The 144,179-nt window shown below is 41.8% G+C and overlaps 2 protein-coding genes across 4 annotated transcripts; one reads left to right on the top strand and one right to left on the bottom strand.

Annotated features, from left to right (window-relative positions):
• The first annotated feature begins 43,483 nt into the window (after positions 1–43,483).
• Positions 43,484–74,694, top strand: LOC138795926 (uncharacterized). 2 transcript variants are annotated; one of them, XM_069975663.1, is made up of 10 exons: positions 43,484–43,780; positions 49,841–49,903; positions 51,789–51,863; positions 53,410–53,481; positions 57,906–57,988; positions 60,258–60,366; positions 61,779–61,896; positions 63,067–63,255; positions 68,589–68,779; positions 69,242–74,694. In XM_069975663.1, the coding sequence occupies exons 1-10, from the start codon at positions 43,666–43,668 to the stop codon at positions 71,647–71,649; spliced, it is 3,423 nt and encodes a 1,140-aa protein (XP_069831764.1). In that variant the 5' UTR covers positions 43,484–43,665; the 3' UTR covers positions 71,650–74,694. The 2 variants fall into 2 exon arrangements, with proteins under 2 accessions (XP_069831764.1, XP_069831765.1); XM_069975664.1 differs by lacking the exon at positions 53,410–53,481.
• Positions 74,695–77,233: 2,539 nt separating this feature from the next.
• CEP63 (centrosomal protein 63) lies at positions 77,234–95,457 on the bottom strand. 2 transcript variants are annotated; one of them, XM_069975661.1, is made up of 14 exons: positions 95,244–95,457; positions 94,607–94,663; positions 93,931–94,108; positions 91,786–91,881; positions 91,458–91,574; positions 90,873–90,986; positions 89,823–90,035; positions 88,420–88,565; positions 85,964–86,207; positions 83,928–84,125; positions 81,872–81,958; positions 81,203–81,321; positions 80,705–80,936; positions 77,234–78,588 (listed from the first exon to the last, which is right to left on the bottom strand). In XM_069975661.1, the coding sequence occupies exons 2-14, from the start codon at positions 94,654–94,656 to the stop codon at positions 78,427–78,429; spliced, it is 1,956 nt and encodes a 651-aa protein (XP_069831762.1). In that variant the 5' UTR covers positions 94,657–94,663; positions 95,244–95,457; the 3' UTR covers positions 77,234–78,426. The 2 variants fall into 2 exon arrangements, with proteins under 2 accessions (XP_069831762.1, XP_069831763.1); XM_069975662.1 differs by lacking the exon at positions 94,607–94,663.
• Positions 95,458–144,179: the final 48,722 nt, after the last annotated feature.

Raw genomic sequence — 144,179 nt, 5'->3', positions numbered from 1 at the left:
ACTGTATATCACCATACATATCACCAAATATTTAACCACATATCACCACATATATCACCATACATATCACATACATATCCCCACATATATCACCACATATATCTCCACATATATCACCATATATATCACCATACAAATCACCATACATATCACCACATATATCACCATAAATATCACCACATATATCACCATACATATCACCATATACATATATATATATATATATATATATATATATATATAAACATCATATATATTATCATTTATATCACCATACATATCACTACATATATTACCATTCATATAGCCAATTATATCGACATACGTATCACCATATATATCACCATACATATCTCCACATATATTACCATATATATCACCACATATATTAACATACATATCACCACATATATCACCATACATATCACCACATATATCACCATACACATCAGCATATATTTCAACATACATATCTCCACATATATCACCATATATATCATCATACATATCACCACATATATTAACATACATATCATCAGATATATAACCACATATCACCACATATATCACCATACATATCACCAAATATATCACCTTACATATCACCACATATATCACCATAGAGATAACCATATATATCACCATACATATCACCATACATATAATGACATATATCACCATAAATATCACCACATATATGACCATACATATCACCATACATATCACAACATATATCACCATACATATCACCATATATATCACCACTTTTATCACCACATATATCACCATACACATCAGCATATATTTCAACATACATATCTCAACATATATCACCATATATATCATCATACATATCACCACATATATTAACATACATATCACCAGATATATAACCATATATCACCATACATATCACCAAATATATCACCTCACATATCACCACATATATCACAACATATATCACCGTACATACCACCACATATATATATCCCCACATATATCACCATACATATCACCATATATATCACCATACATATCTCCACATATATCACCAAATATATCATCATACATATCACCAGATATATTAACATAAATATCACCAGATATATCACCAAACATATCACCACATATATAAACACATATATCACCATACATATCACATACATATCACCATATATATCACCACTTTTATCACTACATATATCACCATACACATCAGCATATATTTCAACATACATATCTCAACATATATCACCATATATATCATCATACATATCACCACATATATTAACATACATATCACCAGATATATAACCATATATCACCATACATATCACCAAATATATCACCTCACATATCACCACATATATCACAACATATATCACCGTACATACCACCACATATATATATCCCCACATATATCACCATACATATCACCATATATATCACCATACATATCTCCACATATATCACCAAATATATCATCATACATATCACCAGATATATTAACATAAATATCACCAGATATATCACCAAACATATCACCACATATATAAACACATATATCACCATACATATCACATACATATCACCACATATATCACCTCACATATCACCACATATATCACGACATATATCACGACATATATCACCAAACATACCAAAACACACATCACAATATATATCACCACATATATCTCCACATATATCCCCACATATATCACCATACATATCATCACTTATATCACCATATATATTCCCCACATATATCACCATACATTTCACCACATATATCTTCACATATATCACCATAGAGATCATCACATATATCACCATACAAATCACCATACATATCACCACATATATCACCAAAAATATCACCACATATATGACCATACATATCACCATACATATCACAACATATATCACCATACATATCACCATATATATCACCACTTTTATCACCATATATATAACTATACATATCTCAACATATATCACCAAATATATCATCATACATATCACCAGATATATTAACAGAAATATCACTAAATATATCACCAAACAAATCACCACATATATAACCACATATCACCACATATATCACCATACATATCACATACATATCACCACATATATCACCTTACATATCACCACATATATCACAACTTATATCACCATACATATCACCCCATATATCACCATACATATCACCAAATAAATGTCCACATATATCCCCACATATATCACCATACATATATCACCATACATATCACCACATATATCTCCACATATATCACCATAGATATCACAACATATATCACCATACAAATCACTATACATATCACCACATATATCACCATAAATATCACCACATATATGACCATACATATCACCATACATATCACATCATATATAACCATACATATTACAACATATATCACCATACATATCACCATATATATCACCACTTATGTCGCCACATATATCACAATACATTTCACCATCCATATCACCAAATATATCACCATCCATACAACCACAAATATCAACATATATATCACCACATATCACATTATATGTCACCATACATATCACTACATAGATTACCATAAATATCACCACATATATCACCACATAAATCACCATACATATCAACCTATTTATCACTTTATGTTTCATCTTACTTATCACCACATACATCACGACATATATCACCATACATACCACCACATATATCACCTTACTTATCACTACATATATCACCAAACATATAACCATATATATCACCATACATATCACCTTATCTATCACCGTACATATCTCCACATATATCACCATACATATCACCATATATATAACCACATATATCACCATATATATCACTACTTATATAACTATACATATCACCACTTATAGCACTATCCACTATACATATCAATACATATATCACCCCATATATAAGCATACATAAACTCAAATATATATCCGTACATATCAATATATATATATAACCACATGTATCACCGTTCATATCACAACGTATATATTTCCATATATCACCACATATATCCCCCTAAATACCACCTTATACATGACCATACATATCACCACATATATCACCCTAAATATCACTGTATATCACCATACATATCACCAAATATATAACCACATATCACCACATATATCACCATACATATCACATACATATCCCCACATATATCACCATATATATCACCACATATATCTCCACATATATCACCATAGATATCACCACATATATCACCATACAAATCATTATACATATCACCACATATATCACCATAAATATCACCACATATATCACCATACTTATCACTATACATATCCCATCATATATCACCATACATATCACAACATATATCACCATACATATCACCGTATATCACCATACATGTAACCAAATATATAACCACATATCACCAAATATATCACCTTACATATCACCACATATATCACAACATATATCACTATACATACCACCACATATATCACCATAAATATCACCACATATATTCCCACATATATCACCGTACATATCACCACTTATATCACCATACATATTCCCCACATATATCTCCACATATATCACCATAGAGATAACCACGACATATATCACCATAAATATCACCACATATATGACCATACATATCACCATACATATCACAACATATATCACCATACATATCACCATATATATCACCACTTATATCACCACATATATCACAATACACATCAGCATATATTTCAACATACATATCTCCACATATATCACCATATATATCATCATACATATCACCACATATATTAACATACATATCACCAGATATATAACCACATATCACCACATATATCACCATACATATCACCAAATATATCAACTTACATATCACCACATATATCACGACATATATCACTGTACATACCACCACATATATCACCATAAATATCACCACATATATCCCCACATATATCACCATACATATCACCAGATATATTAACATAAATATCACCAGATATATCACCAAACATATCACCACATATATAACCTTACATATCACCACATAAATCACAACATATATCACCAAACATACCAAAACACACATCACAATATATATCACCACATATATCTCCACATATATCCCCACATATATCACCATACATATCACCACTTATATCACCATATATATTCCCCACATATATCACCATACATATCACCACATATATCTTCACATATATTACCATTGAGATCACCACATATATCACCATACAAATCACCATACATATCACCACATATATCACCATAAATATCACCACATATATGACCATACATATCACAACATATATCACTATACATATCACCATATATATCACCACTTTTATCACCATATATATCACCATACATATCTCCACATATATCACCAAATATATCATCATACATATCACCAGATATATTAACAGAAATATCACCAGATATATCACCAAACAAATCGCCACATATATAACCACATATCACCACATATATCACCATACATATCACATACATATCACCACATATATCACCTTACATATCACCACATAAATCACGACATATATCACCAAACATACCAAAACTCACATCACAATATATATCACCACTAATATCTCCACATATATTCCCACATATATCACCATAGATATCACCCCTTATATCACCATATGTATTCCCCCCATATATCACCATACATATCACCATATATATCTCCACATATATCACCATAGAGATAACCACATATATCACCAGACAAATCACCAAACATATATCACCACATATATCACATTATATATCACCATACATATAACACCATATCTCACCATACATATCACCACATATATCACCATACATATCACCTTATACATCACCACATATATCACCATTCATAACACCACATGTATCAGTTTACATATCACCACATATATCACTTTATATATCACTATACATATCACCATAAATATCACCATATATATCACCATACATATAACCATATATAACCGCATTTCACCCCATATATCACTAAACATACCACCACATATATCACCATACATATCACTACATATATCACCAAACATATAACCACATATATTACTATACATATCATCTTATATATCACCATACATATCCCCACATATATCACCAAACATATCACCCTATATATAACCACATATATCACCATATATATTACCATTTATATCACTATACATATAACCACTTATAGCACTGTACACTATACATAGCAATACATATATCACCCCATATATAAGCATAATCACCATACATATCACCACTTATATCATTATACATGTAACCACATATATTACAATACATAGCTTATAAATCACAATACTTATCACCACATATATTACCATACATATAACCTCATATATTACCATATATATATATATATATATCATCATTCATATCATCATACATATCACCATATATATCACCACTTATATTACCAAACATATCCCCACATATGTCACCATACATATAACCACATATATCGCCATACATATCACCATATATATTATCATTTATATCACCGTACATATCACCACATATATTACCATACATAAAGCCATTTATATCACCATACATATCACCACATATATCACCATACATATCACCAAATATCACCGCATATATCGCCATACATATCACCACAAATATAACCATATATATCACCAAAGATATCACCATACATATCACCACTTATATCAGCGTTTCCCAAAATTTTTCTACTGGGGCCTCACCCAACAGACCAAGGCAATGCTGATTAAAGTACGGGAGGGCGCGGTGAGTGTTCTCCGCGCCCTCCCGTACTTTAATTATGCATATTCATAACGCTAGATGTCAGGACTGTTGCCAAGCACTTTTAACTATACTGCACTTTTAGCACTTGTGCACTTTGGATCGGACACTTACTATGATATAACCAGCACTAATGATGTTTACACTGCCTGTATTTATGTGTATTTATATATACTTATGCCTTTGTGCCTTATGTATTTATTATGTTTACACTTGTACGCCCATTATGCTAATAGCCACTAGGTGGGCTGGACACACTAATGAAGAGACTATTTAAACCTGTGTTAAAGACCTACTCACTATGCTTGAGAACGATTCTGAGAGGGAATCGAAACGTTGCATCTTTGTATTTTTTGCACTTTGCAATAAACCACTACTTTTTTCACTTATGCTGGAGTGCTTGGAACTTTCGTTTTGTACATAGATTACCATAAATATCACCACATATATCACCACATAAATCACCAAACATATCACCACATATATCACTTTATATATCACCTGATATATATAAAATTATATATCACCATACATATAACCACATATCTCACCATACATATCACCACATATATCACCATACATATCACCTTATACATCACCACATATATCACTATGCATAAGACCACATGTATCAGTATACATATCACCACATATATCACCTTATAAATCACTAGACGTATCACCATGAATATCACCATATATATTACCACACCATCACAACATATATCACCATACATACCACCACATATATCATCATACATATCACCACATATATCTCCACATATATCACCATAGATATCACCACATATATAACCATACAAATCACCATACATATCACCATAAATATCACCACATACATGATTATACATATCACCATACATAACTCATCATATATCACCATACATATCACAACATGTATCACCATACATATCACCACTTTTATCACCATATATATCATTACTTATATCACCACATATATCACCATATATATCACCATACATATCACCACTTATGTCGCCACATATATCACAATACATTTCACCATCCATATCACCACATATATCACCATCCATATCACCACATATCACATTATATATCACCATACATATCACTACATAAATCACCATAAATATCACCACATAAATCACCATACATATCACCACATATATCACATTATATATCACCATACATATAACACATATCTCACCATACACATCACTACATATATTACCATACATATTACCTTATACATCACCACATATATCACCATTCATAACACCACATGTATCAGTATACATATCACCTTATATATCACTATACATATCACCATAAATATCACCATATATATCACCATACATATCACCATATATAACCACATTTCACCCCATATATCACTAAACATAACACCACATTTATCACCATACATATCACTATATATATCACCAAACATATAACCACATATATCACCATACATATCACCTTATCTATCACCGTACATATCTCCACATATATCACCAAACATATCACCATATATATAACCACATATATCACCATATATATCACCACTTATATCACTATACATATCACCACTTATAGCACTGTCCTCTATACATATCAATACATATATCACTCCATATTTAAGCATACAAAAACTCAAATATATATATATATATATATATATATATATATATATATCCATACATATCAATATATATATATATATATATATATATATATATATATATATATACAAATTGGATGAGAGTGGCACTACAAAGCCAAGATGTAGCGGGTGCCAGCAGACTTGGTTCCGACCACGAACCTTGATTTGTAGAAAAGACGATGATCCGCAGCACACCAATCGAGTGAAAAACTAGTGTTTTATTTTAAAGTTTTCAAACACAGCAACACAGTGTAGCACGACGTTTCGGCGGGGTATCCTTGAAAAAGGCACTTGAAAATGGCGGATACCCCGCCGAAACGTCATGCTACACTGTGTTGCTGTGTTTGAAAACTTTAAAATAAAACACTAGTTTTTCACTCGATTGGTGTGCTGCGGATCATCGTCTTTTCTATATATATATATATATATATATATATATATATATATATATATAAAACCACATATATCACCATTCATTTCACTACGTATATATTTGCATATATCACCACATATATCCCCATACATATCACCTTATATATGACCATACATTTTACCACATATATCACCATACATATCACTATATATCACCATACATATCACCAAATACATAACCACATATCACCACATATATCACTATATATATCAAATACATATCCCCACATGTATCACCATACATATCACCACATATATCACCATATATATACCACCACATATATCACCATACAAATCACCACATATATCTCCACATATATCACCATAAATATCACCACATATATCAACATACAAATCACCATACATATCACCATAAATATCACCACATATATGACCATACTTATCACCATACATATCCCATCATATATCACCATATATATCACAACATATATCACCACACATATCACCATATATATCACCACACATATCACCATATATATCACCACTTATATCACCACATACATCACCATATATTTCACCATACATATCACCACTTATGTCGCCACATATATCACAATACATTTCACCATCCATATCACCACATATATCACCATCCATACCACTACAAATATCAACATATATATCACCACATATCACATTATATGTCACCATACATATTACTACATAGATTACCATAAATATCACCACATATATCACCACATATATCACCACATAAATCACCATACATATCACCATATATGTAACTTTATATATCATCTTACTTATCACCACATATATCACGACATATATCACCATGCATACCACCACATATATCACCATACATATCACCACATATATGTCCACATATATCACCATGCATATCACCACATATATTCCCATATATATCACCATATATACCACTACATATATCACCATACATATCACCACATACATAAACACATATATCACCATACATATAAACACATATATCACCATACATTTATACACCTATATCACCATACATATCACCACTTATATCATTATACATGTCACTACATATATCACAATACATAGCTTATAAATCACCATACATATCACCACATATATTACCATACATATAACCACATATATTACTATATATATATATATATATATATATATATATATATATATCATCATTCATATCACCATACATATCACCATATATATCACCACTTATATTACCACACATATCACCACATATGTGACATATAACCACATATATCGCCATACATATCACCATATATATTATCATTTATATCACCGTACATATCACCACATATATTACCATACATAAAGCCATTTATATCACCATACATATCACCATATATATCACCACATATATCAGCATATATATGACTACATATATCGCTACACATATCACCGCATATATATCACCATACATATCACCAAATATCACCACATATATCACCATACATATCACCACAAAGATAACCATATATATCACCAAAGATATAACCATACATATAACCATATAACACCACATATATCGCCATACATATCACCACATATATAACCATATATCACCACATATTTCACCATACATATCACCACTTATATCAGCGCTTCCCAAACTTTTTCTACTGGGGCCTTACCAAAAGACCAAGGCAATGCTTGCATCTCACCAGACTGACCAAGAGGATGCCTGGGCCTCACTATCTGTGGTGAAAGTCCATTTAAAAGCTGGAAATAATGCTAGGGCTACTTTTCACTAATCTCCCAAGCTCTCTATACTAATAAAGCAAGTATAAAATAAGTTAATAATGTTGCTAAAATGGAGATTTTTGCAAACAGCAAAAGGACTGTGCAGATCATAGTTCCTTTTGTGAAAACTGGCTCCCCAGCTGGGCCTCACCAAGAACTAGGGGGCGCCTCACGGGGGAGGTCCGCCTCACAGCTTGAGAAGCACTGACTTATATCACCACATATATAACCACAAATATCACCATTCATATCACCACGTATATATTTCCATATATCACCACATATATCCCCATACATATCACCTTATATATGACCATACATATCACCACATATATCCCCATACATATCCCTATATATCACCATACATATCACCAAATATATAACCACATATTAACACATATATCACCATACATATCCCCACATATATCACCTTACATATCTTCACATATATCACCACATATATCACCATACAAATCACCATAAATATCACCACATATATCCCCATACATATCACCACATATATCTCCACATATATCACCATAGATATCACCACATATATCACCATACAAATTCCCATACATATCACCACATATATCACCATAAATGTCACCACATATATGACCATACATATCACCATATATGTCACCACTTTTATCACCATATATATATATCACCACTTATATCACCACATACATCACCATATATATCACCATACATATCACCACTTATGTCGCCACATATATCACAATACATTTCACCATCCATATCACCATATTTATCACCATCAATACCACCACATATATCAACATATATATCACCACATATCACATTATATATCACCATAAATATCACCACATATATCACTATATATATCACCACATATATTACTTTATATATCACCATACATATAACCACATATCTCAGCACACATATCACCACATATATCACCATACATATAACCTTATACATCACCACATATATCACCATTCATAGCACCACATGTATCAGTATACATATCACCACATATATCACCTTATATATCACTATACATATCACCATAAATATCACCATACATATCACCATATATAACCACATTTCACCACATATATCACCATACATATCACTACATATATCACCAAACATATAACCACATATATAACCAAACATATCACCACATATATCACCATATATATCACCACTGTACTCATATATATCAGCACTGTACTCTATACATATCAATACATTTATCACCCCATATATAATCACTATATATATATATATATATAAAACCACATATATCACCATACATATTACTACTTATATCACCATACATATAAACACATATATCACCAAACATATATACACCTATATCACCATACATAACACCACTTATATCATTATACATATCACCACATATGTGACAATACATATCACCTTATATATCACCATACATATCACCACATATATTACCATACATATAACCACATATATCACCATATATATATCATTATTCATATCACCACATATATCACCATACATATCACCACATATATCCAGGGCCGATTCTGAGGTCTCTGCCGCCTGAGGCAAACCTCAGGTGGCCGCCCCCTGAGTGATGGCCGGCATCGCGCACCCGCCCCCCCCCCAACCCCCAACCAGCCGCTCACCTGTCCCACGCCGCAGGTCGATGACAGCTGCAGGGTGACGTTGCGGGACCTGACGGGATGTGGAGACAGCGGAGAGCGCGGGCGACCGGACAGGTGAGCAGCCGCTGTCATTTTTGTTAAGTGATACTTAACAAAAATGACAGCAGGGGAGACATAGTGCCGCTCCCTGCCGGACCGCAAAATCTGCCGCCTGAGGCGGAAGGCTCATTCCGCCTCATGCCAGAAGCGGGCCTGTGTTTAATATAACCTTAATGGTGCGTTCACACCTACAGGATCTGCAGCTGATTTTCTGCAGCAGATTTCATTTAAATAACTGAACACAGCATCAAATCTGCTGCAGATCTGCTGCAGATCCTGTAGGTGTGAACGCACCCTCAGCGTACAAACCCACACACCGTATACACAGCAGATACGCAACAAATACGCAGCAAATACGCAGCAGATTTGTTGGTACAGATTTGATGCTGTGTTCAGCAATTTAGATCTAATCTGCTGCGTATTTGCTGCGTGTTTGCTGCGTATTTGCTGCATATCGCAGCAGTAAATACGCTGCGTATACGGTGTGTGGGTTTATACCCTAAAGGGGTAGTTCACAAAAAAAAAATTTCTTTCAAATCAACTACTGCCATAAAGTGCCAGAGATTTGTAATTTACTTCTATTAAAAAATCTCAAGCCTTCCAGTACTTATCAGCTGCTGTATGCCCAACAGGAAGTTGTATTATTTTCAGTCTGGAGAGCAGGAGAGGTTTTCTATGGGGATTTGCTCCTGCTTTGGACAGTTTCTGACATGAACAGAGGAGGCAACAGAGAACACTGGGTCAGACAGGAAAGAAAACACCACTTCCTGCTGGACACACAGCAGCTGATAAGTACTGGAAGACTTAAGATTTTTTAATAGAAGTGAATTACAAATCTCTGGCACTTTATGGCACCAGTTGATTTGAAAGAATTTTTTTTTTTGTGGACTACCCCTTTAAGGGATGTCTACCACTAAACTGCTTGGATTTCTGAATAGGTGAGGTTAGTTTGTAAGGAACGCTGCCTTTAGTAACTTGATCAGCCGTTTCATTGTTTAGCAAATTACTTTCATTCAGTATTCAAGTGAGCTGCTTGTTATACTTTGTGTGTGTGTGTGTGTGTGGGGGGGTGCACATGGATTTTATTTCTTGGTGCATCAAAATGCCTGCTTAAACCCATCTAGCCAGACATACCTTCATCATCTGTGCCCTGTGCGCACTAGGGAGCTGTCAGCTATCTAACCTGACAATAGTTCTCCTTTAAAGCCATTTTCCCCTAAAAAAAAAATGGCTGATCAAAATACAATCACCTCTCCTTTGCAGCATTAGAAACTAATTTTTATTTTATGTCAAACCTGGTGGTAGACTCCCTTTAACAATATTGTCACCTGTGCTCATGCAATTTTTTCTGTATACTATTCTGTACACTGTCATTTTTTGTTTTCTGCATGTTTGTGCTAATAAACTAATAAAAAATATTATAGGTTTAAAATTAAAATAATACTTTTGTTCTTTCGGTTTCAATCAAATTGTCAATTCTGTCCCCACCTACTATTTTGATTGGCTTTTTACTTTTTTCTGTACTGAATGAAGGATCTGGTTACGGTAGTTTCGGAACCCTGAACTGATTTAGACAGTTCTGTACAGTGTAACATCATATGTGAAAAACCATTAACAGATCATTAAATGCAGAGAAATATTTATTGAAACTTTGTCAAATTCATCGGCCAACATTAACCTGATATACGATTTGGCACACCATATAAATTCATTACAGTTCTTAAAAGTCTGTCAGTCTGGCAGAATTGGTTTTGTAGTTTACATTAGAATAAACAGTTCACTTTGTGACTATGATACAATAAGAAGCTTCAGTGGAAAGGGTCTACACGACTGGGACAGATGGATATCACATCACATTTGGTATCCACAAGCTAAGGCCCAGTGTGTGTGGCTTTTTTATCATAATGTTTTTGTAATGGGAGGTGACTGAGGCCAGTGGGTGTTGGTGTTAACAGTTCCCTACTAGGACACACCCTGTATAGTGTATTTAACCTCATATTATTTGTGGTGCTCATGATGGTAAAGTGAAGGAAATGAGCCAGATGTGAGAATGATGTTCAGAATCCAAATCTTTTACAATCCCTTTGACAATCCAACAACAGGAATTAGCTAAAGTATTCTACAAAATGGAGTATAACGGAGAGCCTGTAACATAAAATTTCCACTCTAGCCTGTGTTATGTTACAAGTCCTGTGTCTTTTCTGTGAAGAACTACTAACTGGTTAGCTCCCAGTATGTCCTAAAAAGTGACTACTCACTTGGTCACTGCAATTCCCAACATTGGTGTCTCTGAAGTCCTGAGGTTTCACACTCACTTGGTCCAGCCTGAAGCCCTGTGTGCTATGTCCGTGCAGCCAAAATAATATAATATTGTTTTACTTACTTCTCCAAGTTCCCCCAGTGTCCTCCTCTCTGTTCCCCGCTCACCACAGTCGCTGTTAAAACCCTGTAAAGTACCAGGCCACTCAGCCAATCACTGGCCAACATGGGACAGCGCCATGCCCAGTAACTGACTGAGCGCCCTATCACTTTAAAGACGGCTTCAGAAGCTTCAGAGGTAAGTAAGTTTATTATTTTCTTCTTTGCATTGGGCTTGAGAAAGCGCACCTGTAGCGCGAAACTGTTGCCTCTCTTGACGTGCCCGCTTGCCATCTTCCCCCTTCCTTGCCTGCACTTCGTGTCCATGAATAAATAGAAGACCCCACTACTTTTGGGTGAGTGCCATACGTCTCTTTCTTTTTACTATTAAGTTTATTATTTTTCTTTACTCTGCCATAAGCCATGCTTCACATACACGTAGCGATGCATGGCCAATGTTAAACATGCTAAAGCCCCTATTACATGGGATGACCGTGAGAAGCAAGCGCCGACCTGTCAGATCAGCAATCGCTCACTCTGGGTGCTATTACTAGCGCCGACAGCGAGCGGGTCAGAGTGGTAAAAAAATCTTTCACAATGTAAAAAAAAAGGATCAGCCAACATGGTGCATGTCGGCTGATCATTGACTTTTAACAGGAGCTGTTATACCAAGCGATTGTCAGCCGTAATGGCCGATAATCAGCCGAATACGGCTGATAATCGATTGGTGTAATAGATGATTTCAATAGGTAAAGATAGGATGAGATGAGCTTTGGCATGACTTTTCTCTTGGAAGTAATATGACAGAAAAAGCTTCTGTGTGGTCTAAATATGACTGAACACATCAGATAAATGTTAGCCAAACTGGCCAATGTCAGCGGGGCTAGCATACCATATAATATATATGGAGGGGGGGGGGGGGGGGGGGGCTCCTGAAAGAGCTCGGTGGAGAAGGCAGGAATTTGTAAAGTAAGCCACTTCCAGAGGAGACTTATAGTGGCATACTCTTCTCCTTTGAAAACGCATGCACACTTAGCTGAGTTGGCAATGATTTTATATGGGTTGACAATGCATGTTTATGGGGCACTCGGGTAAGATTTTGGCTGAATGATATTTCAAGTACAACTCATTAAGGATAATATACTGTATGATATACAGTGGTCACACAAGTTACAAGATTAATTGATACAAGGATGACCGATGTATGTTTTATTGGTCGATCATCTAGCTGTAGCATTGTATGTTGAGTCTGGTCTCAAGATCTGATAGAGATAGATAGATAGATAGATAGATAGACAAACAAGTCCTGCAGCACTCCTTAGTAGAAAAATGTAGGCACAAAAGCGGACTTCCATCTGTCTATACTGGTGTATTGTATATACATGTTTGCTCATGAATGATCAAGCAATAATTCTGTTGCCCACAAGAGGTTTACAAGAATCGGGATGACGGTGGCAGACTGTTTTGCATTGCATGTTTCTTGTTTGGGTACCGTGCACACTGATGCGTTTTTTCCCACATACTGTTTTATTCAGGACATTCCTCCTTTACTCGTTCGCACCCTATAATCATCCCCCATGGAGTGCATGTGGCGGATTGTGCGTGATGTCGGTGTTAGTACCTCCACGCTATTCTGCCAATATATCCTTGTGCCCTGCTGTGCGGATGCGTGACCAATTCGGGTTATAGCATGTGCCGGTTGAGCGCCATAACCCATGCTAATCCGAGTGCCGTTTATGGACTGAGCCAAGGCAACACTTGCCGATGAGTGTTTTGTCCCCCCTTTATGCCACCTAGTCTATTTACAGTGTATCCGTCTGCACGGTTTACACTACTACATTGTTTTGATGCACACACTGACCCCACCAATGAAAGTGCCATTTGTAATTCTGACGTCAGAGGCGGCCTGGGAAAGGTCAGTAAGCCGGACATGCGCAGTGCAAGGCTGAGGACACCAGCCGTGCCTGCATCTCTGACTTTTGAGCAGATTTTCCTGGGTTAAAAATAGTCTTATACGCAGGAAAATACTGTATATATATCTCAAAGTAATAAAAGAATAAGCTCAAAATCCTATTCAAACAAGTAGACCATAAAGGGAAAATATTAGCTGGCTTATGAGTTTCAGTCTTTGAAGGAGTATATGGCCATATTCCAAACTTTCACATCAGACTCCACAAATATATCGAAGTGTCGTTTTTAAGTGTTACTTTTTATAGCTGGTCTCTAGGATTCAGGTTTCTAGAAATTTCCTCCCTTGTTGAGGACACGAGGAGAACACTGCAGCTGTAGACACTGCTGGACAAGATTTACTTCTCAAAATATGGGACAACTATTACCCAGAATATCCTATTAGCCAAAATATTCTTCTATCACAAAAAAACAAACAAATATACCACTATACCAACAGCCTATACGCCAAATGTTACTGTTCTGTATTGTGAGTTTTCTACAAGAAGTCATACAAGGTACCCATACACATAAGAGCTAAGTCACCCAAACCCATCAATTCGGAGAGGCCAACTATGTTATGTGCCTGGGAGTGTGCCGAATCTTGATGATAAAGAAAATTTTACCAATTTATATGGCAGTGAGGTGCCTGACAGTGGCGTATTACACTTTCCCCACTGAAAAGATACACTTGCTAGGCAGAACTGAGCATGCATGTATATGTGGACACTGAAGTAATAGCTGTCAGATATTGAAAACGTGTTGCCAACTTAATGCCATGAACTGCGCCCTAATATTCTGTGCCAAACAAAGAAGGCATTATGGTACTGTATGGGGGCACTATTACTGTGTACTGCACAATGGAGGGCACTATTTATGTGTGTTTCTTTAGGTCCAGACCTAAAATCATTGGCCGCTCCTGATCCTCTCCTGCACTCTGCATGCATCCCGGTCCTGTGGCTTCAGCTTCACAGGGGCCTGTCTGAGCTGACAGGTCAATCAGCCAATCAATGGCCGCAGTTGTTAAGCTGCTGTGCGCGGTGTTGGGACGCATGCAGTGCGCAGGAGAACATCAGGAATGTGGACAGGTAATGTATTAGCTGTTTGGTCAATGACTTCATGGACATCGCTAACAATGTCCTTGCAGCCCTCGCTAAATGATTATCCAGCCGTGTAATAGGCTCAGTAAACAAGCACCGATCTAGCAGATCGGCAATCGTTTACAATATCGAACTGGCCTTCATCAGCCCATAGAAACGCCAATGCGGCACATGGAGTTTTTTCATACGTTTGCGTTTTTGGTGTGTGAATGATTTTTTTTTTTGTGGTTTAAGCGTTTTTGTGTGCTGAACTTTTTTTCTTCTGCCATGAGATGACCAAGCTGCTGGAGAACAATAGGTGATTAAAAACCCCAGAAAAAAAAAGTAAAAAGCCATCCGCACAGCAATGGCATTTAAGACAACCAGAACAATCACATTGAAGTCTGTGGGAGAATTTTTTTAAAAACAATGAATAGCGGCCATAGAAAACTGTGGCAGTGATTAATACTTAACTTACGATGTATGAACATGGCCTTAGGGTGCGTTCACACGTACAGGATCTGCAACAGATCTGCAGATCCTGCAGATCCTGCCTGTGCAGCTCTGTACTGGTGTAGATTTCTGCTATGTATTATCCCAAGTCACTGGTGTTAGCCATATGTCATGGTGCGTCCACATTTTGCAACCCTTTCACTGGTTTTCCCTGCTCAATCAAACTGGACAGAGAACGTGGAAATGTAGGAAATTTTGTAATATATCTAACCAGAGAAAAATGCTTGTCTTCTCTTATTAGGCTTTTTTCCGCTCCTAAATTTTCATTTTCTCTAAAAAAATAACTCAAGGCTGTCTTGTCTTTACAAGCCATCTGCTGAATGAGGGATGATGTTACATGCTGCCTATACAAGTCTATAGAAATGGGATGGGGGGTGATTGAGAAGAACCAGAAGCAAATGGACTGCAAAGATAGTATACAAGTTGACCGTATTAGATCTCACGCCCAGACTTAATTCCCTGTTTAGGCTGCTCAGGACTGATATCCCTCTTCTCTTACTAGCTCAGAGATGACTAAAGTTATAAATGCAACCTACAGAGCAGAAATCTGGTAAAATTGAGATATGCAAATTATATAATGGTTAGAAATAGTGCTACTCCTTATGTACACAAACACAACAGCTTATCCTGAAAGGACAGGGATGCTTTAAAGGGATACTCTCATCTCACTAATGGCTTCCATTGACTTACCCAATTAATGTCAATGGGAGCGATGCAAATTGTGTAAAAGAGCTGGCTTAGCTGTTCTCGGCTTCTCACAGACAAGCAGGAGGGGGACGGGAAGCCATCTTTTTGCGAGATAGGAATACCCTTTTGATGTAAAAAAAAAAACTAAGATATGCCAAGTGCAAGAGTGGGCTGAAGTGTTATTGTGCAGCAATATATGGTGATGATGAAGCAGTGCTATCCCAGTGCCCACCTCATTCTCAGGATCTCTATTTATATACGCAGTCATTATCACCTTAATTTAATACATATGTCCCCAAATTCAGAGCTCTAATGGGGTGCGAGCATATGACAATAACATGTGACAGTATATACTACAGCGGCTTGTTTGCCTGACTATATAGCTCCAGTTTTTATCTGCACAGTTTTACAGTGGATTTACAAGTGCTAGCGAGGTGTATATATAGAGAGAAAGAGATAAACCCCATGTCTCTGTGCTCGGTGGCTATAGAAAGGAATCCTTTTACTTAACGTTCCTAAGGTCTAGTTACAGTTTCATTCCAGCCCTCTTCCACTGTAGATTTCTCTTTATGGAAGTTTGGCTCTTCGGCAGGAAATGTTTTGGCTAGGGGATCAGATTCATTACTGAGCTAAAGCAGAGGTCGAGCTCTGTCCTCAATTACTAGGATGACCCGTTTTGTGGGCAGACATGGCGAAATGTTTGCAAATATTAGGACAAACTGAAATATTTGCCAGGTGCTTTAGAATGCTGCCAACCCTGTAAGATGTTGTGTAAGTAGCACTATGTGTACTCTGTCACAGTGGAGGGTTAACTGTGGGTAATCCATCTATCCTTAGACACTCGGCAGGAATCTGGCATCTACTAATTGGTCCCTTCTGGGGCCTCTCCATGGCTGGATTGGTGGCATTGTGTTTATATGTTAACGAAAACAAGCAACAAATTTCAGAAATGTTAGCGTGGCAATGGAGCGAGTAATTTACTGTATTCACAAGCGAGCGCCGCTAGCTGTAATATGCATTCATTTAATTATCACATAAACAGCCACGTTAGGGTTTATATAGAGCATTACTGCAGACGTCAATACGTTATCAGGAGCTCATTTTAATTTCCCCATCTCGCCCTGCGGAATGGCTTAGACTACACATTTCACTCTAAAAAGTCTTTTGTTCCTCTTGTCCTTCAACCTCCTTGTTAATAAAGAACTTTTAGGTTTAACATACAGAATACAAACACAAAAAGACTACAAAAGAATGTTTAAAATTGTATTAACTCAATTTTTTATATTTTTTTTTTCCCCATCTTCCAAGAGCCACAACCTTTTGTTTTGCCCAAAATTGGCAAAAATTGTGGCCCATGGCATTTTCCAAATGTATATTGTGTAGAATTCTGTATAGTGCCCACTAGAGTAGAGCGAACTTCAGGCATGCTTGAGTTCGTCTAAACCTAAGCGTGCAGCATTTGATTAGCGGTGACTGCTGAAGTTGGAAAAAAGCCTAAGACTGCCTGGAAAACATCAAAACGGCCATAGACCATAGGCTGTATCCATGTTTTCCATACATCCTAAGGGCCCTATTCCACAGGACGATTATCGTTCGCATAATCATTAACGTTAACGATCTCAAACGACCGATATTGCGAACGACCTGAAATCGTTCACCCATTTACACGGAACAATGATCGTTACTTATGATCGTCCAGGTCCAGGTCTTATTAAGCGATCAACGATTTCTCGTCCGACGTTTAATCGTTAACTGCTATTCAACTGAATGATTATCGCTTGTTCCAAACGATTTAACAAATATCCAAACAATAATCGCCCCGTGGAATAGGGCCCTTAGGGCTTGATCCAACTTTAGCAGCCACCTCTAATCAAATGCTGCATGTTCGGGTTCACATGAATTCAAGCATACTCAAAGTTCGCTCAACTCCAGTGCCCACCAAAGTCCTCACATTGACAGACACTCACTTGTGTCTGAACTAAGAAGATATAGTAAAGCGTGTAAAGGCCTTCTGCTGGCTCTAATGGAACAACAGAAATGGAGGTCCAACACTGTCTGCAGTTAAACTCTTTCTATAAAAAGAGATATCCAAACACCTACACGTTTCGATCTGACAAAATCTTAGAAAGCAATTGTCAATGATGCAACGCAGTCGTAGGCCATGATGTCTGTGTTTTACCCCTGATGTGTTGCCTGTTAAGGAGTAAAGCCCCTATTACACGGGGAGATAGAGAGGAGTAAACGAGCGCTGTCAGAAGTCTCTTGCTCCATGTTACCCGCTTGCTGCTGGCACTATTACAGGCATAGGCAGGGAGTGGGGAAAAGCCGGGGGGGGTGCATGGAGCTGCGGTGGGGCTACCTAGGTGATTGTCTGGGCAGCCCATAGGAGATAGCGGCAGTCTGCTGCCACTGCTCCTATTCTACAAGCGACAGCAGCAGGTTGTTGATCTCATAGTCGTTTGTCTTTCAACATGTTGAAAGACAACGACAGACAATGATCAGCCGACATCGTTCATGTCTATTCATGTTTTCCCGCTCCTCAGCCGATCACTAACACTTTTTGGCTATGTTCACACTACGTATCTTTTCGCTCGTAGTGCGAACCGCAAATATACGCACGTAGTTTTGAGGTTGATGTGTTCGCTTGAAAGTATACGATATACGCCCGCACAGTTCACACTACGTATGAGCTTACGGCCGGATCATATACGCCGCTGTGAAAAATGAACAAGACCTTTGTTTGAGGACGGAAATGTTCGAACTCACGGCCGTGGTTTTCCATGCGGTCCCGTACGGAGTACTTATTTCAGTCAAATTGAACTTGATTTTTCGATCCAAAAGGTTCTGTGAGTTTTATTGGGCTGGGCGAAGATTTCCAAGTAAATGACCTGCTTCAGATGGCTTTGAAACAAGCTTGGGAAGCATAACTGTACTACGGGCGTATGTTTGCGGTGCAAACGCATTCGGCCGCATGTCGATTTTCCCCACGCCGCACATGTACGGCGGCGTGAGAACTGCGGACGGAATCGTACGCAGTGTGAACATAGCCTCACACAGATTATCGGCCAAAGGAGCATTTCTACCAATGCTCGTTGCCCGTGTAAAAGGGGCTTAACATTGCCAACCAACTTCTATTGAATTATTTTTTTATTTTTCCTATTCACAAAACCACATGAGAGCTTGTTTTTTAAGGCTACCTATGCCATTTTTATAGTCTCCTCAAGGAGGTACATTACCTACTTGGACTATATACCCAGTAACACTCAGCAGTATTTGTTATTGCCTGTGGTGTTATGGCACTACAATGAACATAGAACTTTGGAAATTTGCATTTTGGGGGGCGGGGTGAAAGAATTACCAAACGCTGTAATTTCTATGACCATAGCCATACTCACCCAGATTTTCCAGATTTTTTTTTGAAGTCACCCTCTTGTCTGGTGAATCACTTTACAGCAAAAACATGTTCTCTTTGTATCACACACTGGTCTCTGATATACAATCAGGAGCATAAGTCATCTGACACATTGCGCTGAACATTGTTTTTTGCTGTCATGCATTCCTCACACCAGTGGATTTGGTTTGGACAGTCCTGTGTTAATATGAAAGGGACAAGATGGTTGGGATTGTTGCCAGAATAGTTTGGGATACAGTAAGTAGGATCAGACATGGTTTAGCAGACATCGTACCTTATATATAGTGTGTTAGAGTTGATGGGTTTGTACTGAGAGTGCTGCTATATATTAATTTTGAAGACCAAACCAGCTCCAGAAATCTTATCCTCTTCATCCTTCCAGCGTCAAACTCTAAAGAGCATCATGTTAATCATAGTGCAATTATCATAGATACCACAGAGGTATCACACACCAAGAGCTGTTCAACTGTAATAGGAGAAAAGAGACCTGTAAGTCTATGGGGACATAATCTTGTGTTTATGACCATGTTATGATCTTATGACTCTCATCACAGCAATGCTCTGCACATTATACCCTCTACAGTTGGCTTGAAATGTTGCCAACATCTACTGTATCTAACGCTTACGGTATTCGTAGTTGAACCTGTCAGACTACATATGGACTTGTGTAGTACTATTGCAATTTGCAAGAACTACTATAGGACCAGACATGGAAATTATTAAACCTTTCTTTAAACATGATGGGTTCTACTATCAGCTGCCATAGGTTACCATCAAAGACCGACATCAGCAATCACCCTGATCAACCCACTCAGTTACCTTCCTAAATGATGTGATTAATACCAATTATGGTATTTATGAGTATATTAATCAATTACCATGGTGGACAGACATCTTCTGAAGGCCTCTATACCTACCATGGTGGATCTAAATTGAAAAGCACCAATTTAGTAGACTATAGCATTGCATTGATCATTATAAGCTCATAAAAAGTTCCCTTTTATAAAAGTCAAAACATGTTTTTAAAAAGTTTTTTTTTTTATCCGTTTTGTTGGGGAGGGGTGAAGGAGGTAGTGGTTCTCAAGGGATGTGACAATGTTATGATGGGAAGTTTCTGAATCTATTGTAATATTGACATTGTTCCTATATACTGTCACATAGCCCTCCCTTCATGAATATTCAAATGTGCGTTGTATTTTTTAATCATCTGAAAAATAAAAGGCTTAAAATTAAAAATCCATTTTGTTAAAAATTGTCTCTTTTGCCAATCGCCCCCCCCCCTTTCCCATTTTTCAAATAAAAAATAGAGGAAAAAATTGATACTGCTACATGTGGATATTTTCATAATATTAAAGTATAACATTTTTGATCTCTTACAGTAAATGGTATTAAAAAATACCAAATGCCAGAATTGCTAATTTTTAGTCACATCATTTATTAGATAAAATTGAATAAAGTACAATAAATAGACTGAAATAAAAGATCTATCTAAACTAAAATGATAATAAATAAAGAACAGATCGTGGCACAAAAATATAAGCCCTTCCAGTCGTACAGACTAAAAAATAAGACAATCATTGGGTCAATAAAAGGGAGTTTTAAGCAAAATAGCATAAAAAAGCATTTTTTTTTTACATTTACTAAAACTATATATATTGAGTACTACTGTAATCATACAGACCCACAAAATAAAGATACCATGTCAGGTTGGTTCTGTAGATTAACATTTTTTATGGCTCTTAGAAGTTGATGAGGAAAAATGAAAATGTATAAAAGCATATATTATTGTTTTTCTCTCCTTGCTTTTTTACTGTCCCTCCTTTCTTCTTTTTTAGAAATTACAGGAGTCAAGAGGCGGGTGGATTTGGTTATGGATAAAATGGTGACGGTCTTTGGACTTGCTCAGGATGTGTTATACATTAGGGAGAAAGAAAAGTTATGGGTGAGAAATAAAATAACACCAGGTCGGCTCTGTGAAACATAGGGGTATTGCAGTGGATAAGAAGCTCAGACATTACATTGATTTAGGAATCACTATAGATAGAAAAAGAAAAATGTTGGGCAAGTAAAGTATTAAAGTAAGCAATCTTGGGTAAGTAAAGTACTTGGCTTGATGAGTATGCATGTGTTCTGAATAAGGATAGGGAAGTAAGCCGATGTCAGATATCTTTAGTGCCGGCTTATCTCCCCTGAGGAAGAAGGATCAAATGTGTTGAAATCCAACTGTCTTATCATTGCCGCCTTCAACATTGCCATCAGGGAAGTGTGCAGAGGGGCCCATGTACATTAGAGGGAGCTTTGACAAAATTTCCTCTGGTGTAGCTGATATTAAAGGAGTATTCTGGAGATTTTTTTTTGTATTTCTTTTAATAATTTAACTTTGTAATAAAATTTTATTAAAGAAAATGTAATTTAAAAAATGCTTTCATTGACTGGCAGCAGTAGAGGACAAGGTGGACCATGCTGCTACAAGTGGCTTTGTCAGACACTGCAGGGCTTCAAAAGCCTTAGTCTTAGCAGTTAGATTGATAGTTATTCCATCTCATTCTGCTTCATTATGATGCTACTGCAGCGCTCTTCCATCTTCCCCAGCTGTATTGTCTACTTGAATGCTAATATGCATTAGAATATACATTTATAGCGTTAGGAATGCTCAGTATCGCTAATGCTTCATGCAGCTAACTGCTCCAGGACCAGGGCTTCTGAAGCCCTGCAGTTCCTGACACAGCTACTGGTGGTAGCTGTGGGGCCATGTTGCCCCTTCTTCTGCCAGTCAATAGAAGCATTTAAAAAATAATAAAAATAACAGTTTTATTACAAAGTTATATAACGGAAAGAAATATATTTGAAAATATGTCTATATATAGTTATATAACTTCATGAAAGAAATGTTAAAAAAAAAAATACTACAGAGGTTGAATGATATGGTATGATATATGAGGTTATGACTGCAGAAAGTTATTTAGAATCTTGTGGTGCCTAAAAAATTAACCCAAGCTTAGATACATAAAAAAATTAATTTTGAACAGTTTTACAGTTTCTGTAAAAATTTCCAAGTCTTAAAAAAAAATACAAGTTAGATTTTTCAGTTTTTAAATAATGACTCTCATTCTCACAAAGTTTTTATAAGTAGCATAGAGAGGGTAGCCCCATAATGTCACATGTATTTTTAACCTGTAATTCTTCATTTTGAAAAAAAATTCTTCCAAAGTAGCAAGTCTAGAGGTACTATGTGAAAATTTACTGGAGGAAAATAAAATTCTAATAGATCAACACAAAAGAGCCAATTATACAGAGAAGAAACTGTGATTTTCAGGTACAGTGTAAACCTACTGGAGAAGGCTCACAGAGCGCAGGTATACAGCAGATACACATGCTCTTACTCGCTCTCTTCTGCGCATAGCATTAACTAAGCCCCACCCTCACTTCCTGTGCTCCATCTTAGTCCCTTTGTTTCAGAGACTCAGCCTAACAACATAAGAGAAACAGATTGCTGATCTCAGGGAGACCAGCCAAACGATAACACTGCCGGCTGCTAGTGAAAGTGCTCAATGCAGTGAAATCCTAGGTGCATTGCCCCCTGGGAAACATGAATATGCAAAAGAAGAGCCTGTGGAGCCTCATTGAAGAGTCTTGAAACACAGGACTAGACAGATATCCCTCCGGGAAGGACCCAGCCAAGGGGTAGCTCCTGTAAGGAAACCAAAACCACCACATTAAGTAGCCCTATAAGTCAATGTAATGACAAGGGAAAAACCAAGGCCAGGTTTCATCCACATACAGCTGTTTCGGGGTGTTGCCCCTCATCAGTGTGGAGCAGGATTCTGGATAGGTGGGAGCAATGCCCAGTAGAGCCATAAGAGAAACAGATCTTTTTTCCCATGGGACATTGCATGGCTTGTAAGACTCCATATGCCATTATGGTGGTCTCCACAAGCCGATACACTACTTACCTAGTCTCATGATACAGTTGAAAAGGGTATGCTCACGTGCAGCAGATATGTTGCAGATATTTCTACATTTCTGTAACTGAACAGGGTTTGCAGAAGTCTAAGGATATGTTAAAAAAAATGCCACCTTTCATATGTATTGAACATGTTTTTATCACAAATTTGCTACATGTGAACATATCTGAATGTGTGAGCCATCTGACTTCAAAATAGCCATGAACTTTATCTTTCTAAGCTAACTTCCCATCAGGAAGGAGGGGATCATGTTCTTGCTTTACATTAACATGAACACGATCCCCCACCCTATAGGTACATGTGTGCTTATCCTGCATGTGACACAAGAAGACCTTTAATCCCCCTCAGTTGTTAACTTTCTCCCTGGCGCACGGCCAAGAACAGCTGCACTGACAGATCTCCATGTCGGGTGGATGCATCAGATAATTATAGAATAGCTTTTTTGCCTCCTCCCCCTTCTGTTACCTCCTGCAGTGGACAGCTCTATGGTAATTCTCCATAGATACATCCTTTGATTCTCATCTCAGTAAATGTGAAGGACAGAATGGATGCAACACACTGTTTGTTTTGGAGGATGTGTAAATTACTAGGCTTAATCACTAATGTGTGATATATCAGACTAACAAGAGAAGTGGATCCTCTAAACTGAATTGGAGTTCCACACAACAATAATTTGAGATATAACCTGGGGTGGATCAAATTTTCTGGCCCTAGGTGCTACCCTCGGAGTAAGAGGGACAGCACCTAAAATGTGGGCAATTTGTCCCCTAAGGCAAATCCTGGTTACTGATGTCCTGGTCGTTGGTTATTCGGATACCCTTGGTGGTCACTGTTGGAAACCAAGACACTTGGATATTAGGATTTGCTTTACAATTAGTAATGTTACTTAAAACATACAGCTTAAACCATTACAAAAGAGAATACTGATGGTGGTAGGTAGTAGCTGGTAACATGGAGTTAACCCAAGTTGAGTGTGTTGGAAAGCTAGCTCCTAAGATGAATGGATCCCCGAGATTATAGAAAAATCATACCAGTTGGTTCCCAACAGTATAAGGTGGTCTTGCCTGATTGGCCTGTAGTCTACTTAATTCATCCCTAAAGACACTCTGTCATGTGGGAAAGCAGCTGCTTTCCAACGCAGAGCATACAAATATTACTAATAAGTGTTCCAGTTTGTGCAGCTGCTACATCAGCTGCCGAGGTTGGACTGCCCATCTGGCAATTCTGGTAGATGCCAGATGGGCCAGTGTACTATGTGGCTCTGTCTTAGCTATAGCCTAATGGCTCTATCCCTGCACTTCACTTCCTACTATAATCATTGGCTGTAATACTCTGTGTAGTACATAGCGTTTAGGGCCATGTCCTGGGAGGAGCTACAGTCATTCACCTCCTCAGTATTTCAGTCAGCACAAAGATGAGTCAGTGATGCAGAATGAGTTTTGCATAATGAGTCTTTTTCATAAAAAGTATACAAAATAAACAAAAAAAGCAGCCCACAAACACTGGCTACAAAAGAAACGCCACAACTGAGAGTGGTAAGGCAATATAGAGACTAAAGCAATAGATATCAATCGGAGATCGATCGGAAAACTTGGACGTTATGCAGTGAGTCTATTTTTTAAACAAATGAGGAACTTCCAGAGTTTTAGGAGATTAGTTGTTGAAATTGTTGATTAACCCAACTTATCACTTCTTCGATGGATGGAGGAGTTGGGAATTACCACCGCTGAGATACAGCAAGCCTGGCGGGTAGAAGAGTGTGGTGAGCTACTATACTACTTTAAAACTCCCCAATTACTTAATACCCCAGCCTTTGCAATTCTGGATATACTGTACATCTCTCTAAAATCTGACACATAACCTTCTAAGTAACCTGCCACTGAGATCCTTGAATGGTGATGAATGAGTTTGGGCACTTTGAAGAAAACTTGACCTCATCTGACGCTACAGGCCCGCCACCATTGTGATTTTATAACAAGTCTATATACTATATAGAGATGTCATGTTACAGATGACATCAAACATGCAACATAAAATAATTCTAATTTCTCATCACAATTTTAGTTGCAAAAGGAAGAAAAGACATGACGGTTATGACGACTTAGGCTAGGTTCACACTCTGTTTTCAGCATCCGTTTAACGGATCCATTTTTTTGCAAAACACAGATTGCAAAAAACGGGTGCATTTGTGTGCATCTGTTTTTGATCCATTTTTCCATTAACTTCCATTATAAAAAAAAAAACAGATCAAAACGGATGCGTTTTTTTTTTTACACACAATAACGTTTTTTGACCCACCCTTAGAAGAGGTAGTCGTAGAGAAGCCAGGTAACACTTATAATGTAACATTAATTTAAAACATTGAACTCAAAGGAGTAAAAACTGATGCACTGGGGCCAGCCAGCCTGCTTCCACAAACAGATAAGCACCATCTTTCCTTCCCCTCCTCGCATCTCTACATGAATACCATGTTGATAAAAATTTCAGTACCGAAATGTCCATGTGATGGTACATTAACAACTGGATGAATGTACAAATGTAGACTTCTCATTAGAGATGAACAAGTAGCACTCGTATCGCCTACTGCTGTTTGTAAAAGTTGAAAACACCTGCTGTTTCTGCCAGAATTGGTGTACTTCTGTCACAACAGTCACAATAGTTTGCTGTGCTGTGTGACATATTTAAAATAAATATATATATATATATATATATATATATATATATATATATATACTGTGTGTATATATATATATATATATATATATTTTCATGTATCACCTATTGTTGTCCATAATGTTAAAAACAACTACTTTTTTGTTTTAAAAATTTGTTGCAGCAACAAACGCAGCAGAATTCTTATCTGCAAGACTTTCTGTGTCACTATATGATATGCTTCTTGACAGTCTCTCCACTATAATGGAAGCAACTATATACTGTGCTGTGTAGTAGCCTTAATAAAGGCTTTAATGTTTTCTCCTGCCTACAATCCTCTAAAACCCCCACTTCACTCTCTCCTAAAGCTCAACCTGCTAAAATATCAACACTAGAGATGAGCGAACCTGGAGCATGCTCGAGTCGATCCGAACCCGAACTTTCGGTATTTGATTAGCGGTGGCTGCTGAACTTGGATAAAGCCCTAAGGCTATGTGGAAAACATGGATATAGTCATTGGCTGTATCCTTGTTTTCCAGACAACCTTAGAGCTTTATCCAAGTTCAGCAGCCCCAGCTAATCAAATGCCAAACGTTCGGGTTCGGATGGACTCTAACCCGAACCCGGTTCGCTCATCTCTAATCAACACATACACTGAATGAGGAAGTAGTTCAACTGCAGCCTAGTCTTCACATTGCGCTTTGCTGCCTGTCTGTGAGAACACACTGATGGGTTGCTAGCCACTGATAGAATTGTTGTATATCGGGGGCTAAAACTGTGCTGTGTATAGTTGTAGCCCCAAATAGGGCTTTGGGGGGTCCCTCCTGCCTAAAATCCGCTTAAACCTAACTCTCCCTGCTCCACACACTCTGCCTGCCTAGGTCTGAAATTCCAAGTTCTTACACTCTGGAGGTCACATGAGTAAGCCAGTCAATGAATGCAGACGCCGTTTTCACACTGCCAGCGTGCTCCTAGGTCCTGTCACTGTCCCCCCCCCCCCCCCCCTTTTTTTGGTCAAAAAAGGCGTTTTCAACTTTTATGTACAGCAATAAGCTAACCTTGAATAAATATATATATATATATATATATATACACTCACCGGCCACTTTATTAGGTACACCTGTCCAACTGCACGTTACCACTTAATTTCTAATCAGCCAATCACATGGCGGCAACTCAGTGCATTTAGACATGTAGACATGGTCAAGACAATCTCCTGCAGTTCAAACCGAGCATCAGTATGGGGAAGAAAGGTGATTTGAGTGCCTTTGAACGTGGCATGGTTGTTGGTGCCAGAAGGGCTGGTCTGAGTATTTCAGAAACTGCTGATCTACTGGGATTTTCACGCACAACCATATCTAGGGTTTACAGAGAATGGTCCGAAAAAGAAAAAACATCCAGTGAGCGGCAGTTCTGTTGGCGGAAATGCCTTGTTGATGCCAGAGGTCAGAGGAGAATGGGCAGACTGGTTCGAGTTGATAGAAAGGCAACAGTGACTCAAATAGCCAACCGTTACAACCAAGGTAGGCAGAAGAGCATCTCTGAACGCACAGTACGTCCAACTTTGAGGCAGATGGGCTACAGCAGCAGAAGACCACACCGGGTGCCACTCCTTTCAGCTAAGAACAGGAAACTGAGGCTACAATTTGCACAAGCTCATCGAAATTGGACAGTAGAAGATTGGAAAAACGTTGCCTGGTCTGATGAGTCTCGATTTCTGCTGCGACATTCGGATGGTAGGGTCAGAATTTGGCGTCAACAACATGAAAGCATGGATCCATCCTGCCTTGTATCAACAGTTCAGGCTGGTGGTGGTGGTGTCATGGTGTGGGGAATATTTTCTTGGCACTCTTTGGGCCCCTTGGTACCAATTGAGCATCGTTGCAACGCCACAGCCTACCTGAGTATTGTTGCTGACCATGTCCATCCCTTTATGACCACAATGTACCCAACATCTGATGGCTACTTTCAGCAGGATAATGCGCCATGTCATAAAGCTAGAATCATCTCAGACTGGTTTCTTGAACATGACAATGAGTTCACTGTACTCAAATGGCCTCCACAGTCACCAGATCTCAATCCAATAGAGCATCTTTGGGATGTGGTGGAACGGGAGATTGGCATCATGGATGTGCAGCCGACAAATCTGCGGCAAATGTGTGATGCCATCATGTCAATATGGACCAAAATCTCTGAGGAAGCTTCCAGCACCTTGTTGTATCTATGCCACGAAGACTTGAGGCAGTTCTGAAGGCAAAAGGGGGTCCAACACGTTACTGGCATGGTGTACCTAATAAAGTGGCCGGTATATATATATATATATATATATATATATATTTATTTTTTTTATTTTTTTTTTTTCAATATGTCGCACACAGCACAGCAGACTTTTGCAACTGTTAGATATCCAGAAGTATACAAATTTTGACAGAAAATACTATATTCTGATGTATTACAGCACTGTATAGAGCAGCTTCCTCCGAATAATCACAGTGACACAGAAAGCCAGTCAGTCACGCAGCTAGTTGTCTTGGTTCATTGCCTGATAGAAAATGGTTAAACGTCTGTCACCTCTGGCCTGTCGACATTAAGAAACTCAGAGATATAGAGTATACGGCTAGTATACACCAGTATACTAACTGTATACCGTATTTAGCTGTATAGCCGTCAACTGTGGCCTGTCGGCATAAAGAAAACATGAGATATGTAGTAGTAAATAGGCTTTCAAGAAGTCTGTACCAAACTTGTGAGTTGTGAAGTATATGAGTAAAAGGTACATGCGTTTTAAATAATATGGGTAAAAATTTAATATGCAACAATAATGTTCATAAGTAAAATTCATAAGAAAAGGCATCATGTTTACCTATAATATATCTTAACCTTATAGTTCATGAGATACGTATAATATTAAGACAATGGGGGAGATTTATGAAAGGGTGTAAATATACGCCCGATGTAACTGCCCACAGCAACCAATCACAGTTCCTCTTTTATCCTACCAGAGCTGAAAGCTGAACTGTGATTGGTTGCTGTGGGCAGTTTACACCAGGTGTATATTTACACCCTTTCATAACCCCCCCCCCCATTAATTCTGAAATAAAGAGCCAAAATTAGCTATCCGTGTAGGGCCCTTCGCACTGGCAGCTTTGGTCATGTAAGTTGTAAAACAGTCTATTGTAAGTTCATATAGCCTATAGTCTCTTTTGCTAAAGTGCATAGACATATATGAAGTGACATATATGATTTCACTGCAGCTTTTTAGCTGGGTAGGGAACTTGTCAGTCAGCTATGTGATTCTCTGTTCCTTGCTGTATGTTCTATAGGTCTGTAAGGTGGAATCTGATTGGTTGCTAGGGGCAACTAAGCCAGTTTCACTTTACACCATTACACCGTTACGGGGGGGCGCGGATTCAGAGTCCGCGCGATTTATAATTTTTTCGGTGCAGTGATACGCCGAAAACCTACTCCACCTTTCAGGTGGCGTAGGTTTTTGGCTGTGCGCACCGACGCGCACGGGATTTATGTAGAGGCGATCCGCCTCTACATACATCTCCGTAGCGCCGGAGATGCGAGGACATTTATAAGTCCGGCGTAAAAAACGCCAGACTTCATAAATGTCCCCCAAAGTGTATACGCCTGTATACAGCTAGTTGCCAAAAAACCAATAAAGTGTCACAGTACTTTTTTTGCTTTCTCTGTGTGATTGAGAACAGTTGAATACCTGTCACCTGTTGCCATATCTAAAAGTTGACATACAGGGGGAGATTTATCAAAGGGTGTAAAATTTAGACTGGTGCAAACTGCCCACAGCAACCAATCACAGTTCGTCTTTCCTTTCAGCACTGCCTAAAGCTGAGCTGTGATTGGTTGCAGTGGGCAGTTTGCACCAGTCTAAAATTTATACCCTTTAATAAATCTCCCCCACAGTGTTTACGCCTCTATTGGCATAGTTACCTCTGTTGCCTGTTGGCATATGTAAACTGCTGGAATGCTATAGTTTATGTTTTATTTTGTTTATTTGTTTGTTTGCAAACATCTACAAATCACTTTAAACATAATCACTGTTAAACATCTTTAACAAAGCGTGCAAACTACAAAGCTTTTAAAAGTGACCGCACTAAACATTGTTACACAGTTTACACTACGGAACATGCAAAGTGCAATAGACAAAACTTCAATAAAATCTGTGATAACAAAAAAAGGAGCCATAAAAAGGCGATCTGGTGTGTGACAGGGTCGGGCTAAGGGGGAATTCACATGGGGCAGAATAAATGCAGAAATTTCCAGGGGGGGGGGGGGGGGGAAATACTATGGGTACTGTATCCAACTTATTCAAAACAAACCGCACAACAAGTGCCTGTGGAGAATTGGTGAGTCACATGATGCTGGGAATGTTCCTCCCAACTGCAAAAAGTAGTGAAGGGGGTGTCATGTCCCAGCCCTGTTTAGTCTAGTAACTTCAAAAAATGCAAGTTATTGAGTTATCTGCGGCTCACAGGATGCAGTCACCTGAAAATTCTGCTGCAAGTATGTTACCCCATTCAAACGCACAGTAGCGAGAATCGCAGTGAATTTCATGAAATCCGCTGCAATTCGCTATGTGTGAAGCTGCACTAAAGGGATATTTACCTATTCCCGCAAACTCTTTTGCATACATGTATATTGTAGGCTCTGGTTGCCGGTTGGTGCATAAGTTGCACTTACTACTGCATCAAGGCTTCACTTCCTGGATAAAATGGTGATGTCACGACCCGACTGCCAGAGCTGTGCGGGCTGTGGCTGCTGAAGAGGATGATGGCAGAAGGATGCTCAGTGTCCCTCCAGTGCCCTGTATCCCTCAGTGTCCCCCTGCCATCATCCTCTTCAGCAGCCACAGCCCGCACAGCTCTGGTAGTCTGGTCGTGACATCACCATTTTATCCAGGAAGTGAAGCCTTGATGCAGTAGTAAGTGCAGGGGAAAAAAAGTACTTTATAAGCATTTCCTGTAATTAGTATATTGGTAATTTGTATAACTTTTGGGGGCAATACAATACTTAAATTAAACTTTTTGCCAGACTTCTCCTTTAAGCTTCCTCTAGTGGTGGCTTCAGGACATCATAATGTCAGTACAAGTAAGAAATTTGGAGCTTGATGTAAGGAAACAAAGTTTTTTTTCCACTAAAAAGATATATATAAAAAAATTAATGAGCACACTATTATGAGTTCATTCAGAGGACAAACAAACACAAAAGTGGTCAGGGATGGATATTTATTTAAGCATCGCAGTGTGATAAAGCAATAATGTAAGTTTCCTTAAAGAAGCTTAGTCATGGGTCAGTCCTCCTTAAACCAAGATATCTATTAGGTTAAATGTTGCCCATTGGTGTTAGTGCACTCATTAAACTTCATTCCCAGGTCAGTCAGAGGTATGCTGTCAGTCAGCTGATCCAGAGGGATTACGATGCTCGTATTTCAACACTCTTCACGTATAAATGTCAGTATGTCAGCTGTATGAGGCCGATAAGCAGTGAGGCACCCACAGCTTAGCATACAGTATACAGGTTTGAATGATTCCCAAATGGGCATTTAAGGGTCTGCTCAGCATGTGCAGTGGCAACCATAGCCACCATTAAAAAAGAGGCATTCAATAAATGGCTAATGAAAATAGGACCTCCGCCATATACTTTTTAGAGAATAGTTGCAATTCCCCAAAAAATAAAATAAAGGAATAACAGATTAACCCATACTTCCTACTGATAAGCAAAGGTTTTAAAGCGAATGTATCACCAGTACATTCGCTTTAAGTTTTACACATGAATAGATTAGCAATGGCGCTGGGAAGCCGGTGCCACGGTCCTTTTTTTTAACCATGGCCCAGTTCCTGCGCACGGTGCCAATCTATTGCGAACACTGTAGAAACAATGGAGCCTCATCATAGAGGGCTGGGGGCTGCAGGGGACAATCCAGCAACTATGCATCATTGTCATCAAACCATTTGTTCCCCAATCTCGACATACTGTATGCTTTAGGTCGTTGTCCTGCAAGAAATACCATGGGGGAGATTTATCAAACTGGCATAAAGTAGAATTGTCTTAGTTGCCCCTAACAACCAATCAGATTCCACCTTTCAATACTCACAAACTCTTTGTAAAATGAAAGATGGAATCTGATTGGTTGCTAGGTGGGGCAACTAAGACAATTCTACTTTACAACAGTTTGATAAATCTCCCCCTATGTTTTCTTTTTCATACTCATAGTAATCGAGTGTAACTCACATGTAGCTCAGCATCTTGACCAGTATTGATCATGGTCAAGTATCCAGTGCCTTTGGCTGTAAAACAACCATATCATAAGGCTTGCTCCACCAAACTTGACAGTTCCTCCAGTTTCCCCCACTGCTGTGTTTGTTGCACCAGAACTAACAACCAGAACCAGAACAATGTGCTGACTTGTTGACTCGAATAGTTTTCCTGGATGCTCACCTCTTGGCTGTATAGACGGACTTTATTTTGTATTCTTCCAATTGTCATGATACTCACGTAATGGAGTTTGGCAATTTTATTATCGCTATCGATGAGCTGGATCAGTCATGTCAAAATCTGTCCCGCCATGGCTACAATATAATACACTATGGTGGAGGGCTGGCTACTATATATAAGACTATGGGGCAGGGCTGCCTACTATATGAGACTACTGGGGATGGCTGGCTACTATATGAGACTACTGGGGAGTGCTGGTTACTATACAAGAGACTATGGGAGAGGGCTGGCTACTATAAGAGACTACTGGGGAGGGCTGGTTACTATACAAGAGACTATGGGAGAGGGCTGGCTACTATATGAGACTACTGGGAGGGCTGGCTACTATATGAGATTATTGGGGAGGGCTGGCTACTATATAAGAGACTACGGGGAGGGCTGGCTACTATATAAGAGACTATGGGGGAGGGCTGGCTACTATATGAGATTATTGGAGAGGGCTGGATACTATATAAGAGACTATGGGGAGGGCTGGCTACTATATGAGACTACGGGGGAGGGCTGGCTACTATATGAGACTATTGGGGAGAGCTGGCTACTATATGAGACTACTGGGGAGGACTGGCTACTATATGAGACTATTGGGGAGAGCTGGCTACTATATAAGAGACTTTATGGGTGAGGGCTCGCTACTATATGAGACTATGGGGGAGGGCTGGCTACTATATGAGACTACTGGGGAGGGCTGGCTACTATAGGAGACTATAGGGGAGAGCTCGCTACTATATGAGACTATGGGGAGGGCTGGCTACTATAGGAGACTATAGGGGAGAGCTCGCTACTATATGAGACTATGGGGGAGGGCTGGCTACTATATGGGACACTTAGGGGCTGGCTACTATTTGCGCACTATTGGGAGGGCTGGCAAATATGTGGGGCAATTTTGATTCAGTTGGCTACTACATGAGGCAATATTGGGGGGGTTGGCTATTACATGGTTTGGGGTGTAATCATGTCATAGCAATTTATCATGTCATTCATCATAGTGCACAGTGCTGGGAGACGCACACCACTGATGGTGCCAGGAATGCCGCACACTGCTTTGACAGTGCCAGGAACGCTGCATTCGCGCCTCAATAATTATCATGTTTGGCCGCAACTTTGTCCAATATTTTAATTTTGGCCCACTGTGTATTTGAGTTTGACACCCCTGAGCTGGATGATGCTGTTTCTCTTTTCTTGGGAATTCTTCTTCATTCTTTGATTCAAATCAGTGACCTTTCACTTATGAATCAACTTAATAACACACTGAGCTTTTAGGAACAGGTGAGAACAGGTTGTCATTTGTAGTATACAAGAAGAGGAAGATTCTTCCACCACCAGGAGCAACACAGTAACAATGCAGTTACATGACAAGAATCTGCATGATTAAGCATATGCTAAAATTATGTATGATTGTATAAAGATGACGATAGTCTATAAAGTGACCATAGTCTCATGTTCAAAGCTGTAGTATAAGGTGCAATGGAAAGTATGGTGGAGCTACACAAACCTATTACATATGAATGACACAAAACGATGCAACATCTGCCAAACATATCAGCAATAAAGTAACTATCCTACAACCAATATTCTGACTCTACATACAGTAGTGGGACACTGCACTATGTTCTTCTCCTTTTTTTCTCCTTGCCTTACTCTGTGTCTACCCATAGCCCTACTGAAATCTTTACAGGTGGTTGGTCCCTACTGAATGTGTATACATATTTATCTCAGCCTTGTTTGTTGTGGTTCAGCAGGTGCCTTTGCCACTTTTGTATAGACCATAAGTGATGCAGACAGCAGCAGGCACCTGAGCAATATCAATATATAGGCCTCCTGTACTTACATGGCCTATCATAGCACTGGTTATTGCAAGCTATTAAATATTTTATTTTAGTCCATTACATGCAATATAATAGGCAATGCTTTTAGGCTGACACATCTTCTGGGCTCTAATGCAGATGCACAGTTTGCATATATGTAATGTCTGGTCCTGGCATCACCCTTGTTCCCTTTAGACTGTAAGCTGGAAAGCAGGATCCTCTCTCCTTATGTTGTATGACACTCTGTACTCTTATTGTAACTTATGCTGCTGATTTATAAATAAGATTCGTATTATTAGCTTACATGAGAATGCAATTATCTGTTACCACCAAGCAATGAACTCTTCTGTATCTTTCCTCCATGACCCACATGATCCACATACTTTAAGGGAACAAGGAGCACAAAACGACGGGCTAATCCTGTTCCCGTAATCCCTTCCATCACAGCAGTAATAACAAATTTATCTGGGATCAGCTTGACCTACTATTTTTAGAAGGGCTAATTTAAATGTAATAACATTGTTACTAGAGTACAATTCAAGGGGATAAAGAATTAAAAGGGAAATGTGATGAACCATGGGCAGTCTGCAGAATAGTAAACTAAATCATAGACCGAGGAGCTTCACCTAAAGGAAAGGGCCTGTTATTGGCCAGGAGCCCTGCAAGAAATGCTCCTGCGGCTGTTGATAGACCCATGTAAATGTGACATCGTCAGAGATCATTCGAGGACAGGGGAAAACGCCTGATCCTCAACTGATCGTGGCAAGACATGGTAGGATGATTGTCCTTTAAAAAGGCAGTCAGATTTGATGTCATTTTTGCACATCTAAGATAGTAACATAGTAAACAGTTAATAAGGTTGAAAGAAGATATGAGTCCATCAGGTTCAACCTAAAGAAACCCTACTGTGTTGATCCAGAAGAAGACAAAAACCCCTATGAGGCAGATGCCAATTGCCCTATCACAAGGAAAAAATTCTTTCCTGACTCCAATGGCAATCAGAATAATCTGATGTCTTAGCCATCAAACTTTGCAGAGAATCAAACCAAATAAGCTGGCCCTTAATCTGCAGGACCACCATGAGGACTAGGAGCTATAGCAGTAGGGGGAAAAAATTGTCTGATTGTCTAACCACCTTGATAAGACCTGTAGCGGGAGCCATGGAGCTACTTGACAAAAATGTGGTGCAGGTTAAAGGGAACCTGTCACCCGGGCTGCCGGGGTGAAGCCCGCCCAACCCCCCGGTGGAGCCCCTTATACTTACCCCTTCCTTGAAGTCCCGGTCCCGGACCCCATCCTGCTCCAGTCATTCTTTATGGGCGTCATACTCTTCTCGGGTGAGCGTGCGCATGGCTTCCGACTGGGATTTCCCGGCCACGGGACATGGTCTGGGACCGGGACTTCAACAGGGGGATAAGTATAAGGGCTTCACCTCCACAGCCGGGGTGACAGGTCCCCTTTAAGCAACATTCTCATCTAAATGGTGTCCAATGATATCCAATGTCTTCTGGTAGCCTGCAGCCCATCTGAACATCACATGGATTTCAATCAGATGAGCCACGACCTAACCATAAAATTGTAAACTGTAGTCTGAGAAGCAGACAGAAATGTTTCCACGCTATTCCATAAGATATCTCAAATGATTTCAGTATCATGTTTTTTTTTTCTTTTTGGGCATTAATGTTACTCCTGCATAGAAGTAACTTGTTTCCTATCTCTCTATGTATGCCCAATCTCTTAGGGTACTATTACATGGGCCAACTACGGACGGATAATTTTAGTAAAGGAGCACCGATCTGCTAGACCTATTACTGGACCTATTAGATGGCCCGATAACACTGGTCAACAGCCAAAAAGGTTCCGACATGAAAACCGTTGAACCTAACTAATTTTGGGGTGCTGAGATCCAAAATGATGTTAAAATTTTGAAATTGTCTCTAATTTTCAAGATATAGACGTACTTTCTATACTTCTCACAGCCTGTGATACAATACTAGGAAAAGTTTGCATCATCAGTATTGCATCATCAACTGGTATATTGCATCATCTTAGAATGACCAATAGTTATGGTATAAGGCTAGGTTCACACTGCGTTTTTGCTATCCATGTTTTTCATCCGTTTTTTGCGAAAAATGCATTTGCATTTGTGTGCATCCGTTTTGATCTGCTTTTCCATTGACTTCCATTATAAAAAAAAAACAGATCCATTTTTTTAACGGACACAAAAGCAGTGTCAACACTACTTTTGTGTCCGTTAAAAAAAAAACGGATCCGTTTCGATACGTTTTTTGTTTTTTTTTTAATAATGGAAGTCAATGGAAAAACGGATCAAAACGGATGCACACAAATGCATCCGTTTTTCATCCGTTTTTTGCAAAAAAACAGATGAAAAAGATGGATTGCAAAAACGCAGTGTGAACCTAGCCCAAGATATCGGGGTAAATAGAACCCATCAATGCTTGCAGATTACTGTTGGACAGTTATCAGAGACAATCCCATGTATGAATACAAAGGACATGTGTAAATGCACCGAGAAGCCATTGAATAAGGACCTACACTCCAGAGTATAATAAACATAATTAATTTGTAAAAATTCTTAGATATGCCAGTAAATTGTAGTTGATTTCAGATAGAACTAAGTTTCCTATGAATATATTTCAAAAGTTTATGAACAGTAAACTTGCTTCCTTATGATTGCAGAAGTAATAAATATGTTGGCTATTATACTGTATTCTATACAATTCACAAAACAGTAACATGAGAACTCTTCCATATCATTGAAACTAGAGCCAATTAACATTTTTCCTTGTGATATTTGAATTCAGCAAATAAAAATAATAAAGAAATTGATAATTTTATTTCTGAACCAAACAACTTTTGAAAATTTGTTGACCAGAGTAATCGGGCAGTAAGGGCTGCATGGACATTGTTGGACATCGTTGCCTCTCTCCGCTCCTCTTTCCTGAGCTCCACAGCTACCCGGTCCCAGCGGCTGCAGCTTTGGTGCGGAAAGCTGCAGTGCACAGGAAAGTGGGAGTGGGGAGAGGTAAGCCATCAGGTTTTTGGGCAATCATCAGTCGTCGACCGCGCATTGCAATTGCACATAACGATGCACAGTCGGTGCTCAAGGGTTTTAGGTCCAAACCTAAACCAACGATCAGCCAATGGTGGTTTCATCGGCTGTCGCTGTCGCTATTACACAGAGCGGTAATCGGTCAAATCAGCCCGATTCGGCCAATTATCGCTTCGTGTAAAAGGGCCCTTAGTGTGCAGTCATGGGCACTTACATCAAAAGAGAGCAGCTGCCACTCTCTGGATGCTCTGCTGGGATGTTTTGTGACTTCCTGGATTAATTGTTACTGAGTAATTTTGGATCTCACTGTTTGATGAAATCCTGGAGCCTTATAAATAGCTTTATAACCCCTTTGTTTGATTGTAGTACAGTGCCCTTGCCACACTGAGCAGAAGAGTCTCCATAGCAGCAGTCCAAAAAGGTTTCACTGGTGGAGATAATAGAGAGTGCTACTGGGCTTCAGGTATGGTCAGTCCACCAGAAGATCCTATGGGCCCAGGCTAGGACATGTTAATGTCACATCATTTACAATGTGGGACCTAGATTTAAGTGCCATAGCCTGTCATGTCTTCTCACTTGCCCTCATCTCCCAGCCCCTCCTTGATTGTAAGCAGCCCTGTACATCAATCAAGGAGGGACTGGGAGATAAGGGCAAGTTAGGAGACATTCTGTGGCACTTGGGGAGTTCAGCTCCAACCTCTTGGTTCTAGGCTGGGAAAATAAAATGTGAGACTGAGCTCATCAAGTGCCACAGCCTGTCATCTCTCCTCACTTTCCCCTCACCTCCCAGCCCCTCTTTGATTGTAATCTGAGCCCTATACATCAATCAAGGAGAAACCTGGAGGCAAGAGCAAGTAAGGTGTGCCAGGCTGTGGCACTTAGGAAGCATAGCTCCACCCCCTTGACTCCTGGCTGGGAAAATAAAATGTGATTGTCAGTTATCATTAGCTTCAGCTACCCTAAAAGCTACCCAATGTTGTCTGCAGTTCTTAGCAGCTAACAGATTCCTTTGGTATTTTGTACTGCCTGTTGGGTATCAGTGTGTATTGATAGATCTATATAGTTTTATTTGTCAGATGGAAGTCACCTATATCAGAGGAGGTGATCCTGGTCTCCTCAGTCCTCACGCATATAAGTTATTACTGGTGCTTTGTGCCAGTCCAGGAGCCTTATCAAATCTCTGTGGCCTTTCCTATAACTCATTTTAAGTTTCACGATCGAAACTCAAGATGTGAGCTGCTTTTGGCTATGATGTGAATCCTACTTACGAATCATCTTTCCTATGCCATCTTAATGGCCTGAGATAGAGCCTTAGATATAGGATGACTATAATGGATCTTCGTTCCAGCTGTTGACTTGGCTCTATCCCTTCCATCTCTTCCTTTTGCTACTGTTCTGTATTTGATACTTAGGGGAAAGTATTGCAATAAAAACACGGCTCACGTCCTGACTCTAAAGTAAAGCTTAGAGCGAGTTATCGGAAAGGACACAGAGATAAGGCTCGTGGACTGGCACAGAAAACCACTATACCAGTTCTACTCTGGTATATTCACACAACGTATTTTTTAAGACAAAACGGCCATTGTTTCCAATTAAAACAACGGCCATTTGGGTCTTTAAAAAAATGAACATTACTGAATTTAATTGAAACAACAGCCGTTGCTCACACAGTGCATTGAACAATGGGTGTTGTTTAATACAGCCGTGCAAATACTTAACTTGTCAATTATTTCTGGCCGTTGTTTGCAAACAGCGTATGAAAATAATTGACAGTTCTTGCGGCCATAGTGTGCCTAGAAATCAATAGTTAACTGATTTCCAGATACACCCAAAGAGTGACCGGATTATAATGATTTTAAATAATTTTCATCAGGCCGATAATGCAGTATTTTCCAGATGAACATGCAAAACAACAGCGGTTGTTGGACACTGCATACAACGGCCGTGTCAAACAACGACCGTTGTTACACATAGTGTAAACATAGCCAATGGCTGAATCTAGGTTTTCCAGGCAGCCTTAGGCCTGCATCCAAATTCTGCAGCCACCAGTAATCAAATGCAGAACATTCAGGTTCAGAGAAACCAGAGTATGCTTGAGGTTTGCTCATCTCTAGTAGTAATCCATAGGGAGTAGGGTCCTGCGCAGGAGACAAAATCCAACACCAAGAAGCCAGGTAAATGTTGAAGAACATCACTCCTGTGCCCGAATGCCAGCCAAATGCCAGCCTTTACTTACACAACATTTCAGGACTTATGATCCTTCAGCATAGTCAAGGTTTTGCTCTTTACCTTTTTTCAGGTTATTTGCTATTTTTCAGTTTTTTTTAATTTGCATCCACTTTTCCATTTACATAAGATTGTGCATGTTGGTTTAAGTTTTTTTTTTTGTGTCAAACTGGGTTTCCTTGGGTGCTCCAGAGGACATGATTCTGAGGTCTAAGCTCCAGGATATGTGCATGTTCAGGTTTGACTGCATTATAATCTTTGTTTGGATTGTTACGAAGGGTTGGGATTGGAAAGAGAAGCATAAAATGGGGTTGTCATCTGTTGAATCTGAAGGACTAGAATACTAGAGATAAACATGCTCAAGTCCGCTCGCTCGGCATTTGAATACCAGTGGCTGACGAAGTTGGGTGCAGCCCTAGGAAGTCCTGGAAAACATGGCTACAGTCATTCACACATAGTATTTCAGTCTTTTGATCAGTATTTTTCAAACCAAAACCAGGAGTGGGTTGAAAACACAGAAATTGGGCAAATCTTTCCGATTTAATTTTGCCCTGTCACTTCTACTCCTGATTTTGGCTTATAATACTGACCAAAATACCATGTGTGAACATAGCCATAGGCTGTATCCATGTTTTCCCAGACTCTCTTGGGCTGCATCCAACTTCTTCAGACACCAGAATTCAAATGCCAAGCAAGCGGATTCGAGCATCTCTAGAGAATATCTTTAGTGGACCAAACATCTATTGACTAAAAAAAATAACCAAGATTTAGGGGCCTATTCCACGGAGCGATAATCGGCCAAATCGACCCAATTCGGACGATTATCGCTCCGTGGAATAGAGACAATGATCAAACGATCATGTCATTGGCTGATCGCTTATTTAGGTTCAAACCTTAAAACATCGGGCACTCACCCCGCATCACTGCGAGCTCACAAGCACCATTCATTACCTACACATGTTGCAGGGCTTCTCCTACGCTCCTTCTTCCTCCCGGTCCCACACGCAGCAGCAGCAGCTTCGGTGCGGCCTGTCTGAGCTGACAAACCGCTCAGCCAATCACTGGCCAGGACCACCATGGGCAGTGATTGGCTGAGCGGCTTGTCAGCTCAGACAGGCCGCACCTAAGCTGCTGCTGCCCAAAGGGCTGGGAAAAATAAGGTGCGCAGGAGAAGCCCTGCAACATGTGTAAGTAATGTATGGTGTTTAAACAAGGGCTGCAAGGACATTGGTAACAATGTCCCTGCATCCCTCGCTAAACGATTATCGGGCCGTGGAATAGGCCCAGTAAACGAGCGCCGATCTAGTAGATTGGCGCTTGTTTACGTTATTGCTCGGGCCCCCATCGGCTCATGAAATAGTACCCTTAGGGAACAAATTTTTTGATGTATAGAAGTTTTAAAATATGAAGGCAACAATACATCAAATCAACACTATTATCCTAATAATAATGTATATATAACCTGATACGTAACAGACCTCTATTAGGCACAACATGTCAGACCTAGTTTTATCTACACCGCAAACAGTGTAAGAAGAAGCGCCTTGGTTTGAAATAAAGTTTTGGCAGCCGTCCCAAGGGTTCTCTTCAACAAGCTCGCATTGAGCCAGAGAAGGCTGGCATATAATGCAGAACAGGTGTGCAAACTGCTGCTAAACCATGTCCCAGGGAAAACGAGAGGAAACCCCATCCGCAGGGGGTCTCAGCTATCAGAGTAACTGAGTCCACAGTCCTCAGGGTCCCCTTTCTCCAGGGTGCTAATGGAAAGCTGGACGCTGCAGCCAGAATTTGTTAGCATTGGCTCGGTAGGGAGGGGGTAGGAGAGAGGATTGGAAAGTAAAAGCTGGGGTTTGTTGCTGGCTGTCCTGCAGAAGCTCTGCCCAGGCACTGCACTAGCTGCTAGCTCATCTGATCATACAGTGTCTGCTCTCAGCTATGGAGATAAGGCAAGACTATAACTCATTACGCATTAATCTGCTGCTAATAGTGCAAGCCCAGGACAAGCAGGCCGAAGAGAACCAAGATCCGGCGTCTGCCCAGCAAACGCAAGGTACACACATCTGTGCTAACAAGCTTGTGGGGGTGCATGAAGCGGGATAAGAACTAACTATACATGAGAGGAAGCCTGTTCTGATACTGCTGACATGTGGGCAACAAAGTACAACTATATATAAACGCTATGGGGGAGATTTATCAAACATGGCGTAAAGTGAAACTGGCTCAGTTGCCCCTAGCAACCAATCAGATTCCACCTTTCATTTTCCAAAGAGTCTGTTAGGGATGAAAGGTGGAATCTGATTGGTTGCTATGGGCAACAGAGCCTGTTTCACTTCACACCATGTTTGATAAATCTCCCATAATGTTTATATATAGTTGTAAGTTGCACAGGTCGTTCAATAAAGTTACAGATGTAAAAAAAAAAAAAAAAAAAGTTTGTTAAAAATATTTTCTAATTAGAGGTAAAAAAAAACTTTTCTTATATAATCTTTCTTATATGAATAGTCCCTGCAGATCTAGTATCTGTCATTGTAACATGCATTGGATGGTATGACACCAGAGGCTGCGATTGCATCTACTGAATCCTATCCACATGTTGACTGTATGTTATTTACAGTGTCTCCCGACCTTATTGGTGGAGAGGCATCATGTGATCAGCCTGGCAGGCACCATAATTAGCATATGGCATACGTTTTTTTTAAGCGTAGTACCTGCTGAGGCATAATACTATGAGCATTTTATAGATACTCCGTCTGTTGACAGGTTACTTTTTAGTATTCTAGTATCAGATGTACATTGTGACTAAGCAAAAGAGCTTGTGCTTGCGGCATGATGAGTTATACAGAGTGTGTATAGGACAGGCATTCACATCAGGTTCTGAGGCTACATCAGAGGCAAGTGGTGTTCTGAGATATACCTGCAGTGGCCAGATTCACTTTAAGGCTGGGTTCATACTGAGGAATTCTTGCAGATAATATCCGCGGAAGTCCGCTGTCTGTCCGCGCGTACGGCCGCGTGCCTTTCCGACGGCTCCATAGACACCATTCTATGGGCCGGCGTATTCCGCTATCAGCCAAAAGAAGTGACATGTCACTTCTTTTGTCGGATAGTGGAATACGACGGCCCATAGAATGGTGTCTATGGAGCCGGCGGAAAGGCACGCGGCCGTGCGCGCGGACATACTGCGGATATTACCCGTGAGAATTCCTCAGTATGAACCCACCCTAAGGCTATGTTTCCACGCAGTATTTTGGTCAGTATTTTGTAAACAAGACCAGGAGTGGATTGAAAACACAGAAAGGCTATGTTCCCACACTGATGAAATTAAGTGGATGGCCGTCATTTAATGGCCAATAATTACTGTTATTTTAAAATATCGGCCATTGCTTTGAAATAGCTGCAATTATTTGCCATTTAATGACGGCCATCCACTCAATTTCATCAGTGTGGGAACATAGCCTTTCTGTGTTTTCAATCCACTCCTGGTCTTTTTTTGCAAAATACTGACCAAAATACTGAGCAAAAATACTGTGTGGGAACATAGCCTTATAAAGCTATATTTACAATATGTAAAAACAAAGGCTTGTATTTCTTAACAATTCTTAATTTTGAGACAATAGCTGTTAATTGCACAATGGTCATTGTTATGAAATACAGCCACAGTTTTTACAGTGTGAACATAGCCTAAAGCCAGGTTCACACTCAGTAAAATAAAAGCTAAATGTGACTGTAATTTTGAGTGAAAATTAAACAATCTGAGAACAAATGGGAAAAAAGCATCTGCATTTTGTAATACCAGGACATAAATAATGAGCATTTTCATTATTTTGACAATTGGAATCAATCACAGGCAATATTCTATACATTGTGCGCACTACTGGCCAATATCCCATTGATTTCAAGAAAGCACATTATTATATTTAAAACACAGCAGTATTTTGACCTCAAAATGACGGCAGTATTTTACCTTTGTTTTTGTGGTGTGTGGACACAGCCTAAGGCTATGTTCACACAACATCAAAAAAAAGAGAAAAGGCGTCTGCTTTTTCTACTTAAAAAAAAAAAAAATCTGTTATTGCCGCTATTTGACTGCATTGCATTGAAGTCAATTGAATGATGGACGTCCAATGCACACAATGTATAAAAAGACGGACGTTATTAGCGCAGACTGCAAAATAATGATAGTGTCAATTATTTTCGGATGTCTTTTGCAAACAGTGGAAATTATTTTTTGTTGTTCACACACAGTTTTTTATTTTTCATCATCCTATAGTTTTTGCTATTGAATTTAATGGACTTTTCAATTAACAACAGAGCAAAAGGCCAATTAGTCACCTAAACTAGAATAATGTACCAGCAGCTGTCATTGCACTGACAGACAGCCAATCCTAACGGACGTCATTTTCGACTCAAAATGACGGACGTCATTTTAAAATTAAAAACGGACAAAATGTTGTGTGAACGTAGCCTAATACTCCATATATACTATATTGGTGAGTACATTCCATCTATTTCACAATTGCGGCTATGTGCTGTACACCCTAGCATCACTGCTGAGATTGGAGGTTACAGCAATCGTGTATGTTCATGCTTCAGGCAATACACACAGATCAATGGAGATTGTTTAGAGCATCAACATCTAATCCAAGTGTCGCCAATTCTTACCTGAGCATATGTGATCTCTAGTCAACTAGAAATGTAGCTATGTTACGGCACAGAATCCATGATAGATATTAGTTTATAGTCATGGTGAGACCTCCTGAGTAAGGCTGTATTCACACGTCCCACAACCCGCACTACTACCTGCACCACAAAAAAATGTCCTACCTGTCCTGATCACCAGCACCCCCCCTCCCCCCCCCAACCCCCCCCCCCCCCCCGCCGCTTGGCTGCAGAGATCGCATCTACTACTCACCTATTCTCCCAGAACAGCCATGTCCACCAGAAGTGGCGTAAACTACACTGCCTTCTTCTCCCAGCAGCGTAGTCCAGGTGAGCGCATGTAGCCGGACAGCACGGGGGAATAGGTGAGTAGTAGATGCAGCCGGGGAGTGGGTGGAGGGGATCCGTACTGGGTGGCGACGGGGCTCCAGCTAGGTGATCCTCCTCCGGATTGTGGCACGGATCGTGTGAATAAGGCCTAAGAGAGTGTAGTGTATCTTTTCTGCAATAGAGGGGTTACTGCTACTGTGTTAAGCATTTCTACAGCCTTACAGCTTTCGATTGGCTGCTTAGCAGTCTTTCAACGAGCTCTTTTTAAAACTGGTGCTCGATCAAGCATCGAGCAGTGCCGAACACCCTGAAGCTCCATCAAGAACTATGCATACCCATGGTACACCTATAGACTTTATTAGACCAAATATAGTTAACCCATATGTTTGGTCAGTTTAAACAAAAGCCTGGTTTAACACAGTTTTGATGGTATTATATGGTATACAGAAAAGAATCACAATGGACTTGAACTAAATAAGTGGCAGACTGTTACAGAGGGTCAGAGGGCTCTGCCAAAAGAGATAGATGCAAAGAGAGAGATACACTATTCAGCAATAACATTACAACTACTGACAGATGAATAACTATGATTATCCTTTGAGAATGGAATCTGTCAAGGGGTAGGATCTATTAGGCAGCCCATTCTTGAAGTAATTATGTTGGAAGCAGGAAAAATGGGTAAATGTGAAGATCTCAGCTTCTTTGAGAAGATGTGCCCATGCTGACTCAAACTTAATTTGCTGGTCGTGTACAAAAAAAAGTTTTTCACTGTGAGCCGCTCAAGGAAACCACCGATATCCATATAATCCGGCAAAAACATCAATCCGGATCATGCTGACCCTTATCCACTTATATTGGGGAAAGGAAGGTACCAGCAAGCACTATGGAAAGAAGGCAATCTCAGAGCGGTGTGACAATGATTTTATGGGAAATCTTGCGTCTTGGCATTTATGTGGAAGTACCACCTACCAAAACAGATGGAAATAGTATTAATGGCAGTCACCTTCTTCAATAGCATAATGTGCCATGGCAACTGAACCGGTTGACTTGGTGTCCAAATTTTCTAGTTTTTATTCTCATCTCATTGTAATTTCCACCTTATTACTGACAGTACTTAAAGTGACTCTGTACCCACAATCTGCCCACCCTAAACCACTTGTACCTTCAGATAGCTGCTTTTAATCCAAGTTCTGTCCTGGGGTCCGTTGGGCAAGTGATGCAGTTATTGTCCTAAAAAACAACTTTTAAACTTGCAGCCCTGTGTCAAACTGGCGTGGCCTAGAGTGTCTGTGCATTAGGCTGGCTCAACCTCTCTGTCCTTCCTCCCTGCCCTATTCATCATTAGGAATGCTCCAGGCAGGTATTCTCCTATTCATCAGCTGTGTCAGCATGGCACATGGGCTGGATCGTTAAGGCACCTGTGCAGTGTTCCCTGCAGAGGAATAGGAAACATCCTGTCAGTGGCATTCCTAATGATGAAGAGGGCGGGGAGGAGGGACCGAGGGGTGGTGCACGGCAGTTTGACATAGGGCTGCAAGTTTAAAAGTTGTTTTTTAGGACAATAACTGCATCCCCTGCCGAACGGACCCCAGGACAGATCTTGGATTAAAAGCAGCTATCCGAAGGTACATAATGGGTGGGGGGGCAGATTGTGGGTACAGTGTTGCTTTAAAGAGTATGCTGTTACGAGTCTTGGATACCAGATACAGGAGAACAATATCAGCGGTCTGGTGGGGTCCATGATTCACTGCTAAAAACAGTTGTTCTTTGTTGGCTCAAGGGTAAAAAATTCCTTTACAGCTTTGGATGAACAGAAAGAGGGAGCACAATACACGGTATTCCCAACATGACTCTCTTGTTAGGCCACTTCTCTAACCAGGGCTAAGTTGACTAGCTGCCCCACTTGGCATATTACTGGTAGGCCAGAAGACCAGATCTGGGTTTGCCCGTCAAAACTGTCACACTGGGCAGTGACACACAGTCCTAGTCATTAACACAAGGTCCTGGTGCTGGCTTATTTTAGGACATTCTTTGGCCCCATAAGAAGAATCTTGGCTCTGGCTCCTTCTCTTACCAGAGCCCCACCACTGTCTTTTTGCAGTCAGCTGTCCTGAGCTGCTTCATTGTGGTCCAGCAGTGAGCCAGCTGGCTGACATAATCTCTGTACTGGTGTAACGCATTTGCTATACTGTATGTATTTTGTTTCAGTTTTATATGTAGGACTATTAGGATATTTATAGGAGATGTCAGGTCTGCAAACATAAACACTAAGGATCCGGAGATATTTTGCCTCATCTGCACACTATCCGAGCCATGATGGCTGCCAGGCTGGCTTTTCAAGCATTACCATATTTTCCTTTTTATGCCTGCTCTGCACATCGTTTCAGCATACTCTTTCTGAGATTGGAGGAAACATGATGGCCTAGTGGCCCACATCTTGCATCAGATGGGTCATGCCAGAAAGTAGTAGTGGGGACAGGAGGTAGGGGTGAGGCACTACAGAGCTCCAATCAGGAAGCCATCATGCCTGGACATCCAAAGCTGGGAAACTAAAGCTTTGGCTGTCCAAGCATGATGGGAGTTGTAGTTCTGCAACAGCTGGATGGCCAAGGATCCCTGCCCCTGGTTTAGACAGTAAAATTAGACAGGTGTTGTATGTGCACTACAGCGAAAATTCAGATGAATTAGACCCTACATAGTTCATTAGAAGATTGCTCGGGCCATAATGAATAAATGGGGCGTACATCTTAGCAGCTTTTTTCACCAATTACCGTGTGCATTACAATCCGGCGATTAACAAGGATATTATGTTCAGCGAAAGCGTCCAAGTCACGGGTTCCATTAATCTCTTTTTAGCCTCAGAACTTAATTTTTTGGCAACATGAATGAAATAAGAGCTCATTTATTTCTGGTCACAAATGGTGTCCTGAATCCAAGGTCATGTTCTGTCACTCATGGTTTTATTACTATGAGGTAAATCTATTTATCAGCGATATATTGTTACTGGCAGCACTCACACAACAAGCATGTGGTAATACTGGAGGTGCATGCCTGCTTGGCTTCTGTACTTCGCATAGTATGGATGGATCAGTCAAAAGTTGTTACCATCCTTTTTTACTAGGGACACCTTCTCTGAAAAACCCTCTTACTGCGAGACACATCATCAGCAGCTATGAGAGTGAAGGTAAGTCATACCCAGCTGTTTCCCTCATATACTCTAATATAATAAAGAGGCATATCTAGGATTTTCTTAAGTGAGACAGCACAATACCACCATACTGTTACTAAACAAAACACAGTACACACAGACCAATATCAGGACCTATACTGAGGTGGGTACCAGCTCTACACAGGGTCTTCACACAGTAGTAATGACTGTAGTGCAGATACATCCAGTAACTCATAAGTGACTGTGCCTTGTTGGCTGCTCCTTGCAACCACTGCAATGATGCTATTTGCTTACCCTGTGCAGTTCCAGTTCCAACTCTTGGGGTGCTTGTACATACTCCTTCTCTGATTTAAGGGGGCAATGTGTGCACCCAAACCCTATGCCAACCATTCCTAGTGCATTCCTAACACCTATTTCAGACACTCCCTTGTGCTAGAGAATTATTGTGGTTTCATTAGTGGAGGTGATTTTGTCCCTTTCATCCTGTGAATTTACGAATCTTCTGGATTTTATCCCTGGTTCCCATCCCTCTTATACTATACCAACTTTTCAGTACCCAAGCCAGATTGTTGACCCCTCTGCTGCCTGCCTGCTTTCGACTGTCTCTGACCCTCCTATACCACAAAAATTCTTCAGAGATTAGACCAGACCTCTGGCTTGCTTTCCTGCTTTACTCCATGGTGCAATGCATTGGTGTCCCCTGGTTCACTGGGCCAGCCACAATGCAAACTGGGACCACACTTGGGATATGACCTGATACCCTCTAGCGGCAGCAGAAATTTAGCTTTTACATCCTTGAGTGAGATAAAGAGTGAAGACTTACAGGATACAGGGAAACTCCATTGCAACATGGCTCAGAGCCAACCATGTTGGTTAGCACAATGGGTCCAATCCCATTGCCTATTACAGTAACATCTCCTTTAATTGTTGCTCTTCACCTTCCCTATCTTTTCATCCCACCCCAACATAAAGACTTCTTCCATTTACATCTCATCTCTGCATAGCTCTGTGCCACAGTATTCACCTGTATTGGTTTCCGTTGAGGTTGTCCTTACACTTGGAAAAGGCACAAAACAACAACATGCCCTAATATGTATGCCTTCAATAATTTCTAACCATAGTTATATCCAATGCACAATCTTACATATAAGGCCACCAGTTAATCCTACACAATATTGTTAATATAGACTGTACAGGGTATTTTACATATGTAAATAGTTAGTATTTGATAGTCACATGTATTAATCATATCCACTCCTCATAATAAAGTATTGCTTATCCACACAAATTCCTTTTCACATATATGTAAAGAAACTCCATTGGGATTACTGTGTATTTTGGCAGGAAGAATATCACAGCATGCAGCACTATTCTTGAAGTTAAAACTACAGAAAACTTCAAAGACATCCAGAAGACCCCATTATAATTTAATAGGGACTGTTGGATACCATTTGAATCTATCTCACAATGGGTCAAGCGTAGGTTTACGGATTCTGATAGAAGCCGGGACAGTGTGAATAAATCATTATATACATGGCTGCTCCATTGCTAATCACTAGAAACAAACATAGAGGATTGTCATCAGAAAAAGACCACATGGCCCATCTTTTCTTACAATTATTTATGATTGTTCTTCATCAGGTTGAGATTCTGTTGACTGTGGCTTGTTGGATGGTGGTTTTCTTTGACTGGAGACCCCCTCCTTGGCTTGGTTGTTCCTTCCCAGAGGAAGGTTTGGCTACCTCACTGACGTTGAGAAACATGTGATGGTGTCTCTGCGAAGTTTTGGTTGATCTCCCTGAGGTCAACCATCATTCTTTTGAATATTTTTTGAACCTATGGCACAGATGTGTTCTGGTGTGGCAGCTTTAATATGTGTATGTTTTCCTTTTTATACAAGGAAGTCAAGTTCGAGTAGAAATTCATCCCAAGAACAGTCAGCCACAGCTCTTCAGCAGGCCATCTATGCCTAAAGGTAAGTTCCTGTATGTTATATTTTGGTGTTCCTAAAAATACAGTGTAAATGTACAGTGAGGTATTTTATGGCCCAGAAATCTTTATTCTGGTAGAACACAGACGAAATGGATGAATGATAGTATTGAACGGACTTGCCATCATTTGACTCCTGGAGGCTGGAGAAGTTGGATGCTGCCCCAGGGAGTCCTGGAAAACATGGATTCAGCTTTACACACATGTACTGCTTGTGTAGATTTACAAGTATGACCTTTTGCATGCTTACAAAAGTGGTCACCACAGGCGTAGAATGCAAGGAAGTCTGGACTGCAAACACTTTGCAGATATTGTTTTATGTTTCAGACATCACTACACTACAAGTGATCACTACCCCTTTACATGGAGCACAAGGTGTAATTGTAGTATGACCATGAATAAGATCACCATGAGCAGTCACAATCCATTGACTTTTGTATATGTCAGGTGCTTTTCTTCTCGTAGAAACAAAAAAGATTGAAGAATTGGTTACGCATTTGTGGAATTGGAAACTTTGAAACTTTTTCTGTGTTGTCCTCAAGGATGGAAGGATGGAAGGTAGTGCTTAAGCAGGGTAATTTATGTTGAAGCCAGATCGTGTATGCTCTTGTATTATAATAGGTTGCAGGTAGGGATGGTCTGAACCTGCCGAGGTTCAGGTTCGTACGAACCCAGACTCTCGGCAATGATTCCCGCTGTCTTCCACCTCCGTGGAGAGGGTGGATAAAGCGGGAGGACCGCCTGGAAAACTGGGATACAGCCTATGGTTCTGGCTGTATCCTGGTTTTCCAGGTGGTCCTCCTGCTGTATCCACCCTCTCCATGGAGGTTTAAGACAGCGAGAATCATTGCCGAGAGTCCGGGTTCGTACGAACCTGAACCTCAGCAGGTTCAGACCATCCCTAGTTGCAGGTTTTGTGCACATACACACCTTAGTTAGGATTTTAATTAGGCTTTGGGGGATTTCACCTCAGGCAGCAGAAAACATAGAATCGGCCCTGACCCCAGGTGTAACATTGTGAAAGTCTATACCCAAAAGACGCCTTTATAGATGTAAGTACAGGGGGAATATCTCAAGATGCAAACCACTGGTAGCATTCAAGAACAGAAACGTCATGTAAAACTTTACTAAAAAAAAAAAAAAAAAAAAAAAGATGCCAGTCCTGAAACTTTCCTCTTTGGACAGATAAATCCTTTTTCAGTTCTATCTGGGGGTTATTAGGCAGTAGTACAAGAACACATGCACTCCACACTCCACGCATCTGAAAAAGCTGGGTGACAACTCATTGGTTTGCTATAATGAAGCCCTTAGCCATTAAACACTATATGAAGCAGCTGTCAGTTTTCTAACCACTTGACAAATCAGGGAAACTTATTAACAAGCATTTTTATATTGGTTGTGAATATCAACCCAGAGAACAAATGCACTGAACTGCACCAGGAAAGCTGCCAATGCACGGAGGCATTCAAGGTTACATGGAAGCTTGACTGTCATGTGAGAGCTCACTGGAACACATTATGTATATCTTGCAGATGTTACAGTTCCTACCTGGAATGGCAGCAGATGGGAGCAAATTTCACAGCCTAGCGCCAAAGACTTTTATGGTAAGATGGACCCTTATGTATATAATTACAAAGAGCTCAAACATGATCGGGTTTGTCTGAACCTGAACTCTCTGCATTTGATTACCGGTGGCTGAAGAAATTAGATGCAACCCTAAGGCTGCCTGGAAAATATAGATAAAGCCATAGGGCTGTATCCAACTTCTTCAGCCACTGGTAATCAAATGCCGAGCACTCGGGATCAGATAAGATCAAGTTTGCTCATCTCTAGTAATTTCCTGATGGCATCTTCCCTTTAAAATAAAAATAAAAGGATCCACTTTTTCCCTTGCATGGCCTTACATTTCAGCCTCCCTTGAATAGGGATGAGCTCATGGGCAGATGTTATTCTGAAGCAGAAGACGCTATAGCCCAGATTTGTCAATCTGAGACAAAAATTTGACCCAATCACAGCCCAATCTAAGAAACGAAAACCGAGCTGTAATTGGTTGGTATCTATCTGAGACAAAAAATGTGCCTGGTTTTTGTCTTAGACAAGTTGATAAATCTGTCTCTATATATATCCAGCACACCTTTTCTTCCAAATCCTTAAAGAGACTTCATCAGCAGGTTTATACTGTCCTATCTAAGGATCGCATAAACTAGTGACAGAGAAGCTGAACGGAATGATGTATCACTTATATTGTTCTATTCAGCTTATTCAGAATAACTAGTCCTTTCCATTATGTGCATACACTCAGTATTCCTGGATGTTAATGAGCATCAGCATCCTCTGCCCACTGGCTGCTTATTGGCAGTTGCCTATTTATACTGTGTATAAGCAGACAGCTGTCAATCAGTAGCTGGAGGGAAGAGGGAGTGGTACAGCACAAAGCCCATCATCCTGCATATCAGGAGAACGGCTAAAAAGAATGATGTAAGTAACACACCGATCCGTTCTGTCATTAGTGTCTGATGCCCTCAATTATAAAATTACACCCTGTACAGCTCCGTAGGTGATTACAAACATTATAGGAGTCACAATAGGGCCATTTTAAATAATTCCTATTTGCAAAAAAAAAAGTTTTACTGTTAATAAAAATAGTAAAACATAAGAAGAGCTATGCAAACATGCATATCATTATTCATTTTATGGTAGTTTGAAAGGCGGCCTTACAAAGTACAGTTGTTCCTGAAAAAAACAAGCCCTCACATGGCCCTGTAGATGGAAAAATAAAAGAGTTATGGCTCTTAGAAGGCAAGGAGAAAAAAAACGAAAATGCAAAAATGGAAAAAAAAAAGGGTTTAACCCCTTCAAGACCGAGCCTATTGATGCATGGATGTCCGGGTCAAATTAATGCGATGTTTCTGCCCGCCTTCTAAGAGCCATAGAGCCTAAGAGCTTTTATTTTTCCAATTACAGGGCTGGTTGACGTGTCATTCTTTGTGCCATGATCTCTTATTTTTTTGTATCTTATTGTTGTAACAGAAAAATTTTGATAGCTTTTTATTAATTTTTTTTCTAATATATATTTTTAAAAAATCAGCAATCCTGGTGGGTTTTTTTTCTGTTTACGCTGTTCACCTTGTGGGAACAATAATGTTATATTTTAATACATTGGACGATTCTGCATGCTACGATATATAATATGTTTATTTATTTTAAATTTTATTTTTTTATAATGGGCAAGGATGTGTATTAAACCTTTATTGGGAGGGTTATAAGGTTTTTTGTTTTTTTTGTTTTTTAATGTAAAAAAAAATTATTACACTTTTTTCTACACTTTTTTTTTTACTTTAAAACATGCAATCAATAGATTGCATATACTGATCTATGCTATAGCATAGCATAGCATAGCATAGATCAGCGTTATCGGTGATCTATGCATAGAGTCTGCCCAATAGGGCTTAAAGACAGTTATCCAGGACTAGAAAAATATTGTGTTTATTTTCTTCTAAAAATAGTGCCAATCCTGGACTTGAGTTAGTGTGTGGTATTACAACTCGGCTCCATTTACTTCGATAGAATTGAATTGCAATACTACAAGCATACTGAGGACAGGAGTGGTGCTGCTTCTGGAAGATATTGTTTTTCTAATTCTGGATAACCACTTTACCAGGAAGTATAATTATTAAGCTATGGGTAAGAACCCCTCAAAGAGAAAAGCTTTAGCTACACCCTCCTGGGAAAATATGTTTAGGACTGTTTTTAAAAAGAGTCCCTAAGACCAAACACAGAAGCAAATTTCACAAATGTAATTAAATAAACCCCATACAGTACTTTGTCAGAGAAAACGTATTTGACAGTACAAGCAGAATCTATAAGATCAGTCAAAATAAAAACTATACACCCTGTTATTAATATCATCACAAGCAATGTTTTACAAGGACAGCAACTGCAACGGGATATTGAGTAAGAACCATCTAAGTGGTTCAAAGCACATTAGCTAAATGCTCTCGGGAATATGTTGTTCTTCTGGCTGTTTATAATGGGTGTAAACATAGGCATAGCTTAGGCGGTGCAGAGGGTCCAGTTGCATCTCGATCCCAGGAGCCTATGAAATCTCTTTTTTTCCCCCATATAAAGAGGCCTATAAATGAAGCATTGTGGTTGAGGGACCCTGTGACAGCTTTTGCACTGGGGTCCATCGGCTTCGAGTTACGCCTCTGGGTGCAAATAAACTTCAGTCTCGTTAAAGATTTGGAAATAGATGTGCGGTGGAACATCTGTTGTTTCTACTGGTCTTACACCCTCTGCCAATGTGTTTCCTATTCCCGGCACCATCCGGATCAAGTGAAACAAATCATCTATGTCTTCCTTGAGCTGTCTTTAATATCGTCTCGAAATAAATGGCAGACTCTTTTCTTTTTTCTAACCCCAATTCCTTTAAGTCCTACACTACACTGCTATGTTTGCAGCAAGACTTATAAGGAGACTCTTAAGTGATTTTTATATTAGTCAGAAATCATATCCAGGAGCAAAAACATACTAAATCACGTGATTCTTTTGACTGCAAGGATTTTAAAGGGAATTTGTACTTCTAGACACAACCCCAAAAACCACCATCTTGCTCAATCCATGCCTGGTCCCGGAGTCTGTCTGTCTCCTGAGTCTGGTATTCGGGAAAAAATCAACTATTATTCTGGCAGTGTAGTGCCAATGAGGCGGGGCCTAGAGCATCCATGCCCTAGGCCTGATGAAGATGAAGATCCCGCCCAGAGGCATGACAACAGTAGAGAAGCGAGGAGAGAGATGCTGCAGGCCTAGGGCACGGATGCAGTAGACCCCGCCTTATTGACACTAAAAGTTATTTTAATCCAGAATACCGGCCCAAAGAGACAGACAGACCCTGGGACCAGGCATGGATTGAGAAACAGAAAGGTACCGGTGGTTTATGGGGCAAGTCCTGCGGTACAGATTCGCTTTAAGGAGATTTTGTGGCAGCTCATTACAATTCTAAGGATAGTCAGACATTAGCACTAGAGCTTCAGGGGAACTTGCAGCCTTAATGGATGAAGTTTTTTAGTATGTTGCAAAACACCCTAAGGTTCTATGATGGTTGCAGATACTTGTAATTTTACAGTGAATACCTCATTGTGGAACTATAGGCTTAAAGTGACTCTGTACCCACAATCTGCTCCCTTCATCTGCTTGTACCTTCGGATAGCTGCTTTTAATCCAAGATCTGTCCTGGGGTCTGTTTGGCAGGTGATGCAGTTATTGTCCTAAAAAACAACTTTCAAACTTGCAGCCCCGTGTCAAATTGGTGTGGCCTAGAGTGTACGTGGCTTGCACTGCCTTCCTGTCCCTCCTCCCCACCCTCTTCACCATTAGGAATTCCCATGGGCAGGTTTTTATCTATTCATCACTTGTCTGAAAACTGCACAGGTGTCTTAATGATCCAGCACATGTGCAGTTTTCTTACAGGTGATGAATAGGAGAATACTTGCCAGTGGCATTCCTAATGGTGAAGAGGGCGGGGAGGAGGGACGGAGGGCTGGTGCAAGTCTAATGCACAGACTCTCTAGGCCACGCCAATTTGACACAGGTCTGCAAGTTTAAGGGTAACTTCACACGTTGCAGCTGATTTTCTACTGCGGAGCCGCAGCAGATCCACAGCAGATTTGACTAAATGAATGAACACAGCATCAAATCTGCTGCGGATCCGCAGCAGATTTTACAGTGCAAGTTTAATGCTGTGTTCATTCACTTCAAACCTGCTGCGGATCTGCTGCGGATCTGCAGCAGAAAATCAGCTGCGATACAGTACGTGTGAAGCTCCCCTAAAAGTAGTTTTTTAGGACAATAACTGCATCACATGCCAAGCGGACCCCAGGACAGATCTTGGATTAAAAGCAGCTATCCGAAGGTACAAGCTGTTTGTGGGGGGCAGATTGTGGGTACAGAGTCACTTTAAATGGGTATTCTCATTTCACTATTTTGTATTGAAATACTCTATTATTTCCTAAAAACAATATTTCATTAGCTTACCCTTGGGATAAATCGTGCCTCAAGTCAATGCCTGTGAACTTGAAGAACTTTGAAAAACTGGATGCATATGCTGCTCAGGTAAGGAGAACAGGATATCTTATTTTCTATGCAATTCTATTAGGTACTTTTGACTGAAATGAAGTTAAAACCTATCTGTAATTTGTGTAAAATGTAACAGTATTTTTAAGGGTTATAAGTACAAGGTAAGGAGTAGTCAAGAGTATTTACTTAGAAGACCTCACGGTTAAAAAAAAAACATACTCACCTTCCTCCTATCCCCTGTGGATGCCAGTCCCTGCTGCCGAGCACTTCCTGCTCCCCATCCTAATCATAGGCAATATCTTCTCGGCCAGTGACTGATAATAATACAGTACTGGGATGACTAGTTTAATGGCACTTTCATTGACTAGTCATTTTGATCAAAAAAATTTACTTAAGGAATTGATGAAAAACACCACAAAAAAGGTATGAGCCAAAAATACCTCTTTAAAAAGAACACCAGAAAAAGTGCATCACTACTTTCGTAAAAAATGCACTACCTATAGAAAATGCTGATTCTCGCACATTTGTAATGCCAAAATAAAATAGCGGGGGAGATTTATTAATACTGTCCTAAATTTAGACAGCCTAAAACTAGACGAGACAGGCAGTGGCTGTATCAGATGTATAACAGGGTCAGACGCTGAGAGATGGATTTAGCACATATTTATAGATGTATAGAGAGGCTTTTCTCTCTTCTTTACTCCAAGTAATGTTTTGCACCAAAATAATAGTGTACACAAATCTGGTGGCATCCATCCTAGGTATACATTGGACAATTACATTGTGGTGTATTCATATGATGGACTCTACAATGTGAAGCCAGTCTTATGGCCAAAATTAAACCCAATGGGGGTCATTTATGAAGGCTGAGCCAATGGCGTTCAGCTGGGAAAAGGCAAAAAATTCTTCCCTTCTCCCTGGTGTACTCCTGCTGTATGCCCTGCTCGCCTGATGGTAGGGCGGGGGCGCGGCAAGATGGGGAGGAGGCACGGCAAGGTGGGGAGGAGACGTGGCCTCTGATTTACTATGATTTATGCCTGTTTGCGTAAATCATGGCAGCAATCTACACCTACAAAGGCCGTTGGGCCAATTTCACAAAGATGCATGCACCTCTTAGTGAATCCAATAGGGCAATTGGGGTTGGGGCCTAATTTTAGATATTTAATGTGTGATCTGACTAGTGACATCTATATAGGCCAAACTACATTCTAGTCCTGAACCTCTATCCATATTTTGTTAGCCTTGGCAGCAGCTGCCTGACACTGATCACTAAACTTGACTTTACTGTCCTCCATTACCCTCAAGCCCATTTTAGTGGCAGTTTTACTATATAGCTCTAATTCTTCCCTTTGAAGGACTCAATAGACTAATACATTGGAATAATCAGTTCTGATTTTATGGATTAAAGGGGTTATCCAGGATTTTTGTGGAAACAGCACCGACCCTGGCCTCAGGTTGTGTGTGTTATTACAATTCAGCTCCATTCATTTCAAAAGAACTGAGCAGCAAAACCCACACTGAAACTGAGGACAAGAGTCATGCTGTTTCACACACACCGTGTATTTTCGTAAAACCACGGCCGTTGTAAAACAGCCGTGATTTATACGGAAATATATGTCCATTGCTGCCTAGGAATCCTGGCTGGAGCGTATATACATAGTATGCTACGGCCGGGATCTCTCGCAGTGCCGCAAACAACTGACATGTCAGTTTTTTGCGGCCGCTATTCATTGAATATCGCCCACAGAAAACCCTGTCAGCGCGGCCGAAAAGATCATCCGGCCAGTACTGCAGTACCAGCCAGGATGATCTTTTCAGAGAACGGCCGGTCTCTTAACACGTGTGCCCATAGCCTCTGAAAGAAAGTGGCCATGTTTTTCTAAGCCTGGATAACCCCTGTGAGTGAGTTATTAGTGAAAGTGATTTAAAGTAATTGTAGTGTAGTTTCTGTAGTTAGTATGTCATTCTGTTAGAGTATGTTCACACTGAATAAAAGTGTCGGGATTCCGTGGCGTAGAATCCTGCCTGCCTCAGTGTGTCAATGGGTTGCCGCGTGCGCCTCTGCTCTCTCTGTGGCTCTCCGCTCTAAGAATTAACATGTCAATTCCTTGAGTGGAGAGCGGAGGTGCGAGTCAGGTGGGATTTCAGCCGCTTTTACTCAGTGTAAACATACCCTAATATCTGATTATCTATGTTCCCTCAAAATTGTGAAGTGCTGCGGAATTTGTTGGCGCTATATAAACATTATCATTACTATGTAAATAAACATTATTTTAATCTCATAATACTGTGCCTGTGGTTGTAGGTGACTAAACCAAATACAGTAGAAGAGTTGGTAAAATCACTGCTGAAGATAGCACGAACTGATCTGGAGAAGGTCCGTGCCATTTGGATGTGGATCTGTCACCACATAGGTGAGAAAACTTTAGTGTTATATAACAGAGAAATGATCTGCTGGGCACCGCCATATACAGTAGGGTTAGAATAAGATAAAAAGGCCTGAGAATTAAAGCAGTCATTTTACATAACAAATCTTTTGCATTGTACAGTATATAGTATATTGTATACAGGCTTCATCCATAGAGATGAATTAATCTTGTGCATGCTTGAGTCCATCAGAACCCGGGTGCGCAGCATTTGATTACCGGTTGCTGAAGAAGTTGGGTGCAGCCCTAAGGTTGTTCTGAGCCCGTACACTGCGTCCTATGGTTGTTCTGAGCCCAGACACTCCGTCCTATGGTTGTTCTGAGCCCGTACACTCCGTCCTATGGTTGTTCTGAGCCCGTACACTCCGTCCTATGGTTGTTCTGAGCCCTACAGTCCGTCCTATGGTTGTTCTGAGCCCGTACACTCCGTCCTATGGTTTTTCTGAGCCCGTACACTCCGTCCTATGGTTGTTCTGAGCCCGTACACTCCGTCCTATGGTTGTTCTGAGCCCGTACACTCCGTCCTGTGGTTGTTCTGAGCCCATACAGTCCGTCTTATGGTTGTTCTGAGCCCGTACACTCCGTCTTATGGTTGTTCTGAGCCCGTACACTCCGTCCTATGGTTGTTCTGAGCCCTACAGTCCGTCCTATGGTTGTTCTGAGCCCGTACACTCCATCCTATGGTTGTTCTGAGCCCGTACACTCCGTCCTATGGTTGTTCTGAGCCCTACAGTCCGTCCTATGGTTGTTCTGAGTCCGTACAGTTAGTACTAAGGTTGTTCTGAGCCCATACAGTCCGTACTAAGGTTGTCCTAAGCCCGTAAGTCCGTCCTATGGTTGTTCTGAGCCCGTACAGTCCATCCTATGGTTGTTCTGAGCCCGTACAGTCAGTCCTAAGGTTGTCCTGAGTCCGTACAGTCCATCCTATGGTTGTTCTGAGCCTGTACAGTCCATCCTATGGTTGTTCTGAGTCCGTACAGTCCGTACTAAGGTTGTTCTGAGCCTGTATAGTCCGTACTAAGATTGTCCTAAGCCCGTACAGTCAGCCCTAAGGTTGTCCTGAGTCCGTACAATCCATCCTATGGTTGTTCTGAGCCCGTACAGTCCATCCTATGGTTGTTCTGAGTCCGTACAGTCCGTACTAAGGTTGTCCTAAGCCCGTACAGTCTTTTCTATGGTTGTTCTGAGCCCATACAGTCCATCCTGACAGACCGGAGCGAACATGTGGCAAATAGACGGAACATAGTCACTACTAGTAGACTACATTTGGTCTGTAAAATTTGCTAGTCATTTGTACAGTATAATCAGAGCATATCTCGCAATCCTGCACACCTAACATACTCCTAATAGCATAACTGTTATATACATGTTATAGCTCTATCTCTATCATCTATATACAGAGTATGATTTAGAGGCTCTGGAAGATAAATCTAAGTGGTGCGGTGACCCCAATCAGATTCTGCTCACAGGGAAAGGAGCCTGCGAGGGATACGCCAGCTTGTTAGAGAATATGTGCAGGTAAGAGACAGCAAAGAACTTCACAGCCAACCTAAGCCATGTTTTGTATACTACATTCACAGTTTTTGGTCCCATACTATTATTTGGCCATTTTGTTTTTCTTTTAGACGTTACAGAGCATTGCATAATGCAACAGTCCAAATTTATCAATGTGCCTGACACCAAAACTGTCCGTTTTTTCCCATAGCAACCAATCACAGCACTGCTTTCATTTTACCAGGGCTGATGAATGTTTGAAAGATGAGCTGTGGTTGCTATGGGCAACTGGAAGCAGCTTGATAAATCTCCCTGTGTGTCAATATATTCAGAAATGCTAATGGCACAAATATGAGCCACCAAATTGGCTCATATTACACTTCAATAAAATTGATGATTTAAAGTGATCTTGTCACCCCCTAACTCTATGTGCGGTTTTCTGCACCATCCACAAGCTTAGATGCTGCACATTTAATATATATACCTGTATAACTACTGTGTCTTCTTTCTGCTCTAAAATCACTTAATTTCATCAGTGGAAAGTGTCACCTAGGCGCGGCTTCATGGCATTTGGGTCCTCTCCCCAGCAGGAAGATGGGGCCCAGCTGCCGTGAAGCTCCACCTAGATACTGTCCACCAATATAATCAGGTGAGAGTAAGGGTTTGACTCATCACTCATAACTAAAACGGTGCTGAGGATGAAGGTAAAAAAAATTCCCTTCATTCTCTGGATCTCCTGCCCTATGGGAACATAACAGCAGGTTAGAGTCTTTTAACCTGCTGTTATTTTCCCTTTAAAGTGTTTTGGGGGTGCTTTTTTTAAGACCACTCTAAAAAAAAAAGTCACTCCATTTTTTAGCACTGTTTTTATGCTGTTTTAAGTATGTGAAAGGCAAGTACTTTATTAAGGGTAGATTAGAGTGGTAGATGGTGGATGGCTTATAGCGTTCTCCTTTCTATTTCTTAATCTGGTACCATGGCTGTCATTTTTACATAGTTATTTTTACACAGTGATAGATAAAAGTCCACACAACACAAAAAATTTCCATCTTACCTCCAGACTTGCTGGCATTGAGCAGGTACACATAGGCGCTCTGGTATGGCAGAAGTAATTTACTGTTATGAAAAGCAACAAATACAGCATCAACAAATAGCCCTATGCTTACCATGTCTATCTTTCCATCTTACCTCCAGACTTGCTGGCATCAAGTGCCTAAAAATTGGTGGCTATTCTAAGGGTCACAGCTATGATTTGGGCCAGACATTCTCGGACGAGACAAACCATGCCTGGAATGCGGTTTATCTAAACAAGAAATGGCATCTACTAGATTCTACATGGGGAGCAGGACTCGCAGACAGCAGTAGTAGCAAGTTTAACTTTCGGTAAGTAGGAGTGAATTTCATAGGTCATGCCCAATAACATACAAAAACACACCTCCAAATAACTTCTTGTAAACTTTTATATAATGAATGCATAAGTCTACTGTCTAACATCAAAGACAAATCACCCAAAGTGCATACTCAGCATACTGAATTTCATATGCATCTTACATAAAATCCTGATAAAGATGTCAATTTATTTAGAATTAATTCATGTCAAGACAAGCTTCCACCACCAATGTTTGAGTCCATTTTATTCACTTCCGTTCTCTGGTAATCTATTATAGCAATTGCAGCACATAAAAGCAACATTGCCTCTTAAAGTGGCCATACACCAGGGGTGGGGAACTAACGCTTCGGCTGTCCAAGCATGAATTGTAGTTTTGCAACACCTGGAGGGTTGGAGGTTCCCCATCCCTACCACACACCTTCAATAACTGATGGTCAAATGACCAGTTATCTCTCCTGTCCTCCCCACACCTCTCTTGTGTTCTCTATGGGGAGGGGTAAGCTGCAGCCAAAGATTACAGTGATTTTCCATCACATCCGAACCATATTTCCACCGACATCACCTTAAACCAATGGCCAAACCGCTGTGAGCGGTAGCAGAAGTATAGGGTGTATGGGCACCTTTAGATATACATCGCCTTAATGGGGTGTTCCAGGTTATGGATAGAAAAAAAAATCCAAACTCCAAATCTGAATACATTTCTGGATCTGCAATTCTTCTCGAGACCCAAGTGACTACAACTATATTATTCTAACATATTACATTTTTATTAAAGTTTTCACAAATCATACAGTTAGTAAGTATAGTGTTTAATTAAAGCAAGATGGAATGCACAATAAGAGCAATTATCCAAAATTAAGAAAAAAGAGAAATAATAAAACAAATAGGGAATAAACCTGAAAGGGGGATAAATATATTATTCCACTCAAGAAAGTCATCCTGGGCTCATATCTACTCTTGTAGACTCTTTGAGACTATTGCAGAGAAATTCATAGTCCTGAGGCCCTATTACATCTCTGCGTGTAATAGATACAGTAATCAGCCGAGGAGTGAGCATTTGCTTGCTCGTTGGCTGATCGCTATCTTTAAATATGTCTTATATTCATTAGCTGCTGGCTGCACAGTGTAAAAGGTGATGCACAGTAAGGGCCCTATTCCATGGACTGACAATCGGCCGAAACGGCCCGATTCGGCCGATTATCGCTCCGTGGAATAGAGACAACGATCAGTCGATGATCGTTGTCATCGGCTGATCGTTGATATAGGTCAGGACCTATATTTGTCAGGCACCGACCGCACACCACTACGTCGAATAGCGGTGCGCGGCCGGCAACTGACGATATACATTACCTATGCAGGGTGCGGGGCTCCTCTTCTGCTTCTCCCAGGTCCCGCGCGCTCCTCCAGCATCAGGGTGGCCTGTCTCAGCTCAGGCCGCTCAGCCAATCACTCAGGCTGCTCAGCCAATCACTGGCCGTGGCGGTCCCGGCCAGTGATTGGCTGAGTGGCCTGTCAGCCGAGACAGGCCACCCTGACGCTGGAGGAGCACGCAGGACCCGGGAGAAGCAGTAGAAGAGGAGCCGTGCACCATGCATAGGTAATGTATACTAGTTAAGCTACGGCTGCAAGGACATCGGTAACGATAACCCTGCAGCCCTTGTTTAATGATAATCGGGCTGTGGAATAGGCCCAGTAAACGAGCGCCGATCTAGCAGATCAGCGCTCGTTTATCTGGCCCCTTCGGCCCGTGGAATACCACCCTAAACAGCTGATTAAAGCAAGATTAGCCCTGGTCGCAGCATTATCACGCCAAGTAATAGGCTTGGTAAGCTAGTGCTGATCGATTAGATCGGCGCTTGCATACCCTACGGTTTCTGCCATCTAATACGGTCTTATCTACTCTTACAGTAAAGAATCCTTGTCTATGTTGGTGTAGAATCCATCTTTCCTGTAGAAGTAGAGAATGCCCTCTTGTTACAGATCCAGTCCTGGATATATATAGATCATGGGAGACAACTCTGTATTGACCTTTCATATATTTACACATACAGGACAGGGTAGAGGGGGAACGCCTCATAGCCAGGCACAGGAAAAAAGAGAGGGGGGGGGGCCTTATCTGCTCCTCCAGAACAGAAAGAAAAGATCTCTTTATATATTATTTGCATGTAAGTGCATTTTGATACTTAATAGAGAAAATGAAGGGAGAAATCGGAAAGACTGTGTTTATAGTCTGTGTAGTGTTCCATTATAGGAACACACGGCTGTTTACATTGTTGCTGCATACTTTCCATACTCGGCTGGATGCTGAATCTTTAGCCTCCGACCCCATGTGCTAAATATTACTGAGAATGCTATGCAATCAAATTTATAGCAATTTTCTTCAGTAAACACTGTATGAATTTTTTTTTCCTACAGCACTAGCGCATTCTGGATTTTTTTGTCTTGTATACCATCTAGTTCTCTACTATAACAGTTTGGTCAAAAAAGAAAAAGGGGCTTTCCAGGCATATAGAATGTTTTAGGATTGCTTTGCTTGGGGTGCTTTCAAAAATTTGTTTTTTGTTTTTTAAAAAGCATACTCATTTGCCCTCATCCCCTGCAGCTGCTGTTCTGGTAGCATTGGCTCCCCGCTACTCTCCGCTTCCTGTGATGGTTCATTCCTGCAGGAAATGCCGATCATTGGTAGTGGCGGTATCCTGCCTTGACCAATGGTTGGCTGAGAGGAAACAAAACTTTATTAGAAGCAGGGAGCAGCCAAGAGCAGTGAGGAATAAGAGCTGTGGGGGATCAGGACAGGTGAGCACTCAACAATATTCCAAGACATGCTGTATGCGTAGAAAACAGGTCTCCATCTGTTGTGACGTTCCCAGACTATTAAACAAATCTTCAAAGGTTAAAAAAGAAATGTACATTTCTGTAGATCCCCAAGTACTCTTTACTTGGTTGATGATATTCCTAAAACGTGCACTGAACATATCGTTTTTAAGGTAAAAACCACAAGTTTTACCTACTGCATACAAACAGCCACACAGGCTTCTTCTCATCAGTAAGTGAATTATTATCAACCAAGAAAAATAATCTTGTTGTTTTACACCCACTTCTTTCTCTCTGAAAATTCATTTGAAAGTCCAGGCTTATAATATCAATCCGCATTTGATTACCAGTGGCTGAAGAAGTCGGCTGCATCGAAAAAAATCGGAAAAATCGGACTTGGGCATGCTAGACTATGTCCCATATTTACTGTTTGTCACATCCGCGGCCGCGGCACATACCTCTCGCCGCGCCGCTGCTGCCCCATCTCCTGCTTTGTGCCGGGGCTCCTCCTCCTCCAGTTCCCTGTCAGCCCGACGGGCGCATCCCTATCTCCTAGGGAGCGCGCGCGCCGGCTCTGCTATAACTTAAAGGGTCACTGTGCCTTTAATTGACGGCTGCTCTGCTCTGAGACTCTCCTATAAATTGCAGCCCTGCCCCACCACAGGTGTTGGAGCCTCTGCATGCTTCCTAGTGTGTTTTGTCCCAGCCGCCTGTTGCTCCTGCCTGTTGTTCCTGTCCGTTGTTCCTGGCCGTTGTTCCTGCCACTTGCGATCCCTGCTCGTGACTGTGCCCGTGTGTGCCGATGCCTGCCTGTTGCCCCACTGTTCCTGCTACACCTCGTCCCCCGTCACTGGCAAGCCAATCCAGGGGTAGCGACCTGGGGGTCGCCTGCCGCAGCAAGTCCATCCCGCCTTGCGGTGGGCTCTGGTGAAGACCAGCGGCCCCTTAGACTCCGCTCCCTGGTGCAGTTTACGCCATCGCTGGTGACGGTCAAGTGGATCCACTACTCCAGTCATTACACTGTTACCATCCAGACAGTTTAGCATCTACTTTGACGTCTGTGTGTGCCCAGATTTTAGAAAATTGCAATACTTTAGAAGAAAAAGCCTAAATAACATTAAAATTGTGGGTTTTTTTTTTTTTTTTAGAAAACATGGCCAGACACAACGCGACTTATATAAATGGAGCCAAAAGTGGTGCTGTATCTGGAACAAAGTGGCCATGATTTTCTAATGCTGAATAACCCCATTAAACTGGTGACACTGTTATAGAGCTGTTATATGTGATATTTTTCACATATCTGTCTGTGCTTCCATAACATAAAGAAATCTTTTTATTCTCCAGTGCAAAGTGTCTAAGAGGCGTTCCCAAGTTCCTGAAATGTTGTGCGGTATAATGCCTCCTTGCTTAACTGAGGGTAAGGCCTTATTCCCACGCTCCGTAATCCACAGAAGCTACGGAACAAGAAGCCTAAGGGCCCTATTACATGGAACGATAATCGGACGAATCGGCCCTATCTGGCCACTTATCGCTCTGCGTCAAAAACACCATGATCAGCTGATGACAACGATCATCGGCTGATCGTTGATATAGGTTTGGACCTATAATTGTCGGGTGCCGACCGCGCATTGCTACGTGTTATAGCGATGTGCTGCCGGCAGCTGACGATATCCAAACTGTATACATTACCTATCCATGCTGCAGAGCTCCTCTTGCGCTCTGCTTCTCACCGAGTCCCGCACGTTCCAGCTTCAGAGGGGCCTGTCTGAGCTGACAGGCTGCTCAGCCAATCACTGGCCGGGACCGCCACCCTGGTGAGAAGCAGAGCGCAAGAGGAGCCCTGCAGCATGGACAGGTAATGTATAGAGTTTAAGCAAGGGCTGCAAGGACATTGGTAGTGATGTCCATGCAGCCCTTGTTAAACGATTATCGGGCCATGTAATAGGCTCAGTAAACGAGCACCGATCTAGCAGATCGGCACTCGTTTACAGGTATTATTGGGCCCCCATCGGCCTGTGTAATAGGACCCTAAGAGTTTAGCTTTTTTTTTTAGGCATGGGAGGGGAAGTGAGGAGGTGTTACAGCCTTCAGCATAAGTGCTTCAGGAGCTTGGAAACATCTCTTTGATGCTTTGCACCAGAAAATAAAAGCATTTTCAGCTGCCTAACATCAAACAACAGTAAATCAGGGCATAAGACTTTTTGTCAATTAGATATCCCTATTACCCAGCGGGCATATAGGAGTTCCTAATTAAATGGGTTGTACAGGACTAAAAAAAAATAGTGTGTGTGCGGCTCAGCCCCATTTACTTCAAGGGTGCTGAGCAACAATACTAGACACAAACAATAAAAGCGTGTAGAACTGTTTCTTGAAGTAAGCCGCCATGTTTTCCCAAAACAAGCACAAACAAAGAAAATAGTTTTGGTAAGCAAAGAGTGGTAGAAACTTATTGCCCGAATAAGAATAGAAGTTTTACTCTTGTAATGTACCTCTTGAAATCTCTTTTGTGCAGGTACAATGAATTTTATTTCCTGACGCACCCAGCCTTATTCATAGAAGATCATTTCCCTGATAACCAGAACTGGCAACTATTACAGGTCCCACTTTCACTCAAACAGTTTGAAGGGAACGTGCGCCATAAGAGCAGCTTCTATAATGCCGGACTGATAGCATCCTATCCAGAGACCCTCCAAGTAGAAACAGGTATAGTTTCCATTATACATCCTTTCATTGGGATCTTCTATCACCTTGTTCCATGGTTGAAAATCTAATATTTTAGATATGGTACTTATAAAAACATAAAACGCTAGAAAGGGCCGAGTGCTGTAATTGTTTCTCTCTCTCCGGCAGCTCCATAGAGAATGAATAGGGCCACCAGAGAGAGTCGAATACAGCACTCGGCTCTTTCAAGTTTCATAGGAATGAAGTGCCGTACCCGCAGCTCTATTCAAAACAAAGGAGCTGCAGGCCTATATGTAGATCGCCAGGGGGTATGGAAGTCGGATCCCCCGCAATCTTTCACTTGTCCCCTATCCTGTGCATAGGGGACTAGTTAGTTTTATCTTGGAATACCCCTTTAAATATTATATTGCTAGCCAAGAGATTGTAAAACAAGATGACCTGTAAATATATGTGGCCAATGACACTATATTCTCTCTCTTACAGTTAATGGAAAGGCCACCTTTTCCATCGAGGGACATTTCCCTGATCTTTTTTCCTTCACCCTAAATAAAACGGAGAAGCCTGGTCTTCTGACCCTAACTAAACATGGAATGCAGCTGGAGGTGTATCCACAAGCAACTGGCAGACACCGTCTGGAACTCTATACCAAACCTTATGATAGCACAAAGGAAACATATGAAAGCATTGTAGAATATATAATCAGCTGTGGATCTGTGGATCCTGTATTCAAGATCCCAAGGGAATTAGATGTTGTGGTTGGCCCAAGTTGGCTGACAGACAAGAAGGGGTTTCTGCAGCTTACGTGCCGTGACCCAGTGATTAACACCCCGGATGGTCGCTGTACTATCGGTTTCACACTAGCCAAAAGAAATGCTGTAATAGCAACTTTGCATAGTGATCTCATCAGACCTGGAGATGAGAGGAGATACGTCTTGCAAACCCTCCGAGGAAACAGAGTGGAGTTCAAGATCCATTTACCACAACAAGGCTACTATGCCTTAAAGATACACAGTTCAACTGGCCAAGGAAAGTTTGAGTGTTTTTGCAATTACCTTGTCATATGTACAAATCCAGATGTTACATGGCCACCGTTCCCCAAAAAGTTGCAAAACCCTGTTGGGCCAACTGCTCTAATGGAAAAGAAAGGCCTTCTGCAACCATCTTGTCGTGATCCCATAATTTATTCTTCAGATGGACGTTCAATGATTTCATTCACGCTAAAAGATAATATAAAAATTTTGACTGCGCTTCTGAGCGATGATGCATCTCTAAATGACTGTGGTGGGAAGCGTCATGTAACACAAGTGCAAAGAGGACAGCACTTAGAATTACAGGTCCGACTACCTCAGACAGGATCTTACGTTCTTCAGATATTTGCTGACAGTAAAACCTCCCCCACCACCTATGAATATATCTGTAATTACTTGATTTGCTGTTCCGGTATAGACACCTCCGGCACCGAGGCACCTGCCATACCCCACATACCAGTGGGTTCTAGCAATACAACAGATAGAAAAAGTTTCATCCAGCCATCACAGTTAGGACAAGTAATTGATAGCCCAGATGGACGCTGCTCTTTAAGCTTTTCCCTTGACAGGGATATGAACTGCTTGGCTACATTACACTCCGATGATAATAATTGGAACAGCCAAATGGAAAGAAGATACATTCTGCAAACCCAAAGACAGCGGCAGGTAGAGTTCTACATCCAGCTCCCAAAAAGTGGCTCCTACGAATTAAGAGTCTACGCAGATAATAAATTTCAACCTGGTAACTATGAGCTTGTATGCAGTTATCGCATATCATGTTCAAACCCAAAAGTAGCATGGCCACCATTCCCTAACATAGTGCAAAACCCAGTTGGGCCTACACCCTTAACAGAGAAAAAAGGCCTTCTGCAACCATCCCAAACAAAACCAATCATCCACTCAAATGATGGGCGGTGCTCTCTTTCTTTTGCTCTCAAGAAAGAGATGGGTATATTTGCCAGGCTACAGTCTGAAGATGTGTTATTGACTGAAGAAGGTGAAAGGAGACATGTTCTCCAAGTCCAGAGACAGAACCTTGTAGAGTTTCACATACAGCTACCACAGGCAGGGATGTACGTTCTGAAGATCTACACTGAGTCGGAGCAGGGTAGCTTTAAGTTTGCCTGTAACTATCTCATTTCTTGTGTTAATGCTCAAGTGAAATGGTCTTTGTTACCACTAGAGTTATGCAACCCCGTTGGACCCAGTTTTCTCTCTGACAAAAAGGGTCTTCTCCGTCCATCCCATCTGGACCCAACAATTCACACAGATGATGGTCGCTGCTGTATTAGCTTTGCTTTGGATGAAAAGATTGAGGTTATGGCTGCCCTCCACTCTGATGACATCACATCGGAGGAGGCAAGAAGAAGGTACATTTTTCAAGCGGAGAAGGAAGGCCGGGTTGAATTTGAAATCCAACTTCCTAAAGCCGGTTGCTACGTGCTGAAGGTCTGTACCAAAAAGAAGTCAGACCTCAGCAACGTTTACGACTATGCCTGCAATTACCTCCTATGTTGCTCCAATACAAAAATACGGTGGCCATTTTTTCCAATGAGATATAGTGCTTGGAATGTGAATTATGAACTTCTGGAACCACGGACTGGTATCCTGCCAGCCAACAGCGAGGTACAGTTCAGAATTAAGGCCAAAGGATTGGCAGCAGTGGTCGTCAAAGGCAAGAACTTTTGGCCTCTGACATTAAGTCGAGATGGGTTTTGGGAAGGAGTCTGTAGCACAGCTGGAAGCAAGGACGTTCAAGTGCTGGTGACAAATAATCTGAACAAGAATTATGCTCTGGTGCTTAGTTATCAGGTGAAGGGTGCAGTTCATCAGCATTTAATAGAAAGCTCATATTCCTCTTAGCTTTGCAAGTCGGAAACTCCCTTCCAATGCTCCAGCTCCCTTACAATATGAATCATCTTAATGAGAACACTTGTCAGAGGTGCTAATACCAGATATGGACGATCAGCTACATTGAAAGCTTTTTTGTGTGTCACATTAGCGCACTCCATCATGATTTCAGCTAACAGTTGAGGCTGTTATAGCGGTGTTGTACCGGGGTTATCTCAGTACGTTTTCATTTCAACGGCCGCATTTTCCACGTTCTGTCAACAAGAAACTGATACTTCTCCGTGCTGTTGAAAATGTATATATTATCATTAGTGCTTTGTGTGTGAATGACTGGGCAATAGTACTGCAGAATGTATGGTCCCATCATACCACTGTACTGCAATGAACAGTGTACTGGATCTTAAAACTGTATAGGAATTTACTGTATCATACATATATATACTAATAATATGGCCAGTTTTAATTATAGATGTAAATGTTTGTCTTACCCTTAGGAGCAATGTAGAGAACTTATATATCTCAAGCACCTGACTGACATCTGTGTCGCCTGCTTTGCCTCTTAACGCCACCCCAAACAGTGGCAATGATACATGAAAGGTAAAATGATGGCGCCTCGATGTACTAAATATTTTTTCAAAATCAAACCAGGTACACTATAACAGTAAAGGGGTATTCCCATCTTGACAAGTTATGCCCTATCCACAGTATCTACAATACAAGGAATAACTAAGACCCCTGCAATCTCAAAAACAGGGACCTTGTAACCTGAACGTCAGGCAGCTCCATTCATTCTCTACAGAGCCACCAGAGATAGACAAAAGCTGCATTTGTCTGATTTTTCCAGCTCAATAGAGAATAAACGGAATGAGGTAACACATGTGCCACCCGCCACACCATCCAGCTTTCTCAGGATCGCTTTAGTTATACCCTATCCCATGAAATCTGTGGATAGGGCATGAGCTGTCAAGACAGAAAAATGCCTTTATAAAGAATGGCTTAGATTCAGAGCTTACATTTCAGGGAAGTGTTGCTGAGCAGTAGCATGCATGCCTCCTCCCTCCTCCACCCTTCCTAGCAATACATGATTGGTGTCTAGGGTTTAGTTTCCTTTAAATGAAATCACTCATGCTTCATGCTTAGAGCTCAAGTGTCAGGGAGGTCTGTAACAATGTTCATGTAGATGATACAGTTCACAGTAACATCTACATGCATGTCCCGATCTAAGGTTTCCCAATAGAATGTTGCCCAGAGAATCAAAATTTGTTCTCATAGCACATAGTCGTGCCATAGTGCATTAAGAGGCAAACATGCACCCGGCTGCCCACACGATGATCCATTGTTACATGGTCCAATACAGATGTTCAGGTGTCCATTGTAGGTGCAGGAGTTGCACTGACCAGTAGACGTCTATGCACCGTGTTCTGACACTTGTAAGAAATATTGGCTTATTCAGCAGTTTGTGCTACAGTTGCTCTATGGCATAGAATCAGATGGGCTAACGTTTGCTCTCCATGTGCATCAATGAACCTTAGTTTAACTTTCTTTCCTTGGATCACTGTTGGTACATAGGTAATAATCAATGTATACCAGAAACAGCCCACAAGACTTGCTATTTTGGAGACGCTGTGACCAAGTCGTCTAGCCATCAGATCCTTATGCTTTTCCCATTTTCTTGATTCTACCACATCAACCTTTAAGAACTGAATATTCACCTAATATTGCCACCGTGATAGGCTCCATTCTGCAGTCACTAGAGGCTAGGGCTAGATGGAAATTGTGACCGTGACCAGGTTTATGCAAAAAGAAATATCACAGCATCGTACTGTATGACCTCTGTATGGGCGAAATCGCTATGTAGCCATAGAACTAGATGGACATTTATAAGGCAGCATTTTCAAACGGAGAGGGGCCAGGTGCAAATAAATCTATTTGCACATATATTGTGCATCTATTTGAATATTTTATTTGCATACCGTCCCTCTGCTTTGCTTGCGCCAGAAGGGCGTAATCGGGGGTACGGCCATACGCATAGGGGGCATGGCCATACACAGAAAGGGCACAGCCTCTGTGTGCCCGCATTCAACAGTTGTCCGCCAGAAAAATGTTATAGAAACCTAGGTTTCACAGCGTGCGCAGTAATAGGTAATAAATGTTGAGTGCTGGGGTGTTACCACTAGGACCCCCTATTGGTTACTAGAATGGGGTATCCGATTCCTCCAAACACCCAGAAGTCTGACTTGAGCAATAGTGGAGCCTAAGCCCCGGCCCGGTACCCGTGAATAGAAAGGTGCCGTACACAGGAACCACGTTTAAAAAAACGGACCGAGGCACCGGCTTCCCCACACCATTCTATAAATGGGTGTAAGCAGACAAGAAACGAAGTGGTCAGCACCCAGTCTTTTGCGCTCATTCCCTCTCAGATAAGTGCTGTTGAGCACAAAGGTTATAGCCCCTGGATGCCGGGGTGTCCATATCAAAGAGAAGCAACAGGATTCCTGTTCATATAAAATGTTCAATTTTATTGTAGAAATTTCATTAAAAGAAACAGCCGACGCGTTTCGAGCCAACCTGGCTCTTAGTCATGGCATCTGGACTTGGGATATATCAAGTGAAAAATGCATCCTATGATTACCAGAAAGAAAAAAAATGGCTCTATAACGCCATATGCAGAGGGGAACAGAGCGTTGTGGCGCCACTGTAAAGAGCGGCGTCCATCACATGGGTGTACCTGATGGTACATTCGCTTTAAAGCCTATACAGTATATTACAAAAGCAGGTAAGTGAATATGGCACATTAATCTTCATTGTTATTTTAAGGCCACATATGATCATGCGAAAACTACTCAGAGGTACAGTATCTATTAACATGTTTCACTGTAACCAAAACCAATCTTTAGAAAATTAAAACTCTTGCCCTTTGAAGATTTATTTCAATCACTAGAATACTGAGCATTATAGGTTTTTGTCTGTTTTTCTTATATGCTTTCTGCTTTTTTTGATGCTGAAAACAGAACTTGTACTTAAAATGTTATGTCTGGAAATAAAATAAAATGGCGGTGTGTGACTTTTGCACAGAGATGTGTACTGTGTGTTAAAATGTCTCCTTAAAATTTAGAACTGCGGCATTAAACGTCCATCCGCTTCAGCCAGAAGAAAAGGGAACAAGACAGGGTCTTTTCTGCAGTCTGAATGTTGTAGTTAAAGGAGAAGTCCAGTAATTTCTAAAAGCTGGCAGCCTGCAGGGGCAGGGGGGAAATTGATTACAAGTAACAACTAACCTCTCCCCATGCCTGCGATGAGCAACGGAACTGGCCTCCGGACCTCGGAAATCTCCAGGGTGTCTACGTCACGACCCAGCGAATGGACTGGCCGCTCAGCCAGTCAGTGACTGGGGTGGGACGCTGCTTCAGTCACTGATTGGCTGAGCTATCAGTCCATCAGACGAGACAGGCTTTACCCCCAAGTCGTGCCAGCATAACAACTGGAAAATGACTTCCGACGGGGGTCCCGAGGCAAGTCTAGTCGCTCACCGCGGGCACAGGGTGAGGTAATGTAAGTTCCTACTTGTAATCAATTTACCCCCTCCTCCTGCACGCTGATGGCTTTTAGAAATCGATAGACTTCTTCTTAAAAACAGTAAACTCTATGGATAAGAGATTTTGTCATAAATACCTTAGCCACTAATAGGTATCAGGTAAGCTAAACCAATAGGGACTCTGGGTCGGACTGGTCTCCTTTGTTACCATCTAAGAGCACTATAGGTAAGAGGGGGAGACCCAGAGTTTGAAGAAATATACAGAACTGTTATGGTGCGTTTACACAGACAGATTTATCTGACAGATCTTTGAAGCCAAAACCAGGAACAGACTAAAAACAGGGATCAGGTCATAAAGAAAAGACTGGGATCTATCCTCTTTTCAAATCCATTCCTGGCTTTGGCTTCCAAAATCTGTCAGATAAATCTTTCTGTGTAAACGCACCCTAAGGGTATGTTCATGTGTGCTGATTTGCTGCAGATTTTCTGCAACTGATTTTCAATCTGTTCTGGTAAAGAATCCTTGCACATTTCTGACAACTGTTCGACAATGAATCTTCTGCTGATGTGAACATACCCTTACAGCTCTTTTAGATGGGCCAAGTATCCGGCAAATAAGTGTTCATAGAAGAGCTCGTTCCTGACAATCAGCCTGCATAAAAGGGTCAGTGAGCAGACGACTAACAGAAACCAGGATGACGCCATGATAAACCAATGAGCCGGTGAAAACCATCATTGACGGCCACACATTTCTCTGTGTAAACCAAGGACGATGTGCAGACGAGAATGATAAGGTCAAAAGCCTCATGATTAATTGAGCAGTTTAAAGGCTGCCTGGGATCAGAGATCATCATATGGAAGGTGTCGGCCTGTGTAAAAGGGCCTTTAGGTATGTTCACATGTGGATCTGTGGCAATAAATGTGCACCAAATTAATGGGATTCTGCACCAAAACAAATCAATGGATTTAAAGCTCATCTGCAGATCAGCTGTGGAAAATCTATCACCGAGCGGGCAGAAGAAGCTCAGCACACAGACATGCTGGATTGATGTAAAAGCGCACACCTTTACATAAAATGCCAGCACATTGTAGCTGCCATGCACCCTCATTGAAATCTTCAATTTCAGTAACAATTTGTGCTGTGAATTGTGGTAAATACAGTGATACAGTACTCTGCAAGCAGCCATACCCCATGTTCTCCATCCTCTCCACTTCCTGCCTGCGGCATCCACACAGCATGAGAAATCCCGCTATATATCTCAGCTCTACATCTCAGATATCATATGCCTCTATTAAAGAAGGTGACCTGACAGATCTTCTTATAGCTGGCCATATGTTTTCTCTCCCAATCTCCCTACTAAAAAGTGAACTCGACTCTGCTAAGGGCCCTATTCCACCGGACGATTATCGTTTGCATAATCGTTAATGATTAACAATCTCAAACGACCGCTATTGCGAAAGACCTGAAAACGTTCACTAATTTCCATGGAACGATAATCGTTACTTATGATCGTAATTGCGATTGTTTTTTCTTCGCTATTTATTCGCTATTGCGTTCGTATCTATTGCGAACAACAGAATGATGTCTTATTCAATGCGAACGATTTGCGAACGTTTTGCGAACGAGCAAAGATAAAAATAGGTCCAGGTCTTCTAAAGCAATCCACGATTTCTCGTTCGGTCGTTAATCGTTAAATACATTTCTACCGAACAATTATCGTTTAGATTCGGGCGATTTAACGATAATCTGAATGATAATCGTCCGGTGGAATAGGGCCCTTAGTGTGAATGTGTTCTGGTGGTGGCTTGGCTTCTCGAGGACAATAGGAAAGGGCATTTAAATTTTAACAAGCCTGACCCTTCTCTTCTCCGAAATCTGCCATCGGATGGGAAGACCCCCCATATACATTACATGGTAGACCTCTCACATTAAAATCGAAACAGTTAATGACAATAGTTGAAACATGAAGTGACCTATCCTAGATAAGAAAGCATTACACGGGCATGTGCAAAATATATAGTAATCTTACCAAAAGTAAACAGGCATAAAATGGATATACATTTATTTCTAAACCCGTAAACACTGAACCAACGTGTTTATCAAAAATATAAAACAGTTCTGAATCCATATAAAAATAAATTAAAATATATTTTTAAAATATACAAGTTCTCTGTATTACAATGATAAATTATTAACCAGAGGATATTTACAGGAGGTATACAGACATGAACAGGATAGGGTTCTGCTCACACCGCTGCTGTCATCTCTGGTTTTCTGACAGCGTGCTGGATCCATCAAGTGTCTGACACCAAGACGCCACTAACTTATAATGTGGTCAGTTGTTCTGAGGGAAAGTAAAGCGTTGCATGTGACGCTATTTCTTCTGTCAAATGTGGGGGAGACGACAAAGCAGATGTGAACACAGCCTTACATGACAATTTGTGGACTATATACAAACACATATATTGAGGTTAATGGGCGTACTTCACAAATCAAATACATCTAAAAGAAACAAAAACTATGGCTGGCATAGTGTTATCCATAGAATGATTATAAATAAAAGACAACATATAAACCACCTATATAGCAGATGCATCAAAGTCTGCACATTGGAGCACATTTATCATTATGCGCCCCTGGTGTACGCCAAAGATTTTGGCCTTTTCGGTAGCGAACCCCAGGGGTAAGCCCTGCTCTCCTGATGGGCGGGCAGTGGGGTGGGGGGCTCTTATTCAAAGCAGGTGTAGATTTCCGCAGAAGTCCTGTGACAGGCACAGGTCCGGCCGCTTTACTAGGATGTGTGCACCTCTTAGTAAATCTGGCTGGGGATAGGGGGCGGAGCTTTTATTTAAGATGTCCCCCATAATGCTAAGATGTTTAGAAGTCTTACTCCAATATCTATATTTTATTTAAAATTTATTCACATGGTATCAATCTGTGTTTATCAGCATGTGGCTTTCCATCTTTTACAAAGCTACAAATGCCATAATGTTCTGAGGACATATTGGGAGTTGTAGTTTTGCAACAGCTGAAGATCCACCGGTTGGGGAACAAAGATTGATGAAGGAGAAAAAAAGCAGCAAAACAGATTCATGATGGTGAACCAGGAAGCCTGAGATTGTCTCATCACTGACATCTTGTGGACAAAATAAGAACTTGTACTTATTACAGTCACAGCTGCTGCAACACCACCGCACATTGGGTATAGTAGTCATCCATCACAGGCTGAGAACCACTGCTTTATAACGTCACATTATCGCAAGTTGATGAAGTGCTGTACTGTCCGCTGACTGTCTTGTTTCAACTCCTCAATGTGAGAGTCCAGACGCTGAATAAGATCCTGTGACCGCAGTTCTTCCTCCTGCAGGAATCGCGATGCTATTGTGTTCGGTGGGGTGGAGGGGGGTAATGGTAGCTGCAAAAAAAAACAAAAAACAGTGAATGAATATATGAAGTTAACGTTATGAAGAATTGCATTGAAAAAAATTCATTTGTAGTGAAATTAGGGAGTAGGACAATTTTTTCATCTATTTGTAATAGATATGTGACACTCCATTAGGGTGGGTTTCTATGGGGTGTAAAATCTTTATATATCTATATATTAGACAGTAGTGAGCTCTAACGGTGGCTGCATAAAATATATTTGTGCAGGGTATTTGGAGCTCTGTATCAGAAAAATGGAAATCACATTATATGAAGCTAATCACGCTATACATTGATAACAAAACAGTGGAATTCAATATTTCAGAATCTTATTAACTTGAACTATCATGGATGGAAATGCTCCTACCTGTCCCCTGGAATCCATAGTGCAATTGGGGGGAAAAGAACAGTGGATTGTAATCTGCTAAAACTATATGACGGCCTCTTTTATTAGTTAGGCTCTATTTTAACATTGTACCTGGTTTAATATAAAATAAAAAAAGCACAAGAGAAATGATTCCAATACATATGTCTCTCATGTTATAAGATTAAAGAGTCTGGAGGAATAACGTTTATAAGGGGTCAAGGTACCTTAAATGGGTTATCCAGGATTAGGAAAAATACAGGTACCCTCTTCCAGAAAAAGTGTCATTCTTGTCCTTGTTTGTAGTGGTGGTATTGCAAATGTGGTGTTGTTTTGAAGAAGGCGGCTATTTTTTCCTATTCCCGGAATATCCCTGTTATAAATAAGTGTTGCTGTTGTTGTAACTTTCAAAATCTAAATCAGCAGTAGATGTGATATAAAGCAAATTTGAAATTTACATTATTATTTTTTTTAGTTATCATGGAGAACACTGCACTTCCTGTTCTCTGACTTTTTTTTACCTCAGAAAACAGGAAGTCCTTTGTATCCCAGGCCATCTGAGCGGTCACAGAGAGAAGGCAGTCATGTGATTGACAAACATATTAAGCTGTGACTCTCTGTACTGTCAGAAAATCTGCCTTTAGGAGACTGGACCTGGATTCCTGTTAAGGTTCAGCTTTGTTTTACACCATGATAAAAAAAAAAGAAATTGTATATTGCAGACCTGCCTTAGGTTACGTCTACTGTTGATTTAGATTTTGAAAGTTATAACAACAGCGACACTTTAAGGCATATTCCCCTCCCTGAAACCCCACTGCTGATGTTACAACAGCGCCCTGCTGATCAGCACTATCTGGTTGTATCTACATGTAGGAAATGCCTTCTCGGCCAATCAGTGAGCAGTAACCCACCTCAGTCAGTGACATACCCAGACAGCACTTAGCAGTAGGCACATGGGCAGCACTGGATTTTTAAAGCACCCTGACACCTTTAAAAAAAAGTGTTTCACTAGAAAACCCTTTACTGAGTTTTGCGATGACCACTGAATGTTGACAACTAAGTCTGCGTTCACACAATGTAATGAATTTGGGAAACTGTGGCCAGAGTGGTGATTGAAAAGGAGCCATATGTTTCTAAATTCATTGAGTTCTATTGACTTCAATAGAACAACGGACGTTGTGCACAGTGTATTAATTACGGCCGTTGTTTACTGTGGCTGTACAAAACACTGATCATGCCTATTTTCTACAGCTTCAGTTCATGAATAATGGCCATAGAAAATATACAGTTTGCAGACTGTGTGGCCGCCCTGCCGGCCGTAGTGTGAATGAAAGTTAATGCTTAATTGATTTTCATTCACACCCATACAGCCAGCAGATTCTATAGGTGGACAATTCTTTTCCGAAGGCCAATAATGTAATTTCATCTGGAGGAACACATAATACAGCGGCCCTTGTTTGACACTGAAACTAACGGCCGTTGTATAACGTTGTGTAAACATCGTTAAACTGGAAATATGATGGCTGGATCTTTCAGGCAATCACACTGTTAGACATAGGTGGCAAGACTATGTTGAATAGGTTTCAAGTTACGATGGTCCACGAAATATCACTGTATGGGAAACATATTGTAAGCAGAAGATATTGGATCACTGGACTTGTGCCATCTTGAAAGAATGTAAGTAATGTAAAAAGCTCTAAAACAATATAGGTCCCACTCTCCCCATTACAGACTGAAGCTTCACCTGTGCCTCTTGGTGGGATTCATCAGTATTTCCATCACCAGTTTTGCTGACTTCAGAGGACACAGACTCCTGAGAACCTGTCCTGCTTACACCTTGCAGAACAGAGGCGGCGGCTTCCTGCGTAGATTGTGGCGTATGACGCAGCTCCTCATATTGCTGGGACACTTCATTCAGACGCTCATTTAGTGCTTTCAACTCTTCCTCATGTCTGCTTAACAGGTCTTGTGTTCTCCTATGGTATCGCAGAAACATAATTAGATTTTATTTCATATTTATAAGGAACGCCATAATATTTCAATAGATTTCATAACACTTTTTAAAGTGTATTTTAAATATGACCCTATTTTGGTATAAGCATCTTAGGATAGGTGCAGGTCCTGGAGGTGGGACCCACATCTTTCAGATAGTTATAGCATATCCTGTGGCATAAATGTCCAGAATCACCCAAAATCAGCCAGCCCTCAAAGCATTAGCAGGACAGTGTGCTGGCGTCCTTACCGTTCCACTGCGCTCTGGATATCAGACTGTCTGGTGTGCAGAACAAGTTCCAGATTCCTCCTTGCCTGTGACAATTCTTTCTGTAGTCTCTGATTTTCACATTCCAGGTTATCTAAAGCCTGACAATGTAAAGAACAGAGAGGGAAAATGCATAAAATGCAAACAAAGAGGAGCAAAGCTTTAAAGAAGTTTCAGCAGAAGTCTCTGGGAGGAAAAAAGAAATAACATGCGCTCACCTCACCTCCAGCGCTGGGGGCCACAAACCATCAATCCGGTCCCCAGCTGCTTCTTGGTCTGAGTGGGGACCTGGATTGTGACGTGTCAGGTCCGCTTAGCCAGTCAGCAGCCAAGGCGGGACCCCCCTACAGCTGCTGACTAACTGAACGGATCTGACACGTCACAATCCGGGTCCCCACTCAGACCAAGAAGCAGCTGGGGACCGGATTGATGGTTTGTGGCCACCAGCGCTGGAGGCGGGGAGGTGACAGCATGTTATTTCTTTTACACCCCCCTCCCCAGCACTGCCGGACTTCCTGACTTCTCATTTAAGAGGCCAAAGTCAACTATATCCCGGGTTTATTACATTGTATATAAATTATTAGAAAAGATAAAGTTTATAGGTGTCTGGTGTGCACTATGATCCCACTAATGCACCTCTCTCCATCTTACCAGCCGCACATCTGGCTCTTGTTTCTCCAACATTGTAGTCAGCTGCCAGTTCTCATCTTGTAATGTTTCCAAAGCTGCCAGTGAAACCTTAACAAAAAGAATAAGATGACATACTTTAGTGGACAAAATTACATATGTAATAAAATACATGAAATGCATTGAAGCCAAGGATAAGGTTAAGAGATTAGCGAACTCTAGGGCTGCATCCATCTTCTCCAAGCAGCAGGATTCAAATGCTAGGCATGAAATCTGCTGCCATGCTCTGTACTGTCATTTTCTATGGCTTTACATTCTCGCAGCGGATTTTTCATTTCACAGTGCGAATGTAGCCCCTTCCCACTTAAAGTGACACTGTCACCCCCTTTGTGCATTCTGACATCTCTACACAGGTGTAAAGAGTAAATTTAGCGTTTTTCATACCTTATTTCATATCATACGTCATGGTGTTTGTTCAAGTAAAAAGTGACCTTTTATCAACTGCAGATTGTATTAAGTGGGCGTGGCCTCGCTGCATTAGCGCCACTTATCCCCGCCCATAACGGCATCGTTGGCGCCGCCCCCTTGACGACCATTGGTTGGCCCACGTAAAGAGGGTGGGGTCTGGACCTTTCGGCCAGCCTGTTCCAATGGCCGACGAGGGGGCGGGGGCCAACTGTGTCGTTGTGGGCAGGGCTAAGTGGCGCTAATGCCGCGAGGCCCTGCCCGCTTAACACAATCTTCAGTTGATAAAAGATGACTTTTTACTTAAACAAGCACCATGACGTATGATATGAAATAAGGTATGAAAACCGCTAAATTTACCCTTTACACCTGTGTAGAGATGTCAGAATGCCCAAAGGGGGGGTGACAGTGTCACTTTAAGCCACCGCTGACAGGCTAATACGTTATCTGGCTGTGCTCCTGCTTGCTTCTCGGGCTCCCAGCTCCCCGCTCAACCAATCAGTGGCAGCAGTGGGGCAGTGCACTGATTTGCTGAGCAGGATGCCAGGGAGTCGGGGCTAGAAAAATAACAGTACAGAGCATCGCAGCAGATTTTGCAGAGTGAAATCCGCTGCGATGCAGTATGTGTGAAAGCATCCTTAAAGTGTACCTGTCACTTAAAAAAAACAACTTTTGACATGTTGTTAAGACATGAGTGTTCAGACCATAGCCAATCACTAAGATGAGCACTGAGAGAAGCGTGCTGCTAAACTCTTCATTCCCAGTTCTCTGTGTGCACGACCACGCAGTCCCATATGCTTACATTGGGACCCTGTCATGGCTCTCAGTCATGTGGCACAGAGCTGGGAGAGAACAGGCTTCACATGCACCTCTCAGCGTTTGCTCCAACAATCGGTCGATGTCTTAGTTTTTAGATCAGAACTTTCAAATAGCTCTACAACATACGGACAGTTTTTTAAATATGAACGATGATCCACGGCACTCCGATTGAGTGAAGAAAATCTTTTTTTTTCTAACTTCAGTCTATAACAATATAATCACACAATGTTTCAGCGGTTCACTCGCTATTTTAAGTGCATAGAAGTAAACTTCATTACAACATTAAACACACACGTAGTAAAAAGTGATTGGTCTACATAAATGTCCATCATATATTTGACCACACAGAGATTGGTGTGAAAAGATGCCGATCATAGTAAGGGACCCATGGTCCATTGTGATAATTCAGTCCAAAATGTCTCACATCTGTGTAACACCACCTTCTTTCTTTTGGTGAAAAAGTGTTTTCTAAACATAAGTATACAGAAAAACTTGAAAAAACAAAAACGTATATTCTAGAATCAGGATACGTAAGGTATTTTGTGTAGTTTTTTTTAAAGCAATGGTGCCCATTTTAGCCCCTCCATAAGGCATTGTATAATACTTATTCTGCAATTGCCACTCATGTGCCTACTTAGTGATTCAGATAGTATATTTGTGGGACCTGCACAGTTCTAGGCTCCGTATTAAGAATCGGGTGTAAAACATGTGTCTTAACAATGAACAGCATATCATACACAGCAACATATAAAAACAACTACACCCATGATAGTTTCCTGGACTAATCTGCACCTACTTTATGCTCTGCCGCTTCTCTATCCGCTCTCTCTCTCTCAGCCTGAACCTTGCGCTCCCAGTCTTTGGAATTCCAGCTAGAAGAAGCAAAGCCAATGTCCTTCTGGTGCAATTCCTGCGTCAGCTGAGAAATCTCCTTCTTCATCCCGTCCAGAACACTGCTGTAGGAGAGTTCAGCCTGGGTGAGCTGGCTCTTTAGCTGTAGGCGGATTAACAAGCAAAGTATTACACATTCTCAAGAAGAAAAAGACTCCAGAATCTTATTTCACGTATTTCTAAAGCTGGCCGTACACATTACACCAAAGCTGGCTGATCCCTATAATTTAGCAGGGACAGGCCAACTATCTAATGTGGGTCTTAAGGATTTCAACATGCGGATTTTTTCTTTCCCACAGGAAATAAGCCGCTGCCAAAGGAGGCTGGTAGCGGCTTATATCCTTCTTATTATTGAAATAAAAATGTGCATTCACCGGTTTTGAACGTGTATATTTTTTGATGGAGTTTGGGGGATAGCCAATTTATTACATATGACCTATGGCTTTACAAAAACTTATTACACTAAACATATTTTTATAAATCCATTATTAAGAAAGACAGCACAGGATTCACAATTACCTTAAAGGGGGACTCCAGAGAATTTTTTTGCATAAAAACCTGCTGATAGTTCCCAGTAGTCGCTTCCTTTTACTGGTGGCGGTCTTCTGAAGCTTGTAAGCCCCACGGTTTTGGTGAAATTCAATCCTATAAAAATATGCAAATGAACTTGTTAGGAGCACTGGGGGTGTTCCTTGGCCCACCTGCCGGCTCAGATGCTCACACCTACCGATGCATATATTCCTGCCTGCCTGCTTATGCATACGTATCAGTAGGAGTGAGCATCTGAGCCAGCAGACGAGACAAACGGGGTGCTCTAGGGGGCCGAGGAACGCTACCAGCGCTCCTACCAAGTTAACTTGCATATTTTTACAGGATCAAATTTCACCAAAACTGCAGAATTTCCAGGCTTCATAATACCGGCACTGGTAAGAGAAAGTAAGCGGATACCGTATGTAAGAGCCTGCTAAGTTTCCCTTTAATAAAAGTTATGCCACCTTGTAATATAACTCCATTAAAATGAATGTACCTCTTTTTTTTATTTACACAGCTACTTGTGTGGAACAGCAGCACAGGCAACATGGTCCCATCTGCTGCCACCAATGGTTCTGTCAAGAAGTGCAGGGCTGTATAAGTCTTGCAGTTCCAGATCCCCGACTCTGATCAAGTGCTGCCGCACAGCAATATACCGATCAGGGTCCCATTCCACCCATGTACCTTATATTTAGGAGGCTACCCCTCACTATAGAACAGCAGCCTCTCTACAGCATCAGTGATTGCTATAACTATAGTGGTTCGAGAAGAATGAGCAGTGATAGCAACCACCGCTCGCTCTGGAAAGGCTGCTGTGCTATAGCGACAGGTAATGTATAAGACTATAGAGTACCTTGGGGGGGGGGGACCCTGCTCAGCAATGTGCTGTGCTTCAGCGCTTGATCAGAGCAGGAGAAGCAAGCGAACTGAACTGACAGGTCAGCGCTCGCTTATTCTTCATATTGCCCCCTTGTAATAGGGGCTTTACACCAGTACATTCAGCAAGTCTTATTAATTCATGCCTGCAGTGAACTCTTTTGTAACTATTTTTTCCCTGCAGAGCCCCTTAAAGGGCAAAATGGTATAATGTCTGGATTTCTGAGCTACTTTGCCAAATGAAAACACATACGGCTAAATTCACACATGGCAGAAATGCAGATTAGAGAAGCGGGTGAGTGGATGAGATTCCACAAACCCCATCTACACGCTGCAGACATTTCCTATTGAGAAGCAGAAGCATGCTGCAGGGATTTATCTTGCTCATTATGCTGCAGATCCACACAGGGGGGACACAGGGGAGAAATCGGGAGTGAAGGTGCATTAGAATTCCCACCATGTTTGCACCAGCCCTATATATAACAGCTACACAGAAGGAATACTAAAGAGTACATATAGAGAAAGATGACTGACTTTCTTAATCTCTGTCCAGCACTTCTTGTGCTCCTCTTCTAGAAGATGCCGGGATTCAGCCATGACCTTCATCTCTTGGGTGATCTGCTGAGTCTGCAGGGTCATGGACCTGACCTGGTCCTCCAAATGGGTCACTTCTTCTTGCAGCCTCTGTTCATTCAGACGGCTGATGGACAGCTCAGAGCGCAGCACTTCCACGTGCCCATCTGATAGTCTGGTCTGCTTTAGTCTTTCTTCTAGTGATCTTCAATTTAATCAGGGAAAAAACACAATAAAAAAACATTAAATATTTTAAATGGATAATCTTTTTTTATTAGAAGGGATCCCAAATAATGCTTGACAAAGGGGGCGCTCCAGCTCCTACGGATGGTCTGGTGACATAACACTGGCTGAGGTTCATATTGATTTATAAAGTGTCAGAAAAGACTAATGTCATGCTGTTTTCCTATTATGTATGAAGACAAAAAGGTGTTGCATGTTTTCTTTTGGACATTTGAAACGTATTAGGAGTACTCCTGAGGGAAAAAAAAGTTTTTAAATCAACTGGTGTCAGGAAGTTATACAGATTTGTAAATTACTTCTATTTAAAGGGGTTATCCAGCACTACAAAAACATGGCCACTTTTGCCCCACTCTCCAGTTCAGGTGTGGTTTGCAATTAAGCTCAATTTACTTCAATGGAACTGAGTTATGCTAAGTTTACGCGGAGCGATAATTGGCCCGATCACACGGTTAACGATCTCGAAGTATTTTCGAACGATTTTTTTTTTTATAACGATCAGCGTTTAGACGGTACGATATATCGTACGGAAAAATCGTTTTGCGATCGCGCGCCTGCAGCCCGCCCCCCCCGCTCGCAGCCCGGCCCCCCGCTCATACGCCGCTCCGATCCCCCCCCCCCCCCCCGACGCCGCTCCGATCCCCCCCCCTCCCCCGACGCTCCGATCGCCCCCGCCACGAGCATACGTTACCTGCTCCATGTAGCAGGTTTCATAATCCCCGATTCCCCTCTTCAGTGCATTGATTGGCTGAAGAGATGAGCCGGGAATTTCAAACAGCTCCTCTTCTGCCAATCAGTGCTGCCGTGCATTGATTGGCTGAGGGGATGAGCCGGGAATTTCAAACGGCTCCTCTTCAGCCAATCAGTGTGATGGCTGAAGAGGCGGTGGTGATCGAAGCGGGGGTGGCGATTGGGGCGGCGGCGGCAATCGGGGAGGTGGCGGCGATCGGAGTGGGGGTGGCGATCGGGGCGGCAGGGGTGGCGATCAGAGCGGCGGGGGTGGCGATCGAGCCGGCGCAGGGGGCTGCGGATGAGCGGGGGGCCGGGCGGACTATCGCGCGACAACTGTTTACACGGAACGATCTGCGAATTTTTTGCCGTGTTTATACGTACGATTATCGGTCGAAATCAATCGTTATCTCAAAAATTCGTCCGATAATCGCCTCGTGTAAACGTAGCATTAGGGTCCATTTACACAGAAAGATTATCTGACAGATTATCTGCCAAAGATTTGAAGCCAAAGCCAGGAACAGACTATAAACAGAGATCAGGTCTTAAAGGAAAGCCTGAGATTTCTCCTCTTTTCAAATCCATTCCTGGCTTTGGCTTCAAATCTTTGGCAGATAATCTGTCAGATAATCTTTCTGTGTAAATGGACCCTTACAAGCCCCAATCTGGAGACAAGAGTGGGGCAAAAGTGGCCATGTTTTTGTAGCGCTGGATAACGCCTTTAAAAATCTCAAGTCTTCCAGCTTCTGTATGTCCTGCAGGAAGTGGTGTATTGTTTCCAGTGCTCTCTGCTTCCACCTCTGCCCATGTCAGGAACTGGCCAGAGCAGTAGCAACCCCCCATAGAAAACCTCTCCTGCTCTGAACAGTTCCTGACAAGGACAGAGGTGGCAGCAGGAAGCACCATGCTAGACTAGAAAGTTTACACCTCTTCATGCAGAACATACAGCAGCTGATATGTACTGGAAGACTTGATATTTTTAAGTAATTTGCAAATCTGTATAACTTTCTGACACCAGCTGAAAAATAAAAAAATTCTCTGCAGTTTCCTACCAGGGCAGCACTTATGCTCGACTATGGACTATCCAGGGGCAGCATTTATATTAGACTGCTCAATGTTCTGGCCCAGAGTTTACACTAGACTATGGACTATGTGCTCTATGACCTAGCTGCCTGCAGTTGCCACTTGATAGCGTGCAGTCGCTTGCTGCCTACTATACACTATCTGCAGCAATAATACAATTTTCAGTATGCTTCCATGCATCCTCTGTATGCAGCAAAAATATTTAACGTCTATAACGATTGGCTGTATAAGCTTTGGTTGGAATGTTAAAAAAATGAAGATGCTAATTTTTTTTGTGCAGCATTTGTGACCATTCTACTGCCATCTGGAGCTTTACAGAGAAAAACACTGTATGGCACTTGCTATATGTCTGTATAGTAAGTCACCTGATGCTGTTCTCTCGGTCCCTCAGGACATCACTCACTCTCTGCACCTCTCTATGAAGTTCTTCCTTCTGAGCTTTAGATCCTTCCAGAAAGTCTGTATGTGCTTGTATGGTCGCCCTCAGCTCTGCTTTTTCCTCCTGGAGAACCTAAAAAGTTAAAGAGGAGTCATATCTGATTGTCTTGGTTGGGATCTACCAATAGTCAAATGTCTATCAGACTTGACAACAATGATCCAACATAGCAGATTCTTCCACACTGATTCTGTGCCTGGAAGCTAATTATTTCCTCTTGTTACACAGAAGTCATGTTATGATCAGTACAAGTATTTGCTAAACAACTGATTGCTAAAAGCTTGAAATGTCAAAAGAGAAGAAGTATAAAAAAATCTAAACTTGTAAAAAACTGTAATTATGAGACATGAACAAATGCAATGGGTGGATAAAGGGAAACTCCAGCCCTTTAAATGTTTTTATATCTTGCTACCCTGGCAAAGAATATTACAGACATGCTATTTTACCTTTGGTCTTTGGGTCCCCCGATGAACGCTGCTGACACCTCTAAGTCAAAAGAGACTGAAACTGCACAGCGTAGCAGCCAGTGATTAGCTGAGCGGGCTGTCACTACCATGACAAGTCTGTCCCGGAAATGGTGTTGGCAGTGTTTAGTGGGGGACACAAAGACCCCTTTAAGCTATTAGGAGTACAGTAGTATAGCAGTACAGTGTTACTCAACCTGAGGCTGGGAGCCACATGTGGCCCTTGGATCAATAGCATGAACCATTGGACTCCAAATCTTCCCATACCAAAAGTTATTTCCATTGTATGTACCTATGGCCTCAAGGGATATGATACAAATGCTGGTTAGATTAATTCTTACCTGTGCACCTGGCAGCAACAAATGTGCCCGCATTTCTGCATTGAAATCTATGTTAGTTACAGGAAAACAAACTAGAAAGTGTTCCTGTCCTGATAGATGGGGGTCCTCGAGACTGACCTCAAACTAACAAGAATTTATGATGTACCCTTTGGATATACTATATATGTCTGATGATGGAAACAATGTTCAATGAACTCATACTGCAGGTAAGTGTCTACAAATCAAATGAAAGAAAGAATATTGATGAGTCGCCAGGACTTTAACCTTGATTCTCATCTTGAGACACTGCAGCATGCTAATACCCCATCTACAGATAGTGGGGCATGTAGTTTGTATCTTAGGATCCTTTTACACTGGCCTATTATCAGGAGACAGGAACACTTGCTGACAATAATCGTCCCACATAAAAAGACCAGAGATCAGACGACGAATGAGAAATCTCTAGTTTGTTGGTTGATGGCACCTTTTATAGATGCATTAATGCATCAATGGCAGTCAATCATAAGTCTTTTCCACAACCAGCTCACCTTTATTGTCTGTCGGGCTTGCTCAAGTTCACGCTCCGCTCTCTCTCGCCCTGCAGTAGAAGACTCCAGCTGTGACTTCAGATGCTCAAGCTCTTCTTCTTTCACACATAGACTGTCATTAGCCCGCAGCAGCTGACCGCTGAGGTGCTGGAGCTCTGATCGGCCGGCCAGACTGGTCTGTTCTAACATCTGTTTCCGGCTCTGAGACTCTTCCTGATGGGTCACACAGAAAAGAGACATTTCAAAATTCTATACATTAGTAAAGATATAGGAAAAATTAGGGTGAGGGGGATTAGGGATGAGACATGGTGACAACTGAAGAAGAAGAGGCACTGCTAGGAGGGTCATTTAGAACAAGCTGAAAAGCTGCCAGATACTACCAGCACAAGTTATCTTAAGGTAACAAAATGGAAACTCCACTGGAATAATCCAATATGGCCTATACGCTTTTGTTCTCATGATCTCAGTTCACAATGAGTGTTTCAGCTAAAAATGTTGCTGTGTTATATGCTCCAAAATACATGGTGAAAATCGTCTGTGTGCCCACTGTTTTCAAAGTGAATATGCCCAGAAATTCACGTGTCACTTGTTTCGAGTGTATTGCCTGTCAATGTGGTTTGGACATGCAGGATGCACATTAGCCCCATTGAAATGCAACCCAAGTTGTCAAAATATGCAGCAGAAAAGCATAGCTCTCCTCTGAATTACTGCAGCCTATTATGCTGTGTATTTTTCCCTTTTTGGAAAAAGTACGTTGTGTGAACATCCGCGTAAGAACCAGGGAAGGCACTGAGGCTATTCCACAGTGGATCAGATGGTAATGGAATTATAACTTGGGTATGCATTATCCTTATCTATTCAGGGGTGGCTGCATGACAGCTAAGGACGTATGGGAAACTTGTCGGAAAGTTTTCTGTCACTGTCCTGTTCGTCTGAATCCGGTTTGGACCATGTTCCATTTTTATTTCTATGGTAACCATGTCCTAAGACCTGTTCAGCTCTGATAACAATGCCATGGTGTGAAGATGTCTTCACTTCACTCCCATATACCTGATATTTTTCAGTTTGTTCAGCCAAGGTCCTCCGTTGTGCTTCCAGAGCGGCTACCTGCTGCTGATACAGAAGACGCTGCTTCTCCCAATCCAGAGACCTTTGGCGAAATTCCTATAGATGTTAACATAGTCCAAAAGTTAGATGAATGACATGTGTAAAAAAAATAAAAAAAAATTCAGCACCCGTGATCAGGTGATAGAACCCATTTTCTTTCTAGACCCCGATATCCATATGGTTCACAGGCTAAATGGCTTGGATCAGAGAGAATGTGCTCAGCTCCTCGCCCTGCACCATATTCCTACCTTGATGTACATGTATGTCAAAAGTTGGGAAGGGCTTGATAAGTGCAGATATAAATTGTATAGTATCAAAATATTGTTGTTTGACTTATTTGTATTAGTAGCAATTCTGTAAAAGCAAATGACCCCGATATAACATGGCAAATAAAGGCCACAATATCTTCTGACTTGTTTTTGTGTCCACAATTGAGATATATATATATATATGTCTTCTGTCCTATGTAATGAGATGGGATGATACCAAAAGAAAATACAAAGGAAATCTTATAGCTGAATTCTTTACCTCTAGTCTGCGTGTCAGCCGACTGACCTCTGACCTGCCTTCTTCCCCGCTGCTTTTCAGCTCCAACCTCTGGTGTCTTCTCTGTACTTTTTCGTACATTTTTTTCAATCTATTTAACTAAAGTAACATTTTTGCTTATAAAGCACATGAGAGTCCCCATTGTAACTGTTTTACAGAGCAGTGGATTACAGATGATCAATAAACATCAACAACATTTAACGCCTCCCCCCCAAAAAAAACACAGGGACACGTCAAAAATGTTTATCGATCGGAATCAAAGTGATTCAGTGTGGAAAGTTGCTATAGATATAATAGCATTTTGACATACCTCTTCCTGAAAGCGTGCCAGCTGGGTCTCATACTCCGCCGTCTTACTACTATTACTCTCTTCTTGCTCTACCAGCTGCTTTCTCAGAGACCTAATCTGCAAACATGTTTTACAGAAATGTGAATTAAACAAGCGCCTAGTCATGGACAAGCAGGCCAAACTATTTGTTAGTCTTGTACTGACATTATGAAGTGGCAGTATGCAGTCCTCAGTATATTGTGCAACTTCAAAGAGAGAGAAGACCAAGACCAAATCTCCTCACAAAGGTCCTGGCCAAAGAACAAAGCTCACACTGTTACTACACAGCTAGCCAAACTCCTGCAAAGCACTGACTTATTTAGGGTTATCGCATAAATGTGCGCTGAGCTTCTGGGACACCTGACTGCTCCCACTCCGCTAAAGAATTCCCCATTATATGTAGCTGAGGAAGCTGTGCAGAGGGACAACCAGCAAAAACTTTTCTCATGTTACAGAGATATGTCAAAAGTTTTGATCAGTCAGGGTCTGGGTGTTCAGACCCAGATCAGTAGAATGAACAGGGAGAAGCGAGCGGTTGAGCTCTTCACTCCGATACTCACTACTTTCCCCATCTCAATGCAGGAGATGGATTCTATAGTAAGTATAGGCGAAAGTCAATCTGCTGTAGCAACATAGGCAGAGAAGCGCTCAGCACTCAGTCCTAATGACTGGTGGTGCCCAGAACACCCATATCCCAGTTGGGAGAGGGGTCCTGACATCACATATTCCCTGTTACAAGAGAAATCGTAATAACCAGTAGTCAATTTATTCATAAACATTTAAGGGAAATAATGAAGGAATTGCACAATGCAGAGTTCTAAGAACTTGATCATAAGGACTGCAGCACTGAGGTGGTTAATGGTTGGGATAAGAGACTTCTCTGATACCAGCTGCTGAAGGCATCTGTCAGTGTCAGATGGCAGCCAGCATCTCCGCTGTTGAGCTTGCTCTTTGCATCCTTAAAGGGGTTATCCAGCGCTAAACAAAAACGGCCGCTTTCTTCCAGAGACAGCACACTCTTGTCTCCAGTTTGAGTGCAGGTTTGGTAACTCCATTGAAGTGAATAGAGCTTAATTGCAAACCATAACTGAACCGGAGGCAAGAGTGGTGCTGTCTCCATGTGGCCATGTTTTTGTAGCGCTGGATAACCCCTTTAATGCTGCCATGAGAGGTATGTAGGCCATGGGGCATTAAGGTGCCTGATTATCTTGACACACTAGACTAACGGGCCTATTCCACGGAGCGATAATCGAACGAATCGGCCGATTATCGCTCCGTGGAATAGAGACAACGATCAGCCGATGATCGTGTCATCGTCTGATCGTTTATTTAGGTGCAAACCTAAAATCATTGGGCACCCACCGCGCATCGCTTCGTGGAATAGCGGTGCGCTGCGGGCGACCGACGATTCCACAAACACCATACTTTACCTAACCATGCTGCAGGGCTTCTCCTGCGCTCCTTCTCCCAATCCCGCGAGCAGCAGCAGCTTCGGTGCGGCCTGACTTAGCTGACAGACCGCTCAGCTAATCACTGGCCGCGGCTGAACAGTCTGTCGGCTCAGACAGGCCGCTCCGAAGCTGCTGCTGCGCCGGGAACGGGAGGAAGAGGAGCGCAGGAGAAGCCCTGCAGCATGCTTAGGTAAAGTGTGGCCTTTAAACAAGGGCTGCAAGGAAATCGGTAACTATGTCCCTGCAGCCCTTGTTAAACGATTATCAGGCCGTGTAATAGGCCCAGTAAACAAACAAAGATCTAGCAGATCGGCGCTCGTTTACATTATTGATCGGACCCCCATCGGCCCGCGGAATAGGCCCCTAAGGGCAAGGGGGAAGCCACACAAAGGATTGCTGCATCATTCTTGTGGCCCTTTGCAGCTATCGCCCACACATCCCATATTACACAGGGATATGCCCAGCTGACCATTTCTTGATGGGTCACAACAACTCACTCAGTAGAGGAACCAGTGTTTGCCTGTTTTTGAGCTGCTCGCTGGCCCAACTACACATTAGATATTGGCCTGTGCTGCCGATAATAGCCCTCTATAGCAGGGACCTGTATTCCATTTCCACCTCGCCGTGTGTGGCCAAAGCCAGCGACACCATCTCTGTGAGCAGTATGAGATCTTACCTCTTGGTTCAGTCGTTCTTCTCGTGTTCTAGCAGAGCTAAGCTCCTGATCCCGCAGCTGCAGCAGAGTATTGAGGGTCTCTGTATGGGCTTCCCACTCCGCCTTCTTGTGCTCCAACATTATATCAATCTGCTTCATGAGCTCTTGCAGCTCAGCTTCACAGGAACCAAACAGCGTCCTGAAAAAAGGAGAGATATGGAAAGGTAGGTAAAATGGCTGCCTGCTGGGGAAAACACTATGGGGGAGATTTATCCAACATGGTCCAAAGTGAAACTTCAGATACAAGGACACATAGGGTGACATTACACTGTTAAAGAGGCGACAGAGATGTGTAAATTACTTCTATTGAAAAAAATCTCCATTCTTCCCGTACTTATCAGCTGCTGTATGTCCTGCAGGAAGTGGTGCATTCTTTCCAGTCTGGAGAGCAGGAGAGGTTTTCTATGGGCATAGGCTACTGCTCTGGACAGAGGTGGCAGCAGAGAGCACTGTGTCAGACTGGAAAGAATACACCACTTCCTGCAGGACATACAGCAGCTGATAAGTACTGGAAAACTGGAGCTTTTTTAATAGAAGTAAATAACTAATTTATGGCACTTTCTGACACCATCTGATTAGATTTTTTTTCCCCCGCTGGAGTACCCCTTTAAGCATATACCATAGTGTATATACTCACCCCGTCTTAGTCTTCTGCATTCCCTGTAGTAAAGCCTCCATCCCGTGCATCGGAAGCCTGCAGTAACCAAAAATGATGTCAGTATATGGGTAATCTGTACAGACTGTATAATGCCTGGGGAAAACTCCCGCATGTAGGCACACATGGCCGATTTGTAGCAGCAAAGTGAATGAGATTTATCAAACGTTACGATCAGTCAGTCTGAGTGTTCAAACCATAACTGATTGTGAGAACGAGCAAAGAGAGAAGCGCCATGTAAATACTTCTCTCCCCATTCTCTGTGCTGGCGACAAAGATGGTTCAATTGAATCTTGGTCATGTGACAAGTGTAAACCACCACCAGAAATGACGTTCTGTCTTGTGTGAACTGACTCCAAGTGATGGAAACCAGCAGGGAACATCTGGGCTGGGCTGCATTCACCAGGAATATGGCAGATCCAGGCTTCCGTAGGATGTGTATTGTGTCAACCATTATAACTACACATGACCCCGGCTGGTGCCTATGCTGGGACTACTAGTTCTACAGCTTGTGTCAGGCTTTCCACTTTCTGCAGTTCTCTCTCTGTATTTATTACAATCGCTACCTCGCTATTCCGCAGAACAGTCACATACATGACACAGACAACACCGCACATACCGTACACCCGCCCCTCACGACAGTCTTCTCTCCGCTGTTGATGTCCCGGTGATAATATTGCTGTTCAAAATACTGGAGCAGCTTTCAAAGCTGACTGATGGTAAGAGGTAAAAATGTCCGCGTTCGCACGCCATTTTGTTGACGACTAGCTGTGGTAATGTCTGAGAGCAGAACGCACGAAAGATGGCGCCTGCGGCGGAGACTACGCAGTGGAGAATGTGAGGCTCTAGCGGTTAGAATCAGCATGGCGCGCAGAGACGAGGGGTGGGGCCTAGGAGCGGGAGGGGCGGGGCGGTATGGATATATTGTACTTCAACCTGTGGCTTTACGGTTGTCAGGGCATCATGGGAGTTGTAGTTTTGCAGCAGCTGGGGAGACACAGGTTGGGGATCAGTGTAGTATCTGTGTCGCTGATTGGAAAAGTAGAGCAGTTGCAACCATTATTGACGTAGGGGCATTTGTTTTACCCCTAGAAAAATATAAAATCTCTCCCAGCATCAGGTTTATCAAAGGAAACACTGAGCTCAGCAGTTACCATTAGGCTGCCTCATGTCACCACTAAGTACTGGGACTGTGTGGTTTATTCTGACAGGCAGTGTTGTCATAGGGGCACGATGGCTGACTACATTATGGGGCATTAACACCACCTAGCACTATAGTGAGTGGTAATAATCTAGAGATGGGCATTTATATGTGACAATCCTGTTATTTTAGTAACCTTGGTTACAGGTAGAGGCTAACATGATAAAGGACAAGTCCCTGGTAGTTGTTATACTGGAGGCAACTACATCCAGAGGGGCACATATCTACACTAGCTACCTACAGGGGGCACCTCTCTACCTACAGAGGGCGCCTCTCCACCTATAGAGGGCGCCTCTCCACCTATAGAGGGCGCCTCTCTACCTACTGGGGGCGCCTCTCTACCTACAGAGGGAACCTCTCTACCTACAGAGGGCGCCTCTCTACCTACTGGGGGCACCTCTCTACCTACAGGGGGCACCTCTCCACCTATAGAGGGCGCCTCTCTACCTACTGGGGGCGCCTCTCTACCTACAGAGGGAACCTCTCTACCTACAGAGGGCGCCTCTCTACCTACAGAGGGCGCCTCTCTACCTACTGGGGGCACCTCTCTACCTACAGGGGAAACCTCTCTACCTACAGGGGAAACCTCTCTACCTACAGGGGGCACCTCTCCACCTATAGAGGGCGCCTCTCTACCTACAGAGGGAACCTACCTACTGAGGGCACCTTTCTACCTACAGAGGGCGCCTCTCTACCTACTGGGGGCACCTCTCTACCTACAGAGGGCGCCTCTCTACCTACAGGGGGCACATTTCTACCTACAGAGGGAACCTCTCTACCTACTGAGGGCACCTCTCTATCTAATGGGGGCACCTCTTTACCTACAGAGGCAACCTTTCTACCTACTGGGGGCACCTCTCTACCTACTGGGGGCACCTCTCTACCTACAGAGGCAACCTTTCTACCTACTGGGGGCACCTCTCTACCTACTGGGGGCACCTCTCTATCTAATGGGGGCACCTCTTTACCTACAGAGGCAACCTTTCTACCTACTGGGGGCACCTCTCTACCTACTGGGGGCACCTCTCTACCTACTGAGGGAACCTCTCTACCTACTGGGGGCACCTCTCTACCTACATAGGGAACCTTTCTACCTACTGGGGGCACCTCTCTACCTACTGAGGCCACCTCTCTACCTACAGAGGGATCCTCTATACCTACTGAGGGAACCTCTCCACCTACTGACGGCACCTTTCTACCTACTGACGGCACCTATCTACAGGGAGAACCTCTATACCTACACAGGGCACCTCTCTACCTACTGGGGGCACCTCTCTATCTAATGGGGGCACCTCTTTACCTACAGAGGCAACCTTTCTACCTACTGGGGGCACCTCTCTACCTACTGGGGGCACCTCTCTACCTACAGAGGGCGCCTCTCTACCTACAGGGGGCACATTTCTACCTACAGAGGGAACCTCTCTACCTACTGAGGGCACCTCTCTATCTAATGGGGGCACCTCTTTACCTACAGAGGCAACCTTTCTACCTACTGGGGGCACCTCTCTACCTACTGGGGGCACCTCTCTACCTACAGAGGCAACCTTTCTACCTACTGGGGGCACCTCTCTACCTACTGGGGGCACCTCTCTATCTAATGGGGGCACCTCTTTACCTACAGAGGCAACCTTTCTACCTACTGGGGGCACCTCTCTACCTACTGGGGGCACCTCTCTACCTACTGAGGGAACCTCTCTACCTACTGGGGGCACCTCTCTACCTACATAGGGAACCTTTCTACCTACTGGGGGCACCTCTCTACCTACTGAGGCCACCTCTCTACCTACAGAGGGATCCTCTATACCTACTGAGGGAACCTCTCCACCTACTGACGGCACCTTTCTACCTACTGACGGCACCTATCTACAGGGAGAACCTCTATACCTACACAGGGCACCTCTCTACCTACTGGGGGCACCTCTCTATCTAATGGGGGCACCTCTTTACCTACAGAGGCAACCTTTCTACCTACTGGGGGCACCTCTCTACCTACTGGGGGCACCTCTCTACCTACTGAGGGAACCTCTCTACCTACTGGGGGCACCTCTCTACCTACATAGGGAACCTTTCTACCTACTGGGGGCACCTCTCTACCTACTGGGGCCACCTCTCTACCTACAGAGGGATCCTCTATACCTACTGAGGGAACCTCTCTACCTACTGACGGCACCTTTCTACCTACTGATGGCACCTATCTACAGGGAGAACCTCTATACCTACACAGGGCACCTCTCTACCTACTGGGGCACCTCTACCTACTGAGGGCACCTTTCTACCTACTGAGGGCACCTCTCTACCTACTGAGGGCACCTATCTACAGGGAGAACCTCTATACCTACAGAGGGCACCTTTCTACCTACAGGGGGCACCTCTCTACACACAGGTGTCACCTCTCTACCTACAGAGGGCACCTCTCTACCTACAGAGGGCACCTCTCTACCTACAGAGGTAACCTTTCTACCTACTGGGGGCACCTCTACCTACTGAGGGCACCACTCTACGTTCAGGGGAAACCTCTCTACCTACTAAGGCCACCTCTCTGCCTACCGAGGGCACCTCTCTGCCTACTGGGGGCACCTCTCTACCTACAGAGGCAACCTTTCTACCTACTGGGAGTACCTCTCTACCTACTGGGGGCACCTCTACCTACTGAGGGCACCTCTCTACCTACTGGGGGCACCTCTCTACCTACAGAGGGAACCTTTCTACCTACTGGGGGCACCTCTCTACCTACTGAGGCCACCTCTCTACCTACAGAGGGATCCTCTATACCTACTGAGGGAACCTCTCTACCTACTGAGGGCACCTTTCTACCTACTGACGGCACCTATCTACAGGGAGAACCTCTATACCTACAAGGGGCACCTCTCTACCTACTGGGGCACCTCAACCTACTGAGGGCACCTTTCTACCTACTGAGGGCACCTCTCTACAGGGAGAACCTCTATACCTACAGAGGGCACCTTTCTACCTACAGGGGGCACCTCTCTACACACAGGGGGCACCTCTACCTACTGAGGGCACCTACCTACTAAAAGGGGCATTATTACCACTTGGGGCACAATGGTTGGGGGAAAAAGGGGAGGATGGTGTTTGAAAAAGTGCAGAGCCTAAGATGTTTAACAGGTTCTTTAGATACAAGTCATGGATAGGAGAAGACCTCGTCGTGCTCCAGGTCACATGGTGAGAAAAAGGAAAGAGACTGGCTCCAATGAGAAGATCACTATAATGGTATACAGATCCTGTGTAGAGCTGGTATATATGGACACCACAAGGGGATATTTTGGTCATTACATATGGTATTCTAGTTAGTTACTGTATGGCGGTGTTATTCAATCTCTGGATGGTGGTGATGTGACTTCATGATGCAGATGTATTTTCTGTCCCTGGTATTACTAGTAATGATAGTCTTGGTATACTGGGATTTGGCCAGTAACAGTATAATTTGGCAGAAAATTGCTGCTATTTCTTTTATGTGCATACCCCACGTTCACCAATATTTGGCAGAGTTGATTGTTTTTATTGTTACACAGTATGAGCAGTAGTTCTGTGATCTCTCTCTCTCCTCACATGATGTAAAGGGACATAATTTTGATTAACAAAGTTTCTTTGATCGCTGCAAAGGGTCATGACTGTGATCACATGATCAGAGCCTATCCTATCCCATTGGCCTTGATCGATGCCCTGAAGCCCCAGGTTGTTACTAGTAGGCTCCTGCTCAGTATGAGAATCTTCTTTTAAACCAGCAATGTAAAAAAGACAACGCATCAGAGGTACAGCGAGCAGCTGCTGTTAAAACCTTAACTAGGGTTTCCACTGGCATCAAGAACCAATAATGTAACAACAAATGCCAGTGTCTAGGGAGCCCAGGTATATAGAAAAATCTTCATCTGATCACCTTATCCTCTTCATATAGGGGCCCTTTTACACACCCTGACAAGGTGCGATCAGTCGTGCAGCCAGGTCACATGAATGATCGCTGGATTGTTCATCATGGTTGGCCACACATTCCCATTTACAGAGAAGATGTGCAACCAAATGCACAAAAGATGCAATCAGCCTAGTAACAATGGTTTTCTTCCCCATGGACTGATCGCTGACCCTTTTACAAGGGAGATTATCAGCAATGAGTATTCCTGTCTGCTGATATTTGGCCAATGTATAAGGGCCTTCGGTTATCCTTAAAATAAATCTTTTCTTCCATATCAAACATTCACAGGTATAAAAACATTACCCTTCCTTATTTTTGCAGTAAACCAAAATCTTAAAAGAAAGAACAGTTCCAGTCTGATGATATTAGATGCCTATAAGGTGATTGAGAAGCCTCCTAGTAAGTCCCATGGCTCGTTCATCCCATGGAGTGGTGGTGTCCTGGGCAGCGAGCTCTTCAGCATCCATAGATGCATCTTTTAATCTACTTCAGTCCAGCCCTCACATCTTTAGTGATCTATTGTCTTTGTTTCCCAGGTTTTACCTTTTTTTTTTTTTTGTTTCTTACCTTCATCCTCAATGCAGTTCCGGTGCAGTTAGTTGTGTACTCCTCGGTCCGGTGAGACTGTTAGTAGCGCTGGGGCACCTGTTAGGAGCACTGCCCGCCCCCATAGTGCTAATCTGCACCGATCAGCCTGTCCCTTTTTAATGATAATGAATGGAGCAGGCTGGCCGAGAGCGGATTGGCACTATGGGGACGGGCAGTGCTCCTACTGGCCTCACCGAACCGAGGAGCACACAACTTAACTGCTCCAGAACGGCGCCAAGGAGGAGGTTTAAGAGACATAACTTCCTCCTCCTCATCTCCTGTGCAATATGGACATATCAGCAGGTTAGAGTTGTCTAACCTGCTGATAGTTCCCCTTTAACTCAGTTTCTTTTACGCCATTATGATAGCAATATTATATCCTATCCCTGTTATCTTCTGGAAATAAATTACTACAGTGACTCTTTTACATGGGCCGCTTATCGAAAGAGTGTTCCTAGAAATGTTCATTTGGCCTATAATCGGCCCTTGTAAAAGTACCAGTGTTCAGCCGATGAGCGGGGCTAAAATATAAGGCCTATTTATAGAGGCAGCCGGGCCACCAATAATGAGGGCCAATCCCTGTGATCGGTGTTTGGTTACAGAGCCTATAGACTGATCGATCGAGCGGCTGGGCCACCAAGCTGCTATTTAAACTCATCAATCTTTACTAGCTGAACGTGCAGCGGATAGCAATGATTTTATTGGCCGCAATAAGCTGACAAATTACCATTTTCTCATTTGACAGCTCGTACTTTTACATGGGACGATTGTTGGGAACGACTGTGTTTAAAGGTGTCCTTAAAGAATGAGAAGAAACAGTGGCCAGAGACTGAGCCGTCATTGTGACCAATATCACTTTTTTCTTTTGAGACACCAAAACAAGACACAAAAATATGCATTCAGATATGTCCATAGCACTGAGGGTACAGGAAGAGTCACCCTCCATGGATGGCATGTACCACTCTGCACATTACTACAATGACTGATCCCCTCGGCCATTGTGCCTCACAGAGCTGATGTAACACATTCTACCAGCTCAGCAGTTTAGCAGCACTCCGCAGACTCCAATCCCCAGCTGTCCCTACTGCTAAGCTGCCGGCTATGTCCAATGTGCTTACATTAGCCCCCATCTTCTTATTAATTCCCACAGTGTAACTGATAATGTTACTTTTCATGGCCTGCCAAGAGATACTGAAACTTTTAGCATTCATATTTGGTTAGTGGATGATTTAGCTGGCACTCACTCCTCTCCATCAGTCTGTTTGAAGCTTAGATCAGCAACAAAACATAAGATTACATGTAATGACAAATGTATTTGGAAAGTATTTTAACCCGCTGCGCTAACAGTATAGAGGAAATGACTGAAGGAGATCATATTGCTGGTCAGGGTCCAATATGCAAGGAATATGTCTCGTGTTCCCGCTGGTATGACCGGCACTTCCTGACTTACTTTCATCTTATTAACATACATGTATGTGTATAGGTAAATATGTATACTGATCAGCCATGGTATTAATACCCGCTGCCTGATATTGTGTAGGTCTCCCCATGCTGTGGAGCTTTGATGCATTGAGGAATGGACCCCACAAGATCTCTGAAGGTGTCTGGAAGTATCTGCACCAAACCTTAGATCCATCATGTCCTGTAAGGTATGAGGGGGTGCTAAATGGGTCCATCCCACTAGAATAATCTCATAATCCATCAAACCGTTTCTGAACAGTGTAGCATGGTGTTATTTTGCCAAAAGAGACCACTGCCATTATGGAATACCACTGCCAAGGGTACACAATGTCTACACAATGTTAAGGTAGGTGGAACATGGCAAAATAACATACAAGTCACCAACCAAGGTCTCCCAGTGGAACATTACCAAGAGCGTCACATTGACTTCTTGACTTCTTCCATGGTGGGCTATAATGCCATTTCTTCCTCAGGTAATGCACCCAGCCATCCACATGATGTCAAAGAAAGTGTCATCAATTGAGATGAGCGAACCGGGTTCGGGTTCGAGTTCATCCGAACCCGAATGTTCGGTATTTGATTAGCGGTGGCTGCTGAAGTTGGATAAAGCTGTAAGGTTGTCTGGAAAACATGGATATAGCCAATGACTATATCCATGTTTTCCACATAGCCTTAGGGCTTTATCCAACTTCAGCAGCCACCGCTAATCAAATGCCGAAAGTTGGGGTTCGGATGGACTCGAGCATGCTCCAGGTTCACTCATCTCTAGTCATCAAGCCTCATTAATCTATTGCACCAGGCTTGGCTCTGATTCTTATAGGTGGCACAGTTGGCAGTGAGCATTGGTCCACATAGTCACTATGACTGATCTGTGACTATGCAACCCCCTACAAAGCAAACAGCAATGTACCGTATGTACTTAGGCTCCTATTACACTAAGCGATTTTTAACGACTAACGATAAACGATCGCAAACTAGATTGTTTATCGTTAACCTGAAATGGTTCACCACATCACACAGAACGATCGTCGTTAGTTACGATCGATCGTTATTGCGATCATTCGTATGATCGTTTATTCCTTCTGATCCCAGCAAAACAATGAACAATGTGCAATTACACTGAATGATTATTGAACAAATGCGGAACTTGAGCGAACGAATGTGTAATTACAGCGAACGATTAACGATAATTTTAGGTTCAGATCTAAATCAATATTATACCAACGATTTTTCGATAGTTGCCTGCAATTACACAGAAGGATTATCGTTGAAATTCGAACAATATAACGATGTTTTGCACGATAATCGGCCCATGTAATAGGGCCCTTACTCCTTCCTATCATGGCCAGCATTAACTCTGTTAGCAACTTGTGCTTCCGCTGCTCTTTTGTGGGATCTGACCATCCACTATAGCTGCGCTCAACATATACATAAGTCAACCGTGACTGCTCATGACCCTGTTGCTGGTTTACCAGTCGTCTTTTGGACCAGTATTGGAGGCCACTAAACAATGCATGCTGTAAACACCCCACAAGACTTGCTATTTTCTAGCTACCGTGTAATAACTTGGGCCCTTATCATGTGATAGACAGCAGTATAAAATGCAATCACTTGCTGTACTGTTGTGAATGATGGTGGAGGGCCCCCAGCTCCCAGATGGTGCCTTCATTCTGTACCACTCTCCAATTCTTAACTTATCTACAGGTAGAAACCAAGGAATAGAGGATACTACACACCCCACACCTTGCTTTATTTATGCATACTATATAAACTGCTTGGTACACAATAAAGCTTTTATATACAATACAATAAAGTATTATTCAGACTACAGAAGTTGTCCAGAGTAATTCTTCCGTGAACACGTATACCTTTTCCATTATCTAATCACTTGGATACAGCTGGTAGCCACAATAGTCATAGTGACTCAAATCCTTATATCTGGCCATATTTTCCCACTTCTAACACATCTATCTCCAGAACTGACTGTTCACTTGATGCCTAATATATCCACCTCAGGTGTACCTGTCATATCGCCTAAATCACGTTAGTGGTTTTATGGTTATGGCTGATCAGTGTATATTGCGAAGCTAAAATGTAATATACTGTATGAGATTATACTTCCGAGCACAATATTACATATTACATATAGAATTAAGGCTGCGTTTTTGTAACCCTTTTTTTTCATCCATTTTTCTATTGACTTCCATTACAAAAAAAAAAACGGATTAAAACAGAACCTTTTTTTTTAACAAACAAAAAAACGTAGTCAACCTAATTTTTGTGTCCGTTAAAAAATGGCTCCTTTTTTTATCTGTTTTTTTTTTTTTTATAGAAGTCATTGGAAAAACGAATGCACGCAATTGCATCAGTTTTTTTTTCCAGCTTTTTTTTTTGCATAAAAAGTCTAGTCCTTTTGTAGCTATATTACCATTAGACTCATCTTAAGTACAGTTTGGAGCTGCATTCGTGATGCTGCAGACTTCAGAGCTGAAATCTCCCAGCAGTTACACATGCACAGAGCTTGCAGTGGTGATGACTACAAGAAAAGCAACTAATGGATCTCTAATGATGCTGAATTTGATATCATATATAATAACACCTAAACAAATGATAAAATTATGGTTACATGTAAACAGACAATAAATTTGCATTATACATAATATATTAGTCCATTGGGCATTCTAGTTGTGCTACATTTAGTCTATGAGTAAATTTTATAGTATATGCTTAATTAATTGAGCTATTGTGTTGGAGTAGTTGTTCATTGATATTGTACATAGGATCCCAGTATAAGGTTCTGAATATTTGGGATGTGCAGATGACGCAAAACTATATAGATCATCCAGTTCTCTTGTACGCATAGAGGTGTGAGGAATACAGAAGAAATAATATAGAATTTTATCTATTGAGTATTGCTATCTGCTGCCGGTTGAGTTACGCTGGCCTATTCAATGGTTTAAAGGGGGTATCCAGCCTTTAGAAATCGCTGACCTATCCTCAGAATAGCACATATTGTCATTCTAGCAGTTATGTCAGGTGTCAAGAGGTAATTAATTTCTCCAGAGGTGGCCTGTTGCTACCTATAGTTTGTATGGGGGACCCCATCCATCTAATGCAATTGTGCTTTCTATTAGAGCATGATTGAGCCAAGGAGTGAAGCACTCAGCCGTGTGCTTCATCCAGCTAAAACTAATCACCAGCATTGAGACTGTTAACTTCTAACACTTCTGTGCTACATTTCAAGTGTTAAAGCGGATGTACCCCTTGGATGGTGGAGATTCGTTGTATGTTTGCTTCAAGTACCCCTTGGATGGTGGAGATTCGTTGTATGTTTGCTTCAAGTACAATATAAATGTTTATATCTAGAGTGACCACTAGGGGGCAGCGGATACCTATCCCATAATTACAGTTCTGGTCTGGTATACCATGTATGAAATTGAGGTGGTGGAATTTGTATTTAAAATGCATTTTATCTCTGAAAGAATTCTCGTGATGTACAGTCACATTCATTCCATCTGACATCTAATATTCCTGGCAGGTTCTTCTGAACACAGAATTGCAAAATATTCTGGAAATGTACAAGAGCAAAAGTAGGAGAAGATTCTAGCTTACTTTATGTTAGCACTTTCTGCTTTTTAACCTGTTATATTTGTGGATTATTATACTAAGGGATTTTAACTGTATGCATATCAAGATTTATTGTTATCTTTTAAAAGGGTACTCCGGAACTAACTTTTTTTTGTATATACATTGCTTTACATACATTTACTTTGTAATAATAACTTCGATAGAATAATTGTAGATTTTTTTTCTATTTATGTATCATTGTACGTTAAGTAGCAGCAACAAGGGGCGACATGGACTGCTCTGCTGCCACCAACACTCGTGCTGAGAACAGTTCCTCCGACCCCCAACGACACCCCAGCGCACACAGCGATACTGAAAGACAGCCTCCCCCTGGGTACTGTATATAGTAATAACAATATACAGTAAATGGGGGCAGGCTGTTCTGTATTAAGAATGCTGTGTGGCAGCGCTGGATCAGAGTAGGGGACTGGTAACTGCAGGGCTGTCCAAGCCAAAGTGAATTTTGGTGGCAGCAGAGAGGCCAAAGGATGTAACTGACATGAAAAGTCTGTGACTTCTCAGATACTGTATGAGACCCCAGTGTTCTGGAGATCAGTTGTCGGTTGTCAGAGATATAAAACATTTTTTGCCTAACTATTCATGCACAATAGGGATGGTCCAAACCTGCCGAGGTTCGGGTTCGTACGAACCCGAACTCTCGGCAATGATTCCCACTGTCTGCCCGCTCCGTGGAGAGGGTGAATACAGCGGGAGGACCACCTGGGAAACTGGGATACAGCCATAGCCATAGAAATTCTTTTTGGGCGGCACGTCTGTGTCGAGGGTGGTGCTCGTAGTAGGAAAAAATTCCTATAGCATCATGAAAGTTCAAATCTCGGCTCTCACCATTTTCATGCTTCCAGAAATCTTTATTTTAGAAAATTCATCAGATTTTTACAGCGGTAAAAACAGGACGTTTCGGCATCAAGCCTTCCTCAAGGACGCCGAAACGTCCTGTTTTTACCGCTGTAAAAATCTGATGAATTTTCTAAAATAAAGATTTCTGGAAGCATGAAAATGGTGAGTGCCGAGATTTCAACTTTCACAGCCATAGCCATAGGCTGTATCCCAGTTTTCCAGGCGGTCCTCCCGCTGTATCCACCCGCTGCACGGAGCGGGCAGACAGCGGGAATCATTGCCGAGAGTTCGGGTTCGTACGAACCCGAACCTCGACAGGTTCAGACCATCCCTAATGCACAAACATATTCTGGAACTTGTTTAAAACCATGAAAATGGAAAAACTTTAATATTCTACTTATCACTACTTTATTCAGATGTGATACCTATTCACTTGACTGAGGTTTACATGCTTTGTGATACAACTGTATTTTTTCCTGAAAGTTTTTTCAAATAAACTACGTTTAAAAATATAAACAATACTGTTACAGGGACCTTTTCTACTCTTTTATGCTGCTTGAATGAGTCATTGGGGCCGCAAGCAGATCGATCTCTCTTTGGGTTTAGGGGGACGGCTATCAATCAAGCTGTCAGGGACCACCCTAATGACTTGTGGTTTAGGCAGCATTAAAATGAAGAGAGGTTCTTATTAAACACTCTTAACGGAGTTATCCAAGATTAGGAAAACATAACCGTTTTCTTTAAGAAGCAGCACCACTCTTGTTTCCAGCTTCCATGTGGTTGTACAGCTCACTTCTATTTAAGTGAATGGAGCTGAATTGAAATACCATACACAACCTGGAGACAGGGGTGGTGCTCTTTTTGCAAGAAAGTAGCTGTGCTTTTTCTAATCCTGGATAATCCCTTTAACTCATAGCTGTCTGGGTTGTTTGGAACCATTTATCCCCAGCACACTGAAGTTTTTTTATTTTTTTATTTTGATGACATTGCAGATAGATATACTAAATTCTGACACATTATAATCTCACTAAACTGTTTTATCAATCTATTTTTGATGGTTCAGGCCACACATAACAATGGACAAAGGGGCTGTCATATCCATGCTCGTCTGAATTTCTAAAACAGCCTGGTGCGAACAGTGAGAACACTCGGATAATGTCAGCAGCAATGCAATAGATCTGCCTGTAGCTCCCCACATGTTGGAGGCGGAAAAACTTCTCAAGCCAATTTTGAATAGAAAGGTGAAAAGTGTAATCGCTTTAGGTCTATGTTCCCACTACATACAATACAGATGTTTAACACTACCTACGGCTGGAATTAATGATCATAATCACTCATTTTGGCCGTAGGAAGCATGTACAGCCGTTGTTTGTACAGTGTGTGAAGATATCCCAAAATTAAATAATTGCAGAATTGTATGTGCCATATGTAGGGACTCTCACTGAAGAACCCACACAATTCCCACTACATTACATGCAGGGTTTTTCTAGCTTTTATTTTGAGGGAATGTGTCATCAGAAAACTACCTATTGTTTAAATCGTGTTTTTTTTTAAACAACAGCCAGGAATGTTTCCTGTGATGCACAGCTATTTGATGTGTTCAATACAGTATGTCGTCCATGGTGATGAAGACAGGGCTGAAGGCGCTGGATCTAATCGTTAGGAGCTCGTATGAGAACTTTCTATGTTGATAACTATTGAACTATAAGAGTTGTGGTTCTGATTGCGGGAATGAATTTCTGAGACAGTTCTGGTCTTCTTTGATAGGTTACATGACCACCTTTCTATCGGAAAAACCTGCCCTTGATCCAGTAGGGTGGCTGTCAAGATGGCGGCCGTGTTCCAGACAAAGCCTAAAAGTTAGGCCTCCTCATCCATTACTTGCTGCGATATAGAGAGATGTTTTTTTCCCTCTCCGATTCAGCAATTAGAGGGTCAGTTCAACGGATACGTTTAATGGGGTAAAACGGATGCATTTTTGTGCATTATTTTTTTTTCCATTGACTTACAATATAAAAAAAAAAAGTGATTAAAAAAAAAAAGATCAAAACACGTCTGTTATTTTAGTGTACACAAAAACGGATGCGTTTTGATTAGGGATAGTCCGAACCTGAACTCTCAGCAATGATTCCCGCTGTCTGCAGCCTCTGTGAAGAGGGTGGATACAGCCGGAGGACCGCCTGGAAAACTGGAATACGGCCTATGGCTGTATCCCAGTTTTCCAGGCAGTCTTCCGGCTGTATCCACCCTCTCCACGGAGGTTGAAGACAGCGGGAATCATTGCCGAGAGTTCAGGTTCGTACGAACCCGAACCTCGGCAGGTTCGGACCATCCCTAGTTTTGATCAATTATTTGATAATTAATAATAATTAATGGAGGTCAATGAAAAAATGGATCAAAACGAATGCACTCAAATGCATCCGTTCTTTCATCCGTTTTTTCCATTAAACGGATTCACTAAATGGACATCAAAATTGTAGTGTGAACTTAGCCTTACCCTGTCATACAAGGGCTTACTGGATGGACCTGGTGATCTTTTTCTGATTTGCTAATAGGGACAGGTGTTGGTTTAAGTGATGACACATTGGAGTACGTTGAAGCTATCTAAATGAAAGCATTGTTACTAATATTAATGGTAGGCCCTCAAAATCATGGTAAATGGTGGACCCAATGTGGGCTAGTCTGACTCCTGCAGTCTAAGTATACTGTATTACGTACAGGTGAAGGGACAAATATCAAACAAATCGATGTCCTATTTGGATCCAGTCATTCACCATTAGGGTCTTTTTCTTCTGAGAGGATTAACAAATAAGACTTAAAGGGGTATCCCCATCTGGCATAGTTATGCTCTATTTACTAAGAGATCACAGGGGGTCTGAGTCTTCACCAAAATGACCTTCTCACTACTGAATTTTGAGAATGGCTTTCCCCTTTAAATAGTTCTACAACATGGCCGCCTTTACTGTGTTTATTACTTACATGCCTATAACTTAGAAAAATAATTGTTTTCAAATGTTTGCCAGTTCTTTTCTGTTCGCATCAAACATGCAAAACATACTGTACCAGGGGCCAGGCCCAGCTGAAGTCACTTTTATTTCTTTCCTTGATGCCAATTACAGGATTACGCAATGTTTTTTTCCCATCTCCCAGTATCAATAAAAATATGTAAAAAAGATTGTTTTCCTCCTTTTTCTAAAATCCTGTAAAATATCTTCCGCAGTTAGACATGGGCTTATGTCTTAGATATTAAAAGGAATAATTTATGTATTTAGTTTAGTTAAAGGGGTACGCTTTTGCTTTTTTTTTTTTTTTTGCTAAAACATTGCTTTAATAAACTAATATTACTTTGTAATGTAAAATCATTAAAATAAATGTATAACTTTTTCTTTATTGCTTAACTTTCAGTCACTGGCAGCAGTAAATGGCGACACGACTCCCTCTGCTGCTGCTAACCTTTGTGTCCGGAACTGCAAGGCTGCCTAAGCCCTCCAATTGCAGATTCCTTGCTCTGATCAAGCACTGCTTCATAACATAATACAGAGCAGGGTTATCCAATATACTGTAAACAGACCAGTTATCTCGTATACTGTATATTCTTATAAACAGCACCTGGGGGATGAGGGGGCCTGACATGATCGCTGTGTTCTGCAGCCTCTCCACAGTGAGTAGTGTTAGCTATCACCTCTTGCTCTGCTAGATCCACGAGTAATGAACAGCTGTGGAGAGGCTGCCATGCTGTGCAATAGCAACGGGCAGTCTCATCCCAGGTACTGTATATAAGAATACACTGGGGTAACAGGATCTGTATATGGCTGTGTGGCAGCGCTTGATCAGAGCAGGGGATCAGGCTTACTTAGCCCTGCAGTTCCTGATACAGATGGTGGCAGCAGAGAGGTTTGTGTCACCTCTTACTGCTGCCATACAATGGAAATTGAGTAATAAAGAAAAAACAATACATTTTATTGTAATGAAGTTATATTACAAAGTACAATGTACTGGGAAAAAAGCATTTTTAGTCTCCAGAGTACCCATTTAAAGGGATTGTCCAGTGAAAATCTTTTTCTTTCAAATCAACTGGTGTCAGAATGTTGTATGGATTTGTAATTTACTTCTATTTAAAAATCTCAAGTCTTCCCATATTTATCAGCTGCTGTATGTCCTACAGGAAGTGGTGTTTTTTTGTTTGTTTGTTTTTTGTCTGACACAGTGCTCTCTGCTGCCATCTCTGTCCCATACAGGTACTCCCCAGAGCAGTAGCAAATCCCTGTAGTAAATATCTCCTGCTCTGGACAGTTCCTGTCTGGGACAGAGGTGGCAGCAGAGAGCACTGTGTCAGACTGAAAAGCAAAAACCGCTTCCTGCAGGACTTACAGCAGCTGATAAGAAAGGGCAGAGTTGAGATTTTTAAATAGAAGTTAATAATAAATCTATATAACTTTCTCAAACCAGTTGATTTGAAAGAAAAAATGTTTCGCTGTAGTACCCCTTTAATCATGTAGAAAAGAAATGATGTGCTTTTTTTTAATGTTGTATTGACCTTTTGTATGAGGGCGCAGCCATAAGGGAGATACAGATTTCCTTTATGGATTGTGTGTATAGACAGTACAGCAGGGTATGTGTGCTTTATGGCAGCTGACATGAAAGGGAGTCAATGGAGCGACATTGTAATGAATTATTACAGTCTCTGTGATTGGGAGCAGCTCATCAACCAGAGAACATGGGGTGACGGGGATGAATGCAGAGCTCTGTCTATAGTGTTTCTATCCTGATATCGAAAAAAACAAGAAAGCACATGAAAATAGATTGGCTGCACATCAAAACCTTTATTATAACATAAACAGTATATAAAAATACACAATTACACAGCGGGGGACTGTGTAACAAGCCTTCCTATACAAAAGATTAAAAACACTTGAAGAGCATACGTCTATATAGCACTGCTTCAATTAAAGTCAGGGTATCCCACTACCGGGCCCCGACCCCAGAGGGCCAACAATGTGATATACCTGTGATTCATGAAGTAATAATGCCGTATTAAGATAACATAATGAAATGGATCAGGGAGAACATCCAATGCGATCTGATGCTCAGAACAGTATCAATACAAGAAAAACTCCCCCTCTGTCACCCCATTCTTATGCAATGCAGTTTTGGGGTGCTGGTAAGTTTCCTTCAATGTATACAGCAAGAAACGCACTCCCCATGGCTGTATCTCAGGAGTGAGACCCGGTGCGATCAGTAATTGATGTGTCAGAAGTTATTATAAATGACAGTCGTTCTTTAATCATTCTGACCCATAGAACAAAGTTAAAGGGTCATTGCCATACAAAACTTTTAAAGTGTGGCAGACATTTTGAATGGTTAGTGTCTGAGTGTTCAGATCCCTGCAGATCTATAGTTATAAACTTATCGGCCACCTCCTGAAACTGTACAGACATCGGGCCTGCTGGGGAGTGAAGCACCTTGTTGTGCTCTTCTCCTGGCTATATCTAGAGATTGGTAGATGTATCCATAGGGTCCTATTCCACGGGCCAATGGGGGCCCGATCAATAATGTAAACGAGTGCTGATCTGCTAGATCGGCACTCGTTTACTAGGCCTATTCTACGGCCCGATAATTGGTTACCGAGGGCTGCAGGGACATCGTTACTGATGTCCTTGCAGCCCTTGTTTAAACACCATACATTACCTAACCATGCTGCAGGTCTTCTCCTGCGCTCCTTCTCCCAGTCCCATGCGCAGCAGCAGCGTCGGTGCGGCCTGTCCGAGCTGACACACCGCTCAGTCAATCACTGGCCGCAGCGGTCCTGGCCAGTGATTGGCTGAGCGGTCTGTCAGCTCAGACAGGCCGCTCCAAAGCTGCTGCTGCATGTGAGACCGGGAGAAGGAGCGCAGGAGAAGCCCTGCAACATGGTTAGGTAAAGTATGCTGTTTGTGAAATTGTCGGTCGCCCCCCACTCATCGCTATTTCACGCAGCGATACACGGTGGATGCCCAGTGATTTTAGGTTTGCACCTAAATAAACGATCAGCCAATGACACGATCATTGGCTGATCATTGTCTCTATTCCATGGAGTGATAATCGGCTGAATTGGGCCCATTCGGCCGATTATCGCTCCCTGGAATAGGCCCCATAGACTGTCTCCATGTTTTCTGCGCAGTCCTTGAGCTGCGTCCACCTTCTACAGCCAGCAGGATTCAAATGCAGATTATTCCTGTTTGTGTTAACTGGAACTTTTTGCAAGTTTGCTCAACTATATGTGGATGCAGTTGGACTTTCCTTTGACCGGGACACTTTTACCGCATTGTTTTTTTAAAGCAAAAAAAATAAAATAATAATTATATGTACCCCAAAAAGCTCAAGTCAAAACCTGCAAACAACAAGCCCAAAATAGCCACAAATGGTTATTTCAGGTTGGCACCTCCAGCATGTCCTGACAGTGTCACTTACATTGTACCATATAAGAATGTTATTCTAGGAACTTCATACAATAGCGCTACACCAAGGAATCTGAGAAGCCTCCAGAATATGTCAGAAGGCACGGTTACGTGTTCCACTCTAACTCATTTGTTAGATTGTTCTCATTCTTGGCTGTAAAGGTGAAGTACATACCGTAATATATCACATTGCTGAAGAACTGGAACCATGGGACAAAAAGGAAAAAAAAATGTATATTTGGCCCCTAGGAATACAGTGAAGCTGTTATGCAATATCATCTTTATAGCCAATAAACATCATATCCTACACGCTCAGTGACAGGTTATTGATGGGATACAACCTTATTAATGTGTTCTGCAAAATAACTACTGTGTGTGGAGGAGCACCTGGAGTTCAGCATACTGAAACATGGCTTTACATTGTGACAAAGTCCTCAGCATCACCAACTCTATCGGTTTCTTAGCACGGCCTTGTTGCCAACACCTTAAAATAACTGGTAGGGAAACTCCGCTTCTGCATTTTTGCCTTCTTGACCGTCACGCACTGTCCTGAATTTGCATCTGACTGCATCATGTTTACTGAATTCCATATCCATCTAAAATAAATGGTAACATATAAGGTTAGGGTTACACGGCAACTTTAGTACCATGACATGGAAATCACAATGTCATATTGTGACATCGCATTCAGTGATTGTCGGTTTGACTGCATGCCCGCAACTTAAAGGGAAAATCCAGCATCAGCTATTTTTTTTTAAAAAGAGTCGGGAAGGAGGTGGCTAAACATAACAGCATGCACCTACCTCCCCGGGCTACAGCACAAAGGTTCGCTGTCCCCCACTCTGGTTCCCAGTCCCCCGGCTCAGGGCTTCAGGCTACTACCTGAAACGGACCCATTATAATCCGCTACTGCCCCATACATATGCACTGTGAACTGTTGGCCTAGTCAGCGGGACTATAGGGTGAGCTCCAGAAACCCTACCACATTCAGGATAATAGAGGTAAAAATTACCGCCACATGCCTGATATGTAAATCTTCTACTTCCTATTTCTTTTAACGTTCGTCTTTTACCTTTATAATAACCATTAGATGTTTAAATTTACAAGGATCCTGCAATCTATCTATAAGTGTTAAGGTCTGAGAGACGTTAAAGCCATGTTATGCTAACAGTGAACATTCCAGCGTCTTAAGAATGCAGAAATATTGTAGAAAGATGGGAGATATGTGGGGAATTTCTGCCTGTATGTAAGTAACCCGCTGACTGCCAGAATGTGAGTACCAAGGAACGGCACTTCTACTATAAGTTTGCCAATAATTTTATTTGCTTTTCAGCTGGTTATTTACATTGCTTAACACATTGAAAGGGGTTATCCAGCGTTACAAAAACATGGCCACTATTCCCCCTCTCTTGTCTCCAGTTCAGGTGTGGTTTGCAATTTAGCTCCATTTACTTCAATGGAACTGAGTTCCAATGCCCACCCAATCTGGAGACAAGAGAGGGGGAAAAGTTTAACTTTAACCGTCCAAAATGTCAACCATAACCACCGTAAGCATCTCATACCTCTGTACATGTAGGAGAAAAGTTATGGTGCATTTGAAGTATATAGTATCTGGAAATCATAACAATATCTTTGTGTTACTTGAAAAAAATAGATAATAGAGATGAGAAAACCTTCAGCATGTCCGGGTTCATCTAAACTAAAACTGTCGGCATTTGATTACCAGTGCCTGAAAAAGTTGGATGCAGCCCTAGGGAGTCCTGGAAAACATGGATACAGCGTATGACGTGCTTGAGGGTCCATTAATAGCTAACAAAAACATATTTCATACATCTACATACATCTACAGAAAGTACAGTATAAGAAAATGTTCCCACTTTGGAAGCATATCGAGCAAAGGTAGCCCTCTCGTTTTATAGATGATGTCTATCTATCATGATTATTATAACTATCAGGAGGGCAAGGCCAAACAAACACTTGCTGGATAGCTCCAACATTGGCTTATCCTTCCTAGAACAGTTGGGTCAAGCTGTGAAAATTCAGCATGCTTCACCCAATATTATCTGTGGAGGAGAGCCAAGAGGCCACCATAGACCTTTCCTAGTCATTAACCAACTGAAGGCAGCAGGTTCATCAACCTCAGTGTATAGGTGGCCATCGCCGGACTGGGACTTAAAATCAGCCCTGGCACTGAAACCTCAGCAGCCCACAAAACCTATCCTCCCAGATGTATCAGAGATAGCAGTGTACTATACATGCTGTAGCAAATTCGCCTTCAATTAGACATGTTCCTCACTACTTCCTTGTGAATATATGAACCCCACCGTCAACACATAAAAAAAAGGTATAACATAATCTGCAGTGGGTGTGATGTTGCATATTTATTGTTAGCACCAGGTATGGCAAGGGCAGTCAGACAGATATAGACAGACAGTGAGCCCTGGCTGTTCCCACCCTCTGCCCCTGCCTACTTGATTCGGTCAGCCCTAGGTGGCTGTGGACAACCACGAAGGCGGTCCCTGCACTGGTGTAAGTGGAACACAGAACACAGACAAACAAACAAACACAATAAATTGTATAGAACAGTCCGGGTCAGTAACGGCGGGCAACAAAGGTACAAAAAAACGTTGGCAGTCGGATAGTCAAGGGTCAGGCAATACTGTCAAGGCAGGCGGCGAAACTGGGAAGTCAGGAAACAAGCGAAGGGTCAGAAAACGAGCAAAATGTTAGTGTACTATAAGGGTAGCCATGATTAAGGGTGTATAGGCACCAGAAACGCGTTGGCGTCGCAGCCTGGAGGTCGCCATTGATTTACCGTTTTGATTTTATGGGTCACTGAAAATAAAGGTCAAGTTTTGGTTTAAGTTCACATTGCTGGTCCGCTGTCTTCCTGTAAATAAGTAGAGATTTGCAAACTGAGAATTCCATACTCTAATGTGCATAGATGTGCCCTGATTCTTCCTGGGCTGCAGATGTATAGGAGATGTTTAATCTTGCCAGATCCTTTGTACTTTGGCCACAACATATTTTCCCCTCCACATTGAAAACAGATGTATGATCAGCCATAAGGAGCATGCATGTGTATGGGTGGGTGGGGGAGCTCTAGGAATAGCTCTTCTACTGCCTAAGGTATATTGATGAGGAAGAAAGTATTCAAAAAAAATCTGTTAAGCGTCTGGAGGCATTGTTTGAGGTCTTGTTTTCATGAACCCATTGTTAAGAAAACAATGGCTGCTGTACATTAAGGTAATAGGGCTTAGAAAGGAAGTGCACTTAAGTTTTATTATGGACATGATAGACAAGTAACATGACATCTTGAACAGCAAAAAGGTTGAGGCTAGAGACGAGCGAACTTGTCAAACACATTGCCTGCACGCATTTTCTAATGGTCGCCACAACATTGGTAACATTGGGCAGCTATTGAGGATGGTTTCACCTGCATGCTATGCTCATGCATTGCGCCCACCCCTCTCTCGGCTAGAATAGTATACTTCCAAGACGACCAGAGAGAGGAAGTGGAGTGCCGGGGAGCAGAAGAGGTAGGACCTTTTGGGTATGCTAACACTGAGAAAATACGGTGGAATTCTGCCGTGCTCAGTGTCCCGCTGTGAGTGAATGAGAGGGCGCGCGCTCCTCCACTGCCACCGCTTTCCGCTCCTAGAAGTGACATGTCTCTTCTTTGAGCGGAGAGTGGTGGCTGCAGAGGAACGCGCGCTCCCCCATAGACGGGCCATGGGATACTGAGACAGGCCGGATTCCGCGGGGGGAATCCCACCGGTTTTACTCAGTGTGAACGTACCCTTTCTGCTCCCTGGATAACCCCTGTAAAAGATATTGAGTTAGCCTTCTTTTCTCTTCACAGGGTAGTTTTTTAGACCTTCGAGATACAGAAGCTTTTATACCACAATCACCTTACTGTACCTGCAATATCTATCTGACTTATAATGTAACTTCTAGAGATGAGGGCAACTCAAGCAACTCCAGTCCCATCATGCAGCGTTTGATTACCGGTGGTTGAAGAAGTTGGATGCAGCACTATGGAGTCTGGGAAACAACCATAGACTGCAGGGCAGGACTACCTAGGACTGCATCCAACTTCTTCAGCCACCGGTAATCGAATGAGGGCATGCTGGAGTTGTGCTCATCTCTAGTCACTTCTACAACCAGTTGGCTGTTCCACAGACTTTTTCATAGTGATGGTAGTGCATGGTTTACTTCCAATAGTCTTGTGTTCTACAATGGTGAAGAACATCGATCACCTAGTAGAAAGTTATTTTTTCTCTTTAAAGTCAAGCACAGTGACTTTGTAAAATAAGTGATAAAAGTTTGTGCTGAAGTATAAAGTCTCTTTATCCCGCACTGCCTTGGACTGTAGCTACTTCACGTCCTAAACGGGTTAATAGTGAGAGCATGGGATGGTATTTTAATGCATCCCATATGTGCTCCTTATGTACACATACCAATGACAAGAATGCTGGGGACACGCAGAGCCAGGGAAAACCTGGCGCGATACATGTGTAATATTATAAACCAACAACACAGCAGTAAATGAAACACGGTCCCATGAGCCATTTATTAATTTCTTCTGTTTATTATGTTTTTGAATATTTTCTCCCTCCGACCCCCCCCCCCCCTCCTTCTCCCTTCTCCTTCTCTGGCGTTCGAGGTATTACCAAGTGAATCTGGGCCCGTGTCCAGCACGAGTGGAATTCGGATCGCCATAGCAACTGTATTTTGGGATGGCAACAAACATTGGTGGAAATGAATGCCTGAAATTCATAAGCGGGTCTCTGAGGGCCTGGAAAAGGCAAGAGGAATTTATAAATAGGATTGAAGAGCGGAGAGGAGGGAGAAAAAACGTACCAGAATGCCAGAGACCAAGCGAAAAACACCATCTTAATGGTGACCATTGCCTTGTCCTGTCCATAGCCAATGGCAATGATATATACATTATACTGTATATATAAATATATAATACATACAGTATATATCATTGCCATTGGCTAATAAACAGGATAAGGCAATCCCTCTCCCTTCTCCCTCTTCTCCACTCTTCAATCATATATATATATATATATATATATATATATATATATATATATATATATTCCAGACATGGGTTTTGTATTTCCAGCTAATGAAATTAATTGTAGGCCAGATTCCCAGGATGGCCATAATGTAAGCTGATCAGTTGTAATCTGGGGGGAATTCAGCAACTGTTCCATTTCCCTGCAGTGCCTCCACAGGGCAAATTAAGCATTACACAGTGCCATTGAAATCAATACATTACCTACATAATCCTGATGGGGACTGGGGGGCAAATTAGTAACTTTGAGAAGGAGATGGTGTAATGATGTCACTATCCTGTCGTCTTCACTTACTGAGACGCCAGCCAAATAATGGAACAGGCAGTGGCAAAGCATTGGATCCTTCCTTCCTTCCTTCCTTCCGTGGTTTGCAATTAAGCTCCATTCACTTCAATGGAACTGAGCAGCAAACCCCGCCCAAGCTGGAGACAAGAGTGGGGCTGTCTCTGGAAGAAAGTGGCAAAGTTTTTGTAGCACTGGATAACCCCTTTAATAATGATGGGGGATCACTTTTTCAAATCCACTGTACTTTGTACAGGTTTTCCCAAATCAGGAAGAACTGTCTGAATCGTAACTAGAGATGAGTGAACCTCGAGCATGCTCGAGTCGATCTGAATCTGAACGATCAGCATTTAATTAGCGGTGGCTCCTGAACTGTATAAAGCTCTACGGTTGTCTGGAAAACATGGATACAGCCAATGACTATATCCATGTTTTCCACATAGCCTTAGGGCTTTATCCAACTTCAGCAGCCACCGCTAATCAAATACCGAAAGTTTGGGTTCGGATCGACTCGAGCATGCTCCAGGTTCGCTCATCTCTAATCCTAACCCGATGCTGGGCCTCTGGATCTGAAGATGTTCTTTGTAATAGGACAAACAGTCATGCATGATGGTTGTAATGGTGATAGTGTGATGGAGTATACAGCTTCTTGTTGATAAAGGAACTATAGCAGAAAATTTCTATTAAAAAATGGAAAAGGAAAATGCCCAGTAATTTTCATGGAGAGATTAAATTCTGCTTGGGGTAAGTTGCAAGACAACATACAAAGACATCATTTGAAGACAAAAGTGAACTTTTTGCGCTCTTGACCTTGAACCCTACAGTGTTGTGCTGATGCTGTGGTAAAACCAGAACGGTTTAGTTCATAAATATACACTTAGCTATTTTTTTCAACGTATTCAGGCAATTCAGAGTGATGGAGGGGGTGCTTAAAAATAACAAACAAACCATACTCACCTGTCCTGATCCCCCACAACTGCCGATGTATCAACACTGCAGGAAATGTCCACTCACTGGTCACAGTGGTGACCCACTTTTAACTGTCAAAGTGGGCGTTTCCTGCAGAATAGACTCATCAGAGGAAGGAGTAAGAAGTAAAGACTACGAGCCATTGAAACGAAATTTGTGGGGAATTGGGGCAGAGTATGTTGTTGTTTTTGTTTGATAACTAGCATTACCCCTTAAATTCAATTTCACAATAATCAGCTTTAGGGTAGCTTCACACGTACCGTATCGGTGAATCATGTGAAAATCAAAACTCGCATGTAAAAATCGCACCAAACACGCAGCGATAAAAATGCAGCGTTAAATACGCAACGATACGGTACGTGTGAAGGTACCCTTAGGTCAGTTTCACACACAAACATTTTGATCAGTATTTTTTTATAAAGAAAGAAAAACTGAAAAAAAGGTGCAAATGTTTCAGTCATAAGTTTTGTCTCTGTTAGTTTCACTCCTAGTTCTGTCAAAAAAATAACAACCAATGTTGATCTATAGATTTTCTTTTTATTGAACTGAAACTAAGGGTGGATTGAAAAGAATGGGAAATTTAAAGGAATGACTTATACTCTAACCTCTTGTTGGGTTTTCCTCCTATAAACTTCTATAGCTGGGGGGAAAAAACTGTGTTTTTTGTAGCACCCCCCCAAGCATACTTGATATGATTCGTTATCATAATTCATGAATACAGGCACATAAGTAGCTTCATTTATCTGTATATATAACTATACATTTTATTGGTTCTATCTATGCTTTTATTATATAGGTTTTATTATGTTTCCTTTCCTGTAAACTGTCATTCATTACCTCTTTAGTCATAGTTGTAGTACATGACTCCTGTCTCATCCTTCTTTAATGCCACTCACTGAGGAAATGCTCCTCTGGTTGAGAGACAGTGACAGACAGACATTTTATTCATAGGAAACAAACTTGTTGGGACAATGCAAAAGGATGAAGCAACATTTTTTCGGAATGATACAAAGTATGACCCCTATTCTAACAGCAGAGGGCGCCAATGTCTGTATCCGCTGGGTTCCTTTATTACATGGAGCAGATGGTTATTGCATTTTCCACCCCACGTGATGACCACAATAGGGTCTATCTGATCTGATACAAGCAATTATAATATTAGAATATGTTAATATTACTATATCCCATTGGAGTTTAATTAAAGGGGTCACCCTGCCTGACAAAATGGATGGCCTATACTCAGGATAGCTTGTTGAGCTGTCAATGTAGTAGTGGGTTCTCAGCCTTGAGAGAAATTAGTTCAGAGTTTGTTATGGTACTTTTACACGGAGCGATAATTCGCCCGATCGCACGGTTAACGATTTTGAATGAACAATGTTTTTTTTATAACGATCAGCGTTTAGACGTAACGATATATTGTACGAAAAAATCGTTATGCGATCGTTTTTGCGATCGCTTAAGCCTATCTCACACATAGGTGAAATCGTTGAAAGAATGTTTACACGGAACGATCTGCAATTTTTTTGCGAACGATCAACGATAATTTGAGAACATGTTGAAAGATCAAAATGAACGATTTCTCGCTCGTCGTTTGATCGTTCGCTGCGTTTACACGTACGATTATCGTTCGAATTCGATCGTTATCGTGCAAATTCGAACGATAGATCGTTCCGTGTAAAAGGACCATTAGACTAATACTCAGGGGAGGCCACAGCTGAATCATGGCAGGGCTGAGTAGGACATTGTGCAAGAGGCATCAACATGTAGAGAGAGGTTGGTTGCCCTGAGGTCAGTAAAGTGGCTGGGATGGTGCAGTCCTATGTAAAGTATGGTATGGTTGACCTAAAGGTCCTATTCCACGGGCCGATGAAGGCCCGATTAATAATGTAAACGGGCGCTTATCTGCTAGATCGGCGCTCGTTTACTGGGCTTATTACAAGGCCCGATAATTGTTTAGCGAGGGCTGCACGGACATCGTTACCGATGTCCTTGCAACCCTTGTTTAAACACCATATATTACCTAAACATGTTGCAGGTCTTCTCCTGCGCTCCTTCTTCCTTCTGGGCAGTAGTATAGCTGCATGGTTGGCTCATTGATCCTGGTGCTCTACGTTGTTTTACCAGATTCTGTACCCAATGCCAGAGACAGAGAGACTTGAGTATGAAATTGGCTAAAGCTATATAGAGCTAGACTTACAGCATAAGAACGGCTGAGTACAGATTACCAATGTAGCTCTGTCATTCCCTGCTACTGCCCGTATCAGCAATAGTAGGCTGTTCCTGAAGTGCAAATAGCCGTCTCTGGTATTGTGTACAGCGTACAGCAAGTTATAGATAGAGCACAGGGAGCAGCAAGCCGACAGTGCAGCTATGCTACTGCCCGTACAACACTGCTGTATACCAAGAGTATATAGCAATGGCACTTTAGGAATAGTGGAGTGGTGCCTGTTTAACAGCTTTTTCAACACAGAAGGGACCAGAAAGGAATAATAAGATGACATAAAATCAAAAAATATACAGTTACACTTTTACATCACACGTCGATTTTCTCAAAACTCAAAATAATGGCCGTTGTTTTAAGTATGAAACAACAGCCATGGCTTAGCACGTTTCAATATTATTCTGGTTCAAATACAAAGATGGCCCTTTAGGCTATGTTCACACTGCATATGAGTCCGGCCGTAGTGCGAACCGCGAATATACGCACATAGTTTTGAGGTTGATGCGTTCGCTTGAAAGTATACAATATACGCCCGCACAGTGCACACTACGTATGAGCTTATGGCCGGATCGTATACGGCGCCGTGAAAAATGAACAAGACCATTGTTTGAGGACGGAAATGTTGAAACTCACGGCCGTGGATTTCCATGCGGTTCCGTACAAAGTACTTATTTCAGCCAAATTGAACTTGATTTTTCGATCCAAAAGGTTCTGTGAGTTTTATTGGGCTGGGCGAAGATTTCCAAGTAAATGAGTTGTTTCAGATCGCTTCGAAACAAGCTAGGGAAGCAGAACTGTACTACGGGCGTATGTTCGCGGTTCGTACGCATCCGGCCACATGTAGTTTTTTCCCACGCCCGTAATTTGAGCCGCACATGTACGGCGGCGTACGAAATGCGTCCGGACTCATACGCAGTGTGAACATAGCCTTAGGTTGTATCTTAAATTTAAATGTCCATTGAGTTTAATAAAAAGGATGTTGGGGAAAAAAGTGCAATGTGTGAACAAGTTAGAATAATGGCCGTTGTTTGCGCAATAACAGCCACAAAATTATGGCACGAACATTAATTCGAACAACGGACATTATTTTATACATTGTGTGAACCAATGGACGTTGTTTCCATAGACTTCAATGTTAATCATTGAAGAATGGAAACAACGGCCATTATTTTTAATTCAAACGGTGGCCATTCATTTACAGTGTGTGAACATAGCCAAAAGTTGCCTGTGATAAGGTGATCCCACCAAAATATTCACTGCACCATACTGTATATAAGGTTTCTTTTACAATAGAAATCAATGGCACATATATTCAACTTTTTATGGAATTATGGGTTACTGAGAGTATCCCTTCTTTCAATCCAAACATAGAGCAGCACGGTAGAAAAATTACAGATGGGTGCAAAGCTGCTGGACATCCGACTAAAGGTTGTTAAAGGGGTTGTCCAGCAGGGGTTTCAGAAAATTATATAGATTTGTAATTCACTTCTTTTTTAAAATCTCCAGTTTTCCAGTACTTATCAGCTGCTGTATGTCCTGCAGGAAATGTTTTCTTTCCAGTCTGACACAGTGCTCTCTGCTGCCACCTCTGTTCATGACAGGAACTGTCCAGAGCTGGAGATGTTTTCTATGGGGATTACCTACTGCTCTGGTCAGTCTCTGTCTCGGACAGAGATGTCAGCAGCAGATGTCAGAGTACTGTGTCAGAATGGAAAGAAAAGGCCACAAGTACCAAGTACGACAAAACAAGTATGGGAAGACTTGAGATTTTTAAATAGAAGTGAATTACACATCTATATAACTTTCTGAAACCAGTTGATATGAAATAAAAAGACTTTTCCTGGAGTACCCCTTTAATGGATATATCCAAATATAAATATATATACAATTCTTTGTTTATTCACCTATGTCACCTATACAATTTCCCAGCTCCTCCATGGAGATGCTGAAATGTACTGCTGACATGGGTGAGTAACAAAGCATTAAGTATTGAAGTGCTGCCTCTCCTTATATCCTCTCAATAACATGAGTCGGTCATAACCATATCCATTCTCAGTAATGCACTCGCATTCGTCACATACTGCAGCGGATCTGTAGAGCGCCCATCATTATGCCAACGCTAAATGTAATGACCTCCTATAAGTCACTAGTATCCGCAATTCAGCCCGTCGCCATGCCAGGGCCTATTACACCTAGTACACATACTATGATGTTCTTCTCTGGTGTTTTATGGGGTTAACAAGAAATTCTTCATTCAGGGCTACTGCATAACTTAAGTCCAAAAATTGCATCCAGGCCTCAGCCGTGGATAATGGGCCTATAAAAGTGGTTTAGCAATGCTGTAATGGATCTCCGTGCTGTTCTGCAGAGTAACATATTTTTCTTTGACATTCCTATAACTCTCCTTCTCGCATGAGGCCTCTCCAGTTACACCTATATACATTCCCTTTCTGGATCTGGCCATCACCACTTCCTATCGAAGGAAATTCCATAATGCGATCACTCTTTGGATAACAAGGACCTAGTTTCCATGCCACCAATGACTGCCATGGTCATGTTCTTGATGATGAATGTGCTGTACGTCACCTCTGTATATAACCTACATACATATAGATGGGAAGCAGATGCCTTCGCTCTCTTTTACCACAGTGGTCTGGATGGAGGGGCTGAAAAGCAGAGGAATTTCTCACCAGTACTTGAAAATATGTAGATCAAAGGTTTATACAAGTACAAAATCACTTCCCCCGTTGCAGAATTCCTGAAATGCCTCCGAGCTAACCGAGTCTCTTATCTCCCATGACCACAAGGCTGATGTCTTCCTATGAAGTGCTTGAGAAATGCTGACATTAAAAGTAGGAGAACTCACGTATTTAATCTGCTGATCGGCTGCTAATCCCGTGTTGTAATTCTCTCATACATTGGATATGAGGAGTTCTTTTCGATAAAACTCCAGCGAAATTAAAAAAAATTGTAAGTCATATACTGTAAGATCATCCATAGCATTAAAACCACATCTCGGCGCTAACCCATCAAGACATAGACAATACCTCTAGAAGAATTCTGTGGTATCTGGCACCAAGATAGCGGTAGATCCTTTAAAAAGGTGATCCAGGATTAGAAAAAGCTCAGCTACATTCTTGCAAAACAGCACCACCCCTGTCCTCAGCTTGTGTATGGTATTACAATTCAGCTCTATTCATTTCAACAGAACATAGCTGCATATCTGAGGACAAGAGTGGTGCTGTTCCTTGAAGAAAGTGGCCATGTTTTTCTAAGCCTGGACAACCCTGTTAAAACCACATATTATGTAGAACGTCCCCTCATATGCCAAAACAGCTCTGACCCATCAAAACATGGACTTCTCAAGACTTCTGGAGGAGTTCTGTGTTATCTGGCACCAAGATATTAGCAGTAGATCATTTAAAGGGGTACTCCAGGCCAAGGGGAAAAAAACAGTGCCAGCCACAGCCACAGTGCCAACAGCCCACTGTCAGCCTCCGATCTCCTGCATCTTCTGGTCCTATGATGTCATGACAACCCAGAAACTACCTGGTTAGCTAGTCAGTGACTGCAGAGATGTCCCGTCTTAGTAATTTTTGAGCGGGGCCGTGACATCACAGGACCAGGAGCTCCAGGAGTCTGGCAAGTGAGCAGTGACGCAGCATTGGGGTCAGCATCCTGAGTACCCCTTCAACTTTCTCAGCCCAGCCTTCACCCCTAGCATATCAATGAGTCAGTATACCTGCTGTCCTATCTTGCTCCTGCCACTAAAACGCCTTGTTTATTTTCTCCCTGGTTTGGCACATACCATGGCGGGCAGCTATCAATCACTAGAAGTAATGTTATCATGTCTGGCTTTTGCAGTGTGCTTTGTCCTTCAGTCCCTGCCTGCAGCTGATTCACTCATTTGATATCTGTGGATTTTTGTCTGACAGCGAGTGGACAAAGCACTTGCCCTAAGACCTTGTGATAATTACACAGATTGTCAACTCTCATCTAGAATCTGCAACTGAGGTTTTAAGGTGGATAACCTTCTCCATGAAGCCCTAGCAATGAGCTGTAATTGCCAGGGGAAGCTGTATGCGACCATGTCCTTTAGCAGTTACTATAGAAGCCCATGTATTAATATAAGGACGTCCTGATTCTTCTACTCTTGAAGCTTCTCTTTGCAGTGGTCTGAGGCTGGCCGATCACCGATCAATGTCCCATGTGATCATCTATATGAATTATTATGCTAGCAATAAGCCAGACTAAACTAAACTTGTACAATGGGGCTGACTTTGGCCTATCAGGTCAGCTGACCACAGACAAAGAATCCAGAGTGTCCGATCGTATTTTCGGCAGAAAAAAGTAACTTTTTAAGTAATTTTGGTTGACCATTATCTTATGTGCATGGGCAGCTTTATACACATAGATTATTATGGATTAATACAGGTCCACTTATACCCTTATACCCTCATACGTATAAAAATATTCATGGTATGCCCCATCATATTTCATATTACCAAGCTATCTTCCCCTCAGAGCATTGCCTCTAGGGAAGAATAGCTTTGCAATATGACGCTATATGGTACCATCACTCATGGGAATATAGGGGGAGATTTATGAAACATGGTGTAAAGTGAAACTGGCACAGTTGCCCCTAGCAACCAATCAGATTCCACCTTTCATTTTCCAAAGAGTCTGTGAGGAATGAAAGGTGGAATCTGATTGGTTGCTAGGGGCAACTGAGCCAGTTTCACTTTACACCATGTTTGATAAATCTCCCCCATAGTGTGTCTGTAGCTTTTTGGTACCGAGCTGCCAGGCCTTTGTTTGCCTTGATATGGCCACCTTGATGCCAAGGATATATTTTCATAAACTAAATAAAGTTTTTCTGAATTAACCCCTGAGAGGTAATACGCTCCAGGGACTGCATTCTAATACATGTCCATCATACATTGCATTGAAAACAAGCTAAAAACACAGCACATAAAATGGGAGATCCAATCCTCCAGACGGATTTGTCCTCAGACAGTATATGATCAGGCAATACGATAATAAACCTGCAAATAAAGCTCCTTCCATAATGGGCTGTAAAATACTTTGACTTATTTGTTGTGTTGCTCTTAAGAACCGGTGTGTTCAGGCAGAACCTGGAGAACAATCGGCTTCCATCTAGAATGCAACAGGTTAACAGAATGTTAGAAGAAAAAAAAAAGTGAGCGAGAAAAATTCTAAGATAAAGTTGCCAAAACAAACAACAGCCTCTGGTTGGAAATGCCTGCAATATTTCTACAGTATACAGAGCACTCGGGGCAGCCAGCCAGAGTTTTGCCTCTTACGCTGCACATGGGCAGTCACTTTGGGTATCCATCGTACACGTGTGGTCAGAGTACACAATGTTCCCATAATAACTTTTGTTCTCCATAATTGTAATCTTTCCTGCTAAAAAGTTACAGTGTACAGTGTAGCACGAGTCCAATAAAACAGCAATAGAAATGTTTTGCAGCAGATGATTTATGTATTACAGTGTCCTCACAACAGTGCCATAACAAAGTGCTCCCCACTTACTGCCAATCTCAGTGTAGTGAAGGCTTAGTGGTTTAGCATCATGTATGGTGGTATACCGCTGAACAACACACTCACTAAATAACAATCAGATTCCAGTTTTACAAAGTACAAAGATATTACAGGACAGTTACATCCAGGGACTTTAAGGGGTAGTGCCGTGCTACACATTTATTCACTAAATAACACACATTACAAAGTTATACAACATTGTAATGTGTGTTTTGTAAGTGAATGGCCCTCTTCCCGTGTTCCCCCCACCCCCAGAAGTGTGGTGCGTTATACTCACATAATCACTGTCGACCCAGGCCGCCATCTTGGGTCAAACACGTCATCTTCAGGAGGCCCGCTGGACCGCTTCAGCCCTTATGCCGGCCCCCCTCCTGCGTGTCATCAGCTGCTCAGCCCCCCCAGCTGATTCCTAATTCTTATAATACCTCCTAATGGTGCGTTTACACAGACAGATTTTCCTGTAAGATTTTTGAAGCCAAAGCCAGAAACAGACTATAAACAGGGAACAGGTCATAAAGGAAAGACTGAAATTTCTCCTCTGTTAAAATCCATTCCTGGCTTTGGCTTCCAAAATCTGTCAGATAAATCTGCCTGTGTAAACGCACCGTAATAATCCTTAATATAACTCCTAATCCTTATTATACCCAAGATGCCCCTTTTATTGTTCCTCGCAACTATTGAACCTTCCTGTGTGCCCCACATTATAATAGTGCCCACAATTGTGCTACACAATAATAAGGTCTTCTATGTTCCTCACAACCATTGAGTTCTCTTTTGTGCCCTCACACTATAATAGTGCCCACCTTCGTTTACAAAACAGTAAAACATAATACTCACATTACCCTGTTCCTACATTCAGTTGAGCACTTCATTCCCGTGTATAAGCAGGGCAATGATGTCACATATGCTATAGGTGCCTGACAGGTGGTGCTTCATCTCTAGAACCTTCAACGAACACGAGTCCTGTCACCACCCCATAGGCCAATTCAAAGTAGTCACCAGCACCCAGCTTCTTCCATATCAGAACACAGTAGAAGAAGCCACTATTCATCTCCATGTTGTAAGATATACATACAGATGAAATGAAATGTGTTAGGTTAACACATTTCATTTCATCTGTATGTATATCTTACAATGTGCTAGTAGCATAGAATAGGGAGATTTACCATTGAGGGTCTGAGAAACCTTGGTGAGGACCCTTATGAGAGTTGTTATGGTGGCCATATTGGTTGTATTCCACATTTTCTGTTAACAGATGTAACTAAGAAAAGAGTGAATAGACTTTTACATCCTGACGTAAGAGGAAGAATCAGAGGCTTCTATTTACTGGTGATTATTTTTATTCTGTAGGGAAGACCTGTAGTGGATAGCGTGCGGACGTGCCTGATGAAAGTGACTGCCGTTAGACTGCAGTAGAAGAGACACGGCTATAGCTTTGTGCAGTGTATAAGATTTCCTGTTTGCGTCACTCGCTATTTGTGAATTCTACTAAACGCATATATAGCTGGAATCTCTTTGAGGATAACAATGGGGGGAAGCTTATCACAGCAAGGATGGCTCAGAATATGAAAGTGTTAGCATTCTTCAGTGTGTTGTCCTGAAAGACGTGCAATTGTTTGTTTGGTGTAAAACAGCGGCCTCACAGAGTGCCTTCCCCAAAGCAAAATTCCTACTACAAAGCTCAGCTTTTCAGATGGCCAGAGGAATGTAGAGCGAGATGGACGGGCCATTCTATTGTTACCTGGGACGTCACAGGACGGCAGCGGAGGGCTTTTTGGCTCCTTTATTTCCTACTACAATATATACTTCCTGGCTTCTGCCCAAGCTCAACTCCATAGAGCCATGGATTCCATGTTTTGTGCTGATGAAGACTTATAAGGTCAAAGCAGTTATATGTTGTAAGAAAGAATTCTGTACATTAAAGGGTCATCTCATCTGCACAGCATTTTTCCACAAACCCTATGGAATCCTATCTGTGCAAACAATGGCTATACTTAGCCATGCATTACATAGTTGTCCAATGCCAGCAGTTTTGTGTAGAGATGAGCGAACTGGGCCAAGGTTCGGGTTTGTATGAACCCGGACCATCGGCATTTGACTCCTGCTGTCTTCCCATTCCGTAGTGAATGTGGAGACAGCCCGAGTCCCACCTGGAAAACAGGGATACCGACTATGGCCCAGGCTGTATTCCTGTTTTCCAGGTGGGACTTGGGCTGTTTCCACCTTCCCCATTGAATGGAAAGACAGCGGGAGTCAAATGCCAATGGTACAGATTCATATGTTCATGTAGATATAAGTAACATATATGAAAACAATGTCCACCAATAGAACACACATGGTTTGCAAAGCAGTCTGATAGCTGATTAGATTAAGTACAATACAACCAGTATCTTGATATGTTTACCCTCAGGTATACATCCACATAAGGGGCAACTCCCAAAGGCCACATGCCACAATGATTATACTGTGTCCCTTTAATACACTGTGCCCCCAATCAGCTATAATGCATTGCAAACCCCACTTAATGAAGTATAATGCACTGCAACCCTCCTTGATACACTGTGCCCCCCATAAGGTATAATGCACTGCAAACCCCCCCACCCTTCACCCTATAAGTGGTACTGTGCCTCCTTAATATACTATGTACCCCCCAATTTGGTATAATGTACTAAAACTCTCCTTAATACACTGTGCCCCCCAATGAGGTATAACGCACCCCGACCTTCACTTAAAGACCAGATGGCAAATCTGCCTACATATCTACATTATGCAATGATGTCTCTCGGCATAGATAACCAGATATTCTAGGTGGCAGCCACTGTGGACGCTGTCATTGTAGTCATGTTACTACTCTTATTATATAATAGATTCTACCTCTTTGGTGGTTTTCGGCTTACCATGGTTTCTCTAAAAGTAATTCTATACTCCATAATTCATGCCATCTGTTTTTCCTCTCAATAATAAGTTCTTACCACCAGTTTCCAATTCGACTCTATGTAGGATTCAAACTCTATTCACATTCGAGTTTAAATCTCCAAGCAATTCTTAGCTGCATCCCTGTCTTTAAGAAGACTCTTTTCAACCTGGAGAAACCTGGAACCATAGATTGGCTATAAACAATGGAGAAATAGAATGAAGGGTCCTTACTGGCCAGACACCATCATCATTCACTTTAGGCCTAGTAGACTAAATTATTATAGTTCTATTGTTTAGAAACCACCCATTCACCTTCATTGTTATTGCAGGACGTCCATTAATAGCCGCAAGCCATATGGGCTACATGATAATAGTAGGTAATATAACCTCTAATGAATTATATAGTGGTAGACTACGTAGACCACACTTACATATAATGGAAATTACAGAATCTGGTCCCGTGTGCCATTAAGCTAAGAGAGACAGACAGACTGGTCTCAATTACAAGATGGATGGCTACTGGCAGGAAATACATATGAATGGGACTTCCTGTCTTATATGAGTGTCGGGGGCTGTACAATTCAAACTTTTCAGCACTCTTTGGTAGGTTGTATGTTATGTCACTCGGGAATTTTTGGATGATTTATTTAAAAGTAAAGTACAGGCAAAAGTTTAATGGAATATGCAATTAAAGATCCCATGAAACGAACTGTTTTGCTTGAAGAGGATCTGCTGTTATGGTTCCCAGTGAGATATCTCTAATTCCAATGGACTAGCTATGGGGGACCCTCTCATTCACTAAATCCCCTAAAATAATTATGGACTTTCCCTTTCATAATCCTGGGTTATGGTCCTTCCGGTAGTCACTGGTTGGAGGCATGACCACAGATCACAGCAGATCACAGTTGATAGTTGGGGATCTCATATGTGTAATGGGAATTTTAGAATCATGTCCAGTCTGCTATTAAGATACAATACACAGTCACGTTCGTATGGAGGGCGGACCCCTATTATATTATGGATGGCTACAGACAGGAAACGCCTGTGAATGGGACTTTCAGTGCTACACCAATGTCCGGGCCTTTACAATACAATGTTTCTCTTTCTGTGTATATGTTATATGTCTAATGTATATGACCCATTCATGTAATGTCTCTTGTGTTTTGTGCTTATAGTATAATAGGGGAGCATGGGGCTCCATGATCTAGTTATGTATAACCAGTGTTTAATGCTCAGCTTACTCTGTATAACAGTCATGTAATATATTACAGCCAGTGGTCCATAGAGAGATTATTTTTTGAAGCGGTGGTGAGATTTGCTACTACAACTCCCAGCATGATAGACCATCAGGCTATGTTAGGGAGTTGTAGTTTCCCAATAACTGAGAAGCCACAGGTTTTTAAAGGATCCCTGTATCAGACTCCCTCTGATTTAGTATTTTTTGCTTATCCAATGAATAGGTCATAGATACTTCTGGCTAGAATATCCCTTTAATATCTATCTATATCTATCTATATATATATATATATATATATATATATATATATATATATATATATATATGTGTGTGTTAAATGAATGTAATAGAGGCAAATCCTATACATTCATATTGTATGTGCAGTTCAGGCATTGTACAGAGCCCTGTGTGCAGACAAATACCATCACACCATGGAACCTATCTCCCCCAGTAAGAGGGAAGTGATATTCCTCTTCATTGCCGCGTCATTTACATATCTAGCATGCCTACATTTTTTCCACTGTACTGCTCAGTATCTTGAATCTCACTATGTGAACAATGCATGTGCTGCCATAAATACACCACAGGTTTTCAGTGTATTTTTCCAAAAATATTTTGGATTGTTTTTTTCTACTTGATGAAAGACACAATAGGTACAGAGGATAGAGACCACGACCCTCAACCATGATGAAGTTCTGGATATGTCCTTGTAATGTCAATGTTATTCCTTTTATGTACTATATAATGTCTATCTTCATTATATACACTATATTAGCATGTTTAGCATATTGTTGAGTTATATGTAGAATACATATGGGGCATGGTGTAAAATTTTACGCATCATTTATGCGTAAAAACTGTTTGCACTTTTTTGAGAAGTTTATAGCATTTTTGAACTTTTGCGCTTGTAGGGGGCGTAGTTTTTAGCCAGATTTATCATGTGCAATTTTTTGCACATGATATTGTGCAGCAGTACTCCAGGGAGAATCTAACATATTTGTTAGTCATTTTTGTAGCCAAGAAAAGGACAATTTTGCACAATATTAATCAAAGCCACGGTCCGGAGATTAATACACAGCAAAAACAATTGCACTAATGATACATACCCCCCTATATGTATTGTATAATACAGTTAAAAGGGTTATCCAGGCTTAGAAAAACATGGCTGCTTCCTTCCATAAACAGCACTTCTATTGTCTTTAGTTTAGGTGGGGTTTTGCAGTTCAGTTGCATTAAAGTTCCAATGAAGCTAATTGGGGCTTTTTCTGGAAGAAAGCCGCCATGTTTTTCTAATCTTGGATAACCCCTTTAAGTAATCCACACAGATCTGCCTATGCTTACCCGTTACTTGGCCAAACCCAATGAGCTTGTCCTGATTGGCCAACATTATTGTCATGGGAGGAAGGATCGGGCAGCTAGATTTTAGACTAATCCTATTGTTCTTAGGGGATATAAGCCAACACCATAGGCTTCTGGCAGATGCCTATACCTCCTTCACCATTGAAAACATATGCATACTCAGCTGAGTGGAAAGCGCATACGACATTATATTTATTAAATATTATTATTACAATAATAAGTAGGGTATAATAACTTTCCCCAATATATAGCATACTCAATTCGTATTAACCTATTCACAGGACAGATGAGTGATCAGTAGGGATCCAAGTGCTTAGAGTCCCACGGATCTTCAGAATAGGGTTCCTTTGTTTACTCCTTTAAATGGAGTAGTGGTTAAGCATGCGCACTGCTGCTTTATTCAAAGTCAATGGGACTACCAAAGACAACTGACTACAATACACTTTTTATGCAATATAAAGAGACTTCAAGGGATATGTTTTTTAACTAGTCAATTGTAAAAACGGAAGTACAGTTACATATGCCCAGCCTTATGACTGTATACACTGTATATAGTGGGAATTAAGCCTTACAGCTCTTTATTCAGGGAGGTTGAAGATAGCATTGACTTGTCTAGTCTCCGCTCACAAAGCTTTAGCCAATTCATCTCATAACCCTGTAATTTATTCAGCACACTTCTTGTCAGGTCGTACAGGTGCCTGCTATCTTATAGGACAGAGGGAAGCCCAAGGGCCGCCTGTCAGATGGGATAAGATAAGAGAGCCACCTGCCCAGTTTCTGGCTCTCACAAGGAAGGTCGCCTTCTAATGCTGATGAGTGAGGAAGTGGGGACATAGCTCATGGCTGAGTGATGCAAGGAGGGTGGATGGGACAGGATGCTCTACCTATTACATCCTGCTCGCCAGGAAATTAGTCTCCAGCTAATGAAATCTCATTTAACAGCCACATCTTCCATTCTTCACTGTGGCAATGCTCAATGTGTCAGCAGATAAGAACTCTTTGATCAGTGCAGAACTATTACAACTCTGCACCCATTATTGTGCACTGTGGAGAAGACCCTCAGAAGATGTAGAAATAGTCCCAAGAGTTGTGAATATTTGAAGGAAAGTCCATTCCTTCCAACATTGTTGCTTATAAGTGATCCAGGACAATCAATGAATGATTATCCTTAATGGGGTTGTCCAGCGAAGAAAAAATATATTTTAAATCAACTGGTGTCAGAAAGTGCCAGAGATTTCTAATTGACTTCTGATAAAAAAAAAAATCTCAAATATTCCAGTACTTACCAGCTGCTGTATGTCCTGCAGAAAGGGGGGTATTCTCTCTAGTGTGACACAGTGCTCTCTGCTGCCACCTCTGTCCATGTCAGGAACTGTCCAGAGCAGGAGAGGTTTCTATGGGGATGTGCTACTCCTCTGGACAGTTCCTGTCAGAGATGACAGCACTGGGTCAGACGGGAAAGAATAGACCACTTCTTGTAGGGTATACAGCAGCTGATTAGTATTGGAAGACTGGAGATTTCGTAATAGAAGTAAATTAGAAATCTCAGGCACTTTCTGACACCAGTTGATAACCCCTGTATCATTGGATTAGAAGTATCCAATCCTTTTGTGAGCTAGATACAGTTGAAGCTGCTGCCAACTTCATTGGTAATTTGCTATGCTGTTGGCATGGCATGGTATACTATTGGCACACATTTCACTGTGGAACCATGTATGGGTACCTTTAGTTTGGGTATAACATACAAACTCCCTACAGATGTTGCCCTCAGCTGGATTGAAACCCAGTACACCCAGGATTCACAATTGACATTACTAGGTAATAAACACAATAAAACTGAACATGTCCATATTGTTATATCAATACTTAATACAACAGATTTTAAAACCTGGTTGAATGTAAAATATGGACGTTAGATATGTAAATGGCGATTTGTTAAGTCCTTACCTTGCAATAACTTTTGACATTGGAAACTTTTACAACTGTACTAGGAAACTTTTCCAGCTATAATCCAAAGCTTTTGTACTAGGCTAGGTCATTGTTTCAGGATTTTCCCAGCATTGTGGGATCATTCAGCCCAATAAACACCCAAAAGGCTAAAAGGACTCGATAGAACTGTGCACGACTGGTTATGATGGCCATGGTGAGGTACAGTATCATTTCTACTGGGCACCCCAAAATCCCAGCTGAAAGGAGCTGTGGGCCATGCATGCCCTCCACCGCTCCACTCATTCTCTATGGAGACAGTGAAGAGAAACGAGTGCAGCTTTCCACAGCTCCCTACAGATAAGATTTTAGGGTTCCTATACTCAGGATTGTGGGGGATCCCAGCAGTTGGGCCCCCCATGATCTCTTAGTTATGCCCTTTTATGTGGATACTGTGGATAGGGTTTAACTATACAATTGCAGGCTCACAAATAGTTTGCCTGCAGTAAGTGTGGGAATAGTGATCTGAATGGGTCCTAATTCAGGTACCCTCAAAATAACAGGATCCAGAAGAAACATAATGATCAATAAAACTTTGGGACAACCAGATGAAAGATGACAATGACAGAAGTGGCAGAGCCTGACTGTCGGCTGTACAGAAGTGTGTGTATGGGCTTTACATCAGCGGGGAACCAGTCTGGCACTAGTTCTATCAGATATAGCTGTCACCACCCCCTCCCCCGGGATCCTGCTTGTGGTACTAACATATTTGTTTTATTTCCTTCATAGGACACTTTGCAAACCATTATACAATTTGTCAATCAATTTGGCAGTGACAGCCCTGAAGCCATGGCGGCAGCATTGGTATGGGTCACAGGGAGGAAAGAGGGCAGTGACACTCACCATATATTAGATCAATGTCATACAAACTTGCTGACATCTAATGTGAATGGAGCCACTTACTATATGTCAGCCGTAAAATCCGCCTTAGGGCTGCATCTAACTTCTTTATCCACCGGTAATCAAATGGCAAGTATTAGGATTAGGATTACCCTTTTAAAGATCATTGGCTTTTGCAATGTTGTGCGGATTATAGCACATACTCTGAGAGTCTCTATCAAGTGTTTCATGTATCTCTTTAGTTTATTGGTTCTTCTGCTTGCTTCTGGTTCTTTAGGTATTTCTTCATTCTTGTTTGTGTTTTTTTTATATCTGTATTTGGATGTTGTAACAATCTTACAAAGTTTGTCTTGTAGCAATTGTTTCAGGTTTTGCTCAGCTTTTTCCCCCATCTCTTAGCACATTCTTGCTGCCTAAGCTAGAGAGAAATAGTATAGTGTTTACATAGGGACACTGCAGGGAACATGAAGTTAGTCAGGCTGGTGATAGGTTAGAACTATGGAACAGGTCTAGGTAAAGATTAGAGAGAGTTGGGCCAGGGCTTCACTGGGACATTTTGTAGCGCTACATAATTGATTTAAACTTTTTAGCTACAGGTAAAGCCAAAGCAATACATTAAAGCGTAACTGTCATTTCAGGGTCATTTTTCTGAAAACATTAAATATCGACAGTTCAAGCGATTTTAAGAAACTCTGTAATAGGTTTTATGTACTAAAAGAGTTTCCTTCTGTACTGAAAAAGCAATCTCCCAGCCTCCCCCCTCACATCAAATGAAGCAGGATTTCTGTCTCCATTATGTGGCTATGGAGAGGGGAGGGGCTGTTAGGAGTGACTGAGCACGGAGGATTTCTGCACAGCACAACACCCTGCAATCTTCTCTCAGTAAGTCCATAGATAAGCACTGACCTTTCTGACACCTGAATCCTGCGGTTTAGGTGCCCAGAGAGTCTACAGACAGCTGACCTTCATGTCACCTCTTCCTGCTCCCTCATGTCCCTCAGCCCCTCCCCCCTTCATAGGCTTACAATGGAGAGAGCAGAACCCGTCTTCACTGGCTTCTCTGTAATGAAGACGTGTTTGCCTGATAATGCACAGATAAGAAGTCAGGGGGGGGAGGCTGGGAGATTGCTTCTTGAGTACAGAAGGAGGCTTTTTTGGCTGATGAAACCTATTACAGAGTTTCTTAAAATCGCTTATACTACTGATTCCTGCAATAAAAAAAACATGACAGTTACGCTTTAAGTTAAAGGGCAAAAAAACATTTTTTTTACAAATCAACTGGTATTAGAAAGTTATACTAATTCGTAATATTTTTTTTTATAAATGGGAAATCTTCCTGTACTTATCAGCTGCTGTATGTCCTGCATAAAGTGGTGTATTCTTTCAATCGGACACAGTGCTCTCTGCTGCCACCTCTGTCCATATCAGGAACTGTACAGAGCAGTAGCAAATCACCATAGAAAAGCAAATTTACCAAATCTTTCACTTTCCGAATGGAAAGCTAAGGGTCTAACCACCACAGCACAATTCTATGAGGCTGATCTTCTCCACCCTTATCAAAGTCTGCAGGATGAATTTAATATACCAAAAGAAGACTTCTACAAATTTTTACAAGTAAGACATTTTTTGCAAAAGCTGAGACCTTCAGGAATAAGGGCGGAGAAAACAGTATTTTTATTCTTATTTTCTAATAAAAAAGGCCTGCGTGCTATATATGAGCAACTAAACAACCTGACGTCCTTTACAAAAATGCAACCCTTGTGTTCTTGGGAGCGGGAGCTGGGCCGGCAATTTAGTGACAAAGATTGGCAAGCAGCCTTCTCTGTTATACATAAAACCTTCACATGTAGCACCCATATAGAATCTGCTATAAAAACCATCTTGCAATGGTACTACACACCCACAAAACTGTCTCATATCTACCCAGGAACATCAGACAAATGCTGGAGGAATTGTGGCGACCGCGGCACGCTCTTCCATCTACTTTGGCAGTGCCCTATAGTGAAACCGTATTGGGACTCATGTATCACAATCATTAATAGAGTCCTACAGGTACAGCTGCCCCTGGGGCCCCACATGATCCTTCTTTTCTTGGATACCCACTCTATTCCTCCCACAATCAGACCATTAGCTTGTCTACTATTTATACACGCAAAAATAGTGTTAGCCAGATACTGGAAAACCTGTACCCTCCCTCCGGAAAATGAGTATATAACTACAGTAAACTCATCTTTCCACTTTGAAAAGGTTTTAGCATATGGCGCTGGCTCCACACAACCTTTTCTACGCAAATGGGGTTTATGGATGGAATCACCATACTGTACACACACACAATGAGCAGCTCACATATGGGCTTTGAGGACATTTACATTATATTATAATATATAATTTTTTTCTCTTCACCTTGTATATCATCTTGACTGTAAAACCAGTATACTTTATACTAATTTTCTCAGGAGGTGCTACACCTAATGTCATTCTACCAGGCTGAATGTATGTTACCATAATTTTATACCTATAAAATATACCTAATGTTATTACTGTTGTTTCGATATTCTTTGTTAACTCATATGTTAGCTTGTTGTACAAACATGTTTACTGTTGGCACTAAATTCAGTGCTTATAGATTTTCTCTTTTGTAATATGTTCTTAAAAAATCTAATAAAAAACATTGAACCAGAAAACCTCTTCTGCTTTGGTTATAAACTAAGCGTGTTAGGCTATGTTCACACGTATCTTTTCGTAAAAGTACAGCCATTGTTGCAATTGGCAACAATGGCCGTACTTTTCATGGGAAGATACGTTGCTTAGTCTTCTATGGGATCCCGGCTGGAGCGTATTGAAGCTGGGTTCACACTATGTATATTTGAGGCTGTATTTGGTCCTATTGTCAGGTCCTCATAGCAACCAAAACCAGGAGTGGATTGAAAACACAGAAAGGATCTGTTCACATAATGTTGAAATTGAGTGGATGGCCGCCATATAACAGTAAATAACGGACATTATTTCAATACAACAGCCGTTGTTTTAAAATAACAGCACATATTTGCCATTAAATGATGGCCATCCACTCAATTACAACATTATGTGAACAGAGCCTTTCTGTGTTTTCAATCCACTCCTGGTTTTGGTTGCTATACAGCCTCAAACATACAGCCTCAAATATACGTAGTGTGAACATAGCCTCAGATGGTATACGCTCCGGCCAGGATCTCTCGCGGCCCCGCTAACAACTGACGTTCATTGAATAGCGTCCGCAGAAAACCCTGTCAGCGCACACTATGGAGCGAACGTCTCCGGCCCCAAGCTCCATAGTGTACTGTGGGGAGTTCTGATGCGGACGCATTTGGATGCGCCTGCATCAGAACTCTGTGGCCCGAAAGATCATCCGGCTAGGATGATCCTCTCTGATACCGGCTGCTCCTTGACCTGGCCGGGTCTTAGAACGGCTGGTCTCATACATAGCATGAACATGACCTTATTAAGCATTAAAATTACAACAAGAGAAATTCTTCCATTCTTTGATTATGAGACCTGATCAGACAATTCAGCTCTGGACAGTTATTAGGAAGAAAAAAAAATTGAAAATCCGTATTTTGTAAATACAATACTTTACATTTTTTGATTTTCACCAGTTGCAGCTATTTTTGGTCCTATCATTTGCCGTGTGTGAACTTCTTCATCAGAAGCATTCCAGATATTACTTGAGACAAGACTTTGTCTACTGCCGAAGGTGCTGACTGCATTCCCAGGCTCCAGCCTCCACGTAGTAGCTGCTGATGGAGTAATTGATGGACGTTCTAAACAGGATACAAACATCTTAAGTTATAATATTGCCTCAAGACTTAGGGGAAGGGCTATGTGAACTAGGATGAGGACGAAGGATAAAGCCTCTCTTTATTCACAAACCGCTGTCATTTATACTATGGTAGAAATGGTAACGTTTCAGAAGAAAGATAATTTCCCTGACTGTTTCTAATTGACAAACTTCGAACAAATGGAACACATATGATTTGTGGACTTGTATGAATTTTCTGTTTTATAAACCCTTTAATGATATACTTCTGGACCTTTATAGGTTGCCCTATAGTTATTTAGTAATGGCTGCGGCAGTGTCCTGTGCTCCAGGTCGCCGCCACACCCCCTTCCCCCACTTGCGGTGTTTAGTGGACGCTAGAGCACATGTGCAGGGGCCCGGCACCGCCATCTCTTCAGTTCCTATGGGTGTCTCGCCTGGCCACACTCCTGTCCTACGCTCCTCTCCCCCTAGGGCGGCTGCTCTAGAGTTTAAAGGGACAGTATGTCCCTAATTTGTGTTGCATCAAGTCCCTCCCCAATAAATATGCACCTGCGCTGTGTTTCCCTGTTGAAGCCTCTGCATGCTTCCCAGCTCTCCCGTGATTCCTGGCCATTATTCCTGCCTGTGGTTCCCGTCCGTAGTTCCTGCCCTGTGCCTGCTGTTCTTGGTTCCTGCTGCCTGTGGTTCCGGCCTGTAACTGCTATCCCAGTTTCCAGCCATGAGTCCTGCTGTGTTCCTGCCTACCTGCCTACGTGTCACCAGCTGCACCTCGCCCACCGCTTCTAGCAAACGAAGCCAGGGGTAGCAACCTAAGGGTCGCCTGCTGCATTAAGTCTAACCCACCTTGGGGTAGGAACTGGTGAAAACTAGTGTCCCCTTAGACTCTGCTCCCTGGTGCGGCTTTGTCATCGCCAGCGGTGGTACAGCAGATCCAAGACTCCAGTTGTAACATGTAAAAACATCTCCACATGTGAAAACTGATTGAAAATTATGCACAATTATGTACTTGAGAATAATTGTGCATATACTTTTCACTCCATTATATACTCCTAAAGACAATAGTGTATGGCTCCACAGGCTCTGTGTCTTTCTGTATGTGTCACAGCTCTCTTTTCATTGCCATGCTATACCACTGCCGTCAGTCCAGGAAAGTGTCCTACTCTCTGTATTTAATCGCTGATCTCATACCGATCAGTACCAAGCCTAGTAATGTGCCAGGAGAACAATCAGGCCCTTTGCTTTATTCCTGTGTCACGTGCTGGGGCACTTGCGATGAACATTTGCCGTTCCTACTATACAGGGCTATATCCCCCTGTATGGCCCCTCTTAGTTATGATAGAGCCTGTCCAGGGGGGATACAGTTCACCAGGAGAGGAGCTCAGTCTCTACATTCTCTGTACATTCCTATACTGTGAGGTTTTAGGTATTAACAGGACGCGGCTTAAACTTATAAACCACAAATATTCTTGTATTGTCAGTTCCATAAAAGCAAATTATGAGTAAGAACTGTAATGTGTTGATATTGAAGCTTTTATGACCCTTATACATTTCATACAAGGGCAAGGGGACTTCTCACTGTAGGTGTGTGTGTGTATGTGTGTGTACACATGTGTGTATGTGTTTGCATGTGTCCTTCAAACACGGAGAACAGTATGTTCTTGGCATTTCAGGAATTAAAATGGGAGGGGGGCAAGAGGTTGGAGCAAATCCCTCGGGGGAAACAAGAAGCATTGGATATGGAGGAATGTCAGCTACGTTATGGAGAATATCTACAGCATGAAATAATTAGGAGGCTGTATGGTATCCAGGAGGTCCGAGCTGGATGTGGGCAATGAGGAGAATATGGTATTTTATATGCATGACCTGATACATTGGTCTCCTCAATTCTTCTATACTCTGTGACTTCCTATAGATGACGCTATATAGTCTCAGTATCAAATCAGACTGTTATTTCTCGAGGAACCAGGCCTCAATGCCAAAAAGTCTGTTTAGAGATAGTACATTAGGTCACATACATCAACGTATGGACGTGGTTCACATCTAGGTAGAGTCCTACAACGGTGCTAGAAAGTTTGTGAATCATACACAATATTTCTGTATAAATTTGACCTAAAACATAGATGAGGAAAACCAAATAAACAAGTTAGTCAAAAAGATTATATATGGTCATTTATTTATTAGTGTTGAGCGGACTAGAAGAAATGTTAGGGTTCGGAAACATCCTCCAAACCAAACACTCATCTGGTGGAGAAGTTAGGTGCTGCCCTAGGGCTGCCAGGAAAACATGGATAAAGCCTATGGCTTCATCTATGTTTTCCAGGACTGGTGGCATCCAACTACTCCAGCCACCGGGAGTCAAATAGAGAGTGTTCAGGTTCAGAATTAAACTAAAAATTATCCAATATCACACATCAGAGTGGAAAAAGTTTGTGCTTTGAGTATCTCTTAGGTATAGGGTAGATATTGGGGGCTGGCATGGTTGTGATACCTCCTCCTTCATCCACTGCTGGCATGTCACAGAGCCAGGAGAAAGTCTGCAGACTTCTCCCAATTCATTCATGTGACCAGTCAGGCCCCAACTGATCTCCCTAGAACACTTTAGTTTCTAGGGAAACACTTTCCTTGCTTTCCACTAGGCACAAGCATCTGAGTTACCATTAGTGCTGCACTGTGATCTACCGTCTGCGTAAAAAAAATAAAAATCTGTATATCGGGCTGTCTACGCCCACCCCAATCTCCGACCACCACTCTTTTCCCAGGCCTCCCTAGCCTTCTCCTTTGGCTGCATGGGATTTCAATGTGAGCCGACTGTCAATCATTCTAGAGGAGGCAAGAGTGGCCTAGAGACAGAGCGGTGGCCAGAGAGCATATAAAGTATGCATATATATGCTGTCAGTGTCTCCTGACAAAAACACTTTTAGGCTGGCTTAACACGTACTGGAATCCCAGCAGATTTCACACTGCGAATTTGCAGCGGTTTCCCAGTACTATTATTTTGTATGGGTTTACATACTCACAGCAGAATTTTCATTCCGCTTTGAGTATGTAAACCCTATCCCCCTTAACCCACCACCCATACTTTACCCATCCACGCTCTGTGGGTCCCAGATCCCTGAGTTCCTGTTCAGCCAATCAGTATGGTGACGCACCGCAGTCACTGGTTGGCTGAGGACCTGGGGACATCTGTCTGACGTCTGTCTGTCTTGTTCTGTGTTACACTTATTAAGTATAGGGAACGTCTTTGTGGTTGTCCATGGCTGCCTAGGGCCGATTGAGGCAAGTAGGTAGGGACAGTGAGTGGGTTCAGGCTCAGGGCCCACTGTCTCCTCTTGTCCCTACCTCCCCGTCCTGACAGCTACCCTAAAAGAAGTCTATCAGCGGCAAGAGACATGGTACCCTTCATATATCTGTCTGTGCTTTCAGAACGTAGAATAACGTTTTATTCTCCAGTGAAAAGTGTCAGAGAGGCTTTCTCAAGCTCCTGATCTGCTGCGGGCTGGAATACCTCCTAATTCTCCTCATACCTGACCTCCTTAATTGACAGCGAGCTGCAAGCTGAGCTCCAAGAAGGTAAAGAGATGTGTGTGTGTGGGGGGGGGGGGGGGGGGGGGGTCAGTGTTACAGCTTACAGAGGATCAGGAGCATGGGAAAGGCTCTCTGACATTTTTCACTGGAAAATAAAAGCATCATTTTTCTATGTTCTGGAAGCACAAACAGATATATAAAAGGTGCCATATGTCTCTGACTTAAAGGGGTTATCCAGTGCTACAAAAACATGGCCACTTTCAGAGACAACATGACTCTTGTCCCTGGTTCAGGTGCTGTTTGCAATTAAGCTCCATTCACTTCAATGGAACTGAGCAGCAAACCCCATCCAAGCTGGAGACAAGAGTGGGGCTGTCTCTGTAAGAAAGTGGCCATGTTTTTGTAGCGCTGGATAACCCCTTTAACAGCTATCTAAAAGTGTGGGAAGTTTGAAAAATGAATTGCAGCTGACAGATTCAATGTCCTTTTAAAAGTGATAATCCAAGATCTTATATAAAACCTTCTTTGTATGCAACAATAGCGAAATGTCAACATAGACCCAAAATCATTTCCCTACTTGGTTACCGCAACGGCTCACCTCTATTATAAGAAGCTCAATTTACATACCGTACCTCTCTCTAATCCTCCGTGTCAAGCCCTTCATCTGTCTACCCAGGGATAAATGCAAATCACATTTCTAGAGATAAATCTCTTACATGTGCTGTATCTCCTCAACTAATTCCAGATACATTCCTCAACAAGTCTCCCATTCTCCAAACGAAAAAAAATGAAAAATTCTTGATATCCAGCACGCCTCCAAGATTTGCATTGCACCATATAAAGGGAATTTTTTCGACTTTCAGAAAAATGTTGAATTTCCAAATCTTTAAATGTCTTGAAATTGATCATTGTAGTTAGCCATCTTTTTAGATTTGTCATTGGCTTCTCTATGTATTTGGACAGGCTAGCTTTGCTATGTATCTGAATGTTATTATGTAATTCAGACATGATATAATTCTATGTGATAGTAATAACTAAAAATACAAATATGAAATCTATCTTACGAAACACATTCCTGCTAAACAACCAGGTCAGCAATGTAAGACATTCCTCAGAGGAGTGTATCAGTGTGCAGCAACTTATCTACTCAGGGACTTCCTGAGTGGTGATTGTTGACAACAGTGGAGAGTCGTCTTTCTTCTTTTCGGAATATTTTTAGCTTTAGTTTACATTCTGCTCCAGAAATAGCATCGGGGTGCGTTCATACAACGGAAACCTTGTGAAAAAACTCATTGTGGACATACCCTTAAGGAAAATTTCCAAAAATACTGGGTTTCATAGAAGCTAGATTTTCAGCATTTTTATATTTAGAAGTAGAGGGTAGCTATAGGTCAGACAGTGTTTTACTACAGTCGGTTACTCAAAGACGTTTTTTAACAAAGGGACATTTATTTCTTATAAAGTGTCTGTCAATGTTCTTGGTTCTCTATATTAGTCACATAGAGTGTCAGCGTGCATGCTTGACCTCCTCTCTATTCAATCTCGTACACACTATGGTTGTGAGATGGAACAGGATACTTGGTACCCCCGTTTTTGTGTTAGTGGGGTCTCAACACTCATTCATTTATCACTTTTTGTGTTCTCTTAGGTTTATATCGCTTTTCTGTTG

Source organism: Dendropsophus ebraccatus, chromosome 6, assembly GCF_027789765.1.
Source record: "Dendropsophus ebraccatus isolate aDenEbr1 chromosome 6, aDenEbr1.pat, whole genome shotgun sequence".
Lineage (NCBI taxonomy): Eukaryota > Metazoa > Chordata > Amphibia > Anura > Hylidae > Dendropsophus > Dendropsophus ebraccatus.
The sequence above is the reverse complement of the archived record's forward strand: the minus strand, read 5'-3'. Positions and strand labels throughout refer to the sequence as shown.

What these genes read in the sequence shown, in the direction of transcription:
- LOC138795926 (XM_069975663.1), top strand. Translation starts at nt 43,666, where the DNA reads ATGGAGATAAGGCAAGACTATAACTCATTACGCATTAATCTGCTGCTA. An exon ending in GTCTGCCCAGCAAACGCAAG is followed by an intron (nt 43,781 to 49,840) that starts GTACACACATCT and finishes CTTTTTTACTAG; the next exon opens with GGACACCTTCTCTGAAAAAC. An exon ending in TTGTTAGAGAATATGTGCAG is followed by an intron (nt 61,897 to 63,066) that starts GTAAGAGACAGC and finishes TCTTACCTCCAG; the next exon opens with ACTTGCTGGCATCAAGTGCC.
- CEP63 (XM_069975661.1), bottom strand. Translation starts at nt 94,656, where the DNA reads ATGCACGGGATGGAGGCTTTACTACAGGGAATGCAGAAGACTAAGACG. An exon ending in AAGAACGACTGAACCAAGAG is followed by an intron (nt 91,882 to 93,930) that starts GTAAGATCTCAT and finishes ACATGTTTGCAG; the next exon opens with ATTAGGTCTCTGAGAAAGCA. An exon ending in AAGAGCCAGATGTGCGGCTG is followed by an intron (nt 81,322 to 81,871) that starts GTAAGATGGAGA and finishes TTACATTGTCAG; the next exon opens with GCTTTAGATAACCTGGAATG.